Below are 144179 nucleotides of genomic sequence, written 5' to 3' on the forward strand. Positions count from 1 at the left end.
GAGTTGATGTATTCGGCCATCTCTTCAGGTAGTAATCCCGCACAAAATTGTTGCCTTTGCTCGGCAAAGTCTATCTTTTGAAAGATAGTAGCCTTGAGATGTAAATCCCAAAACTTGTCTACATACTTGTGGATAGATTCATGAGAGAGAAGCTTCAAGCTGTGCCATTCAGTAAGCACTTTGTCCTTTGCATTGCTTGCAAGGAATTGCTTCATGATGGAAACTCATAGAGTTTTCATGTCTTTGGGGCTTCACCATTTCCACGAAGGCTAGCCCACCATTGACGAGCTAATTTTTGGAAGTGCATAGCTACATGGCGTAGCTTGGAGGACTCTATGAAGCCCTCGTCTCCAAAGGCCGCATCAAATTGCTGGATGAAGGTTATGCTGAGTTATGCGAGGATGAGAGAGAGAACTCTTAAAGCCATAAACATTGTATTTGAGCAATTTTGATCCTTTTTATAATATATATTGGATTCACGTGGAGTTTTGTCCATTCTTGTCTATATGTTATACTTGAAAAGGCAAATTGTGATTAATCAAATTATAACTTGTTCAGATTTTCTTCTCCATTCATCATTAAGATTTAATGTTCGTGTGTTTAATGTACGTATGGATAATGATCAGTTCCTTTCTTCTTTGTCACCCGAGCAGAGGAGGTGGTACGTGGAGCATCATCGCTCTGGAGCACCGTCACCCCGTTCCACTCCTGCAGTGTCTCCTTCTGTTTTCGAGCGATCAACGCGCTTTGAGAGTTTAGTGTCTACTAGACGATCTAGACACTCTTTTAGTGGTGGTGGTCATGGTTGCTATGGAGATGCTGCCCCCGAGGGATTCACCATGGAAAACTTACCGCACCACGTAAGTGCAGGGGAGCGGGGTTTTTGTACAAGTTACATAAGTGTATAAGTTAGGGGTAGGCCCCCAATAATTTATCTCCCAAGCTTAAAAATAAGGAAAGGGGGGGGGGGGGGGGAGTGAGAAAAGAGGAAAATGAGAGGAACTTTTTGTGTTTCAAAATCATGTCTTCCCAATATGTCTATATAGAGCTCTCCATTGGTTGGTCCATTTTTTGGTTGAATCCACCTCAATGAAACCCACTGGATAATGCATCGGTGGTCATCTTCCCCGTCTCCACTCAATTCGTGCCCTTTGTCGCTCTTGCTTTGCATCCTCATATTCTGAAATCCACTTTTGCATCATTGGATTGTGAAACAAGCAAAACCGATTGATTTTAGCCTCTCGATCTTCTGTCATTTTTTTTCAACACCGAGATTGCACATGAAAATCCCAGATATGCGCTCATTATCTATGGTTCGCCATCGAGCTTTATCAAATCCGTCTAACTACTCTCCAATATAAACTAGGGACTCTAATACTAGCCAACCCTCTTCCATGCTACCCTTCAGACGTGCCTTCTGATGCACATATCCCTTGAGCGTTTTCATGAAACGTTCCAAAAAGAACATCCATGTGGAATGCATTGTGCCAGCTATTTCCACCTCATCAACTATGTGAACAAGAAGATGCACTTGGATGGTTAGCATGGTAGTAGAAAAGTGTTTCTCAAACATGCATACAACCTCCACAGTGTTTAGTTTGGCGGATGGTACATGGATGCACCAACTTTGCAAGTTTGTAGATTGTGGTACTGACGTCAGGAGACAAGCATCCCTCAATGGCCATCGGTAAAATAAACTGCAAAACACGTCTAGCAATGATATTAAAGTCCACACACAAATATGTTACACAATTCCCACTATGATATATTCCACTTCAAACGTACCTGACACATTTTATGCCAGTCGCGTGATTTCAGACCAGTAAGCTCCTTCTTTAGTGAAACATGTTCGGAGCGAGTACATTACGCCAGTGGACGTCCGCACGGATTGAATGATCTCTTTTACTTTGCGTTCTTGGCCTCCTGTCAAAATCCATGGTGCTTTAGGGAGTTTTATTGATCCATCGGGTGCTGTCTGTTGCCAATATTGTTCCATACGATCCACATTTTTAAGGTCAATTCTGGTCCCCCAAGTATCTTTCTTGCCAATGAGATTGTCCCACAGCAGATTCCCCACATTCTTGAATATGTACATTGGATCGAGAAAATGATTGATCATGAGTCTGGGCCAATATGGTAACTCGTACCATAGAGAGAGTCTCTTCATCCCTAGGGACAAACCGTCATCACACATATCCTTTTGCTCTAACCATGCTCGAGTAGACATCCTCGGTGGCTCTCTTCCCAAAAAACTATCGCGTAACTCATGATTCTCTGGAAGATGCGCTTGATGACCTTTGTAGATTTGCTTCTTTAGTGAGGGCGCCCGACGTACATTCAGTCTAGGTCCACATGTGACACATGTTCTGTATCCACTTGTTTAAAGCCTTGCATGTATACACAACACCACGAGTTAAGCTTGAGAAAAACCAAGGTTTCTAGTGTTTGAGTTTGAGTATATATCACCTGAGCATTCTGTTAGTCAGGGATAGTCATGCATGGTCCACATTAGAATCCCTCTTATCAAAGCATTGCGTCGACCTGCGTGTCGGCTCATATCCACCACTTCTATGCCAATCCACAATTGTTGTAGCTCTTCCAATAGTGGACGAAGATACACATCCATATTCTTCACTTTATATCGCCCCAGCACGATCAAGCTTAGAAACAGGTGCCCCTTCTTGGTAGTCAACCACGGGGGCATGTTGTAGTTGATAATGACAATTGGCCATACACTATAAGATGTTGACCTTCTGACCAAATGGATTTACGCCATCCATAGCCAGGCCAAGGCACAAATTTTGAGCTTCTCTGACAAAATCCGGCCATGTGTTGTCTATATGCTTCCAAGCCGTGCAATCTGCAGGAATCCGCAGCACACCATCCGAAGATCTATTCTCCTCGTGCCATGATGCTAGGGAGGCCATGGACTTACATTCGAAGAAATGTTTGATTTGAGGCAATAGAGGAAAGTGTCGCAAAACCTTCTACGGGATTTTTTGTCCATGGAGATCTAGTCGATATCTCTCGGAATCACATTTTGGACACTTCTCCATGTCTATGTTTTCCCCTCTGAAAAGAATGCAGTCGTTAGGACAAGTGTGAATAGAATTGTAATCCATCCCCAAGTTTTGCAAGATCTTTCTTACTTCCTCTTTGAATCTAGCATCACATTATCAGCTTGCAGTATGTGCTTTTTGAGCAATCTACACAGGGGAAAAAATGTGGTACACTTGTGTAAGTAATCTATCAGATCATTATACATTTAGAGTTATTTATTTAATTAAACACGTTGAAATAGATTACCAGAAAAGTCTTGCGACACTGGTGTCACTCCATCCAAACTTTGCCTGCATGTTGAGAAGAACCAGGAGCGCCTTCAATCTAGACACACGTGCTCCATCATACAATGGTGTATCGGCTTCACTTTTCATGTCAACATAGATAAGCCTTTCTGAATCTATGATCGTCTCGATCATTTCATCAGTCTCGGGCTCAAACATAGCCTCGTTGGGAATGTGGTATGCATGATCACCCTTTGAGTTGTCAGAGGCTACATCTTGTGGACTCACGTATGCTACTTTACCGAAGCGTCTACGAACACGTTTATTGGGTTGCAAGAAAGCTGACTGTTGGCCAACGTCAGAGTCCGACGAGTTGTAATTGGCAACAACTCGATCTATAATAGATTGATCAAACTCGTCAAATTCACGAACGTGCTGCAAAGAAATGCGCCTTGTTTTTCGCATAGCATGTTTGCATTGATTACAAGGACATAAGATCCTTGTTGAGAGATAGGCATTTCGGTTGGACGGCCCACATCGTCGTCACTACTCATAATGAATGTAAAAACCTTATAACCTGAACATAAACTTAATCTTCTATTGGCATCCTCGTCTCTTATCTCTCTCTCTCTCTCTCTCTCTCTCTCTCTCTCTCTCTCAATCAAGAAACCATAGATCACACTATAAACTACTTCAAATTCTCTAGCCATGTCCGATCTCCGCACACCTCGGTCTAGAGGTGCATAGAGATCAGAACCAACAGGTTATAATCTCGTCTTTATTGGTCAATGCCTATATTTGTGGGTACGAGAAATCTACACACCCACGTCTACATGACAATGCATGTAGTGGACAAAACTCCTTTGCCTCTTATACAGCTGTAGCAATTCACAGATGCTCTAATTTCTACTCAACACCGCGAGTGCTTCCTCTCTCTCTCTCTCTCTCTCTCTCTCTCTCTCTCTCTCTCTCTCTCTCTCTCTCTCACACACACACACACACACACACACACACACACACACACACATAAGCCAACTTGATACGTTGTGAAAGTCCTGAGTTATCCACTTTCTTCTTCCATCACTCAAGCTCAACACATGGAGAACGCTTTCAGCGGTTAGTGTTGTTGCCTACCCTTTGAACATTCCAAAGCTAATTAGCTTTTAACACCTTTAAGCTCTACAAAATAGAGAGAGATGGTTGGACCTCTTCTTCAGCTCTAAACCTCAAATCTTAAGTTAAACACTAAACTTAATCCCGAAGCTCTTATATTAAATCTAAACCTAAACTCTAACTTAAATATAAAAACTAAATCTTAAACTTATATCGACTCTCTCTCACTATCTTTCTTTCCCTCTCTCTTTATCTAGATATGTCATAGTCTGTCTATTTACAAAGACAGACATTGACAATGCTCTTCACCGACCAATGCACTATTTTCTTGGACAATTCAATCCACAAAGAGTTTATCGGATTGGTCTCATAAATCATTTTGAGATTTTGAAGACGTTTAATATAACATTTCATTTCTTATTTTCTCTATTTTATTTATCTATCTCTATCTCTCTCTTTGTTTTCTACCCTTATCTCTCTCTCACTCTCTCTTTGTTTTCTCCCCCCCCCCCCCCCCCCACCCCCCCCCCCCCCTCTCTCTCTCTCCTCTCTCTCTCTCTCTCAATGTGTATGTATATGCATTCTTTGTTTATGCATGTGTGTGTACATTCTTTGTACAGTCAATGTGTTTATGAATGTGTGTACATTCTCTCTCTCTCTCTCTCTCTCTCTCTCCTCTCTTCTCTCTCTCTCTCTCTCATACACAATGTGTGTGTGTGTGAGAGAGAGAGAGGGGGGGGGGAGAGAGAAAGAGGGGAAGGAAACATGAGAGGGAGGGGAGGGAAGGAGCAAACATGTCTCTCCTTCCTCTCCTCGTGTGTGTGTGTGTGTGTGTGGGGGGGGGGGGGGGGGGGGGGGGGGGGGGGGGGGGGGGGGAGGGGGAGAGAGAGAGAGAGAGAGAGAGAGAGTGCGACGCGGGTATACCTGTAAATCGAGAGCGTTGAAACTCAGATCTGATATCTGAGTTTTTGGCGCTCTCGGCTTATTTTTTACTCCTATCGGCATCGCTGTGAGCGTCACTAAGCAATGAATGGTATAGCGATGAGCATAGCAACGTCATGGATTTTCACATTTGAGCGTCGCAGTGCTAGTGTCACTAATATGAAGAACCTCTTGTAGTGTGCATGTGCATAAGCTAAAGTCTCAACATGAAAGTTCTTGAATTCACAATGTATTTGCTTACATGCACATGCATGCAAGAACGAGATTGAAAAATTCAACTCATAGAGGTTGTTTTGCCTCAAGAAAGTGCAATACACAATACATGAAAGCTCCAAAGGATGTTGGGACATGTAGATCTATGAAAGAACTTCTTACCATAAGTAAAAACACACCTTGTATATCTTGAGGCATCTGTAGAGTACTTTCCTTTATGCAACTTAGAACACGTTTTTAAGGGCTTGATTAGCTTCAAAAGGCTCTCGGGATTGCGAGTATGCCTTCACAAGTTACTACAAGGAATTCTATGAAAGATAGCGTGAAATTGCATGCAGACCCAAACTTGGGTCGTAATTGTGCTCTAATACCAGTGAAAGGACGTAGGAACTTTTGCATGCTAATCTCCACCCATCCTTGCCCCTATATAAACCCTTAGTTCCTATTTTGGTAGCCCCCTTGACCATGCAGCATAGTTTAGCCCCCCCCCCCCCCCCCCCCCCCCCCCCCCCCCCCCCCCCCCCCCCCCCCCCCCCCCCCAAGGTCCTACCTTAGGCATGACACATGAAGCTACATGCGGGCATAGAGAAGGGGGTCGGTGTGAAATGAGTAATAAGAGGGTTGGGAGAATACATTTTGGGATGCATTTTTGTCCATGTTAGGTGAGGAATCCAAATGCTGAGACAGATCCATGGCTGCTATATAAACAAACAAGAAATTAAGTATTAGTTAGAGAGAGAGAGAGAGAGAGAGAGAGAAGGTGTGAGTAGCAATGTTGTGGAATGTGTGAGTCACATTCTTTCCTCTATGTGCACTGGTAATGAGAGTGTTTGCAGAGAGATAGGATGTGTGTGTATGTGTGTGTGTGCGTGTGTGTGTGTGTGTGTGAGAGAGAGAGAGAGAGAGAGAGAGAGAGAGATCACAGAAAACTTGTGGATAGTTACAATGCACTAGCTACATTTTGATTTCTATGTGTGATTTTTTCTTTGCATTTTGAAAATTTTGATTTTTTTCATATTTTAGTTATAATTTTTTAAAAAAACTTGCAAAGTTTTGGGAATAAACTACAATTTTCAATATCCCATTTTTTTCTATTTGTTTAGAAAAATGTTCTTTGGAAACACTGCTTAGCACCCATATTTAGGTTGCTAATGACACCTTGCTATTAAATATTGGATTTCACACTAAAACCTTATGCCAAAATTCTGAGGTCATTTGAATCTCAGCTTGTCGATGACTTCCAAAATGGCTTCAAATTTAAGGTCAAAATTTGATTCACAGATGCCTTATATGTTACGACAGACCCACTTAAACAACAAGGTGAAAGGATCACATTGGCATTCTAAAACAAAATAAAATGAAAAAGAAGTAAAATAAAAATAATAAACTAAAGAGACTCGTTAACAAACTAAAGCAAACTTGGCTAGTGAAAGGTAGAGGACTAAATTCAAAACAAGGTGAAAGTTCACTATGGCACTCATAAAGCTATTCAAGAGGACTTTAATAATAAGGATGGGTTTAGATGGCATGCTGGTAGAGTGAGAGACAAGGGTATGTGTCTTGGTTGGCATGCAAAGATTGGGCAACAAAAAGGAACTTCTTCTCTGGGCCCACTCAAAGTCGAGAGACCCCCCTGCCCCCCGAAAGAGTGAGGCTGCCGCTCATTTTTCAACATAAAATGTGGGCAGCCACACTTCAATCACATTGTGCGGGATGGCAGCCAATTAGCTTCATCGCTTTACTACACTCAATTAGTTGATCATTGTGTACACTTTCTAACACATGTTGTTGCCGCCATTTGGTGTGCACCAGGGAGATGGAGGAAGCAAAAACAAACCACATTGCCATCGGGCTCGTTTGAACCTGCCCTAAGATGCTTCTTTGTGAGAGAGAAAACAAGAAAGTGACACTAATATTTTAAAACATTTGTTAGACAATAAACTATTTAAATAATAATATATTCCAAAAGCAAAAACATAATGACTGAAAAAATGCTTGGAAGCATTGTAATAAATTGAGAAAAAAGAAGTAAAAGAGAATGAGAAAGATTGTGTGTGACCCAATATTCAATGCCCCTCTAAAAGAGAGACGTCAACACCTTCTGCAGAGATAAGTCCCATTTTGTCAAAAATTGTCTTAATAATTTCCCCCTTGCCCCTCAAATTGCGCCTGTAGTGAACAAAGATTAGGATCATGAGTCATACCAAAACAAGCTCACCACTGTGACCCACTCTAGGGGTAAAACATCTTCTCAAAATGATGATAAAACAAGGAAAAGCCCAAGGATAAGGGGAAGAACTGGCAGCCAAATAGATTCTTAGTATTGGCTCCTCTCATCACAGGTTTCAATGACAATGATTTTCAGGAGTCTAAGGTCTCAAAATCTGACGTTGAGGAGTCATTTCCTACAGAACTCAAAGCATAGGGGAATAAAATGGACGAGGACACACTCATTGATATGAATTCAGAAAGAGAATAAGAGAGCTCACGAGCAAGCCTCCCAGAAGTCGACCAAGTCTCACGTAGGCAAAGCCAAAAAAGATAAAAGATTCCATAGATGAAAGTTTTATGTCGAAATATTAAGGGTCTAACTGACCCATCCAAATCCCGCAAAATTAAATATTGGATGTTATCGCTCTGCAGGAAATCAAGGTCAATGGAGATGATCCCTCCAGAAGACTCCATGAAATTTCTTCGCCCCTCAGGTGGTTCTCCTCCTCTCATCAAAGAGGATATGGGGGTACTTATGTTGGCATCCCTAGCAGCTGGCTTTCTCCTAACCCGATCGTCCTCTTAAGAGATCATTGGGTTGCCATCACTATCTCCTCTCTGATAATGTGCTCCATTGTTTCAGTTGATGCAACTGGCTCCTCAGTCCAACAAACCCGCCTATGGGTTGAGCTTTCTCAAATTAAGGGGGATGTCATCATGATGGGAGACCTCAACATGGTAGAGTCCTCCCTTGATAGGCTTATGGGAAAAGGAGTTGTCATTAGTGGTAGTGAAAAAGATGCCTGGGACAGGCTCAAAGATAATTGAGACCTTTGGGATAGTGGGGAAGTAGGGGTATTCTCCTGGCAAAATTATTCTGGAGGCAAATTGGCCAGAAAGGATAGGCTAGATCGAAGTTACATCTCCATTCCCCTCGCCAACTCTTTTAGTGGGATTAAAAGTAGGGTCAATTTCAACTCTTGCCTCTTGGATCATTACCTGTTGTTAACCGTCATTGACCAAAAAGCTAGTAGATAAGAAATCAATGGTTCCAAACTGACCCTACCCCGCTCAACCTCCCCATGGTTCAAAAGCTAGTAGGAAATATCTGGCACGTTCATTTTGCAGGTTTGGCAAGCCCTGCAGCTGCGTGGTCTACATCAGTAAAGGAAACACAACAGGTTCTATCAAAATTCAAAAGAGATGTCTCTCTAACTTGCAGGAAAAGAAGATATCATTTTTATAGCTCCATAATTGAACTTGAATTTGGCCCATAGGATGAATCCTCTCAGAACTCCATCTTGGAACTGAGAGCCAAACTCAAACAAGAAGAGGACATGGCAAACAGACATTCGTCCATTTTCTTCCAAGAATGGTGGCCTGGAAAAATTGGTAGACCTTTTAAACAGATGTTCAAATTGCTTAGGAAAAAGCAAACCAGAGAAGCCGTCCCATTGTTTGTAGGCTCTGACTGTTCCATTCAGAATGAGCTAGACAATCTTGAATTGGCTCGTTCCCACTTTGAGAAGTTGTTTAGCCCTAAATAAGTGATCTCTACCCAAGTGCTCCAAACCAAGAATGAGATTTGGAAGTGTAGGCTTCAAGTGGTCCCAGAAGAAGCCAAGAGGTAGGCCGATATCCCTTTTTTGTCTCTGACATCAAAGCAACCATTGAATCTCTAGCTCCTTATAAATCCCTTGGTATTTATGGGCTACCCACAGAATTGTTTCAGGTTTTCAAAGAGGTGATGGCCCCTTTCCTTCTCAAGGTATGGGAGGATTCTATTAGCTTCAGTGCTCTTCCTTACTCTATAAACACGGGCATCATCAAATTGTTGCACAAGAAAGGTGTCAGGGAAGACCTTGCTAATTGGAGACCACTCACAATGCTCAACACTTGCTATAAGATATATACCAAAGTGGTTGCTCTCTGGATCAGCCCTATTCTAATGAAATGGATTTTTTATCAGAGCAAAAAGGTTTTATTAAAGGGAGATGGAGCATCGAGGTGGTCGTTGCTCTTTGGGAAGGAATAGAACATGGTGAGGACATTGGATTGGATTATGTTTTTGTCAATTGATTTTGATAAAGCTTATGACCGACTTAAATGGTCCTTCATCCTTATTAGTCTGGAAAAGATGGGGTTTGGTCCTGAGCTGATTCGGTTTGTAACTACTCTATTTGGCCATGCAAGGGCCAAGGTTTCCCTAAATGGAGCCCTATCGGTATTCTTTGAGCTTAACAGGTCCATTAAACAAGGTTGCCCCCTAGCCTCTCTACTTTTCGCAACCATTTCTGACGGGCTTAATTGTTTAGTCAAAGGGAGAATGTATGAGGGGGCCATCAAAGGTATTCCCCTTCCTAACAGTGACAAACAACAATGTCTATCTCATATCGCGGATGACACCAATGCTCTCCTCTACAATGAATCCAATTCTCTACATGCTGACGGGAGCAAAGCGAACCCCAAACCCCGACGGCCTCTAAAACACTGGGGACCGAATGGCGCGCCTCGAGCCTGTCATGGTAAAGCAAACAGGGGGCACCACCTAGCTTCATCGGCTAGGACGCAAACAACACACCACCACAACAAAGTTTTCATCCAAGAGAGATGGATGCTTGGGAGTAATGATGAAGAGGAAAGGGAATGAGATCAAGAGAGAGAGAGAGAGAGAGAGAGAGAGTGAGGGAGGGGGTATAACGGCTTAGTACTTAGGCACCACAAAAGAATGGCGAATCCGCACACCCTTCACACATACACAAGCTCACTCCAAACACAAGACTAGGTGGCGATTCCGCACACCTCACATGGGCAAAACATTGCAAGAAAACATACTCACAAAACCTCAAGCTTTATTTAGAGAATTAGGCGATGAAATGGGGAGCATAGGGTAGGGGAATGAGAAGGGAGAGCGGGGTAGAGCACATGGCGGATAGGTGGGAGTTGATGGCAAAGACTCGCACGAGGGTTATGGCCATCATCCTTCATTTAGTTTCCCTTCATCTTCCATAGCCCAAGGGTGTAGAGATCATGCTCAAAACGAGCATGGTGATTGCGGTGATGGTGATGGTGTGGGTGTGTGTGTGTGCACTAGGCACACACAGTGCATAGTGTACTCTTTGGTGATGGTGTGTGTCCTTAGTGTGATGGTGACCCCTCTTTATATAGGGGAGGAGGGGGGAGAAATTCTAGAATTTAGAAATGAAGAAATCATTATCTACATAGGCCATGTGACTATGGGCCCCACTTGTCTGGCTGTGTGTATATGTGCCAGAACAGCAGTCTCATGAGAGAGAGACTAAGAGAGAGAGATGGGTTGATGAAAAAAAGTGAGAGGTGACATGGAGAATAAAGTAATTACAAGAGGGGAGAGAGGGGAGTGTGTTCAAAGGTGAATCTGTGTGCAGATGTGTGTGAACACAAGAAAAATCAGGTAACCACCGGGTGGGGATGGGTCTGTGGGCACCTTTTTCAGTGAAACTGAGTGTGTGTGAGTGTGGGGGAGGTTATTTAGCTACAAGACAAGAGACATGGCGCCCTTTAGAGAGAGAGGGGGGTATTTGGGTCATGGGATATGATAGGAGAGAGAAAGAGGGGGTGTGGTATACTATTTTGGAAGATAGGGTAAGTTGAATGTGAGTTAGGGTGCATTATTGGTGAGTTATAATGCATTATTGGTGAGAGGTGGGGTAGCTTGAGGGGAGAGAGAAAGGAGAAAGGACAAGGGGAAGAGAGAGGGGGTTGACCTTTTGAGTGGAGGAGAGGAAAAGGGACACCGGGCGGGGCAACAGTGAAGAAAAAGGAGGCAAGGTGGGGATGGGCTACCCCGCAGGCATGAGGTGGCCTATTTTACCTTTCTTATATATTTACATAATCATACTTCATTTTTTTTTCTTACTTTTTCCAATGCCTTTTATCACTCTCTCCCTAAGAGGGGGTTTTCATGGGGTGGGGACGAGAGAAGAGGGGTATGGGAGCTTGGCTTGTGAAAAGCCCCCATCAATGCCTTTTGGGCTGCTATGTAAATATTTTGTACCGCCTGTGGATCAAGGGTCAACCATAGCAAAATTGGAATCAAAGCCTCCATCTCCCCGTTACCTGAGTGGCTCCTATAGCAGGGTTGTAAAATTCTTTAGGAAGGAGAAGGTTTTAGGCTGTTGGGGTTCCCCTTTGGGTTGAAAGTATCTCTGAAGCAATGGTAAGGTTTTTAGGCCTCTCTGACAGGTAGGGTGTTAGTCATCAATCATTTCCTTGCATCATACGTGCTTTCTTCCTCAGTTGTTGGTGCCCTCATGACTCTCATCTGGGCATCATCAGTAAATATTGTAGGAATTTCCTTTGGGGGCTAGGAACCCCTTTGAAAGTTCAGCTTCCAAAGTCTAATGGGAGGTCTGCTATCTTCCACTAGCGAAAGGAGGACTAGGTGTGAAAAACCTAAATTGTTGGGTAGAAAAAAATTGTTGTAAAGCACATCATCAGGGCTCTGGAACACCCAACCCAAGAGTGGGCCACCCTCCTGTTCAGGAACTTGCACAGGTTTAGAATTTGACTTGGGTTACTATCTTCTTTGGTCCTCATAAATCAAGGCCAGAGGCTCAGAGCTGCTCAACTCACTTGGGGAGCTTGGAACTAGTCACGAACAAACCTAGCACTATTTTGGAACTCAAACAATTCTATACTGGAGGAGCTTACTACTATACTAACATAGACATTGCATGATGCAGCAACAAAAGCATATCCACACACCCTAAGGAGAGGCGGGGCTCTGGGAGCATGCCCCAGAACATCTCATATGCTAAGGAATGCCACAAGGCAAGAGCCAGACTTCAAATGGAGGTGCTTTTGGAGGACATCACTCATTGATTGACTTTCGACGCCTAGTGCGGTGGAAGAGGAGGGCATTTTTGGCTCGACTAGAGCAAGATCTATACCAACTACTCTTGAATCAGGACTCACGTGAGGCATGAAGACTCTTTCATGAGCACTCCCCCCCCCCCCCCCCCCCCCCCCCCCCCCCCCCCCCCTTGTCATTACCTCTATAGAGGCCTGGGGCCAGTACACATCATCTTTGTACATAGTTCCTATACAGCCGCCCCTTGATCCATGCCCACACACGTGCTTTTTCACTGCTGAGATGGTGAAGAAGGCCATCGATAGGATGAGGAATAGGAGAGCATATGATCATGATGACTTATTGGCTAAGCATTTTATACATGCAAGGGATCTGCTCGTAGAGCTTCTAGTGGTTATGTTCAATCGTGCCATGTGTGAGGGCTTGCCTTATACTTGGAGCTTATCTACTATTGTACCTATCTTCAAATCAGGAGACCATATGGAGCTTGGGAATTATCACACCATCATGATTGGACACACATTGGCACGATTGTACGCATCCGTTCTTGAGCAGCAACTAAGTAGATGGACAAAGAGGGAGGGCATACACGCAGCCAGCCAGCCAGCCAGCCAGGTTTCAGAAGAGGTTTTTCTACTCTTGACCAGATCCTAACACTCAGAGCCATTATTGAGGAGGGAAAATCACATGGGAGATGGATCTATTGTAGTTTTGTGGACTTCCGCAAAGCTTTTGACACAATACCCAAAGCTAGATTGATGTGCAAACTATAGGAGATGGGAGTACTCATAGAGCTCATTTGGGGGATCATGGCATTATACAGGTTATAAGTGGGGCATGTGCGCACTTCAGAGTGGCTATCTACATTAGTTCACTCCACTATCGGAGTGAAGCAAGGCTGCCTGCTCTCTCCTACTCTATTTCGTAGGTATGTGGATGAGGTTTATGACTATATATGAGAGAGATGGTGATAGAGGTGCATAGCTGGTAGGGACATGAATTCCACTATTGTTATATGTTGATGATATTGTGTTGATCTCTGACTCTCTGAAGGGGATGCAACGTCACTTGGATGCTTTGCATAGGTTTGCCCATGAAAGTGGTTTGTCTGTCAACCTTGGTAAAACGAAGGTTATGGTGTTTAATACCACCCCACAGTGGATTAGGAGGTGAAGGCTAACCAATCTCAGAGACGGATCACATACTTCTTTAGAGTAGACATTGGGCATCCGGAGGAGCTACTACCATAGATGAGTCCACATTCTACTTGCACCAGAGGCACGCTGATCGAACGAGCGATCGAGTTAGGGAGGTTTAGACGCCCACGACTGCAGAGGACTACACATCACCGACGGAGGCTACACCAAAGGATTTGGGTCATTTTGGCCCAAATCCAGTAGGTTGAGATAAAACACGCATGACGCCTTGTCAGCCTACTAACCATGGAGGAGATTGATGAGATCCGCCAGATCGATGCTGGATCTCTTTCGATCTAGCTCTTTCTACATCTAGTAGCTTAAGATTCTATAGTTTTTATTTTTTTACTCAGACTTTGTATCAGATCCACCACGTTGTAACTTTCTAGTCTCATAGGTCACTTTGGCCTTTGAAGACGTTAATATAACATTTCATTTATACATGTCCGACAGTTTGACTCCGTATGGTGGCCTTTGGCTCCCATAAACCCTACTACTGATCGACAACATCCTTCAACTCTCTGATGTCACAAGAAGGGTGTGTCCGCTTGGGGGTATCTATGGTCTACTCACCAACACAATTGGAAATCGGTTGATGAACAACTACTCCAGTTCTCTCTCTAGCCGTGGGAACTAACTCTCATATTAGCAAGAATGGAAATGTTTCCTAAAGATGACCCGTGGAAACTTTCCCACATGGACACTGTGTAGCTTAATGCTTTCGGATGGAAAGGGGAGTACAAGCTCCACCATCCTCAGATTCTGATAAGGGATGTCACTCTTGTGTTACACATCACTCTAAACAAAGGATGGAATGTGAGTCTGGATAGAAGACAATGGATGTTTAAATTTAGGAAGATTTGGGGCAAAGATATCCAGCCTAAGAAACCAGTTCTGATGTGGCTCACCCTCCATAAATCCATTTGGAATGGTGAGAGAAGCTATTATCATTGGGGATCTGTCCCAGATGCAAAAGAGAAGTAGAATCTATATGCCATCTGTTTCTGTGTTGCCCCCAGCCAGTCTATATCCTCTCTCCTCTAAAGACAGTTCTTAAGACCCCTATCTCATGGAGACAATTGTTGTTAGGTGACTCTGTAGGAATCCTCTCCTCTTACTGGAAGCGTACGAGAGTTGAATTATTGTCGATAATTTGGAAGCTGAGAAACGGTTATGTGTTTGATGAGGCTTACTAGGCACCCCGCCTGAACTCTCTTTTTGTTGACTTTAATCTGCAGGTATACAAGTTGAAGATCAATGAGATCAATATCTATTATCTGCCGAACCGGATTGCACAGGATGCTGAAAACGTCCACCTATCCTTGCGTGATGATGAAAAGGAGCTGTCGATTAACAAGAGAAAGCTGAAGGGAATAAACAATATGTTGGCCGTCAACAAGGAAGCTATTCAAGAAGCCTATGATGCTGTGTCCAAAGTTGAAGATTTTATGGAAAATCTGCAGGATATGATAAATTTACTACATGCTTTTGGAGTGTCATAGGAAGCTCATTTATTGGGTCCTTTGTATAAGTGAACCCAGATGAACTGGGGTTTCTTGAGGGTATGGACTAGTAGGTATCTGTTTTGGTCATCATCTTTTGGAGGTGCATAATGTGTTTGATGTAACCAAGTCTCCTTTCTCTTGTTAATACAAGCTTCACTGCTTTGCTGGAAAAAAAAAGACTACAAGAAGAAAGTTTGTTATGGTATGCACTAATCAACACGCTTTATCCAATGGTCCACAGTTGCACCCAAAATGCAACCCTTTACTAAGGCCTAATGTAGTCTTGAAATCATTATTGAAAGAAAAACTATTTTTTTGGCTATTTAAACGTAGCTAAAATATAAAGAACTTTATTTTTGGCATTTTTACTTAGATTGTATTGAATAGTGAGAGCTATAGTCTATTCTCTATCTATTTCTCTTTTTAAAATAAAAACATAGCCATCGGTGAACTAATAGCTATAATATATTTTTTGTAATCGTGTGTTGGTACACAAATTGTTAGGCCTTTAATAGTGTGACCAATAGAAATAGAATGAGAGGCATGTACAATCCCATGACTCTTGTTGTTCTAAATAATGTTATGTGTGTTTGAAATTGATTAAAGTATGTTCAACTCTTGTGTTTTAGCTCATCTTGTTAGTGTTAGATGTTAGTACCTCATATACTCATAAGGACTACGATAACAAGTATGTTTTTAAAACTTTGGTGCATTTAAGTAGAAAGTCCTTAGGAATGTTAAAGTGAGTTACACACATGGGTATATACGAACTTGAAACTCATTAAAGCATCAACTCTTGTGTTTAGCTCATGCATTGGTGTGAGATGGTAGTAGATCGTATAGATTAAGAGGTAGGGACTAGGATAGTGAGTACGTTTTTATGGCTTTAGTGTATTTAGGTGGAAAGTGAGTTAACCATTGAGGAATGTAAAAGCTAGTTACTCGTACTTGAGTATAAAAGAACTTGAAAACATGTAATTTTTTTAGATAAGTTTAGAATTTGCAATTTAGTTGATCACGAGAGAGTATGTAGGTAGAGGGTGCGTGCCTGTTAAGATATCATGCACAACGCATGTCAAATGGCCTTTTATGCGCTTATATAGATATAATATATCGAGTGATATCTTTATCAATCACTAGGGATTTTTATTCAATAAAGATATTTATCGATATCTTTATTGGATCAAAATCCCTATTGATTGATAAAGATATCGCTTATATAGATATAACATATCGAGTGATATCTTTATCAATCAATAGGGATTTTGATCCAATAAAGATATTGATCGATAGAGATAATTTATTTATTCGATTATTATGTAAAATTAATAATACATGTTTAGAATTTTTAACATCATTATTTGAATGAATAAATTCAACTTAGTTACCTAGCGTCATTTTGTCTCCTTCTTGATATTCCACTTCACCACTTCCACGAGTCCTCTCTTGTTACTTCTATTGTCCCCTTGATGATTTTGGCTATGGCTATGGCTATGGTTAGCTCCACCTTTATTTCCTCCTTGTCTACATCCATAATCTCTTCCTCTTAGCGTTATAGATGATCTCAAAGAGAGGCTATCTTTACCTCCTCCTCTCTCATCATATCTATCTCCTTCTTAAGCTTGTGTTTCTTGTCCCTCCATGCCACCTTCTCCTTCCTCCATGCCTCCTTGGTTTTGCCCATGTTTCCTTCTCCCTTATCCAAAAATCCATCTCCTTCTCCATCTTGGAAAATGGACCTCCTTGGATTTTTCTCCTCACCCTCAATATCAATCAAATTGATGAAATAAGGAGCACACCCCATGGCCATGCACAAAGTGCATCAAGAGGCCAAAGAGGTGTTTACATATACATGTAAATGTCGGAGAAATTAGAGTGTTGATTTTTTGAAAGTTGGGGTTGTAGGTAATGTAGGAGGAAATTGGAAATACAACAACAACGAGATGGGCGAGAGGGATTTTTGGGGTTTGTTTTTTTGGGGGGGGGGGGGGGGGGGGGTGTGTGTGTGGAAGAAAACTAGGTCACCTTTGCCAACCCTGTCGACTTTGATAGAGTTGAGACTCATTGGCATAGTTTTTAGGCGATAGGGAGCAGGGGTTCTAGCCTGCCTGTGGGGAAAGGCCAAAAAATGCACCTACCCTTCAAGTTTCAAGTCAACACACCCTATCCTTTAATGTAGGCCAAACCCATTTGGAAGTGGGGGCCCATGAGGGTATATTAATAGACCCATGAACGATTTTATCAGATTTAATATGACCTAAGGTGCCCGTTTATAGGCTTCGCTCTCTACGTGCCACTATTTTCTTTGCAAACTTGAAAACATGTAAAATTTTTAAATTACTTTAGAGTTTGCAATTTAGCGAATCACTTTATATATATATATATATATATATATATATATATATATATATATATATAGAGAGAGAGAGAGAGAGAGAGAGAGAGAGAGTATGTAGGTAGAGGGTGTGATTGTTTCGCCATAGGGTGTGTGTGTGTGTGTGTGTTGGGATATCATGCACATCGCGTGTCGAATCGCTTATATAGATATAACGTATCGAATGATATATTTATCAATCAAGAGGGCTTTTGATCGAATAAAGATATTGTTCGATAGAAATAAGAATAATTAATTTATTCAAATTTTATACAAAATTAATAATACATGTTTAGATCGTCTTTCTTGTCCCTCCATGACACCTTCTCCTCCTTCCATGCCTCGGTTTCCGCCCATGCTTCCTTCTCCCTTCTCCAATAGTCCATCTCCTTCAGCATCTTGGAAAATGCAACTCCTTGGATTTTTCTCCTCACCCTCAATATCAATCAAATTGATGATATAAGGAGCACACCCCATGCCCATGCATCAAGAGGCCAAAGAGGTTTTTATATATACATGTAAATGTTGGGTAAATTAGAGTGTTGGAATTGCTAATTTTTTGAAAGTTGGGGTTGTAGGTAATGGAGGAGGAAATTGGATATACAACATCAATCAGATGGGCGAGAGGGATTTTTGGGGTTTGTTGCGTGGGGGTTGGGGGGGGGGGGGGGGGGGGGGGGGGGGGCGGGAAGAGGACTAGGTTGCCTTTGCCAACTCTGTTGATTCTGGTAGAGTTGAGAGTTTCAAGTCAACACATCCTATCCTTTAATGCAGGCCAAAATAGGCCAAACCCATAAGTGGGGGCCCACGAGGGTATATTAATAGACCAATAAACGATTCTACCAGATTTAATATGACCTAAGGTTTTTGGGGCCCTTGGGACTTGCAGGATTTGCTCTCTACGTGCTGCTATTTTCTTTGCAGAACAGCAAACTTATTCACCAGGTAAGCGTTCAAAAACACTTCCTTCTCTCCATAACTTATCTAACAACAGGCTGCATGCACGCAGCCTCCCATCTTCGTGGAGTGGGAGCACTCACTGAGGTTTTAAGTTGTCCACCCTCAAGCTAGTTGTTCTCGAATTCTATTAAGCTCCATCATCCATCTACAAAGGAAGTGGGTAGCAACATAGAAAAACCTACATTCAAGTTAGCAGCGAGTTCACTCCCCTTTCTCTGCCGGTGCCTAGTGTCAATGTGATTTAGCTCAGCTGGTAAACGCTGGATCGACCATCTCAATAAGTGTGCCATTTTGTTCATGAGTGTTTGAATTTCCCTAAACCAAGCACGAGTCATATGTCTGTTTGGGCACGTGAGAGGCCCCATGGTTGTGGCAACACTAGAAGTTTGAAATGGTGAGCATCATAAGGAAAGATGAAAGGAGCTTCCATTGCCATGTATGCTACACTACATGACAAGGTGTTTTGCTTTTGTTGTTCTCTATTTGCTGTCCTTGTCTGTTGCATGCTTGTATTTTTTCCTTTGGTTTGTGTGTTGTGCCTATGCTGTGTGAAGTGTTTGGCTTGTCGTGTGTGCTCTTCCCTGGTTGTGTGTGCTGTGATGTGGCTGAGTGTTTGTCTACTTGATTGCTTGTTTCTTTGCCGGTTGTTTTGGTTCTTTTCCCCTTGTTTGGCATATTACATGACCACGATATATAGTTTTGAGCGTTTATGTCATGCCCGAGATACATTGGCTTCTTTCTTGGATAGCTATATGTTAAGGTTTTGCTAAGAGGTTAGAGCATAGACACTATTGTGCCAGTATTGAATGTTGGGCTCCTATGCTCCCTAGTAACTGTTCTACAATGATGATAGACCACCCATTTGGCCAAGTTTTATGCTGTTGTGGTTGAGCATAAGCAGAGTCCTTGGGGAGCGACAGAGGTGTTAGTTGTGAAAATATTGCGTTGGAGAGAGAGAGAGAGAGAGAGAGAGAGAGAGAGAGAGAGAGAGAGAGAGGTGTGTGAAGGGAAGGGCCTCAACCCATCACCTTGACCAAAGACAATTCCCTATAATGGGGTGCTCAACAAATACAACACGTATGGGACAAGTGACCCTAGCCCTTGCCTATATAGCAGATGAGGGTTGGGTTAGGCAATGCTTAGCAATACGCCCAGCTACCATAAATACAGAAAACCTATAGAAATGGAATAAGTGGGCGTGGCCAGCTTGGGAGAGACTATATTTGAAAATGCATGCACTAGACGCAGCAGCAGAGTGGTGTACATTTTAACACTCACTCTCAACACCTCATGCTAAACAAATCGATAGAAGCTGAAGATGCTTGGCCAACATTGAAGATGTTTGCTGCAATTTCTGCAAAAGGACATTACTCGATGAGCATAGTAGCAATCTTGGGAACTTTAGCTGCCAAGAAATTTCAAGTAGATGTTGCTACGAGCACTATAAGAAATTGCCGTTCTTGATTGTTGCTAAGTGTGTGAATTGCTCCAAAGAAAGATGTCCCAAACGGCGTACAAAAATAACTCTTCTCGTAGACTCAATATTCCTAAAGTCGTGTTGATAGGCGGCAGGTAGAGGCCGAGGAGGGTACAAATGAATTTCTAGATGCAGAGTGCAATTTCCTCGGCGACGATGATGTGCTGAACTTGGAGGATGTTTCGGCATATCCAAAGATGATGACGTCTCCAGTATGTGACTAGCAACAAGGTTGTCTTTGAACTTTTAAAGCTGCATGAATGCCTCCTGTAACGGAAGGGCACCACGTGCTAACAAAAAAGAATAGACGAGACAAACTTTTAGCACTTCAATAACAACTGAATGAAACCGGCCTGTACTTTCAAAAAGGGCGGTAGACCTTAGACTTAAACCTTATTTGCTTTCACCCATTTAATTTGTCGCCCACTTTACCTGTACTTTCAAGACACAACAAAAGGGGAAAGGGATACAGGTTGCTAGACTGCACCTGTATGAGAAGACCGACATCAGATTGGCCCCTAAACAGGCGCTCCTTTCGATATTTCTTTATTCTTTAAAAGAGGGAATAAAAGCTGTGGTTCCCTACAAGCTGTCCCGCACAATCTTGGCTGAATTTCAACTATTATGGCCCGATTCCGGCAGCATAACTGTACTAGGACCCTTCACAGTCAATATCCCCACGCATTGGATGACTTTCCCGACGCATATGGACACTTTGCAAAACGTGGGGAGAATCTGCAGCATGTTGAATTCTCTGTTTTTTGCCCCGAAAATGCGCCAGATCACCTGTACAGCGGTCCCCTCGCTTCCTCGAACCTCTTGGGGGTGTTAGGGTCCGTTTAGGGCCAAAACCCTAAACCTGCAAAAATACACAGCAGGTTGTAATTCACTGTTTCGGGCTCTGTTTTGCGTGCCGGTCGCATCCGTAGCAAGTCCTCGAGCTCCCGCACCTGTAGGGCTACTTGCCCTTTGAATCGGACGAGATGTCAAGGAAGCCACAAATTTCAGCTGTGTCAATTCCTTATCATCACGAGCTTGATGATATGAGGGAACAATATGCAAATGATGAAGACTTTGCAAGGGTCTTTGAGCAGCTAATGGATGGACAACGTCATGAACACTATCTTCTCAAAGATGGCTTCATGATGATGCATAGCAGATTGTGTGTCACAAAGCCATTGCGACGCAAAGTTACGGAAGAGAGTCCACCGTATGCAGGGCATCGTGGTATCGATGCTACAGTTAAAGCGGTTGAGACATTCTTCTACTGGCCTACACTGAAAAGAGATGTGGATGCCTTTGTGCGAGAATGCCTAATATGCCAGAAGGTCAAGTTTGGCAGGCAAAAGGCACCAGGGTTATTGCAACCACTGCCTATTCCAGATATACCATGGGAAAGTATTGCTATGGATTTTATCTTTGATCTTCCGAGAACGCAGACAGGAAATGATGGTATTTGGACCATCATATGCAGATTCAACAAGCAGGCTCATTTTATTCCTGTCAGGAAGAAGATAAAGCAAGATCAGATGGCACGCTTGTTTATGAGCAATATTTTCAAGTATCATGGCATGCCACAGTCGATTGTTAGCGATCGTGATCCACGCATGACAAGTTTGTTCTGGAGAGGATTGTTTGAGAATATGGACACCACGCTCAAATTCTCTTCGTCATTTCATCCTCAAATAGATGGGCAGCCAGAAGAGGCAAATTCTACTGTCCTAGATCTACTGAAGTGCTATGTGTCAGAGCATAAAGGAAAGTGGGAGCAGTATTTGCCATTGGTGGAGTATGCATACAATAATACAGTGCATTCATCAACTGGCAAGGCACCTTTTGAGATGGTTGAAGGTGGCAAGAAAGTTCCTCCCATACTGCATACAAAGGACAAGATATTTGAAGCAGATAAGTATGTTCAGGACATCGATGAAATGTACAAGAAGGTCAAAGTGGCCTTAGAAAAGACTCAGGCAAAGCAAAAGAAAGCAGCCGATTGTCACCGTCGTGAAGTGGTATTTTCACTTGGTGATTGGGTGCTTCTACGCTTTGAAAAGGCAAGGTTAAAGAAGATGAAGGGCAAGGAAAGACTGTTTCCAAAGCTCAACATGCGTTACTATGGGCCTTTTCAAGTATGCGACATAATCAATGATGTTGCATATAGGCTGAAATTGCCCGAGAGTTGGAAGATTCACAATGCGTTTCATGTGAGTCTTCTCAGACCCTATGTGGGTGATGTGCCAGTTGAAGATCAGCCCGAAGTTGAGGAACTTGACGAGATCTTGGTCCCGGAACAGATTTTGGCACATATAGAAAGAAAAGTGAAAGGCAAGGTTGCTAGGCGTTACTTGGTGAAGTTCAGAAACTATCCACCAATGGATGCTAAGTGGATGGAAGAAGGTGGACTTGCAGAGTCACCAACTGTGTTATCACTTTACCTTGAAGCCTTCGATTTGCAACCTACCTTGACCCCTTGAGTTTCAAAGCTACATGGATTGTCAGTGTGACAATGGCTTCTGAAAGAAATGATGTACATGGTAATTAAAGTGAGCTCAAATGAAGTACATGTTACATGAATATTAGAGCTGTACAAATTGTCTGTTTGGCAATTGCTCTTATGAAATGTCCAAAAGCTTGGTTAGTGCTATAGAAGTGAGTATTTCTTGTCAGTTTGTCAAGGATACAGTAATTGCTTCTATTAAAGAGTACATGTGTAACTGCATTCTTAAACTGTCGGTTTGGATATGCTCGAAAGTGTTACCGGATCCAACGTGTACTAAAAGGCAGTGGCAAAATGCGAAGCTACCATTTTGTCATTGGAAAGTTTGACTCAAAGCAATGGCAGAGTGCGAAGCTACCACTATGTCATTGGGACAGGGTTCACACGCAGGCAATACATGTGTCAAGGAGGTGTTGAATACACTAGGGTTGACAATGAGCATGTATGTATCGTACATATGTCGACAGGTGTGCGCACACCCTAGTGTTGACTGTGAGCATGTACGACATAGATGCAAACGAGGACGTTTGAGATTTCAAGAGGGGGGTATGTCACCAACATGTGACTACTAGCTATCCTTTTTGTTGATTTCTTTCTTATTATTTATTTATTTTCACTTTTTGAAAACACCCCTCTGGAAATCTAACTGCCCTGCAGTGGATAGCTAGAGTGAAACTGTTCAGAGGGAGTCCAGCCCTGAGGCCAAGAGAGCACTAAGGTTGGACAAGGACTATGGTTAGCCAAAGTGGGGTCATTGACTAGCCAAAGTAGAATCCTTTGCTACAGAGGCTACATTACAGTTCTTGGTGTGGCTGCAGTGTACAAAGAGGGTCAGATGACCTAGAAAGATACAACGGTAGCATCTCCTAAAATTTAGGGAACTGCTATTTTGGACTTGAAAATGTGTTCGCGTCATTACCTCGTCATTACCTCCGGAATGGCAAGGGGAACATTTTATTACTCTGTCGTGAAGTCAACTGGGCAACCGGTCGGGAGATTTTTAGGCGGCAACCCTGAAACGGGAAATGGCCTGTAAATGTGCCAAGTGGCACATTTCTGTGCACTTTCCTCATGCATGAAGAAGTGGAGCTGATTTTAGAGAAGAGAGGGCTCATTTTCAGTTTCTGTCACAGGTTGAGAGCTATGGAGTGCTTCCTTTCCCTCTTATGTATAGCCCGGTGCCAGGAGTGATGCCTAGCACGCTACGCACTGCTCTCTCTCTCCCCTATGGTAGTATGTTATGCCCCTCTAGTGGGCTTTTCAATTGACCAATGTATAGTTGTGTGGGTTCATGCGCGATTGCCGAAGCAAGAGCCTCTTGCACAGGTACTGGATTAGCTAGCGGCTAATCCCCCGCAGGTACAGGTGATTCGGAGAGGTTTCATGTGCGAAATCTCGTCCGATTTAAAGGGCAAGTAGCCCTACAGGTGCGGGAGCTCGAGGACTTGCTACGGATGCGACCGGCACGCAAAACGGAGCCCGAAACAGTGAATTACAGCCTGCTGTGTATTTTTGCAGGTTTAGGGTTTTGGCCCTAAACGAACCCTAACACCCCCAGGAGGTTTGGGGATGCGAGGGGACCGCTGTACAGGTGATCTGACGCATTTTCGGGGCAGAAAACAGAGAATTCAGCGTGCTGCAGATTCTCGCCAGGTTTTGCAAAGTGTCCGTATGCGTCGGGAAAGTCATCCAATGCGTGGGGATACTGATTTTGAAGGGTCCTAGTACAGTTATGCTCCCGAAATCAGGCCAAAACAGTTGAAATTCAGCCAAGATTGTGCGGGACAGCTTGTAGGGAACCACAGCTTTTATTCCCTCTTTTAAAGAATAAAGAAATACCGAAAGGGACGCCTGTTTAAAGGCCAATCTGGTGTCGGTCTTCTCATACAGGTGCAGTCTAGCAACCTGTATCCCTTTCCCCTTTTGTTGTGTCTTGAAAGTACAGGTAAAGTGGGCGACAAATTAAATGGGTGAAAGCAAATAAGGTTTAAGTCTAAGGTCTACCGCCCTTTTTGAAAGTACAGGCCGGTTTCACTGAACAGAAAGGATGCACGACACACGAGATGCGGAGTGGCGGAGTTCCACCTCGAGAGAGCAATGGCCCCAAACTTTGGCATCCCTTTCGGTATTTCTTTATATTGCTTCAACTTAGTAACTTCTACTTCTGCTACTGCTTCTAGGGATTAGGCCCCTCGGCCGAGACCTGAAGGTTGGCTCTGGTCTTCAGTGGTTTGACACGTTAGTAGTTTGCGACATTCTCTATTCTTGAAAGAAGAGAGTAATTGTCCACGGTTATAGTGTATTTGCAAAACAACTCAAGTTAGCTCGGGTCATTCCACATTCCGAGTGACATTCAGTTTTTCTCATTCCACATTCCGAGTGACATTCAGTTTTTCTCATTCCATATCCGAGCTCTTGATATTCCGGGTAGCAAAATTAGCCATCACACCCAAGCAACGTTGATCTAGTAACAGGTGTCTTGATGCACTAAAATTATGTACCTAGGCAATCTGACTCAAATAGAAATATTTAGTGGTTGGCACATCACAATGCAACACAAATGCTCACATATGCATGTTACAAGACACAACTAACAATGCCGCTAAGCACTCCTCCGAGATAGACGATTGGTGGCATGAAGCTACTCAACGACTACTCCCCACTCCCCACTCCCCTGGCAAATAACCTAAAAAGGTTCGGACCATGAGCTCAGAGGACTGATACAACCAAATGCTCCCTAGGATGCAGCCTGTATCGCTTGGAGGTTTCAAGCACATAACTAAACGCTCCTCAAACACACGGTCTACGTTGTTTAGAGGTTTTCCAACATACAATGAAACGCTCCTCAAACACGCGGTCTGCGTTGTTTTGAGGTTCATACATTATCAAACTACAATTCTTCAGTACTCCATGTTATGTGCAACAGAAGTGATTGATGGTGTGTGTTTAAGATGAGTGCTCAGTGAGTACTCAAAGTTCTTTTTATGAGAGTTGTGCAATAGATTAGAGAGAAAAGCGAGTGACACTGTGTGTGTGTGTGTGTGTGTGTGTGAGAGAGAGAGAGAGAGAGAGAGAGAGAGAGAGAGAGAGAGAGAGAGAGAGAGAGAGAGAGAGAGAGAGAGAGATGATGAAATGAAATGTTATATTAAACGTCTTCAAAAGGCCAAAGTGAACTATAAGATCAAAACTGATACAATCCTTGTGGATCAATCCAATGTTTAGGTACATAACTGTAATGAAGTAAAGTGAAAGACTAAAAAGGACTGAAACTAAAACACTAAAATCGTTAGACTAAAATCATAATCATCATCATCAATGGAGGATGCTTGGCATGTGTCGTTGTCCGAGAAAGTATTGCATCCGTCGCTAAAGAGCTTCGTCAATGTCCGCTTCTGCTCCGTAGACGTGGGCATCTAGCTCTCCCGAGCTCAGTGGCTTTGTCGACTAATATATCTCTGGTATAAGTGGGCTCTGAAGTCTGTTGTGAGGCATGCTCGTACGGTTGCTGAGTCCCTGCTCTAAAGAAGTCAGTGATCTCCCTCTATGAATGTCTCCCACTGCCTAGTCTCCTCAAGAGACTCTCCCTGTGTCTGCGCAGCTCTAGCAAAAACAATTTGAGGTATCTATGATCTTGATATCTCACGACTCTAGCCAATGGTCCAAAGCCTTCTTTGAATAGACAGTGAAAGCGGCCTCATATCCATAGTATACCGGAAAAATGCGATGTAACTGTGTCTCTGGCTCTATATGACGCAACAGGCATATCGTGCCCTCTATTGATACTCTCCTAAATCTGCCAGTCTCAATCTCTAGCCGACGCAATGATGTGTGCATCTGACCAATAGCATATCGTATCCCATTGGATAAACGAGTAATCATATAGGTCGGTATAGGCCGGTCTGATCACATATCCATCCTCTGTTAGTTGGAGAAGATGCTCTCTAAAGAAAGCCGTCGTCGTGTCCAACGCTTGTTTCGGCTGTATCCATGTACTTTTGGTATCTAGTTGAATCAAATCCTGACATATAAGTCTAGTGACCTTTGTTCGCATGAGAGAAAGGGAGGGTGCATCCAAGGAGTACTGGAATGGAGACAGTCTATCCATGTTGAAACTGTTGGAATTAGGGTTGCAGAGAAACACACAGAGCTTGGAGAAGACGAAGGAAGCTCAAGGCACACAATAGAGAGTGTGTTACTTAGTGTGCAATGGAAAGATAGATAGCCCTAGAGTGATGGGCGTATATACAATGCACGGGGGAAAAAACCTCCTAAAGAGGGAAAAAATGCCCCGGCGGTCCTAGTGTGTTCACACACATCACTACCACATGTATATGGTAACAAATCCCCCCTGGAGTGATGCGGTGAACGAGAGCTGGCACATGAGTAAAGGGAAGTGCCATGCCCTGAGGACAGGATCAGTCCACAAAGGGGAGTAAGCCCAAAGCTTTGCGGAAAGCTTCAAGCTTTTCACGAGACAATGCCTTTGTGAAAAGATCTGCAAGGTTGTCCTGTGTTGGCACATAAGCCAAGCTGATCTCTCCTGCTGAGAGCCTCTCCCTGACATAGTGGTAATGCACCTCAATGTGCTTTGTGCGAGCATGAAAAACTGGGTTCCTCGCAACTGCCAATGTGCTCTGACTGTCAGTGTAGATAGTGTTGGCAGTGTCCTGTCCAACACCCAAGTCAGCCATAAGGCGTTTGAGCCATACACACTCAACCGTAGCTGTGAAGACTGCCCTGTACTCAGCCTCACAACTCGAAGTGGCCACAGTAGGTTGCTTCTTGCTCAACCATGATATACATGAACTGCCAAGCATGAAACAAAAACCACTTGTGGACATTCGCGTGTCAAAACAACCAGCCCAATCTGAGTCCGAAAAAGCATGTAAGTCTGGCGGCAATGATCCCCCCTTGGGATAAAACAAGCCAAGATGTAAAGTGCCACTAAGGTAGCGGAAAATCCTCTTGACAGCCTGCCAATGCTTACACCCTGGGCTATGCATAAATCTGCTGACCTGCGAGACTGCAAACTGAATATCTGGCCTCGTGTTGCATACATAAATGAGGCAGCCAACAGCAGTTTGGTAAAGAGTGACATCAGCAGGATCGCCAGCATCATGTAGACTCAACTTCAAACCTGTTTCCATGGGAGTGGCAATAGGTTTGCAATCCTCAAGTCCAAACTTACATAGCAATGTCTCTATGTAACTTTTCTGACACAAGGCAATACCACCATCACACTGCTTAAACTGTATATCCAAGTAATGATGCAACAGCCCCAAATCTTTCATCTTGAAAGTAGCATTCAAATCAGCCTTAAATTCAGCAATATGTCTCTCATTTGGTCCAGTGATCAGCAAATCATCAACATAAAGAACCACAATGAGAAATACATCATCCTCACGCTTTACATACAATGTGGTTTCTGTTGGACTGTTACGAAAGCCTCGTTTAACCAAATGAGTGTCAGCTTTCTCATACCAAGCACAAGGAGATTGCTTCAACCCATACAAAGCCTTCTTACATTTGCACACTTTGTCCTCTTGTCCTTTTATGACAAAACCGCGAGGCTGCGTTACATAAACTTCCTCAAATATGTCACCATTCAAGAAAGCAGTAACAATGTCTGATTGATGTACATCCCAACCAAAATGAGCTGCCAATGCACATAGAAAACGCACAGTAGTCATACGACAAGTGGGAGCAAAAGTCTCTTCATAATCTATGCCTTTTTGTTGTGCATAACCCTTTGCAACAAGTCGAGCCTTATGGCGATCGATCTCACTATCCGGCTTGCGTTTCAACTTGTAAACCCACTTCGTACCAATGGCCTTTTTGCCAGGAGGCAAATCACATAAAGTCCATGTGTCATTCTCTATAAGTGCATCATATTCTGATTTCATGGCAGCAATCCAATTTTCTGAATTCTGTGCTTCATCAAAAGACAGAGGCTCCTCAACATCATGTAAACTAGACACAGCCAAAGCATAACAATCTGATGCATAAGATGCATGGCGATAGCTTGAACGAGTACGACTAGATAAAGGTGCGTCCAATTTACTGTCACGCAAAGTGTGCACCAGCCATTTTGGCATACCTCTAGCCTGCTCATTTTCAGCCCTTTCCTCATCAAGTACATCATGTACATCTGCATCAGTAATAGGCTGTTCTAAAACATTTTCAGAAACCCCCATAGGCTGTACATTTGCCTCATTGGAACTTACATTCGTATTTCCACCACTGAAAAGAGGCAACAAAGTGTCATAAATGTCCTGTGAGCTTACATTACTGTCTCTAGTACATGACAGCAAGGGCTGAACAGAATCTTCCACAAACACTACATCCCGTGAAACCAGAATACGTTTTGTTTGCGGATGATACAACCTGTAACCTTTGCTTTCAGCACTGTAACCAACAAAAATACATTTGACAGCCTTATCATCCAATTTTCTGCGCTGCACTTGTGGCACCAAAGCATATGCCAAACAGCCAAAAACACGCATGTGCTCAATAGAAGGTTTTCTATCATGCCATGCTTCATATGGAGTAATAGACTGCAAAGCTTTCGTAGGACACCTGTTAAGTACATAAATGGCACACATGATGGCCTCAAGCCAAAAAGAATGCGGCAAAGCTTGACTTTTGACCATACATCGTGCCATTTCCGTTAGTGACCTGTTTTTCCTCTCAGCAACACCATTTTGCTGAGGTGTATAAGGCACTGTACATTGGTGTTTTATCCCACGACTAGCCAGAAATGCATTAAATTCATGAGACATATACTCCCCCCCTCGATCGGAACGGAGGGTGCCCATAGTACATTTTGAGACATTTTCAGCCATAGCCAAAAATTGTTTGAAGCACATAAAAACTTCGGACTTCGCTTTAAGCGGAAATACCCATGCATGCCTGGAGTAATCATCAATGAAAGTCACGAAGTACAGGTAATTGCCCAAGGACGGAGTTTGCATGGGCCCACAAACATCACTATGCACAAGCTGCAACCTGCATGTGGCCCTAACTGAACCATCCTTTGGAAACTTAGAACGCTGCATTTTACCCAGAATACAGCCTTCACAAACATGTTTGACAGGTGCTTCAAGAGGCGGCAAAGAAGCAACCATATCAGATTTCTGCAAACGCAGCAAACTGGCAAAATTCAGATGACCAAAACGTGCATGCCAAAGTTTTGCATCTGAAATAGCCCTTGAATCTGCAACAGCATTTGCAAAATTTTGTCCACACTTGTCATACAAAGTGAGCTTATACAGCCCACGGCACAAAAGCCCAGATGCAACAATTTCATCACCAAAACTGAGATCATGAACTGTACATCTGTCATCCACAAATTTGACTACAAGTCCAAGTCTAGCAAGTGCGGATACAGACAAGAGATTCTTCTTGATCCCAGGTACATAAAGTGCATCAACAAGTGTGAAGGAACTGCCATTAGCAGCAGTGAGCACAATCTTTCCAACTCCCTGAACTGGATAAGAGGCGTTGTTGGCACAAGTGACTGAATTCCCATGAGGGACAGACTCGAGAGAGGTAAAAAATTCACGATGTGAGGTAATGTGCTTTGTAGCACCACTGTCGAAATACCACACATGTGAATCTGCAGCAACTGACAAGCATGCATCATGGACAGCAGGATTGTAAGTGCACTCTGCGCTAAAAGCCCATTCTGCATCAACATCAGCATCACAATCTCCTTTCACAGAAGACTCAACAATGGCTGCATTTGTAGTGGAACCAGCATTTGCAGTGGAACCACCCTCTTTCTTCTTAGCCTCTTTGGCCTTCAACTTAGGACACGACTTGATCAAGTGATCATTGGCTTTACAATAATGGCAACGCATCTTCTTTTTGCCCTTATCACCAGAATTGCCAGACGAAGTGCTGCCAGCAGAAGCATTAGGAACAGAATTTTTGCCACTCGCAGCAGAACCATAAGAAGTGGCTGCATTACTGTTACCACCCTTTCTTTGAGAAGCAATAAAAGCCTGTTCAACTGCACGCTGCCTAGTCCTGTTTTTTCTAGAAAGTGACTCTTGCAACAACAATGTGCATAATGCATCAAACTTGACAACTTCAGGATTTCCTTGGGTCATGAGTCTCCAAGTACTAGCAAAAGTCTGGTAGGAATCTGGTAAGGCATCAAGAACAGTCTGCAGAAGGGAACTGTCCGAAATGACTTCACCTGCAGAAATGAGTTGCTCATTGATATCCTTGACACTAGCAAGGAAAGTGTCCATATCATCTTCCTCATGCATAATCTTCGACTCTAGCTCTTTACGCAGCAAAGCAATTTTAGCCTCATTGCGGCTTGCATAAAGACCTGCTAGAATATCCCAAGCCTGTTTTGCAGATTTTGGTGAACGGATGTGAGGAATAATGGTGCGCTTCACAGACAACGCAATCAATGCATGAGCCTATGCATCCTTAACATCCCAACGAGCTTGTTCTGCCGTAGGCAAAACAACTCTAACAGCTGCAATCCTTGTAGCAAGACCTGCAACATCCTCAACATCGCCTACATCTTCAGAACCAGGACGTACATCAATGCCCTGCACAATGTTCCAGACACCTTTTGACACAAGAACATGTTGCATCATATAAGCCCACATAGGGTAGTTGTCCCCATCCAACCTGTCCTCAGCAGCAAACATCTTGAACACATCTGTGTTGTTGTTGTCAGCCATGGTAAATGCTGCACCTGATGTGAAAACTGCCCGAAAATAGGAGAAATGGAGCGGGAACAACTTGTGCTATATAGCACAAACCGTAGAAGACTATAAGGCACCTGTTATGCAGAAAACGGCACTGACAGAAAATCTGCACAAAATGACGAAATAGCCTGTGCAGTACTGCCCGTAGTGGAAACGGAGGCCGAAATGAGCCCAAATCAAAATTCTGAGCAGACCTAGCTCTTCAAGCTTTCCCAAAATATTTGTCGACCTGCGAACGCTCGCCAAAGCTCACTGAAATCGGAGAAAGTGAGCAGGCGTGTGCTGGAGCAGCTGGCGACTAAGCCCGGGAGGACGTGACCTGCTCTGATACCAATTGTTGGAATTAGGGTTGCAGAGAAACACACAGCTTGGAGAAGACGAAGGAAGCTCAAGGCACACAATAGAGAGTGTGTTACTTAGTGTGCAATGGAAAGATAGATAGCCCTAGAGTGATGGGCGTATATACAATGCACGGGGGAAAAAACCTCCTAAAGAGGGAAAAAATGCCCCGGCGGTCCTAGTGTGTTCACACACATCACTACCACATGTATATGGTAACAGAAACCATGTGACTGAAACCATGATGTCATCTGTCCATACCGGCATGCTGTGTCTCCCTGTCGCGCTAGTTGTCAGGATGACTCAAGGGCTAGCCGAGCATATCTATCTCTAGGGAGGTCCCATAAATTATGCATGAAGGAAACTGATCTAGTAAGGGCTCAACTATGATGTGGGGGGGGGGGGGGGGGGGGGGGGGGGGCAGCTAGCTCAGCTCGAATAATCTCATGTGGCACTGAGGCCTTAGTCCGACTCAGCCGAGAGATCATAGAGACTAGAGGTGTCACAACCTGATGACGTGGCATGACCACTTAATAAGTTGCTTCCAACTTATGGACAATTGCTAAGGGGCCAAAGGGTGTAAGGTGCAGCGGATGTGAATGTTGTTTTGCTCAAGATGAGTGCTCTGAACTGTGCTCAAGGGTTCCTTTTATTTACAGAAGGGAGAGCCTTCCGTTCCTTTAGTGAGAGAGTGCAAATGATTACAAACAAAGTGGAAAACACTGTGAATGAAGGTGCTGAGACTAAGAGATAGAGAGAGAAGGATACGACACCAGAATGTTGTCAAACCCTCCTCCAAATTCCCCACTCTCTATGGCGAGAGCGGTCTACTATTGATTGCACAAATCTCTACAATGCAATGGGCTTGCCGACGATGTCGACGACGATGAGGATGGTGATGAGACGGGCTAAAATCTGAAAACGCTAATGGCTGAAATTTGCAAATCTTGTATCTGCTGAATTCTGACTCTATGTCGGTGACGATGGCGATGACGACGATGCGACGACGATGCCCTGAATATGCAAACGCTGGCTGATCTGACCGTGCGGCTAGGATCTGTTGCGGGAAGGTGAGATCTGCAAGGTTCGGGGGCTGTGGTGCGGAGTCTATACGCTGAAAATGCAAAACGCGATGCAATTATGGTACTTATCGCCGAGGAACTGCAAAACGTTGAGGTTGAATTGCTGTCCAAAAACGCTAGGGCTGATATGATGTCTTGCTACAAAAACGCTAGGGCTGATATGATGTCCTGCTGCAAAAACGCTAGGGGATTTGTTGTCACCAGGCTGATCTGCAAGTGGCAAAACGCTGGGGCTGATCTGCACTTGATGAAAAACCCTGGTTGTCTTTGGTGGCTGAAAACGCTGTCTTCTTGCTGGTCTTGCTGAGAAGGTGCACTTCAAGTGCGTTCTCATGCCTCTTCTACCAGAAAGTGCTAGCGCTAGGTTTTCTTATATACATGCTTGGTCAAATTGCCCTACCCAGTTTCCCAACAAAGTCACTTATTAATAATAAGTGAAAAATGGCTAAAATAGGGAAAATAGGTTTTCAGCACTGTAAAATGCTCCTGATGGAATCTGATGGTATGCACAAGAGGGGAGTCGCTCCACTCCTTTGTCAACAGATTGCCTCGATTTTTGATACTGAAGTCACTAATGTCTCTTTGAGTTTCAGGGATACTATGAGCTGACGGCTGATGATCATGCTGTGTGCAACCAGAGGTATGCATCTACTCTAAGTGTTTGGTCATGCACGGTCTGCGAACAGACTCACAAAAGTGCCAGAACACTTCCTGAGATAATTGAACTGAACCGAACCCTTGTCATGAAGTAGCTTGTCCACGTACACACAGGGTTAGATGTGCGCGTGACAAAGGGACTCCTACGCATCAAAATAAAGCGAAGGACCTGCAAGGTTCGAGGGTTGCAATGCGGAGTCTATACGCTGAAAATGCAAAATGTTGATGCAATTATGGTACTTGTCACCGAGGAACTGCAAAACGTTGAGGCTGAATTGCTGTCCAAAAACGCTACGGCAGATATGATGTCCTGCTGCAAAATCTCTAGGGCTGATGTGAAGTGCTGCCGCAAAAACGCTAGGGGATCTGTTGTCACTAGGCTGATCTGCAAGTGGCAAAACGCTGGGGCTGATCTGCACTTGATGAAAAACCCTAGCTGTCTTTGGTGGCTGAAAACGCTATGTCTTCTTGTGGGTCTTGCTGAGAAGGTGCACTTCAACTGTGGTCTCGTGCCTCTTCTGCCATAAAATGCTAGCACTAGGTTTTCTTATATACATGCTTGGTCAAATTGCCCTACCCAGTTTCCCAACAAAGTCACTTATTAATAATAAGTGAAAAATGGCTACAATAGGGAAAATAGGTTTTCAACACTGTAAAATGCTCTTGATGGAATTTGATGGTATTGCTGATGATCATGCTGTGTGCAACCATAGGATATGCATCTACTCTAAGTGTCTGGTCATGCACGATCTGCGAACAGACTCACAAAAGTGCCAGAACACTTCCTAAGCTAACTGAACTGAACTGAACTGAACCCAACCCTTGTCATGAAGTAGCTTGTCCACGTACACATAGGGTTAGATGTGCACGTGACATCCCCTCCTCCTTAAAGTGAGGTACTTGTATCGAACTGTATGGCGTCGATGGAGATCGCCAACAGTGTCTAGAATCCTAGGAAGGACTATTCGCTGGCCCAATCTCATGTGTGGTCATGCGATGCTTGAACTTCATAAAGGTCTGCAACTCTTGCTTCTATGGGCCGCGCCGAAAGCGACACAAACTCATCTGTGGCTGCGTCAAAGCTCCAACTTCGGCTATAGTCGTGGATCTACCTTCTTCAAGAATCTCCGAGGAGAAAAATTCTTGAAACCACTTCCAACACAAAATGTCACAAATCTGTGACATGGCTACTCGGAACACACCTACACTGCCCGTAGACAAAGGGGTGACGTGGTTGCCTGGTACTCACATACACACACGAGACAGCAGTCCCGGAAAGTGCAGAGCAGGTGACACGTGGCAGGTTGTACGAACGCTTGCGCAAAATACGGCGCAGATTGCGGATTTCTGTACTACTGACGTGGCAGCACTGTACGACAGATTTTTGGCAGCTTTTGGGTGATGCTTTATTCTATGCAAATAGAAAGAGAGAGATTGAGAACTCTTTTGCTTTATTTTATTAAAAGCATAAAAGAGAGAAAGAAGGAATGTAACAGACTTGGACACTCCAAGTCAAGAATCAACCGCGACAACACCAAATAACCACTTCAAAACAATTCACAGATCACAATAGATTTGCACTGGCCCGGCGGAGTTCCGTGCCTAGAGATATTGGCCCCAAAGACTCGCGTCCCTTTCGGTATTTCTTTTTATATTAATCAATCATCAAAGTACAAAAGAGCGGTTAGGGTTTCACTCTCAGACTCTGCGTCCAAATGCCCTGGGAAGTGAGGCCCTCACCACTAATTTAAAGGTTATAAGGGATGCCCAAAAGCAGAGCCCCGAAAGCTTCAAATCAAAAGCAATTGCTCTCTCTCTCTCACAGAGAGTCAAAACATGAAAGCAAAAGCATTCTCTCTCTCTTTCTCATTTAAGTAGAGAAAAAGCGAAATTTGCGTCGCTCATCATTTTCCAAAATAAAAATAAAAATAAAAATTTCAGCCTCCGCGATTTTCGGAAATTAGGGTTTCTGGCAGAAATTAGGGTTTGCAAGAATTTTAGGGTTTTTGGCAGAAATTAGGGTTTCTACTGTCCGCCATGTCTTCACTTTGTGACATACCCCCCTCTTGAAAGCATTGTAATCGACCGCGATTACGCCTGCAAAACCGACAAAAGCCATAAACCGTCTTAGTAGACATTGATTGTTAGTACCTACGTACTAGGAACACACATCTAGCACATGTACGAAATCAACAGTCACATCACACGATATCACAGGACATCACCAGACATCACATTCAACATTCATTCGGATCTTAGACCATGATTTATCGGCAATGTAGCTAGCAATCACATCTAGGTCCAATCGGGACCTCAATGATGTCCGATTGACTAACCCCTATTGCAACCATGTCTATTCGAGATCAATCAGACCAAAATGCTACAGTCATTTCGGCTATCAGTTCCTGCACTCACAAGAAGTCAAGAACAAATCAGTATCATAATCAGGAATTCCATTTCATAAAGTCATCTAGCAGAATACTGTCAGCTCTCAGTATCCCTGAAGCTCAAAGAGACATCAGTGACTTTAGTATCAAAATCGAGGCATCTGTTGACAAAGGAGCGGAGTAACTCCCCTCTTGTGCATCCCACTGCACCAGATCTCCGGCCAAGCTGAATTCTGGGTTCCGTTTGGAGTAGACTATGCTAAACCAAAGCATCGAGGTAAAGTTTCACAATCCGAGGAGTATCTGCTAGGTCCTCCTCCTCCATCCACTTCGCATCAAATGCAGGAAAGTTCTTGAACTAAACCAAGAACCGCCTTCAGACTTTACCTTTCTTCGTGTCATTATGTGCCAAAATCTGTTCAGGAACAAGGATCTCCTCGTTTTCTTCCACTGCGGGTTGCTCATCAGGCTCCCCATCATCAGGCACATCACCCTTAACAGGGTTCAAGAGACTCACATGCAATGCATTGTGAATCCTCCAAGTATCTGGCAGTTTCAATCGGAAGGAGACATCATTTATCTTTTCAGTAATCTGGAAAGGTCCGTAGTATCACATACTAAGCTTTGGAAAAAAGCCTCTCCTTTCCCTTTTTCTTTCTTAGGTGTGCCTTCTCAAAAGTAAGAGCACCCAATCATCCTCCTTCAGTTTCAAGTCGCGACGATGGCGATCCGCTGCCTTTTTCTGTCGTTCTTGAGACTCTTGCAAAGTCTCGCGAACCTTGGCAAAAGCTGTATCCAAATCTCGCGAATATTCATCCGCTTCAAATATCTATCTTTCGTGCTCAGGAAGGATGGAACCTTCGCAGCACTTTCAACAATCTCACATGGCGTCTTCCCCGTCGAAGAGTGTATCGTGTTATTGTAGGCAAATTCCACCAAAGGTAAGTTCTTTTCCCATTGAGTCTTCTGATCCGAGATACAAGACTTCAATAAATCTAAAATCACTGAATTGGCAATCTCAAATTGCCCGTCAGTCTGCAAGTGGAACGATGACGAGAACTGCAACCGCGTGCCAATGTTCTCCCGAATTGCCTTCCAAAACAAACTCATAAATCTGGGGTCTCTGTTGGAGACAATCGTCTCAGGCGTGCCATGTAATCGGAAAATCATCGTGATCTTTCTGTATTCTCGGGAGATAAAAAAAATGAAATCCATTTCAATATTTTCCCAGGGGCGGGTGGGTATGGGTAAAGGCTGTAACAATCCCTGTGCCTTATGCCTGTCAAACTTGACCTTCTGGCATACCAGGCAACTGCGCACAAACTCTTCCACATCTTTCTTGAGTCTCCGCCAAAAGAAATATCTCTCTACCCCTTTCATGGTGGTAGCAATGCCGCGGTGACCCGTAAAAGGTGGACAGTGGCAATCAGTCATAACCTTTTCCCTCAACGGCTGTGTAATGCACAACATAGTCTTTTTCATCAAGTAGCCTTCCCGAAGGGAGTATCCAGCTACTGTCTCCCCATCCCGTAGCCGTGTGAAAATATCTGCAAAATATGTATCTGTGGCATACTGATCGACCACATCCTCAAAGCTCCTATGATGTATCGCGGAAATAGCCAGAACCAACGGTTTCCGAGACAAAGCATCTGCCACCACATTCTTCTGTCCCTGCACATGGACAATCTCGAAGTGGAACTGTGACAAGATGTTCACCCACCGCATCTGCTTTTCCGAAAGCTGCTTCTGTGACAAGAAGTAGCGCAAACTCTGATGGTCTGTAAAGACAGTAAAATCCGCTCCGAGTAGGTAATGCCGCCACTGAGTAAGAGCATGGATAACGGCCAAAAGCTCTTTCTCATAAATCTGTGTTGTCATCTCCGGCCTAGAGAACAAACGGCTCTCGTAAGCTATGACATGGCCTTCTTGCATCAAGACCGCACCCAGACTACGACCACAAGCATCACAATATACTTCAAATGACTTCTGCAAGTCCGACAAAGTCAAAATAGGTCCCGTAGTCAATTTCTCTTTCAATGTCCGAAAGGCAATCACCTCTGTGGGTCCCCACGAAAAAAGGTACTCCTTTCTGTGTCAAGGTATGCAAAGGGGAAGCAACCTCTGCAAACTTTCGTATAAACCGCCTGTAGTACGAACACAGTCCCAAGAAGCTTCTAACTTCATGGACATTCCTCAAATCGGGCCAATCATGGATAGTCTCTATCTTGGCCGGGTCCATTTGCACTCCTGCTGCTGACACAATGTGTCCCAAAAAGTGTATCTCTGGTAGGAAAAATTCACTTTTCTTTGCATTAATCACTAGCGTGTGATCTCGTAATGCCTGAAAGACTTGAAGCAGATGATCTCTGTGTTCTGCCTCATTCTTGGAGAAAACAATGATGTCGTCAAAGAAAGTGCCAACAAATAGCCTGTACTCTCGAAAAATCCTGTCCATCATCCGGTTAAATGTCGTAGGAGCATTGGTTAAGCCAAAAGGCATCACGAAAAACTCAAATAACCCAAAAGTTGTCCGAAAAGCTCTCTTGTAGACATCTCCTGGCGCTATCCTGATCTGATGATATCCACTCTTCAAGTCAATCCTTCTAAAGCACGAGGATCCCTGTAACCTGTCAAGTATATCATCGATCCTAGGAATCGGAAATCTGTTCTTGATGGTGATTTTGTTGAGAGCGCTATAATCGATGCACATTCTCCAAGATCCGTCTTTCTTCAAAACCAACAACACTGGAGAGCAATACGGTGAAGTACTAGGCTGGACAAGACCCTTTTCCAAGAGGTCTTTCACTGGGTTCATAATCTTTTCATTCTGTACTCGGCTCACACGATAAGGTGGCCGATTCGGTGGTGTGCTTCCAGGTATCAGATCAATGGTTTGATCTTCAGGCCCTCTGAAAAGCAATCGGCATGAGTGTGGAGAAAAAAAAATCTTGGCGTTCTTTTGATCATGTCAAAAGATATTCAACCTTTATCCAGCGTTCAGTTCTCCCAAAAGAATGAGTAAGAAAACTGAAGTTCATCAAGTACAATCTCTAAGCCCTTCATTTATCAAAGTCGCTTTCTCGGCCCGGTAGTCAACCACGGCGTAGTTCTTGTGGTACCAAGGGATCTTGAGTAGAACGTCACTCGCGTGCCCTGAACACCCCTGTCATTGCAAACGAAGTTTGCCAATGCTCGGTGTAATGGCAACATCCCATCCGGGTGCCAGTCGAACTACCTCCGCCTGTGGCGTCAGTCTGTCGGGCGTAGTTCCAAATCGAGCCGCCAATTCCAAGTGAAAAGAAGTTGGCCTTGGCTCCTTCAAAAGAGCTTCCTGATCCTTCACTTTGCCCCGAAAGCGGCAAAGTTTGTACTTTCATTCATTAGATTCGGTGCGGGTCCCACGCCATGTGGTACCAGTTCTGCTTTTCTATCTACCTTTTCTGCCACATTCCTCAGTTGCTCTCGAACTCTCAAACCTGTCCTCGTTCTTATCATTCTGTTGTTTCTGTGCCTTTTTAGGGCACTTCGCGAAGATATGTCCATGTTCCCCGTATCCAAAGCACTTCCCCTCTCTGATGAAGCGAGCTCTCTCCTCAGGAGTAAGCTTGGGTCGTGCATCCTTTTTTTTTCTCTGGGTTGCTCTTTTTCTTTCTACTTTCATTCCCAGAAGTCTGTTCGGCTCGTTGTGTCATGGCCTCATCTGTGGGGTAGGTCAGACTGCCAGAGTGAATGGCAAAGCCCCACTTCGCATGACTCATCAACTCCTGAACAGAAGCTGACTTCTGTTCCAAGCAATGATTTCGGATCTCTGTAGGTAGACCCAAGGTAAACCGCTCAATCTGTTCTCTGAACGAGATCTTCTTGAATGAAGAGGCGGGTAGAAAAGAGCTCCAGAATCTTTCACAATAAGAATTCACTGTATCGCTCTTGGTCATCCGGAGATGGTTCCAAGCAGCTCGTATATCTCGCTCAAACTCTTGAGTCAACCAAGAAGAAATAAAAAGCCTCTTGAATTTCAGCCATGTAAGTGGCACAGTCTTGCTTAATAGAAGCGTGGACCACCAAGTATGAGCATTCCCCTTAAAGTAAGAGGCAGCTCTCCGAATCTTGGAGTGCTCTGAATAGCGTCCTCCCGCGAAAGCGATGTCGAACTGCTGAAAAAAAGACAAAGCCTTCGAAGCATCTGAGTATCCTGAAAAGTATCAAACTTGATCGAGTGGCCACCTTCCTTAAACTCTCGGACTTTCTTGCTTTTATCTTCGAGAAAGTCATACTGGTTGGCTTTGTAAAAATTCTTCTTGTTCGCATAAAACTTTCCGTCATCGGAATCTGAGCTGTCTGTAGACGAGTCCTCAGTAGAACTGTCAGTCTCTGGACGAGATTTAGCCTTCTTTGGCTTTCTCTTGCCCTTTCCAAAGCGTTGCTTCTTGCTTCGCTTTTTACCTTTTCCGTCTTCTTCGCTCGAATCCGAGGAGCTAGAAGAACTGTCAGAAGAAGAAGAAGAAGAAGTGGGTAGGTCTTCAAACTTGACGCGCTTCTTCAATTTCTTTGCCTTGTCAAATGTCGATCGACGACCCAAATATCCCGGGAAGTCAGTGCCTTTCTTCTGCTTTTTGCCGTGCTTTTTGTCCTTCTTTTGCACGTCGAAAAGCTGAGCAATCCGTGCATCAACCACGTTCTCCAGTTCCTTCTCCGTATATTTCTTGGAGGCAGAAGGTTTCTTGAGAGCGGGTTTCGGGAGTGGTGTTGTGGTTCTCTGCCACTCCATCTGTACCTCTTCCAAAGAGGTCTGGTTCATATATTTTGCCATCTTCGGGTCCTTGGCAAAATTGAGTATCATCTTTGTTGCATCGCCAATCAGTTGACGACGCTCCATCTCTCTTTGCTCTGCCTGAGTAGGCCGAGGCGGGCCATACTCTCTGTCTGAATCTTCGTTGTGATCCCAGCCCGCATCTCTAGATGCAGAGGGAGTTGACTGATCATTGCCTGAAGCCATAAGTGCCGCGGAAAAAAAATTCGGGGATCGGATTTCCCGTAGAAGAGAAATCGGCCGTGCTCTGATACCACTGTAACAGACTTGGACCCTCCAAGTCAAGAATCAACCGCGACAGCACCAAATAACCACTTCAAAACAATTCACAGATCACAATAGATTTGCACTGGCCCGGCGGAGTTCCGTGCCTAGAGATATTGGCCCCAAAGACTGGCGCCCCTTTCGGTATTTCTTTTTATATTAATCAATCATCAAAGTACAAAAGAGCGGTTAGGGTTTAACTCTAAGACTTTGCGTCCTGATGCCCTGAGAAGTGAGGCCCTCACCACTAATTTAAAGGTTACAAGGGATGCCCAAAAGTAGAGCCCCAAAAGCTTCAAATCAAAAGCAATTGCTCTCTCTCTCTCACAGAGAGTCAAAACATGAAAGCAAAAGCATTCTCTCTCTCTTTCTCATTTAAGTAGAGAAAAAGCGAAATTTGCGTCGCTCATCATTTTCCAAAATTAAAAAAAAAAAAAAAATAAAAATAAAAAAATTCAGCCTCCGCGATTTCCGGAAATTAGGGTTTCTGGCAGAAATTAGGGTTTGCAGGAATTTTAGGGTTTCTGGCAGAAATTAGGGTTTCTGTTGTCTGCCACGTCATCACTTTGTGACAAGGAGCCTTTGCGTTATTTTATGAGGGCTTTATTCTTCAAAAGCTTTTGGAATTTTAGGATTTTGATTTTCAGCTTCTGGGGCTTTGATTTTGGCATTCCTTGTACTCTTTAAATAAGTTGGTAGGCCACTCACAACTCAGAGCATCTGGACGCAGAGTCTGAGTGTGAGCGCCTGCCCGCACTCTTGTACTTTGAACTCAGATTAATACAAAAAGAAATACCGAAAGGGGTGCAAGTCTTTGGGGCCAATATCTCTAGGCACGGAACCCCGTCGGGCAGTGTTGAATCAATTGTGAACTGTTAACTGTTTTGAAGTGGTTATTTTTGCTGTCGCGGTAGATTCTTGACTTTTGGGTTATTTGAGTTTTTGGTAATGCCTTTTGGCCTAACCAATGCTCCTGCGACATTTAACCGGATGATGGACAGGATTTTTTGAGAGTACAGGCTATTTGTTGGCACTTTCTTTGACAATATCATTGTTTTCTCCAAGAATGAGGCAGACCATAGAGATCATCTGCATCAGGTCTTTCAAGCATTACGAGATCACAAGTTAGTGATTAATGCAAAGAAAAGTGAATTTTTCCTACCAGAGATACACTTTTTGGGACACATTGTGTCAGCAGCAGGAGTGCAAATGGATTCGGCCAAGATAGAGACTATCCGTGATTGGCTCGATTTGAAGAATGTCCATGGAGTTAGAAGCTTCTTGGGATTGTGTTCGTACTACAGGCGCTTCATTAGAAAGTTTGCAGAGGTTGCTTCCCCTTTGCATATCTTGACATAGAAAGGAGTCCGTTTCTCGTGGGGACCCACAGAGGTAACTGCCTTTCAGACATTGAAAGAGAAATTGACTAGAGGACCAGTTTTGACTTTGCCGGACTTGTAGAAGTCATTTGAAGTATATTGTGATGCTTGTGGTTGTAGTCTGGGTGTGGTCTTAATGCAAGAAGGCCATGTCATTGCTTACAAAAGCCGATTGTTCTCAAGGCTGGAATTGACAGCACAGATTTATGAGAAAGAGCTTTTGGTGGTTATCCATGCTCTTACTCAGTGGCGGCACTATCTACTCGGAGCAGATTTTACTGTCTTTACAGACCATCAGAGTTTATGCTACTTCTTGTCACAGAAGCAGCTATCGGAAAAGCAGATGCGGTGAGCGAACATCTTGTCACAGTTTCACTTCCAGATTGTCCATTTTCAGGGACAAAAGAATTTAGTGGCAGATGCTTTGTCTTGGAAGCTGTTGGTTCTGGCTATTTCCGCGATACATCATAGGAGCTTCGAGGATATGGTCGACTAGTATGCCACAGATCCAGATTTTGCAAACGTTTTCACACGGATACGGGATGGGGAGACAGTAGCGGGATATTCCATTCAGGATGGCTACTTAATGAGGAAAACCAGGTTGTGCGTTACACAGCCGTTGAGGGAAAAGGTTATGACTGAATGCCATTGTCCGCCTTTTACGGGTCACTGCGGCATTGCTACCACCATGGAAGGGGTAGAGAGATACTTCTTTTGGCCGAGACTCAAGAAGGATGTGGATGAGTTTGTGCGCAGTTGCTTGGTATGCCAGAAGGTTAAGTTTGACAGGCATAAAGCACAGGGATTGTTACAGCCTTTACCCATACCCACCCGCCCCTGGGAAAGTATTGAAATGGTTTCATTTTTGATCTCCCGAGAACACAGTGGTATCTGGACTGTTATTGACAAATTTAACAAGCAGGCTCACTTCATTCCAATGAAGAAAACAGTCAAGCCGGGTCACTTAGTGAGATTGTTTGTGGCCCAAATTTTCAGATTACATGGCATGCCTCAGACGATTGTCTCCGACAGGGACCCCAGATTTACGAGTTTGTTTTGGAAGGCAATTTGGGAGAACATTGGCACGCGGTGGCAGTTCTCTTCATCTTTCCACCCGCAGACTGACGGGCAATCTGAGATTGCCAATTCAGTGGTTTTAGATTTATTGAAGTCTTATATCTCAGATCAGAAGACTCAATGGGAAAAGTATCTACCTTTGGTGGAATTTGCCTACAACAACACGATACACTCTTTGACGAGGAAGGCGCCATTTGAGATTGTTGAAGGTGCTGCGAAGGTTCCATCCTTCCTAAGCACAAAGGATAAGATTTTTGAAGATGATGAATACACGCATGACTTGGACACGAATTTTGCCAAGGTCCGTGAGGCTTTGCAAAAATTTCAGGAAAGATAGAAAAAGGCAGCGGATCGCCATCGTCGCGATTTGAAATTGAAGGAGGATGATTGGGTGCTCTTACGTTTTGAGAAGGCGCGCTTGAGAAAGAAGAAGGAAAGGGAGAGGCTTTTTCCAAAGCTTAGTATGATATACTATGGACCTTTCCAGATCTCTAAAAAGATCAATGATGTCTCCTTCCGACTGAAACTGCCTGACACTTGGAGGATTCGCAATGTATTTCATGTGAGTCTCTTGAAACCTTTCAAAGGTGATGTGCCTGAAGATGGGAGCGTGATGAGCAACCCAAAGTGAAAGAAAACGAGGAGATCCTTGTTTCTGAACAGATTTTGGCACATAAGGACACAAAGAATAAGGGTAAAGTAAGAAGGCGATTCTTGGTTAAGTTCAAGAACTATCCTGCATTGGATGCGAAGTGGATGGAGGAGGAGGACCTAGCAGATACTCCTCAGATTGTGAACCTTTACCTTGAAGCTTTTGGTTTAGCATAGTCTACTCCAAATGGAACCCATAATTCAACTTGGCCAGAGATCTGGTGCAGTGGGTTTGCACAAGAGGGGAGTTACTCTGCTCCTTTGTCAACAGATGCCTTGATGTTAGAATAGTCACTGATGTCTCTTTGAGCTTCAGGGATACTGAGAGCTGACAGTATTCTATTGTATGACTTTATAAAATGGAATCCCGGAATATGAAACTGATTTGTTCTTGACTTGTTTTTAAGTGCAGGAACTGATAGACGAAATGACTGCAGCATTTTGGTCTAAAAGATCTTGAATAGACATGGTTGCAATAAAGATTAGTCAATCGGACATCTATGAGGTCCCAACTGGCTCTAGATGCGATTGCTATCTATGAGGTCCCGACTGGATCTAGATGCGATTGCTAATTGCATTGCCGATAAATCATGGTCTAAGATCCGAATGAATGTTGAATGTCATGTGATGTCCTGTGATGTCGTGTGATGTGACTGTCGATTGGTACATGTGCTAGATGTGTGTTCCTAGTGCGTCGGTACTAATAGCTAGTGTTTGCTAAGATAGTTTATGGCTTCTGTTTGTTCTGCAGGCGTAATCGAGGACGATTACAATGCTTTCAAGAGGGGGGTATGTCACAAATCTGTGACGTGGCTACCCGGAACACATCTACACTACCCGCAGACAAAGGGGTGACGTGGGTGCCTGGTACTCTCACACACACATGAGGCAGCAGTCTCGGAAAGTGCGGAGCATGTGACACGTGGCAGGCTGTACGGCCGCCGACGCAAAATGTGGTGCAGATTGCGGATTTTCGTACTGCTGATGTGACACCATTGTACGGCAGATTTTTGACAGCTTTTGGGCGATGCTTTATTCTACGCAAATAGAAAGAGAGAGATTGAGAACTCTTGCTTTATTTTATTAAAAGCGTAAGAGAGAGAAAGAAGGAGCCTCTGCTTTATTTTGTGAGGGCTTTATTCTTCAAAAGCTTTTGGAATTTTAGGCTTTTGATTTTCAGCTTTTAGGGCTCTGCTTTTGGCATCCCTTGTACTCTTTAAATAAGTGGGTAGGCCACTCACAACTCAGAGCATCTGGACGCAGAGTCTGAGTGTGAGCGCCTACCCGCACTCTTGTACTTTGAACTCAGATTAATACAAAAAGAAATACTGAAAGGGGTGCCAGTCTTTGGGGCCAATATCTCTAGGCACGGAACTCCGCAGGGCCAGTGTCGAATCAATTGTGAACTGTGAACTGCTTTGAAGTGGTTATTTATGCTGTCGCGGTAGATTCTCGACTTGGAGTGTCTAAGTCTATTACACAAAAACATGAACATACCCGTAACACATGAACATACCCATTCCATGTAAACTGACAAGAAAAATTATAGTCATCATCAAAGACTGTGCACACGCAAAAATTAGAATCGAAACTTGTCTTTCTGATCTAAATCTATCAACTGTGGCAAATCACAATGGAAATGCTGATGCTTGATGCTCAATCTTTCTTGTGCTCTTTCGGATACTGTGTCATGCCAAGGAAGAGACATGGGATGTGAATTCCTTGAATGCAAACAATTCAGCTTTTCATGAGTAATCCGCATACATCCGTGCTCATTTATGAGTGAATCGTATTCATCGTGCAATATGGCATGCCTGTGAAAAGGGATCACATAAGGACGGTGACTAAAAGACAGGAAAGCATCACGAATGAAACACTCGAACAATGCGTGCTGATTAATCATCGAACACAGAATACTTCCTATGGGGATTCTTTGGATGACGACTGGAGAGCCAAGATTGGTTTGTCGTGATTGATTGAATCTGCAATGAGGTTAGCTTCACTAGAAAAAGCATCAACTAAACCCTCATCCTTGTGAACAATCACATCTTTATCCTACAAATCATCATCCTTGTGAATAATCACATCTGTATCATGTAAATCATTTGTGTTGTGCTTTGGAGAGGAAAAGATCGAGAGAGTTTCCTTCTCCTGATTCTTTTCAATCTGTGCTTGCACATTAGAAAATAGTGGGACCAACTCTTGCATGTGTTTGTCTCTCTACGCTTCACGCTCTAACTCCAAGGCTACCCTTTTGTGCTAAGCGTGCTTGCTTACGCTCGCGCTCCAAGGCTAACCATCTCTCTTCGCTCTCGTGATCCAATTTAGCTTTTCTGTCTTTGCGCTCGCTATCCAATTCGGCTTTTCTTTCTTCGGCCACCAAGCGTGCTTGCTCGCGCTCACGCTCTAAGGCTGCCATACTTTCTTCGTGTTCACAATCCAAGATTGCCTTTCTTTCTTCGTGCTCGCGCTCCAAGGCGGCGCGTTGTGCTTCTCGTTGTATCATTTTGTCCATCATCATCGTGACCAAAGCCTCCATAGGATTTGGTACAATCCTTGGTGTAGATGGGGAAGGGGGAGGATCAGAAAAACCTCTTGGTGGGGAAAATTCTTCTTCGCCATTTCCATGCTCATCACTCCCATGTGAAGTATCCATTCTGCTTCGGGTAATGACCATACACGGAAGTCATGGGCTCTTAAGTTCACGAGGAACTTGGGTTCTTGTGGTTCTTCTTTCGCTTGCAATCTGTGTTAGAGAAGGATCTTCTCTTACCCGAGCTCTTCTCTTTTTTTTTGCAGGTGCACCCCTTGGCGACCTTGCGCTCACACCAAGGTTGCTTTTTTCCACCTCACGCCGATTGGCCGGCTGCTAAGTGCACGGTCTGCACTCAATGAGTGAAAAGAGGCACAAGGGGAGGCTGGACAAGCCCTTCTTTCTTGGGTTTCTTGGCACTCTTCAAAAACACGATTAGGAATCGACATGCCCAAGTGGACTTGGGTTACGTGTGACCGCAACTAGCAAAAAAATTTTATGTGGTTCTTTCCTTGAGTGATACAGAGCTTTGATACCAATGTAAGGTGCAACGGATGTGAATGTTGAACTTTGCTCAAGATGAGTGCTCCAAACTGTGCTCAAGGGTTCCTTTTACTTGCGGAAGGGAGAGCCTTCCGTTCCTTTAGTGAGAGAGTGCAAATGATTACAAACAAAGTGGCAAACACTGTGAATGAAGGTGCTGAGACTGAGAGATAGAGAGAGAAGAATACGACACCAGAATGTTGTCAAACCCTCCTCCGAAGGCCCCACTCTCTATGGCGAGAGCGGTCTACTATTGATTGCACAAATCTTTACAATGCAATGGACTTGCCGACGATGTCGATGACGATGAGGACGGCGACGAGACGCGGGATGAAATCTGAAAACGCTAATGGCTGAAATCTGCAAATCTTGTATCTGCTGAATTTTGACTCTATGTCGGTGACGACGGCGATGACGACGATGCGACGACGATGTGCTGAAAACACAGATGCTGACATCTGTGTTTTTCGGGCTGAATCTCCAAACGTTGGCTGATCTGACCGTGCGGCTAGGATCTGCTGCGGGAAGGTGAGATCTGCAAGGTTCGGGGGTTGCGGTGCGGAGTCTATACGCTGAAAATGCAAAACGCTGATGCAATTATGGTACTTGTGGTCGAGGAACTGCAAAACGTTGAGGCTGAATTGCGTTCCAAAAATGCTAGGGCTGATATGATGTCTTGCTGCAAAAACGCTAGGGCTGATCTGATGTCCTGTTGCAAAAACTCTAGGGGATCTGTTGTCGCCAGGTTGATCTGCAAGTGGCAAAACGTTGGGGCTGATCTGCACTTGATGAAAAACCCTGGCTGTCTTTGGTGGCTGAAAACGCTATGTCTTCTTGCCGGTCTTGCTGAGAAGGTGCACTTCTGTGGTCTCTTGCCTCTTCTGCCAGAAAGTGCTAGCGCTAGGTTTTCTTATATACATGCTTGGTCAAATTGCCCTACCCAGTTTCCCAACAAAGTCACTTATTAATAATAAGTGAAAAATGGCTAAAATAGGGAAAATAGGTTTTCAGCACCGTAAAATGTTCCTGATGGAATTTGATGGTATTGCTGATGATCATGCTGTGTGCAACCAGAGGTATGCATCTACTCTAAGTGTTTGGTCATGCACAGTCTGCCAATAGACTCACAAAAGTGCCAGAACACTTCCTGAGCTAATTGAACTGAACCGAACCCTTGTCATGAAGTAGCTTGTCCACGTACACATAGGGTTAGATGTGCACGTGACAAAGGGACTCCTACGCATCAAAATAAAGCGAAGGACCTGCAAGGTTCGGGGGTTGCAATGCGGAGTTTATACGCTGAAAATGCAAAATGCTGATGCAATTATGGTATTTGTCACCGAGGAACTGCAAAACGTTGAGGCTGAATTGCTGTATAAAAACGTTAGGGCTGATATGATGTCCTGTTGCAAAAACGCTAGGCTGATCTGATGTCCCGCCGCAAAAACGCTAGGGGATCTGTTGTCACCAGGCTTATCTGCAAGTGGCAAAACGCTGGGGCTGATCTGCACTTGATGAAAAACCCTAGTTGTCTTTGTTGGTTGAAAACGCTGTCTTCTTGCCGGTTTTGCTTGATAGCGGGAAAAAGAGCAGTGCAATCGGGTGGCCTCTGTACTCGTGCACACTCCACAAACCACGCCTCATGCAAACAAGCAAAGAACAAAACAAAGGGGGCACCACCCTAAATTAAGAGGTTTAGGGACCTCACACATAGTGCACATAGGCAAGTGAGACTTCTGGCATTATGATGGCATCAAAACATATGGCAAAACACATAGAAACGAAGCTTAGGGACCTTATGTAGCATATATATACACAAGACATCAGCTTAACAATACAACGGCATCTGATCATACATAACAAGGATATAGAGAAGCAAGCCAAGGATGGCATAATCCCTTGTCAAAAACAATCAACCCAGCAAGTAGGTATGATCCTACTAGCAACACATCAATACCTTAGAGAATGATGGCGAGGATGGTGGCCATGGAGCATGAGAGAAGACTCCTTATTTAGGTTTTAGGGCTAGTAATGTAGCATACTAGAGGGAGAGAGAGAGAGGGAGAGAGAGTAGAGCTCCATCCATAGCTCCTCGTTGTGAGCAATGTCGTCATAGCTTCATTGCTTGGTGAAGTGGGTGAAGTGTTGGTTTTGAGTGAGAGAAGGCCTCCTTATATAGGTTTCTGAGAGGGTTTAGGATTAGGGATAAACATGCTTAAATCCGCTGATTGGGGTTACGTTTTGCTTAGGGTGGTCAACAGATTGAGGTCACTTGATATGTCACCATCAAGATATTCTCTAGAGTGATGTGAGAGGGGAGGGTAAATGCTGATTTTTCTGATTGTGACACATGGGGATAAGGCCTTGACCAGCATTTAAGAGCAGGTAAGGTGGTTGTTGAAACTGGAGGTTCTGCACATGTCAGGGGGGGACCTGCTGGGGGGAGGTGGCAGCTGGGTCCTCCTGAATATCAAATTCTCAAAAAATCCTCAACCATGGCTTCTTTTGACATGTGTTCTTTGAAAAAATCGGCATGCCTCTTTTCAACTCAAAAGTCTTTATCCCTGTTGACTCACCTTTACCATAAGATTTTTCCCTTTTCTCCTCCTGTAACTGCATTGTTGATGCCCAATCACTGCTTCTAGTAACAGTGAACTGTTACCTACCAAATACTTATGGTGCAGTAAAAAATATTTACCATGAGTAAAAAAAGTTACTGTAGGTAAAAAGTGATTTGTATTTACCATGTAGGTGAAAAATATTTACTGTGGTAAAAAATATTTACTGTCGGTAAAAAAGTGAAAACGGAGTATGCTGTGCTGTGAGTCCACACGAACATCCTCGTGTAAATTTCACTAGAAATTCACACCTAGAATGGGCTATTCTGTAAGATATAGGTTGTAGGCATGCATAAGAGCTCGTTCCCACGTATCTTCTGTCCATGGCACTTTATACTCTTTGGTGCTTATGAAGTAGATTTTTCTTCTCTTTCGAGATCCCTTGGACTAGAGTATCCTCATCTCCCCAACAACTGACTGTGCCTTTATTGTATCTTCAGAAGGGGTCCTAAAAACCATGCATCATTGCTGAGAAGGTGCACTTCAACTGTGGTCTCGTGGCTCTGCTGTCATAAAGTGCTAGCACTAGGTTTTCTTATATACATGCTTGGTCAAATTTCCCTACCCAGTTTCCTAACAAAGTCACTTATTAATAATAAGTGAAAAATGGTTAAAATAGGGAAAACAGGTTTTCAACACTGTAAAATGCTCCTAATGGAATCTAATGGTATTGCTGATGATCATGCTGTGTGCAACCAGAGGATATGCATCTACTCTTAAGTGTTTGGTCATGCACGGTCTGCAAACAGACTCACAAAAGTGCCAGATTACTTCCTAAGCTAACTAAACTGAACTGAACCCTTGTCATGAAGTAGCTTGTCCATGTACACATAGGGATAGATGTGCACGTGACAAAGGGATTGCTAGGCATTAAAATAAAGCGAAGGACCTGTTGACGTGGCTGCTGTACTGACCGCTGTCAAACGCGCTAACTACTGATGTGGCAGATCCATACGGAATTTCCGCTTTTGGCGCTGCTGGCCATTATTGGCAGCTTTTGGATCATGACGCTTTTGAGTTTACAAGCTTTTGGGGCTCTGCTTTTGGCATCCCTTGTAACAATAAATAAATCCCAAGGGTCTCACTTCTCAAAGCATCTAGACAGAGTCTGAGAGCGAGCACTCGCGGGAGTTGTACTGTAAGGTGCAGCGGAAGTGAATGTTGAACTTTGCTCAAGATGAGTGCTTCGAACTGTGCTCAAAGGTTGCTTTTACTTACGGAAGGGATAGCCTTCCGTTCCTTTAGTGAGAGAGTGCAAATGATCACAAACAAAGTGAGTGACACTGTGAATGAAGGTGGAGAGAGAGAGAGAGAGAGAGAGAGAGAGAGAGAGAGAGAGAGAGAGAGAGAGAGAGAGAGAGAGAGAAGAATACGACACCAGACTGTTGTCAAACCCTCCTCCAAGGACCCCCCTCTCTATGGCGAGAGAGGTCTATGCTATTGATTGCACAAATCTGGAACAATGGTCTAGATGCAATGGACTAGCCGACGATGTCGACGACAATGATGAGGGCGACGAGACGGGCTGAAATTTAAAAACGCTAGGGGCTGAAATCTGGAAATCTGCTAACTTTTGAATTCTGACATTGTGTTGGCGAGGTTCTGTTGCGGATAGGTGAGATTTGTGAGGCTAGGGGTGGGATCTGCTGTGCTGAAAACTGAAAACGCTGATGCTAGGGCTGATTTGACACCGGGAATTTGCAAAACGCTAGAGCAATCTGCAATCTGCAATCTGCAAAAATGCCAGGCTGAATCTGGAATTTGCTAACGCCCTAGGGCTGATTTGGTGCTACTGAAAACGCTAGGCTGAAACTGTAGCCAAAACGTTGATCTTGATCTGCTGTTGGCTGGAAATGCTAGGCCTCCTACCGGTCTTGCTGAGAAGGTGCACTGTAAGTTGGTGAACTTCTACTGCCTCTTCTGCCAAATAGCTCTAGCTCTAGGGCTCTTTTATAGAACTTAGCAAAATTGCCCTACCCAGTTTCCCAACAAAGTCACTTATTAATAATAAGTGAAAAATGGATAAAATAGGGAAAATGGGTTCTGTGCACTGTAATATGCTCATGATGGGTATTGACTGTCATGCTGATGATCATGCTGTGTGCAACCAGAGGATATGCAACTACTCGTGTCTGGACATGCACGGCGTGCGCACAGGCTCACAAAGGTGCTAGAACACTTCCTGAACCCTAGACCCGACACAGCTTGTCCACATGCACACAGGGTTAATGTGCACGTGACATGTACTTGGCTCAAAGATTAATATAAAAGAAATACCGAAAGGGGCGCCAGTCTTTGGGGCCAATCTCTCTTGGCACGAAACTACGCCGGGCCGTGTCGACTCTTGAATTAAGAAGTGTTTTGAAGTGAATCTCTTTTGTGTCGCTACAGAATCTAGACTTGGGGTATCCAAGTTTGTTACAGTGGTATCAGAGCACGACCGATTTCTCTTCTACCGAGAAAACCGATCCTTCTTCTCACGGCACCTATGGATTTCGAAAAGAATGAATTGACGTCTTCTGCAACCACTGAGGCGAGAGGAGGCAATACGGAAAATTCAAGCGACTTAGTAGAAGATGAGTACGGGCCACCTTGGCCCACACAATACGAACTCATGGAGATGCAATGTCGACAGCAGGTTGACGAATGCACAAAGCAGATGCTACAATTTTCCAAAAATCCTCAGTTTTGAAGATTTTTTGACCCAACAGTCGATGGTTGAAGTGCATACCCAATGGCAGAAAGCCATTGAGCCACCAATCAAACCGGTGATCAAGAAACCTCTTGCTCCGAGGATGTTTACCGAAGAACTCCATGACGTGGTTCATACCCAAATCAATCAGCTTCTGGACACTGAGAAGCCATGTAAGAAGCAATTGAAGAAGCGCAAGAGGGGGATTGACTACCCCGAGTACCTAGGCCGTCAATCTTCTTTTGCATCTGCACTAAAATAGAAGAAGCGTCTCGAAGGACTACCCAGTTCTTCTTCCTCTTCTTCTGACTGTTCTTCTAGCTCTTCCTCTTCCGACTCGAGCGAGGAGGACAGAAAGGGCAAGAAGAATAGCAAGAAGCAAAGCTTTGGAAAGAACAAAAAAAAGGCAAAGAAGATCAGATTCCGACCAGTTTCTGATAGTTATACGGAGGAGTCATCCTCTGACAGTTCCGACTCCGACGATCACATGTTTTATGCAAAGAAGAAACACTTTTATAGAGCCAACCAGTATGATTTCCTCGAAGATAAGAGCAAGAAGACAAAGGAATTTAAAGAGGGTGGACAATCAATAAAATTTGAATCCTTTTTTGGATTTCGAGATGCTCGGAAGGCTTTGGTTTTCATTCAGTAGTTTGACATACCTTCTCCAGACGGCAGTACTTAGAGCACTCCAAGGTTGCATCCGTACGTATGTACGGATTCTATCCGTACTGTACATCCGCACTGTACGGTTCAGTACGTACGGATAGGTTCCGTACAGGTGTTTTTTTAATAAAAAAAAATCAACCTTATTTCAGCCAATTTCAGTACTCATCATCATCTTCGGTCTTGTTTCAGCCCTATTTCAGTCCTCATCATCATCTTCAGTCCTATTTCAGCCCTATTTTAGTCTTCATCATCATCTTCATCGTCCTCTGATGATGATGATGGCTTTTGACTGCAGTGACTTCAGATTTCAGCCTTGGATTTATCTTTTTCATGATTCATTATGTATTTATTTTGATGCTCTTAGTTTTATGTGACCATGGTAGCAGACATCTGATACTATTTGTTTGTAGACATTTATCAATGGTTAGCTAATCTCAGCTTTGCGTTTTCATTGTTCGGTTAGAGTCGTGGACTCCAGTTTTTGGCATTTGTAACTGTGTACTGTTGATTTGCTAGTCTTTATTTGAAGTCTTGGTGAATGCATAAGTAAATGTATGAACTACTCTCAGTTTTAGGCTTTGTGGAAAAAAGGATGAATTTTTACGCACCTAAAAGCTCAATTCATTCTGTACTATGTACCTTACATATCGAATTTGTACCGAACACTACGTACGTAACTACCTTGGAGCACTCCAAGATCAGGAGGGCAACATCATTTTTAAAGGGAAATGCTCGAACATGGTGGTCCACTCCTCTTTTGAGGAAAGAAGCCCCGATCAAGTGGTTGAAGTTCAAACGGCTCTTTATTTCTTCTTGGTTGACCCAGGAGTACAAGCGAGATGTGAGAACCGCTTGGAACCATCTTCGGATGACCAAGGGTGATACTTTGGACGCATATTGCGAGAGGTTTTGGGATTCTTTTCTGCTGACCTCTTCATTTAAGAAGGTCACTTTTAAAGAACAGATTGAATGGTTTTGCTACGGATTCCCTACAGAGATCCGAGATTACTGCCTTGAACAAAAGTCTGAGTCTATACAACAACTAATGGGACATGCGAAACGGGGTTTCTCGATACATTTGGGGAATTTGACCTACCCCACTGATGAAGTTTTGACTCAAAAGACCAGACAGACCTCGACCAATGAAAATAGAAAGAAAAAGAATCCCTAGAAAAAGAAAGATGCACGACCCCGATTGACTATTTGTCACGTGACACATTCCAACCCTATGTGTCCGTGGACAAGCTACACCACAGCAGGGTTCAGTCAGTCCAGTTAGTTTAGATTAGCAGTGATCTGGCACTTTTGTGAGTCTGTTCGTAGACCGTGCATGCCCAGTCACTTAGCATAGATGCATATCCTCCGGTTCCACACATCATGATCATTAGTATTCCCTTCAGAATCCATCAGATTTAGTCATGGGAATTTTCCAGTGCATTTAGCCTATTTTCCCTATTTTTGGTTATTTTCGCTTATTATTTTTAAGTGACTTTCCAATAAAAGTAGGTAGGGCAATTTTGCTAAGTTAATATATAAGCAAACCCAAGTTAGCACTTTCTGGCAGAAGAGGCAGCAGGAGCTTCCCGCTCAACAGGCAACTTCTCAGCAGTACCCCCTCATGACCCTCTAGTGTTTTTGCATCTCCCATCCCTTGGCGTTTCCTTCACAGCAGAGCCATCCCTTGGCGCTTCCCAGTCTCAGCCATCGCCATCCAAGTGCTCCCTTTGCCTGGCGTTTTTACTCCCTTCAAGCAGCCCCAAAGCCTAGCGTTTTGGGATCGCAGATCCTCAGCAAACTCAGCGTTTTTCCCTTCAGTTTCAGCCCCTTGAAAACGCAGCCTATGGTGGCATTTTTACAGCAGGTTTGCAGCCCATAAAACGCAGCCTTATCTAGCAGTCCTTCAGCGTTTTCAACAGACAATTACAGCTACAAAAACGCAGCCAAAGCTTGGTTGGATCAGCATTTTCTGTCAGCCCTAAATTCCCTCGCCAAACCAGGGATTTTCAGCCATGAAAACCAACCCCAAGATCACCCCGAACCTCAGCATTTCCCCCTTTGTGGACAACAGATAGAAGAAGACCCATTTTCATCAGTCCATGCATCATCATTGTACACCTTTGTGCAATCAAAGTTAGACCACTCTCGCCGACGAGAGTGGGGCCTTCGGAGGAGGGTTTTACAACCTCTCGGGTGTCGTATCTCTTCTCTCTCCTTCTCTCAGTCTCATTCACTTGCACGCACAATATCCACTCACTTTGTTCGTGATCATAGCACTCTCCATAAGACGGAAGGCTCTCTCCTTCCCTAAGAACTAAAAGGAACCTTGAGCAATAAAGATCACTAATCTTGAGAAAATACAACATTGATTCCGTTGCACCTTACATTGGTATCAGCGCTTTGGAAGTGTTTTGCATTACTCAAGGAAAGAACCACAAGAACCACAATAATTTTTTTGCTTGTTGCGGTCGCACGAACCCAAGTTCGCTTGGGTGTGTCGATTCCTAATCGTGTTTTGTTGAAGAGTGACAGGAATCCCAAGAAAGAAAGGCTTGTCCAGCCTCCCCTTGTGTCTCTTTTCACTCATTGAGAGCGGACCATGCACTTAGCGGCCGGCCAATCGACGTGAGGTGGGAAAAAGCAACCTTGGTGTGAGCGCTAGGCCGCCAAGGGGTGCGCCCGTAGAAACGAGTAGAACTCGGGTGAAGAGAAGATCCTTCTCAACACGATTTGCAAGCGAAAGAAAACCTCAAGAACCTCAAGAACCCAAGAACCAAGACCCTTAAGAACCCAAGTTTCTCGCGAGCTTAAGACCCCAAGATCATAGTGCATGGTCGTCACCCGAAGCGGAATGGATAAGCGGAATGGATACTTCGCATACAGGTGATGAGCATGAGAGAGGCGACGAAGACTAGTCCCCACCCGGAGATGATTTCTTCAATCGTCCCCCTTCGCCATCTACGCCACCAAGTGCACCAAACCCTATGGAGGCAATGGTCAAGCAGATGATGGCCATGATGGACAGACAAGAAGCAAATCGCCTTGCTCAGGACCGTGAGCGCAACGAAAGAGACTGTGAGCGCGACGACAGGATTGCAAGAATGGCCGCAGACCAAGCAGCCAAGGACCGCGAGCGCGACGACAGAAATGCAAGATTTGCCGCACAACAAGAAGAAAATCGCCTTGCTTTAGAACGCGAACGCGACGCAAGAAAAGAACTACGAAAAGAGGAAGCGGCAGCACAAGCCGCGGCCTTGGAGGCAGAGCGTGAAGCTCGAAGGGAGCTACGCACTCAAGAATTGCTTGTCCTAGCCTAGAAGACTGAACCACCCAAAGATCGTGGGAGTTCATCAAGTGGCGCAAGCCACGATGCGGATTCCAACCATCCAGTCACAGAGAAGTTGACTTTCAGTAAGTATAACGGTAAGATGGATGCTACAGTTATTCATTCTTGGTTGCATCAATTTAATGCTTATTTTGCGACAACTAAGAAGACAGGAAATAGCAAAGTTTTGACGGCAGCTATGTACCTTGCCGGTGATGCCATCAATTGGTACCACGCATGGCAAGAGGCACAGCTAGCCGCGCACCTAGAGGCAGCCGATGACCGCCCCTTTCCTTCGATTGGGTTGATTTCCAAGACAAGCTCAAGGCGCGGTTTATGCCACCTCAGTACCTTGCACAATTGAAGGACGATTGGCGCTCTCTCAAGCAAAATGGTATGCTAGCTATATCTTTTTCTAATCGTGTTTTGCAGCTAGGCACTCAATTACGAAAATCGGATGATGAGCGCAAAGAGGCTTTTCTCTTTGGATTGGACGAGTATATCAAGTACGATGTCGAGGTCTTCGATCCAATCGATCTCAACAAGGCGGTAGCGATTGCTCTCGCACAGGAGATGAAACACAACAAGGGAAAGCCCAAGGAGAACAAGACTTCCACAAGTACCTCACAGAATTCTCAGAACCCTCGGAACGATAAGAACGATAACTCTTCTAACCAATCTTCCAACAGTCTCTCAACAAAGAATTCTTTCAATGAACCTAAGGGTAAGGCTAACACAACTACTAAACCTAAGCTTACTCCAGATGAAAAGGTAGCACAAGGAATTGTAGGAGGATACATCACGTCAGAAGAGCAAAGCACTTATTCTAAGGAAGGTCGTTGTTTTCATTGTCACATTAAGGGTCACATAAAAAGAACACGTCCTAAGCTTGAATTGAATGAATATAAAGAACCCACAACACCCACTACATCTGTCAATGCAATGAATGATAACACGAGTGTGCCTCAGGTTTCTCAGGATCCTCCCATTGATGATTCTCTCATTAAATGTTATGGTCGTATGTCGGGACACCGTTTTGTCATATTGTTTGACCCAGGTAGTATGCATGATGTGATCAGTTCCTCTCTTGTTGAGAGAGCCCGCCTCGAAGTTAGTCCGAGATCTCCTATCAAAGTCTCTGGCTTTCGTCCTGGTATGGACGCTCTCATCACGGAAGAGTGCCTTGATGTGTTGTTTGCAATTCAACAGACTGCCTTCACTAGAAGATTTGTTGTTTCTCCTCTCTCAGGATGTGATATGATTTTGGGCATTCGTTGGTTTCGTGAGACTAACGCTCTCATTGATTTTGAGGCTAACACTTTAACTCTCAATGCCAAAAGTGATTCTCCTACTGTCTTTCATGGAGTGGACATTGCTCCTTCTCCATCTCTCATTGCTAATATGCAGGACAAGGTTGAAAGGATTCAAGAGAAGGAGACTCTCTCAGTCTCTTCTTCTCCAAAGCATGATACACAAGATTTGCATGATTATGAGAAGCATGATGATTTGAAGGATAATGATTTGCATGATGATTTGGATGATAAAGACAAACATGATGATTTGCATGATCAAGCTGTGATTTCTCACAAGCATAATGAGTTGCATGAAGATGTGATTGTTCACAAGGATGATGTGTTAGTTGATGCTTTTTCTAGCGAAGCTAACCTCGTTGTAGATTCGATCAATCACCAAGAATCGATCTTGGCTTTCGAGTCAAGGTCCACAGATCCCCCACAAGAAGATTCGATAGATCCCGAAGAAGCGATCTTGGCTCTCGAGCCTTGGTCCAAGGAACCATCACAGGAAGTATTATGTGTTCGCATGATTGATACGCACGCATTGTTCGAGTGTTTCATTCGTGAAGGTTTCCTGTATTTTAGTCAACATCGTTATGTGATCCCTGTTCCTAGGCATGACATATTGTATGTTGAGCACGTTTCTCTCATGGATGAGCACGAATGTATGCGGATTGTTTATGAAAAGCTGAAAAGTTTGTATGTCAGGATTTCACATTCCATGTCTCTTCCTTGTCATGACACAGTTTCCGAACGAGCACATGATAGTATGAGCACCAAGCATGGGTATTTTCATTGTGATTTGCCACAGTTGATTGATTTCGATCAAACACAAAAGATTCGATCTCATTGTTTGCATGTGTTTGATGAACGGGTTGTTCTCCGTCTCTATGTTCATCTACATTGCATACACAATCTTTAGAGAAGACAATATTTTTTTCCTTCACTTTACATGGAATGGGTATGTTCATGGTTTTGTGCTGGAGATGGTTTCATGAATTTTCAGCCATGGAGATTCTTGAAGACGAAAGAAGCAGATCTCTAGACGCAGTTGACGCAAGAAAGGAGATTCGAACGACTTTGTGTCGCTTTCGGCGCGGCCCAAAGAAGCAAGCGTTGCAGACCTTTATGAAGTTCAAGTACCGCACGACCCACACATCAGAGTGGGCCGGTGAAGAGTCCCTTCCAGGATTCCGGATGCTGTTGGTGATCTCCCTCGACGCCATACAGTTCGGTACCAGTATCTCACTTTGAAAAGGAGGAGATATCAGGTGACACATCCCAACCCTATGTGTCCGTGGACAAGCTACACCACAGCAGGGTTCAATCAGTCCAGTTAGTTTAGATTAGCAGTGATCTGGCACTTTTGTGAGTCTGTTCGTAGACCGTGCATGCCCAATCACTTAGCATAGATGCATATCCTCCGGTTGCACACAACATGATCATCAGTATTCCCTTCAGAATCCATCAGATTCAGTCAGGGGAATTTTCCAGTGCATTTAGCCTATTTTCCCTATTTTTGGTTATTTTCACTTATTATTTTTAAGTGACTTTCCAATAAAAGTAGGTAGGGCAATTTTGCTAAGTTAATATATAAGCAAACCCAAGTTAGCACTTTCTGGTAGAAGAGGCAGCAGGAGCTTCCCGCTCAACAGGCAACTTCTCAGCAGTACCCCCTCATGACCCTCTAGCGTTTTTGCATCTCCCATCCCTTGGCGTTTCCTTCACAGCAGAGCCATCCCTTGGCGCTTCCCAGTCTCAGCCATCGCCATCCAAGTGCTCCCTTTGCCTGGCGTTTTTACTCCCTTCAAGCAACCCCAAAGCCTAGCGTTTTGGGATCGCAGATCCTCAGCAAACTCAGCATTTTGCCCTTCAGTTTCAGCCCCTTGAAAACGCAGCCTATGGTGGCGTTTTTACAGTAGGTTTTCAGCCCATAAAACGCAGCCTTAGCTAGCAGTCCTTCAGCGTTTTCAGCAGACAATTACAGCTACAAAAACGCAGCCAAAGCTTGGTTGGATCAGCGTTTTCTGTCAGCCCTAAATTCCCTCGCCAAACCAGGGATTTTCAGCCATGAAAACCAACCCCAAGATCACCCCGAACCTCAGCATTTCCCCCTTTGTGGACAGCAGATAGAAGAAGACCCATTTGCATCAGTCCATGCAATCAAAGTTAGACCACTCTCTTCGGAGGAGGGTTTTACAACCTCTCGGGTGTCGTATCTCTTCTCTCTCCTTCTCTCAGTCTCATTCACTTGCACGCACAATATCCACTCACTTTGTTCGTGATCATAGTACTCCATAAGACGGAAGGCTCTCTCCTTCCCTAAGAACTAAAAGGAACCTCGAGCAATAAAGATCACTAATCTTGAGAAAATACAACATTCATTCCGCTGCACCTTACACTATTGAAGAGAGAGAGAGAACTATCTCAAAGAGGGGAAGTATTTTGGTTGCGAGGAACATGGGCACATCTCCGCAAGGTGCCCCAAAAAGGCACAACGAGGACAGACTGAAGACAGGCCAAAGAGTTCTAGAGCAGCGGAGGAACGTCAGAAAAGGCAAGATGAAAGCGGGACTGGTACTGGATTGCATGGGAACCGCGACCCAAGCTAGATGGATGAAAGTACAGGACTTTGCCGCACATGGGGCAAAGTGAAGATCATGAAGCTTTTATCTTTTGTGATGGAGGAGCCAAGGCCAACTTCATTTCACTTGAATTGGCGGCGCCGCTCGAGATTATGTCCGACAGGATGGGGCCACCGGCGGCAGAGGCAGTTCTAGCGGCGCCCGGACAGGATGTAGCCATTACACCTGTCATTGGCAAACTTCGTTTGCATTGTCAGGGGTATTTAGGGCACGAGGACTTTTACATCATGCCTTTGGAAGGGTGTGACATCCTCCTAGGAATCCCTTGGTACCATAAGAACAACGCAGTGGTCAACTATCGGGCTAAGAAAGCGACCTTGACGAATGAGAAGGGCAGGAAAATTGTACTTCATGTAAAATTGAAGGGCGAGTCCGTCCCTATTGTATCAGCTTCGGCCATTTCAAAATTAATGAAATCCAGTCTCTTTGTTTACTCTGTATATGAAAGAATTAAATGATGAACAATGAACAAACATTAGACAAAGAACGACAAGAATTTTTGCACACACATGCTGACTGTTTCTCAAAAGGCCTGCCAAGCGAGTTACCCCCATCTTGTCCTGAGGACCATACTATTGATGTGATTCTTGGAACCACACCACCGAACCGGCTACCTTAGCGTGTTAGCTGAGCCCAGAATGAAGAAATCATGAACCAAGTGAAAGATGTAACAAACTTGGGCACCCCAAGTCTAGAATCTGTCGCGACACAAGAGAGAATCACTTAAAATACTTCACAACTTTAAAATCACAGTTCAATTTGGTCGACACGGCTCGGCGTAGTTTTGTGCCTAGAGGGATTGGCCCCAAAGACTGGCGCCCCTTTCGGTATTTCTTTTATATTAATCTTTGAGCCTAGTACAACTCCCACAGGGTCCTCGCTCTCAGACTCTACGTCCAGATGCTCTGAGAAGTGAGGCCCTTAGGGCTCTTTTATTCTTACAAGGGATGCCCAAAAGCAGAGCCCCAAAATCCGCAAACTCAAAAGCAAAATAGTCTCAAAAGCAATTGTTCCCAAAAACTGCCAAAAAATAAGTCAGCGCAAATCACGGAAATTGCGTACAGTCTGTTAGTGCAAAATTCGGGACTGTCCGTACAGTCTGTCACGTCAGCATGTCAGTGCAGAATTCGAAAATCCGTACTATTGCCACGTCATTGCACCTGTACAGTTTTGCCGTGTCATCTTTCTCGCTCGGGTGGTCATGCCACGTCATCAATTTGTGACATGCTCTGATACCACTGTAACAAACTTGGGCACTCCAAGTCTAGAATTTGTCGTAACACGAGAGAGAATCACTTAAAATCACAGTTCAATTTAGTTGACACGGCCTGGCGTAGTTCCGTGCCTAGAGAGATTGGCCCCAAAGACCGGCGGCCCTTTCGGCATTTCTTTTATATTAATCTTTGAGCAAAGTACAACTTCCACGGGGTCCTCGCTCTCAGACTCTGTGTCCATATGCTCTGAGAAGTGAGGCCCTTAGGGCTCTTTTATTCTTACAAGGGATGCCCAAAAGCAGAGCCCCAAAATCCTCAAACTCAAAAGCAAAATAGTCTCAAAAGCAACCGTTCCCAAAAACTGCCAAAAAAACATTCAGCGCAAATTACAAAAATTCCGTACAGTCTGTCAGCGCAAAATCTGGGACTGTTCGTATAGTCTGCCACGTCAGCATGTCAATGCAAAATTCAAAATCAGTACTGTTGCCTCTTCATTGCATCCGTACAGTTGTGTCGCGTCATCCTTCCCGTCTGGGTGGTCATGCCACGGCATCAATTTGTGACAAATGACGACCTTGAAAAGGGTCTCATCCAACCTAGTACTTCATCCTATTGTTCTCCGGTTTTATGGTACTAAAGAAGGACGGATCTTGGAGGATGTGCATTGACTATAGAGCTCTCAATAAAATCACTATCAAGAACAAATTCTCGATTTCCAAGATTGATGATATTCTTGACAGACTTAAGGGATCCTCTTGTTTCAGTAGGATTAATTTGAAAAGCGGATATCATCAGATGAGAATCGCTCCGGGAGATGTCTACAATACAGCCTTTCGAACAAGCTTTGGATTATACGAATTTTTGGTGATGCCTTTTGGACTTACCAATGCTCCGATAACTTTCAGCCGATTGATGGCCAAGAGCATTGATCTTTTGTGGGCACTTTCTTTGATGATATTATAGTTTCAAAATCTGTATCTGTGGCATACTGATCGACCATATCCTTGAAGCTCCTATGATTGTATCGCGGAAATTGCGAGAACCAACGGCTTTTGAGACAAAGCAGCTGCCACCAAATTCTTCTTTCCCTGCACATGGACAATCTGGAAGTGAAACTGTGACAAGATGTTCGCCCACCGCATCTGCTTTTCCGATAGCTTCTTCTGTGACAAGAAGTAGCGTAAACTCTGATGGTCTATGAAAACAGTAAAATCCGCTCCGAGTAGGTAATGTCGCCACTGAGTAAGAGCATGAATAACTGCCAAAGGCTCTTTCTCATAAATCTGTGCTGTCAATTTTAGCCTTGGCTCTAGTAGGCAATGACATGGCCTTCTTGCATTAAGACCGCACCTAGACTACGACCACAAGCATCACAATATACTTCAAATGACTCTGCAAATCCGGCAAAGTCAAAACTGGTCCTGTAGTCAATTTCTCTTTCAATGTTTGAAAGGTAGTCACCTCTATGGGTCCCCACGAGAAAGGGACTCCTTTTTGTGTCAAGATATGCAAAGGGGAAGCAACCTCTGCAAACTTTCTAATGAACCACTTGTAGTACGAACACAATCCCAAGAAGCTTCTAACTTCATGGACATTCTTCAAATTGGGCCAATCACGGATAGTCTCTATCTTGGCCGGGTCCATCTGCACTCCTGTTGCTGAGACATTGTGTCCCAAGAAGTGTATCTTCGATAGGAAAAATTCACTTTTCTTCGCATTAATCACCAACTTGTGATCTCATAATGCTTGAAAGACCTGTAGCAGATGTTCTCTGTGTTCTGCCTCATCCTTTTTAGAAAACAATGATGTCGTCAAAGAAATTGCCAACAAATAGTCTGTACCAAGGTTGTACCATACGTACTGTACGGGTTGTGATTGTACGTACTGTACGTCGTGCCGTATGGATAAATTTTTTAGGTACGTAAAAATACGTACCTTTGTAAAAAAACAATAAATGAGAGGAAATTTAAGAAAATTTTGTTTTCCTCGTTAGAGGGTTAACCAATCTATATCATGCAAAGTACTTGGGGACACATTACTACACACATTATCCACTAGAGATTCACTTAACTTCAATTACATTGGTGTGCTCTTTCCACAAAGGGTTCATAGGTTTCGGCATGATGAAGACAGCCTGCTGAAAACATGCAAATAATAAGGTCATAGGTGAGAGTCGAGACTAAGAGAGCTTAGAGGAATCGAGGATTTAGTGGATGCTTTGACTGGTGTATTTTCTCGCAGAGAGAGACGAGAGAGAGAGAGAGAGGGAGAGGGGGAGAGAGGGAGAGTTGGGGGGGGGGGTAGTAGGTACTTGGTTCTGCACATTCTGCAAATGCCTTTCTCTGTAACGCTCGGCAGCGGCATTGGGCAGCAAAAAAATCACGCAAATCGATATCTAGATAGCCTAAAAGGGCTTTAATTTTTAAAAAAAAAAAAATCACCGTACTGTACGATCCATACGCGTACTGTACGGATCAATACGGACGTACCGTACAGTACGGTTCCACACGTACGTATTGGTACAACCTTGGTCTGTACTCTCGAAAAATCCTGTCCATCATCCGGTTGAATATCGCAAGAGCATTGGTTAGGCCAAAAGGCATCACCAAAAACTCAAATAACCCAAAAGTTGTCCGAAAAGCTGGCTTGTAGACATTTCCCGGCGTGATTCAGAACTGATAATATCCACTCTTCAAATCGATCCTGCTAAAACATGAGGATCCCTGTAGTTGGTCAAGAATATCATCGATCCTAGGAATCGGAAATTGTTCTTGATGCTGATTGTGTTGAGAGCTCTATAATCGATGCACATTCTCCAAGATCCGTCTTTCTTCAAAACCAACAATACTGGAGAGCAGTACGGTGAAGTACTAGGCTGGACAAGACCCTTTTCCAAGCGGTCTTTCACTTGGTTCATAATTTCTTCGTTCTGGGCTCGGCTCACATGGTAAGTGGCTCGTTCGGTGGTGTGCTTCCAGGTATCAGATCAATGGTATGATCCTCAGGAAGAGCGGGTGGTAACTCACCTCGCAGGCCCTTAGAAAAGCAATCAGCATGAGTGTGGAGAAAATCTTGGGGGTCAAAACATATTCGACCTTCAATCATCATTCAGCTCTCTCCAGAAAATCGAGGAAAAAAGCTGAATTTCATCAAGTACAATCTCTGTGCCTTTCATTTGTTAAAGTCGCTTTCTCAGCTCAGTAGTCAACCACGGCGTTGTTCTTGTGGTACCAAGGGATTTTGAGTAGGACGTCACAACCTCCAAAGGTAATTACGTAGAAATCCTCGTGTCCTAAACACCCCTGACATTGCAAACAAAGTTTGCCAATGATCGGTGTAATGGCAACATCCCGTCCGGGTGCAGCTAGAACTACCTTCGCCTGTGGCCTCAGCTTGTTGGGCGTAATTCCAAATCGAGCCGCCAATTCAAAGAAGTTGGCCTTGGCTCCTTCATCAAAGAAAAAGAGGGCTTCCTGATCTTTCACTTTGCCCTAAAAGCGGCAAAGTTTTGTACTTTCATTCATCGGATTCGGTTCGGGCCCCACGCAATGTGGTACCAGTTCTGTTTTCATTTGCCTTATCTGCCACATTGCTCTGCTGCTCTAGAACTCTCTGGCCTGTCTTCAATCTGTTCTTGCTATGCTTTTTAGGGCACTTCGCGGAGATGTGTCCAAATTCCCTGTATCCAAAACTTTTGAGATAAATAACCCTTTCTCTAAGAGTTTGTCGGGGACGTGTATCTTTTTTTTCTTTGTTCTGGGAACTCTTTCTCTTTCTACTTTCATGATTAAAAGTCTGTTGAGTTCTCTGAGTCAAGATCTCATCAGTGGGGTATGTCAGATTGCCCAAGCGTATGGCAAAACCCCATTTCACATGACCCATCAATTCTTGAATAGAATTTGACTTTTGTTCCAAGCAGTAGTCTCTGATTTGTGTAGGAAGTCCGTAGCCAAACTACTCAATCTGTTCCTTAAACAAGACCTTCATAAATGAAGAGGTTGGTAGAAAAGAGTTCCAAAATCTCTCGCAATAAGCGTCCAAAAAATCTCCCTTGGTCATCTGAAGATGATTCCAAGCAGTTCGTATATCTCATTCGTACTCCCGAGTCAGCCAAGAAGAAATAAAAAGCCTTTCAACCATTTAACCGGAGCTTCCTTCTCAGTAGAAGAGTGAACCGCCATGTTCGAGCATCACGAAACCCAGAAAAGGGTTCAAATTGACTGTCCACCTTCTTTAAATTCTTTGGCCTTCTTGCTTTTATCTTCGAGGAAGTCATATTGGTTGGCTTTTAAAAAAAAATGTTTCTTCTTTGCATAAAATATATGATCGTCGGAGTCCGAAGTATCTGATGATGAGTCCTCGGTAGAACTGTCAGAAACTGGGTGAAATCTAGGCTTCTTTGTCTTTTTCTTGCCCTTTCTGAAGCTTTGCTTTGTGCTTCACTTGTCCGTGTATTTCTGTGAGTACAGGTTCTGCTTTTTTGCACTCGTCTGTCTTTTCGGCTTTACTCCTTTCCTGAGAGTAAAAGCAATGGCCACACGCCATCTCGAGAAAATCGTATCAATCGGGTAATTCTTCAGGTGTATTACCAATCTCGGGTTCCTGGAGTACTCAATCAATGTGTTCACACATATGCCAATTTGCAGTTGACGTTTGTACTCCTTTTTAGCAAACTTGTTCGAATTTTGTTTTGCCCAAATCTTCATTCTTTTCTTCAGTTTCCGCGTTGGATCTTCAACTTTTCTTGGCCTTCCCACTAAGAGGTGTCATCTCTGTCAGATTCTTCACCAGAACCCATATGTAATCTGGGATTTTTAATGGCTTTATGCCTTGTAAGATAGAGCGATGAAGATGGGAGCGCGCCCGATGCGTGATGTATGAAGGGTGGGAGTGCCTAATAAGTCCGGGGTCGGGACACGTAGGTTCTTTTCCAAACACGTAGATTCTTTTCCAAAAGCTGTGTGCGTTGCGAAAAAGGATGAGATCCTCCGTAGAAGAAGAATTTTTCTGCACTCTGATACCATTGTAACAAACTTGGACACATCAAGCATAGATTCACTTCAAAACAGTTCACAATTTACAATTAGGTCGACACGGCCCGGCGTAGTTCCGTGCCTAGAGATATTGGCCCCAAAGACTGGCACCCCTTTCGGTATTTCTTTTTATATTAATCTTCGAGCAAAGTACAACTCCCGCGGGTGCTCTCTCTCAGACTCTGCGTCCAGATGCTCTGCAGAGGGAGCCCCCTTGGGTTTCTTATAAAGGTTACAAGGGTTGCTAAAAGCAGAGCCCCAAAAGCTTCAAAATCAAAAGCTTCCACTTAAAAGCATTAAAAAATAAAGTTATCTTTTTCTCTCTCTCAAGCCATTGCTTGGCAAAATAAAGCAAGGCTTTAAAAATAAAAGCTCTCTCTCCTCTTGCGTAGAGCGTAGCCAAAAGCTGCCAGCAACTGCTGCCTTTTTTTTTTGCCGTACGCTGGCCACGTGGCTGTCCGTACAGCCTTCCGCGTTTTCCGGCGCAATCTACGGAGGTGTCCGTACGGTGCCTGCGACGTCAGCAATGTAGGGGAAAATCCGGGAGCTGCCCCTGCAAGAGAATGTGTGTGTGTGTGCGGTCTGTGACCCTAGGGTTATGTCACGTCATTGGGTTGTGACACTAATCAAAATATCAAAACATTGCGGGCCTTCTTTGTCTGCTTGATGTGGGCTCAAGAGAAAGCATTATTGATGATATTTTGTCTACAAGAAGTTCTAGAGCGAGGCTCGCTTGATTCTGGACTCAAATTTTTCTGGTTTCACTGAGGGAACAAAGCTTTACATAGTAATGCTGCGCTAAATGTATTTCCTTGTTCAATGCTTGTTATGTTCGAGAGTTTGCATCCCCTCATTTATTTTTCTTTGCTTGCTTGAAGTCGATCAATCTCTTACTAAACTTCTTTAGGTTATGGGAATATATTTGATGGTACATGAATGTTGTCAGTTTCAAGGCCAAAAACTATTTCGTCGCCGCTGGTAAGATCAGTCTTTGGGTGCATTTGTATCCTCTTTTTTCATATGGAAACCTTGTTTTTCAGAGGCACAAGGATTGAAAGATGGGCTACATAGGCAAACATGGAGTAGATGCTCTTCAAAGATATAAGTATAGCGGTGTTGATCGTTCAATTCTGGCAAAATATGTGTTTCAACCATTCTGGAGCCGCTTTGTGCTGGTCTTTCCTCTTTGGATGCCGTAACTTTCAAGCTCCAGTTGCAGACACATTTTGCATGCAGTTCAAATGATGATAATTTTCTGCTTAAGACTCTCACATGAGGTTTCTGAAGTACTGAACGGATGTATATTTTTGATTTGGTCCACATCTATTGGTTAACGTGGAGCTGGCTTTTATCATTCAATTAGGCCCAACATGGTGAGATATGACATTTACGTTTTTAAATTTTCCCCCCAAGTCACTGATTCTGAACATCTTCTGTTTAAAAAGGGCATTTATCTGATCTTTGTGATGGTTTGCTCTCAGATCACCTTGATAGGGTTTTCATTTGTTGTGGCATCGGCTTGCTTAAGCTTTGTAAGTAAGTTTATACTGCTGTTTGCCTCTTGGATTCTAGTGTCATTTCAAAGTTTTGGTCGTCAATGGAGGGAGGCATTTACTATCAATATGGACTAAGACTCTAGAGCTTAGTTTAGGCACCAGAAGGAAAAATCTAGGATAATGTGCTATAGCACTTGATCATAACTGCAAATACAGCTTCTTTATGCATGCTTGCGATGGCTTGCAAAAACATCACTAAGATTTTCTTGTTGCAGGTATTTTCACCTCATTTGGACTCTCCTTCCCCCAACTGGGTACACTTTTTACATGGTTTGCTACTGTTTTTGTACCAGGTAAGCTGTAGTCTACCTTACCTGTAGTCTACACAATTGCCAGGTCTTTCGTTTCAAAGCCCCACTTTTGTTTGCACGGGGTGTAATTTAAAAATGCCTTTTACTACTTGCTCCTTCAGTGCCGTGACATGGTGTGAACATGATAATCTTGCTGGTCAATGTTCCTTCTGCTTTTGGTCTCATGACAATGGTATTATCAACATTTTTGCCAGCGTGTCAGAGAGGCTATTATGTGTTGCTGATAAATAATTAAACAAACAAGGTTTTTGAATATGTTCAGCATGCCAACAAGGGTTTCTTTGTGCCTGAATTTTTTTCAGTTGAAAGTTGTTTCTTGTAGTGCCATGCTTTCTGTTCAAGTCCAGCTGTGGCATGTGAACAATTTGGGAAGTGGGACACCTATGTGCTCACTAGGTGTAGCGCTATCACTCTTGAACACCTGAACAAACATCCCAAAGAAGGGCATTTTTAGACGAGAATCTCAAGCAGGAGGTTTTTCTGTGAAACAACGACTTCATTAATGTTCAAAGTTTTAGGCATGTTGTAGAGGTCTTTTGGGTTGAAGCAAGCAAGGGCTTGGTATTATGAGTTAAGAGGGCTTTTTCATTTGTTTGGGCTTGCACTGCATTCATGAGGGCTCCATTTAGTAAACGGTCATGCAACACTCTTAAATTGATAGCCATGGTGATTTAAACCGGCCATCACTCTCATGAGAGAGGCAGTCATATACATAACTTTTCATCAGAGTGCGTGGTTCTCCAGAGTCGACCGGGAAAGCGTCGGGCTTGTGGAACTGGAAATAAGTAGAGGCTCAAAACAAGAGAAACACGTGCAAATAGAGATAATTTTAAGGTTAATAAGAGTATATATTGAAGGTTAGAGAGAATTTACGGGAGATGATTATGATTAATAATACTAATAGTTGCTGGAAGCAATAAGAAACATATAATTGACACATAAATGATGCTGTCAACCAACATGTGCTTCCAAATTTTTATTTCTGATATTCCTATCACAAATCAATTGCATGCACTGGCGTTGGTATGCCTTTCGATCTGCAACCCTCTGATTAGAAATCCCCAAAGTTAAAGAAAACTGTAATTACTAGGCACAAATCATTCCTTGTTCACCTTCCTTACTCCAGAAAAAGTGCGAGCCTGAGAACAAATCTACCCTCCTCTGCCCTGTTCCGGATACCCCCAAGAGAGAGAGAGCTTCCCCGGCTATGGCTTAGCCTTCTCTCCAAGGGTGTTGAGAAAGAGAGATCCCAAGCTTAGGGAATGTGAGAGCTATGCAATATTTAAAATGATCGGGTGTTATGGAACTTAACTCCGTAATATGAGAGAGATAAGGGAGTTATTGACTTTTCTCCATCTTCCCGGCTATGGCTTCACCTTCTCCCTCCCCCAAAGTGTGCAAATCACTTCCCAAAAATCTCTCTCGAGAGTGAGAGTTTCTGCTTATTAGAGAAATCCCCCCCCCCTCATTTCCCCCATCTCGTCAAGCTAGGCCAATGCTTTTTTGGCCTGCCCAAAGGGCAAAGGCTATAGTGATGCCTTCTCTTTTTGCTGACTAAAATAGAAAAAAGATTGAGTTGTATTTTTAAGCAATTTTTGATGGGCAAAAAATGCTGATTGGTTGGAATAAGATAGTGGGCACTCATCTAAATGAAGAGTGTGTAAATCTAATGATGTACATGTCTTGAGTTTTGAAATATGAAGTGAATGCTCATTTTAGTAGTCACCTCTCTTAGTTAAGTGTTGGCATAGAAAGGTTCGTTGCTAGTGGCGGCCAACTGGAGGGAGGAAGGTATTTTTTTAAAAAAACAAAGAAAATAAAGGCAGCATTCCCTTCATTGTTGGTGAGTAGTGAGATATAATCTTTCTTTAGTCCGAGCGAGAGCTAGCTAGAGCTAGAGCTAGAGAGAGAGAGAGAGAGAGAGAGAGAGAGAGAGAGAGTGTAGGCGGCAGGTCTTAGGGACAAGCTGACAGAGGGGAGAGATCGGTCATATTTGAGATCGCCCATATTTGCTCTTTGCCATGATCATCGGAACAGTTTTAGGTTAGGTGTAATATGTGGGGCCGCCGCGCTTGGGAGTAATGTCCACGCTTCAAGCGCAGATGGTGGCTTGGAATTGTGCACGCATGCATGTGTGTGTGTGTAAAAATGCTCATCTAAGCAATATCGAGCACACACTCCCAGCTGCAGCACCTCTAGCTGGACAGTCTCGCCCTTTGTGGCTCACTGTCGTAACAGTTGGCTATCTTGCAAGCGGGTCGCACCTTCCCTTCCCTCCATACCCTTTCGATGTCCGACAACTGAGACACGGGCGCGTTGCTGCAGAGTAGCTTCTCTCCTTCCCCTCTCTACAGTGCCCGGATCTGTCCCACAACAATCTGTCGGGGACAGTGGACAGTTGGTGCGGCGCTGGCAGTAACCTCTCTGCCGCGTTGACGCACCTGTACTTAAGCTACAACATATTGCAAGGGGTGATTCCCGCAACCCTCGTCAACTGCAGCGCGTTGCAGCACATCGATCTCTCCTTCAACAGGTTGTGGGGTGATATTCCCATAGTTACAGGGGACGGATGGGACGGACCCTAGGGACGGGGGACGCCCGATTCCGGGAAGGGGACGGACGGCAAAAGGGCTGCCAGGCCGGAACGCATGCAAAACGTCCCCGGGACGGCAGGAGACTTTTTTAAAAATTTGAAAAATTGATCATTTCTAGTGGCTAGTTCCTCTCCAATAGCCATATGTTTGAACTTTCAATGGCTATAAAAGCCACCCTTTGGTCCTCATTTCTCAATGTTTTATAAGCACATTTGCGTCTATGTCACTAATGTTATTTGGTCTAATTAGTGTAAATTTGTGGTCAAAGTGATGCTCTATGTGTGTAGGTCAAAAAATGCCAAAAAAAATCTTCTTTTTTTTTTTTGCCGTTCCGACCCTCGTCCCCGTTTCTTGACTTTTGCCGTCCCGTCCCCGTTCCCGACCCCAACCTGCCGTCCCATGTAACAATTGCCGTTGTCTTGTCGCAATCTTACCTTCTTCAACATCGTAAATAATTGGACTCTCTCGGGCTCCCTTCTTGCAGAGTTCGGTCTGCTATCTCAGCTGGAGGGGAACTAGTTCTCTAGTTCTCCTCTACCCATCCTCTCAACTGCTTTGCCTTGCGGACCGTCCATTTGTGCATCCCTTCCGATTTCTGCACTCTTTTCCCCAACCTCAACGACTTAGTGCTAGGGAACAACTCTTTCTCCGGCTCTTTGCCACCCTCTCTCGCAAACTGCTCCTTCACCAACCTCATGCTGGGCTTCAATAAGTTTTCAGGTGCTAATATTGGCTTACAATAATTTAGTTAAGCTCTCACCTTATAATTTTTTTGTTACTTAACTATGAACTGAAGAATATACTTATTTGCATAGTGGCCAAAGCCCTTAATTTCATGTGTTTATTTGTGTGCTAATCCATCTCTCAGAAGCACTTTTTCTGAGCTTGTTCACAGACACGCACACAATCCACATGACAATGTTGTTGATGATGATGATGGGCCCTGGGAGTCCCCACCCACTAGCAGCCTCCTAACTTGGAAGTACATTTATATATATGTACTGATGTTTCTTTACAAGCGCCTCTTGATTGAGTCAGCACAATTTTCTGCTTGTTCAAAAATCCATCATCTGCTACAGCTAAGACCGTAGTGCAGAATTTGCATCGACTATAAAGGCCTCAAAGATCCAACCCATTTATTAAGGTTGCATAAAGGGAAGTATCTTTGGGTGCTGCGATTGTCCGGCTCATTAATTGTAGAGGCATCAGATGTCCCATAAAAGCAGCAACTTACCAAAGGGATGTCCACCCATGCTAGCTCAGGTGAGGCCTGCACTGCACTACACTGCATCCAGACGTCCACAATTCTCCTCTAGCTACACAATCAGGCAAAGAAGAGCCCTGCAATATACTGTCGCCTTCCTGCATGCATCCCGATCACTCCCTTCTTCCATCCCTCCCAACCTGCTGCATACTATTCCCTTCCTGCGACCGCCCAACCTTATTCACCTTATGCCGCTTCTGTTGAGTTCATATCTCCGTCTCACGGGCAAAACGACCATTGAGACGGAGATAGGAACCCTCCAAGGTTGCGGGTTTGCCAGATATCGAGACACCCTGCAAGATTGCGGGTTTGCCTTGTGCACAGAGGTACAAAGCCCTACCGCGCGCGAGAGAGAGAGAGAGAGAGAGAGAGAGAGAGAGAGAGAGAGAGAGAGAGAGAGAGAAGAAGAGAATTTAAACGTCGTAGGAATATATCCCAAGATACATTAATATAAAGATCTATCCGACGAGGAGAGTTGAACTCAAAACCTGTTATTCAAGAGAGAGAGAATCATCTCTTATGCGAAAATGACCAACAACTTTCCTTCCCTCTCGAATTCCCAACCCAAAATCCTTTTTTTTTTTGTATAAAGCCATGCTCGCTCAATTAAGGCAAGACTTTTAAAAACAAATCTAATACTCGGCAGATTCCTTGATGTGCCTTGGTGAATAAGTCTCTCGATTTGACCCCTCGTGCTCTCTCCCTCTTCCCTTGGCCACTCCTCTAGCCACTTGAGGGAACCACTCTATGGTTGCCTCTCCTCCACACATCCCTTCACTTCCTTGCCGCTCTATCGGTGCCCCTCTCCTCTCCTTTGGGATGCAAATTGCAGTCACCTTTGCTTCTACCTTGAAGGCATGTGGAATTATGCAGACAACACCCCAAGTAATACGTCTTCTACAACAACCTCTCAGATTAACCACAAGCAAGACATCTTCTCCAATAACGAGAGAGAGAGAGAGAGAGAGAGAGAGAGAGAGAGAGAGAGAGAGAGAGAGAGAGAGAGAGAGAGAGAGAGAGAGAGAGAGAGAGAGAGAGAGAGAGAGAGAGAGAGAGAGAGAGAGAGAGAGAGAGAGAGAGATGAAATGATATATTAACGTCTTCAAAAGGCCAAAATGACCTATGAGACCATCAGATACAAAGTGGTGAATCTAATACAATGTCTGAAGTACAAGTACAAAAAGTACTGAAAGTAAAAATAAAAACTGAAATGAAGTGTGAGATGTGAAATGTAAAAATGTAGAATAGGCCCTCAATGACAATCTGGGTGTCGTGCTAGAATGCCTCTGATCCTTTGCTGGAGTCTCCGTCGATGTAGTGTGCTCCCGTGTCTCGGTCGTGGTCGTCTCGATCTCCCGAGCTCAATCGCCCTGTCAATGAGGCTGCCTCTGGTATGAATGCGGGTACAACCCTGTGCTGGTGGTTGGTCTCTTGGCTCCCTCGATCCAAAGAAATCTGTGATCTGTCTCTGCGATTGTCGTACTCCATGTCTCCCCAACAGACTGTCTCTATGTCGGTGTAGCTCAAGTAGATATAAGCGAAGGCATCTCTGGTCCTGATACCTCATGACTCTATCTAGGGGTCCAAAACCCTCCCTGAATAAGCAATGGAAGCGCCCTCGTATCTCATAATACACAGTGCAGTGGCATATGTAGTGTAGCTATGTCTCTGGCTCTCTACCGCATAGTTGACATATCCTAGAGAGAGATGGCTGTAGACTCCTCATGCCTTGCAAGTGCCATATTGATTAGAGCACCACCAAACATGACATGCTATGGCGTTCTTTTTTTGCCACGCCATCTTCTATAACTGGTAAGACATCTAGAGCTCCTTTAACAAATGCTTGAGAAAAGCATAATTGCACATTCCCATTATTTTTTAAATTTTCTCTAGCTGGTATCCCCTACCCTACTCCCTCGTCGTCTTTTCCAGCTCCATGGTCATCCCTTCACATGTCGTCTGTCCTTGAACCTAGCACCACCACTCATCCTGACTGCTATCTTCTGTGATCATCGTCACTATTGCGCCTTTTTCCTTGAGCAACCATAGCTAGTCTCTCCCCCATTTTGCGCAACCCCACCCTCACCCTACTAAGTGGCCACCTTTTCTCTACCCATTGGCTTCACCTTAACCACAAGGATTCCATGAACATTCATTCACTACCTGTAGTTTCATAAACCCTCTGCTCTACCTATCTAATGGGCCCCGACCATCTCACATGCCTGCTGGAGCCAAGACATTGTGCGTACATTTTTGCATGCTGTCATGTAGCATATTCGATGATGCTCTCCTCCCCCTTGTCCATTGTTGGTCATTGATATCCACTGCTCCAGCTTGGGTCTACATGTCCGTCTCCAGTCCACTATCGTCATTTGCCCTCTATTATACTAGAATGCTGCCACCACTACGTATACAATTGTGTTTGGAACGACCAAACAGTTGCTCTCTATTCCACTACAACACTACTGCCACTGCCTATAATATCATGTTGTCGTTTGCGACCACTAGCTTCGCATCGTTGCTCTGTAATAGATCTGATCTACTCTCCATGCCTCTCCCTCCTTCGATGCAAACCCTGGATACGCACGCATCCACTCTATCCAAGCTATTGCTCACACTCCAACCTACAAAAAAAACAGAAAGAGATAATTTAAAAAAAAAACTCAAAATTCAGAGAAAGAAAATAAAAAGGAAAACGTGGATGTTTTCATTTATTTGCAACAACAAACCAGCTTTTGAAACTTGACTCGAGTAAGATGCCAAATCCCTGTTTGATTTCGAGTTTGCATTGGAAGAGAAACGGTAAAATTTTGCAGGCTTTAGTATTGAATCGGCTGTAAACTTCGACTTGGAAACTGGGAATTATTATACATATTTAACTTGCAATACTTGTCTTTACCGTCCATTGCTCTTCTCAATTGCAGGCCATGTGATTTTATCACTTGTTCCACTTCCACTTTGCATGGGTATCTCCCCCCCCCCCCCCCCAACACACAAAAAGGAAAGTTTATTTTCGGCTCCTTTTTGCAGTAGCGACGTCGCTATCGCTTGCATAGGACTCGCCCCTTGATGACGTGGCAACTTCAACGTCGCCTTGCACCAAATTTGCCGCTGTTATCACCAAAGTTTTTCGCCCTAACTTGCTCATCGTTTTGTGTTACATCACCCCTTGTAGCGCCTGGGCCGAGCCCATCTTTCCCCTTCTTCGCTGCCACTGACCTGCTCGACATTGCCCCGTTTTTTCTCTTCTTCTTTAGAAAAAAACCCTTATGGACGGCCTTTCGATCTTGGGCAGCCACCCTTTCCCCCTTGGGCTTACATATCAACCAAAGTATTGCAAGGCACAACATGTTTCACCAACAGCCCCCGCTTGCCCTAGCCATGTGGGACATATCCCACAATCAATACAGTCCAAGTGATAACATTCTGGATGGGACACCCACGAAGAACCTTTTGTGGTTTCATAAGAGCACCACATTAGGCATACATTTCGGCTAAAGCATTGTCAAGCACAACTTTTGCTTTGATAAATGCATCGCATTTGGCATACAAATCAACCAAGGCATCACCAAGCATCCATTTTGGCTTAGATATCAATTAAACTAGTACCGAGCACAACATTTATTGCATTCACATCATTTTTCTCTGCTCTTGGATGTCCGAAACTACCGAGCACAACATTTATTGCATTCACATCATTTTTCTCTATCGTGGATGTTCGAAACTACGAAGAGAACTGCATTTGCCATAAGATGAGCTGTTAATGCCAGATCAAGCAATGTAAAGCACATGCTGTATCCCTTTCCGAGCACTAGCAACCGAATCCTTGTTAAAATTGATTCAATTTCTTGGCGGACATCCCGAGACGAGTAAAAAAAAAGCAGAATTAGCCCTGAAAATTCTTGTATTGCCCATATATTCCTCGTACGTACTCCGATTGACAAGTCATGAAGACAGGGTTGGAGAGCGTGTCAAGCCCTACACTTTTGGCCTATAAAATTGCATGTTGACATTTTCTCTACATCTTGGTTTACAGGCATCAAACCTCATTTAATGGCCCCAAAACCCATAATTAGTATACATTTCAATCAACCTGATGTCATAACAAAATCTGGCATAAAGCATAAGATAATCAAAACACTGAAATGCATACAGACTCTCGACACGACATCCACCGAGCACATCCTCCGGTATGTGCCAACCGTTATCCCAAACTGCAAACAGAAACCTCTAAGCACATTAACTATTGCCTAGTTGAGCATACCATCTACAATACCCCAATCTACAGCTTCATGCGAGCATGCCCTTCTCCAGGATTGTAGGGAAAACACAAAAAATTTCCATAAGTGGAACATAAGCATCCATTAACCCATAAACCATCTTTAAAACCACCTGCATATAAATCAACTGTCGCAGACCCTCACGTATCCATCTCCTCCTGGATCAAATGGCATTTAGAACCACTGGCATGAATCATAAGCACCGCGATATCCTCGTGGATCAAAACATAGCTCCAATTCTCCTACAGTATCAGGTAACACCAAATCCCAGATAGCATCAGGTATCAACAAATCCCCTACAACATCAGGTAACATTAGATACTGCCATATCCCTTGTGCAATACAGGTAATGTAGCTTCACCCCCTCTAGCATTGGAATCTTGGTCATGCATATCTGGATTCATCAGGTTCTTGGCAAATCCCTCCTCATTTGTCTCCCAAGAAACATCAGATTCTTCATCCATTTCTAGACCTTGTAAGTCTTGAGCTTCAGCCGTTGGCAAGGAATCTGCAATTTCAAGCTTTGCATAGAGAACTGTGGCAACTTATTCATCATCTTTAACCTGTAATAACCTGATATTCTCAAGCAAGCAATCATCTACAATAGATTCAAGCTTAACTTGAATCTGCTTGCAAACCTCTGCATAGGTAGGCACATTAACACAATCCAATTCATCTTCATACATGCTTGGATTTCGTTGTTCTCGAATAATAGCAGCTTTAAACTTGCTGCAGCTTTGGATATTTTCCTACTAAAGCTCTCGAACTCAATGAAATCTGGAATCACAAATCTGTCAAATTTTAGAATCTTTTTCTCTTTTGCTCTATGCAACTCTAGTTCCTCTTTATAGCACTCCAAATATCTTGTTGGATCGTAGCCATAAAAAATATCCTACTTATAAAAAATTGAGCGTTTGGCATTTTCAAGAGCCAACTGTTGCAACATCTCTCGCTTCCAGCTTTCTGGCTCTTCAAATTCCCATTTTCCCATTGCTGACTTTGATATTTTCAAAATTTGCGTTATTCTATACTTCAAACCCACCTTGTTCACCTTTCTCAGACTGCTGCAATTCCCAATACTAGGATTTCAAACCTGTTACCAAATTTTGATTCATTACCTGCACGTGATTTGCATATTGCTGCTGCAAAATAGCAGCCATTAGCCCCATCATCCGTTGCATCTCATTATCTTGGCTCGTTGCCATGGTTGATCCCGTCGACCCTGGTCAATTTTGCATCGGGTTCACCAAAGATTGTGGCTCTCCAAGGTTGACTGGGAAAGCGCCGGGCTTCTGGTTGTAGATGGATATTCACTGTAGGCTCAAACCAAGTGAAATGAGTGCAGTTAGGGGTGATTTTAGTGTTAATAAGAGCGTATATTGAAGATTAGGGATTAATTACGAGAGATAACTGAGGAATAGAATAGAATTTACGGCTAATAACAAAAGTAAACAAGAAGATGACATAGATTTCGATGCTCGCAAACAACAGGAGCTTTCATAAATTTCAAATTTATGATCTTTGATAACCCTGTTACAACTGGATTCCATACACCATCGTCGATATGCACCGTGATCTAAACCCCCTAATAAAAAATCTCCACTTGTTGGAAGCAATCTGCAATTGTCAGGCAAAACTCCTATCCTGTACGGTTCCCCTGCTCTTGAATCTCCAAGATTTTAATGAATGGCACAAAATCTTCAAAAATCTTTTCCCGATTTTCCTTCCACTACTCAATCAAGTTCTGCTTGCTCTCTTTCTTGCAAAGCACATGCCCCTTTGCACGCCTTTGATACTCGTCCTTGCTTCCCAGCTTTGCTCACTTATGCTCGTCGAAGCCGTCTTCTCTGCCGAGATAGAGAGCGAAAGAGCAAGATATGTGAGCTAGGCTATGGTTTAGACTTGATTCTGGGACTTGAGGGCATTGTAGCTTAGTTACGATAGAAATCGTGCAAGGTAGATCGAGTATTATGGCGAGAGAGGGAACTATGCTCCTTGAGTGTGAGGGGGATCGAGAAACTATGCTCAAGCATGAGAGAGAGATGTTGGACATATCCCGCAATCAATGCAATCCTAGTGATAATATTTTGGATGGGAAACCCACCAAGAACCTTTTGTGGTTTCATGAGAGCACCACATTAGGCATCCATTTCGTCTAAGGCATTGTCATGCACAACTGACAAATGCACCACATTTGGCATACAAATCAACCAAGGCATTGCCAAGCATCCACTTTGGCTCAGATATCAGCTAAACCAATGCCTAACACAACATTTTTTGCATTCACATCATTTTTCTTTGCTCATGGATGTCCGAGACTACGAAGAGAATTGTATCGGCCATAAGATGAGCAGCTAATGCCTGGTTTGAGCACTGTAAAGTACATGTTGTAGCCCTTTCCGAGCACTTTCCTTCAAGGGTGAATCTGGGCTTATCCTGGATTGATCTAGGTATATTTTTTAGTCGTATAGCGGACATGCAGACTTCACATTGTGAAGTTTTCGTCCGAGTTACGACCAGTTGATATTGTGCTAATTCTTTCTATCTTTTGTGGTGCGTATGCCCTATCAACTACCTCATTTTTGTGCTAATTTTTTCGATTTAATGTTTCTTTTAGTGCTAGGCTTCATTATGGCTGAGTCTGCCCTTGATCTCCGGAGTCATGACAGAAACTCAGCACGTTGAACTTTGTGTTGATGTATGCTCATGTGTGTGTGCGTGTGGTGTGTGTCGTGTTGGGGAGCATATGTTAGTACGTAGTTCTACACCCACTATTGGGAACTGACGACGTTAGTGGGGATGTCGTGGTATTTAGTCAATACTATGCATGATGGAGCTGATGGTTATATTGTCTTGTGGGTGACTACCATGGGTCTATACCTTGCGCTTTCCTTCAAGGGTGAATCTGGGCTTATCCTGGATTCATCTAGGTATACATGTTGTAGCCCTTTCCGAGCACTAGCAAGTGAACCCTTGATAAACTTGATTCAATTTCTTGGCACACATCCGGAGGTGGGTCCAAAAACTACTGAATCGGCCTCAAAAATTCTTGTACTGCTCATATCTTCCTCGTTCAGACTTGACAAGCCGTGAAGACAGGCATGGAGAGCGTGTCAAGCACTACACTTTTGGCCTATACAATTGCATGTTGATAGCATCTCTATATCTTGGCCTACAGGCACCAAACCTCATTTAATGGCCCCAAAACCCACAATTAGCATACATTTCAATCAACCTGATGCCATAATAGAATCTGGCATAAAGCATAAGACAATCAAAACTCTGAAATGCATATATATCTCATCTTTCATCCCGTGGCTGCAAAGCACAACAGGTGATTGCAAACTTTACTGAGATGTGGTAGTGTGAGGATTTGTCAATACAAAATCTAAAAGTAATGAGATTGCGTCATTGGATGATGATGTCGATGCGTCCAAAGATATACACAGCAATTTAAAATTTTAATCACACCTTAGCAAGTGTAGACAAGCAATGAAGTGTCAGAGGTTGCAAGCAGCTATACTTTTCTTTGGAGGCATTTTAAGTAATAAAAATCACACTAGGGTCTGGCCCACCTTATAGCTTCGCATGAGTTGTGTGTGCTCTCTTGAAGTTGGAATCACTTATGGCATCATGTTGATGGATTTGAGCTACTGTGTGTCCATGACAGGCAGTTAAAGTATTGAGTGCATTAGATGCTAGGGATGAAGTTGTTCATGGTTGTTTGTTGGTGATTGCTTGTTGTAATATGTGTGCTACTAAGTCCTTACCAGGCTGAACATGGTTCTTTTTGGTATGATGTTGTAACCAGTTTTCTGAGCTACTTGAAATCTTGAATTGCCTTGCAAGGAAGGCTCTTCATGGTGGAACGCCAGTTATGGTAGAGAACGACCCTCTCTACATGCAAAGATAATCCTAATTCCCTTTCTTTTTTCTTCAATGTTCTATTCTCAAGCTAAAGAGTTGAAAAATTGACTACCTGAGCGATGTTGAGAGAGTTCATGATGTGGCTCTTTGGGGAAGCAGAGCATACTGTTTTGGATGACCATTTGGTGACCAAAGGGGGAGTCTCTAGAGCTGAGGTACGACACAAGGAAGGAGATGGGAGTGGCAGAGAGGTTTCAAGAGCAGTTATCGCCTGCAAAGCGCCATGAGGGCCGACCTCATATAACAAGCCGCCTGTATACAGGCTCTGATTTTCAGCTTAGGAAAGACTCCTTAAAAAGTTTTGCAGGTTTTCCAACGGTAAAGTGAGTTGCTCTATTGTGAGCAAGGTCAAAATTCTTGAGGGGTGTGCTAGTGAGAAGATGGCTCAAGTCCTCTTTGATTGTGCATCTTCTCTATAAGCTAGTGGAGAGAGGTGTGTTATGTCTATTTTGGGGGGTTTTCCTATGGTAAAATGAGTCGATCTCTGTGATCGAGAGTAAAATTTCTTTCTTCTTTGTAGTCGAAGATGTAATTGCTGTTCTCACCATAGATGGTTGAGGTGGTGTCAAATCAACAATTGCTGACGGCTTTTCCTCCTTTTGAGGACTTAATGGTGCCATCACCGTTTTTCATTGCGGCAAGTCAGTCCCATGCTTTCTTATGACATAACTGGGATCCTTTGAATGAAAAATGAAGTGATCCAAAAGCATGTCAGCCACTGCTTTTCTGTCTTGTTGTGTCTCTTGAAGTAGATCTTACTGTCTGAAACTGCTCGTCCTCAATATCTTCTTCCACTACTGCAACTTCAATCTCCTCGACTTCGTTAAAGCCTTCTGTTTCCCTGGTCTCTTTTACATATGGATAATCCTTTTCTTCTTCCCAAAGATTAGAAGATAGTTGATTGCTGTAGTTCTATATAATCCTTTTCTTCTTCCAAGAGGTGAGTAGATGTTGCTTCCATAGTCGATTTTTGCAGTTTTGGACTCGAGTATTTTGAGAACAACAACCTTCTGAGCTTCTATACCACTATAATCAGCAAGCCACTCGACAAGGCGGTAAATCACTGTGACAATACCAAACTGAATGGAAAACGAATTGCCATGTCAGCCTTGCCACACTGCCCTGCCAGCGGATCCATACGTTGCCCCGTGTTTTGCGAGCAGCTGCGCTTTACTTCGGGTCGTTAAGTTTGGTTCAGGCTCGGCTCGACTTTTCCCAGCCCACTTCTGGTACATGCAAGCATGCCATCTCATCACTTTGTGAGACAACATTGTGATCAAGGGCCACAAAATCATTATGACTTAAGTAATTGTGATTAACATGAAGCAATCACTGACAAGGCAGAGAGAGGCTAAACCTAACCATGAAGGATGATGATCAGAGATTTGCATGGAATAATCAACCCACCTTTGACGTGTGAAAGCAGCATATTGCTCCATGTTAAAAGCATACCATCTGTTCAGCCTCACGTGATAAAATGATTGCGCATTATGGGAAAATGTGCAAACAAGAACCCTTGGTTTGACATGTAACCATAACTCCAATACCGAACATAGTTGCATTCAAACACATTTGAATTCCTTATTAGGAGTTTGAAAACATTTATAAAAAGGTTTTAAACTTGACCAAATTAGGGTTTGGAAAAATTGGGGCTTTCACATATTTTGCGTAGTTTGTCGAGCATTAAGCCCCCAGTCCCAACTTTTGAGTCTTTATTTTGTAGTATCTCTAACGGATTTTATCATTTAATTGTGTTCTCTTTTGCTTAGATGATGGATGCTACTCTTTATAGAGTTCTCTTTCACAAGATCAGTGATTCACAATTATCTGAATGCTCTGAGTTATCATGTTATGAAAATGCTCCTTACTTGCAAATGCTCTATTTTAATACATAATGGTTATCTTTGACTTGAATGTTACAGAATGCTTGCAATAAGTGCAAAAAAATTAGGGTCATATTGATTAGGCCTAGGAGTCCCAAGCAAACTCGTTTCATACTTTCAAACCCGTTTGCGTTTTGACGTTTGATTTGCATTGAATAGTGGTTATCTTTGACTTAAATGCTACAGAATGCTTGTAATAAGTGCAAAAAAATAGGGTCACATTGATTCGGCCTAGAAGTCCCAATCAAACTCGTTTCATACTTTCAAACTGTTTGCGTTTTGACGTTTGATGTGCATTATGTATCCAACCTATAATTTGTCAGCAAGGCCTCAATGCCAAGCCATGCCTGCACAAGAGTTGCATTGGCCAGTGCGTCACTGCCGGATTCCTTTGGTGAGCTCATTCCAGATTCCACACACTCCTTGAGGGTATGCCGAGTTCTCGAATTCAGATAGAGAAAGGCATCTTGGTCGAACGTGTTCACACTCTATGAGGACTGTCGCCACACCTTCAGGATGTAGCTAGTGAAGGGTCTTTTATAGTCTCATAGAGCATGGCTTTTCTTGGTGGAGCGTGGTGTATCTCTCCTTAGATGCTACTGGCTGCCTGTTTGGCTAATGCCTCCATTTATACTTGAGATAGCGTTGTGGGGATGGCTGGCTCACTGTTGTGCGTTCCTGTGCACTGTGGTTACCCGCACTGAGACAGGTTAACCTATTGGCCTTTCTCCTTATTTGTGGAAGTATGCTTAACTGTTTGCCTATAAAATAGCCCTTTTTCAACAAGCTCAAAAAGTACTTGTCATGTAGCTGGAACATTTTTTAATTTCAAAAATAAATCGAAAGATTTGACATTTTTTCAACTTTGTTTTACAGACGTTTGATGCTGTAGATGGCAAGCAAGCAAGACGCACTGGATCTTCAAGTCCTTTGGGGGAGCTTTTTGATCACGGTGAGAGTGTTTGTTTGCCTTCTGTTGGTGTTGTCTGATGGAGCGAGGCAATGGGAGCTAATAGATTTGTAGGATTTTCTTGCAGGTTGTGATGCGCTCACATGTGCGGTAAGTTTTTCATTTGTGCTGCTTAAAAGAAAAATTAGGGCGTTTTCAAAGATAGACAATGCTTAACCTCACCCTCCCCTCCCGATTTGCTTTCTTCCAATTGACATCTTCTGTTTTGTACATTCTTCTTGGAGCACTTGTCCTGACTATTGATTGTGTTTGGTCGGTTGATTTTATGAGTAGTTTGAAACGATGGCTTTTGGGAACTCGGTCATGAGCGGAAAGCACACAATGTGGTTCTGGGCAATCTCAAGCATACCCTTTTATGGTGCAACATGGGAGCAGTACGACACCTTAGAACTCTTTAAATTTTTTTGGCTCCTTTTCAAGCTGGATTGTCCTGCTCTGCCCCTCTATGAGAATAGAAAGTCTTTTAACTCATTGGGGTGTAGTTTACGTGTAGAAGTGTGATGATTGTTTCCAATCATTAAGTATAAGCATTTCTTGGTAGTAAGTAGGAGTGAAACGAATAAGTCTTTCCTTGCCTCACGTTTGGGTTGTATTGAGTTGCAAGTTAGAGGTCTTTCTTGTTCGACACCTAATACCTCTTTTGACATCTACTGCCATACTAGCAACAAAGTAGTAAACCTCAGGGTGTCCCAAGTGCTCACTGGTATACCACCACCAAATTGCAAGGCTAAAACAGACTATGCTATTTCCTGGCTTCACAGTGGGTGATGGTTTATTTCAATCACTTGGGACACCCACACCCTCAAGGCCCTCCAATTATGGAGGCTTTCACTTATCTTTCTGAATTATTGTAGCATTTCCGTACATGTTCAGTTTGCATGATAAGTATCATACATATGCTCTTGTAATTCCTTTACAAGTCAACTGTCATTACATCATCAGCTGTCTACCGCCTTTATATGACCGATTTTCAGCAATATTAACGATCTACTGATTATTTGAGTCAGCTAAAGAATTCTTTAGTGATTTAACTTGCACAATATTTTCCATATAATTGAAAGATTGTGTTTTGAGGTTCGAATATGATTCTGTTTGAAAAGGTCTAGGTGAATAGTACAAGGTTTTCAAAACCGTAGCACCAGGTGAGTAGGCACCTTAAAAGGTCAAGAAAATTGCATGTGAGCAGTCTGTGTTATGCCTGGGTTGAAGTCTGCGCATTGACATTGTTGCTATTCTCTATGCTTCCTGTATATGACAGCTTTTTCACGAACACTTTGATCCTTCCAGAAGTTAATGGTCCTACGGAGGGTCTCATGCTGATCTATCTGATTCATTTTTTCACTGCTTTTGTTGGTATGCAACGGTGTTGTTCATTTTTCCTTTGAACATTGCACTGCTTAGGAGGAATTAAAAAAACAATGGAACTGATGAGGTCTCTCACAATATTTCTGATTGGCTGGTTTTTTAGGACCGACTTGGTGGGCTCAATTGGCAGGTGATGTTTTTCCATTTGTGGGAAGCATTCCGTTTCTTGCAGGTATTGTATGCCTACGCTGTATGCTTTAACTTCCAGCATGAAAATATATTATGTTCAATTAACAGCATGCAAATCAATCCTCCTATAGAGATTGTTTTCTTGTTGCTGCATATAGGTGCATGTAGATTGTGCGTTTGATTACCTCCATCGTGGGAAAGTTAAGATATTGGAATGTTGCTTGTCGTTTACGTTGTATGTTGCTTCACTGCTTCATCCTTTGGTGTAGATAACGAACTGACTGAAAGGATAAGATTGGGCTCCAGTTGAACAGAGCGGGTAGGATCCTTGAAGTTGGGAATCTCCTCTCTGGATGACTCAAGGACTTGTTTGTAGAGGTAGCCTTTATTTCCAGGTTGGTGATAAAAGTAAGTTGATAGCACTCATAGAGAAGGATATGGAGGCTTGCAGCTTTAGGGGAGGATTATAATCCTAAGTGGCCAAGTAGAGAGTTTGATTCCTGACCCTGCTATCCATGAGAGCTCACTTACAATGTCAGCAGCAGAAACAAAAAATAGACAAGATTGAGCGGCCACACAGTGTGAGCAAAGGTATCTTGAGTTCTTGTGAAGTCTGTCCACCTCGAGCACCTCCTCATGAGTATCATCTCATGGGCGCATTTTGGCCAAGAAAGGGAAAGTAGTTAGGCTTCTCTTATCTGGAGACTCTGTACTTTTTCTACAGTGGGGAAGTAGCCAAGTGCTGAAAACTTGGTCTCGATTGATTTATATTATATGGCTGCAGCTTTCTTGTTCGAAGTGGTTGGGTGGGGCAGCTTTGTTGGAGTTATGAACAAATCATCTTGTTTATAGACAGATGATATTGCGTCGTTCTTAGGTACGAATCGATACACCGTTGTTTGAGGATTTAAGTACTGTCCATGGAAGACGGGTTGTACTTTACCTCTGAAACTGTGGGTCTGTGGTCAAGGGTGCAGGGTGTGATTTTCGTTCTCATGGATGGGTCTTTGCTTTATCTGGCTATGCAGAATGGAACTATTACCTCAATGCTGACATGGCCCTTGTTTGTGACATATGAATAGATGCTCCTGTATATATATTGGTTATTTATGTCATGATGTTTTTTGCGGTCATACCAACGGTGACGTACAAGTAAGTACAAGTGTATCTTATCCCTCGTTTGTGCATCATATGCCTGTGCAGTGTTTTTCGCATCACAAGCACCCTCAATACACATGCCTTTTTTGTACATTTGCAGTGTCTATAATGTAAAGAAAGCTGTTAGCACCAAAAATGGAAGTATGCTCGCAGCTTTAGCTATGGTAATTATCAAGTTCTGCAGCATATAGAACATTCGGATTTCTTTTCATATTAAAGTATGTACATAGATTATTGCAACTTGATGTGGCTGCCTTTTTCTGTTGTCAGCTCTTTCCATTTTTCTTCTTGCTGGGCGGCATCACTCTATGGTAAAATCTGAAGTTTTCCACAGATAATGTTTTAACTTCTTTCAGTTTTTGATGATTGGAATACCCTGCATGTCTTTACATAAATTCTTCCCATTGATATATGAAGCTAGTAGTAGGCTTCAGAGATTATATGACTAAGTTGCAGCTTGGTGGAAGGCCTATCCTGTGCAACTGTCTTTTGCTGTCTTGACGTATTCCCCTCCCCTGGTTGGGAATTAGCTAAGATTCAAGCCTCTTTTCATTCAAGACAGCTATTTTGTGCCTCTATGCCTTTGCATAAAGGCTGTCACCTCTTTGTCACTCTCCATTCATTGAGTTTTGCCACATTGCTCAGCTACGTCCAATTGCTCTTCTTGCCAAAAAGAGCAACGCAACAGTGCTTTGTCATTCCAAGGTTGTATTGGGGTGGGGTGCCGGACTAGAGTGATGGCACGATGGCCTTCTCTTTTGCGTTATCGCCATTAATGGTGGAGCTATATTTCAGTAGTGGACTTCGTGTCCCCACTGTAGGCATTACCAAGCGAGTGCGGGTCTGTAGGATAAGTGCAAAGCTAAGGCTAAAGTAGAAGCCAAATGAAATATCTCACCTCACAGCGCCTCTTTCTGATTCTATAGAGCCTCTGTGGCTTCAGCCTTAGTTTGCTGATCCCTTACCGCAGAGACCTGACAGCTTAAATTTCAAAATGTAAGAGTAAGGTACTGGATTGCGTAACACTTCAATGGCTTAGACTTGAAATTGAAGATTGCTTGACTACTGTTTGAGGTTATTGCTATTGGCATCCAATGGTTTCAATGAACGCCTTGTTCTATTTCAGGGGCCTTTTATCTCCCTCTGACATACTCGGAACACGTCCTCATATGGTCCTAATGGGTACTGGGTTTGGTTTTGGCTACCTTGTTGTAAGCCTCTTAACAGAAGCCATGTTTTTGTAGATTCCTGCTCTTTCGAATTGCTAATCAACACACTGACGTATTGTTTGAACTTGATATGGTCAGGGAAGAATAATTTTAGCTCATCTCTGCGAAGAGCCAAAAGGTCTAAAAACTGGAATGTGCATGGTATATCCTGTTGCTGTTTACTTTTGTTTGAAATATTATGCGCTAAATTTATTGTGCATAGGACTAATGTGCATAGGACTAATTCTTTGCATCACAGGCATTAATAGTTCTTCCTTTTGGGATTGCAAATGCCATATCTGCCAGTGTACTAGGAGGGTAAGTTTCATACAGAACAGGTTTTCCTTTAACAAGCAGCAATACACGGATTTTACTTCCCTAGAAGCACTTATTTTGAGGCTTGAGAGCTTTAATACACTGGTGATATTAATGCACTTAGTGCTAGTTGGCTTTCTTGAGCCAGTATGTTGCACGAATTTTCCTAGGTTCTTCATCGTCAGATCAAAAATCAAGAATTTGCTCTACAATTGTATGAGTGTGCAGATCTCCTTTGATCGGTGAGGAATGGATTCTTCTAGCATTTTGTGCTTTCACAAGTAAGTTTTGTGGTTATTGGAGGTTTTGATAATGTTGTATGTTAGCTAATCCTTTTAATGCTTCCTTGCAGCGTCATTGTATGCACACTTTGCCTTAAGTGTCGGGAGTGAAATTACAAGTGCTCTTGGAATCCACTGCTTCAGGTACTATCCTGGTGCTCCACCTACATAGATAACAAAAACATCGATAGCGCACAATAGGACTACCTCTTTTAAGTTCGAAGCCTGGACCTTTACTGCTCATTATGTCAAATTGTGCCCGGCACCATGTAGGCTTATAAATTAGAAACGGGAAGCACTGCGATCACCGATCATTAGAAACCTTATTTGTGGTGATCACATGACAGGTAAAGACCTTGCATTGCAGGCTTGGGTCTCTGCAAGGTGTATTCATGATTGAGCTGCCTCTGGGGTATGATAGGACAACGGGCCTTCAATTCTCAATCATACCTGAGCGATATAGTAGGCACTTACATTTTGGTAAGACTTCTGCACAGGAATCTCCCTGTCCCCTTCAAGGGCACTCAAGGCCTGAGGGAGGCGTTTCCCCATCCAAATGTTGTCAATGAAATATGGTTGGCGAGAGCTATGTAAGCTTGGGTAAGAGCCACAATCAGAGATCCTCATGGACACCCTTCCTTGGACATGATTGATAGTCTGTACCCTATGCTTATGCATTCCTGTGGACACCCTTGATATGGGATGCCACCCAGACATTGCTTCATTTTTATGATTTTTACTCTTCACAAGCTAGGCAAGGAGCAAATGATGAGTTTAACTGACCGTCTCTTGATGTTCTGGTCATGCAGGATTGGACGAAAGCAGGCATAAACGTAACCCACATTCTTTGTGCCTCTCAAAAATGAGTGGCTTGCGTCTTTTTGGACATTCGTCCATTTGTTATTTACATTCTTCAACACATCAGTATTTCATCCTTTTGTGGCAGTACATTCATAGTCATCTGTGAAGTGCTTATAATTTTGAGCATAATTTATTGTGATTCGTTGGGCTCCATAATAGTAGTATCAAACTTAAACTTATAGGTAGGGATGGGTAACAGAATGTCCCCCCCCCCCCCCCCCCCCCCCCCCCCCCCCCAACGGACCCGGCGCGCCGCCCCCTCTCTCTGCAGGCCTGTGGAATCACTATATCATTAAACACTTGCAGAACAGACTCTCAGGGATTCATCTACAACAGCTTGAGCATCTGCCAGAAGCTTGACTTTAACTAGTACCAAGGGGCAGAGGAGCGTTGCAATATCTGGAGTCAAAAGCAGCAGCATTCCTCATGCTTCATATGAACCGGAAAAATTTAATTCTGAGAGAATGGAAGACAAAGTCGAGCGTATCTTTGACTAATCAGTGACAAAAAGTGATAGTAAACTTAGCACATAACTTTGTATAAACCCAAAATTTTGCCCATTTCCATCGGTTATGTGCAGGCTGCATATGTCTAGAAGGCATGCTTGAAGCTCTCTCTCTCTCTCTCTCTCTCTCTTTTGAATAACAGATCTTGAGTTCAACTCTCCTCATCGGATAGATCTTCAAGGTCTCTTGGGATAGTTTCCTACAACGTTAAAATTCTCTTTTCTTCTTCTTCTTCTTCTTCTCTCTCTCTCTCTCTCTCTCTCTCTCTCTCTCTTTCTCTCTCTCTCTCTCTGTCTGTAAAACTTGTTGATGGAATTTACAAGTGGGAAACCTCGGAGAGGAAAACCCACCAAAAATAAGAGACAAAAAGTGGAGCACCATATGAGGCTCCAAAGGTCAGAAACCATCAAGGTAAATCTTGTAGGCATCAAGAGTGATGTCCCCAACATCATGTGATAAATATAGTGCATGACCAAGCAAGAATTTGAGATATGGAAAAGGGCAACCATCAATGCCTCGAGTTCCCATGGTGCCAAATGGCCCAAAGAACCCAAAATTTGACCCAGGTAAAGAACACCACAAACTGAGATTGCGGAGATTGAAGCACACTAAAAAGCCTAAATAGTTTGTGAAAAATGTCGGAAGGAATGCACAATCAAAGAGCAGCGGACACTTGCCAAATGAAAAATCTGGAGCAGCAACCACCGCACAATCATCTCAGGCAACAAGCAGGTGCAATATGCCTTGCATGCAAAAAGTTGCCAACAGGCAGAGCTCCCACTAAGCATCGCCACAAGAAAAGATGCTCCTTTAGAGGAAGATGACTCTGCCAAATGCTTCATTGCCACCACAAAGATGACTTGGAGAGTCACCACAATTGATTACCATGATGCACAATCCAGGCATCGGATTGCACGAGGGCATAAACATTGCTAGTTGAAATGCATTCCAACCTAGTAGTAGTAAGATTGAAATGCATTCCAATCTAGTAGTAGTAAGATTCCAATCAGAAAGGTGGGAGTCCTCATTCAAAGGAGGAATGGGTGAGTGATATCAAGCAACTTTTGAACCTCCAATCAAAGAGGAGAATAGTGGAGACCCAACCAAAAATGAGACACCGCATCAGCGAATGAGAAAACATGACCCATGTCATCCGTGACCTACCTCCTAATGCATTTGGTAGATTCCTTTTTGGGAAAGAAATTACACTTGGCGAGGAGACCGTTGAACCAAAGTTGAAGAGAATGCCCTACTCCAATGCAGACTTTCCAAACGAGGGTAGCTACCCAGAGGGGATTGTCTACCATGCCATGCCAAATGTGAATTGACAACCATCCAATCAACAATGACAAAAGAAAAGAGATATCGAGGAATGTATTCTTTAAGCTTCCCAAAAGTGACGTCTCAATACGTGTGCTGCCAATGACCAAAAGATGGCATGAATGTGATGCCATGAGTGTCCAAGGTTGTTGTTGCTCCACTAAGGTTGGCAATAGCATAGCTTTCTAGGCTAGAGCATGACATCGCAAGTCCAAAATATTCAGCTCTCCAAGCGTCTTGAGAGAACACAGCTTGTCCATATATAAAAGTCGAAGACCCTTTGTGCTAGACGAGGTCCGCTAGAAATGTTCCAAAATACTAGACAAGGAATTGCAAGCGCGAATGAGACTAGGATAGCAGAGGTAAATAAAACTACACATAAGCCACAGGAATGCGTTGAACAATGTTGAGATGAACATGTAAACGACAAAGGAAAAATTTCCAATAATTTAACTTGAGAGTGTAGACGTTGGAGTATGCAATCCAGTTTTTGCGTGGCCGATACTTCCCAAACTAGGGGATAACCCAAATGACAAACTATGGTATGTGGAGGAACAATCTCCCTTGGCCACAATATGTGATGCGAATCACACTCTTTTAAAGGTAATAGCTTGGATTTATGAAAAGTAATTGTAAGGCCCGTCACCCATCCAAACAAGCGAAGAATATGCATAATGTGTTGTACATTCTCATAGCGATTGCCAAGCATAAATAAAGAATCATCCGTGTAGGCGTGATCGATAAAGTGCATTCCAGATGGTAATGTTAGGCCATGTAGTCTGCCAGTGGAGGTCAAGAAATTCAAATACTTAAGCTAGGGGTGTGTAGCAATTGCAGAAGGCAAAGCATTCTGAGGACACCCTTGCCTTACTGAACGTTCCAAAGGCCAAGCCTCTATAAGAGGTGTATCCAACAAGCCTGTATGTTGTGTGCATACAAGAAAAACACGACACGGGATAGTCTAGGCCCAAATCCCAAGTGTTGCATGGTATCCGTAATGTAATATCAAAGAACAATATCAATTACTTTTCCAATGTCAACTTGCATAACCAAAAACATCTTGTCGAGTATATTTTGCATATCCCATTGCAATGACGACATTGACAAGGCTATTAGTAATTTGACGTCGTAGAATGAAACCTTATTGAGATTGATGTAAACCTTCATGCAGAAAGCACTTGTTGGTTAATTAGCATTTTGGCCATCAATTTATATACTGCAGACATGTACGTAATAGGTTGCCAATCAAGAAATTCTTCACATAATGTTTGCTTGGATATCAACTTAAGCAAGCCTTCTTTCCAATAGGAGGGCAATTCTTGATGCTTCCACGTTGTATTCATCATGATCAATAGTGGCAGCTTTAGATAATCTCAAAAAGACAAGAAAAATTCCATAGTAAGACCATCCTAATCGGGAGCTTTCCACTGGTACAAATCAAGCAAGTTGGCATACAATTTCGTCTCGGTGAAGACAACTTTCATGTCATAAAAGCTAATATCTAACCAATCCAAAAGATTTTCTCATATTAAAATGATCACTTAATGTGGGAGAATAAACAGGAACAAGGGTTAAGATATTGAGATGTGCTTATAGATCTATCTCAACCCGGGGCCAATGGTAAAGGGGCCCAAATGAGAGATGGTCTATCAAAGAGCAAGGCTAACCAATGGAGCATAAGACCTTAGGGTTAGCTTCATTGAAGACCTCCAATAGTTAGTGTAAAAGTCCTTTGACCTTAGGTAAGCTAGGGCTGACCTTGAGGTGGGAATCCGACCCAAGTTTGAGGTGCTTGAGATGCTAGGGTTGCAGGTGAGAACCCAGCCCAAGCTTAAAGTACTTAAGGGCCAAGCTTGTGGTGGAAGTGGGCCTATGCATGAGGGGCTTGAGGTGTCAAAAGGTCAAGATTTAATCCCTACAAGGAGGGGACGAACCCTACAAGAGGGGGGATGAGAGAGGACACCCACACACTCACACAAGGCATGCATGGTACAAAGGAAACAAAAGGGTCACTTGTCAAGTTCCTCCTCATGTTGCCCTCATGGTGTGCCTGAAGCCTATTGGTTGGCCACCCAAGGGTTCCAATGATAATTTAGGAGATTTAATTAATTGATTTTGCATTTATCAAGTCCTCTCTCTCAAAGGGGAAAGAGGGACAATTGTCCCAAAGCTACCCTTGTTGTTTGTAATGCCTCTTGCTTGTGATTGGCTAGGCCTGGAGGGGTCCAATGAGCTTCAAGCATGAGCTACAAGGGGGGGTTGACCAAGCAAGCTACGGGGTTTCTTAGGGGGTATACTCACCCACACACACTCTCATTGTGTGCTATGCAAAGTGCAAGATCTCCCTCTCCTTCTCCAAGCAAATAGAGGTTGAGAGCCTACACAAATACTCTTGGCTATGGAGTGCAAATCCAACCAAGAGCCATGCTTCAATGCTTAAGCTTTCCATCTTCTCCTTCTTCATTACTATGCTATTATGTATGCTAGCAAGAGAGTTATGATAAGTGAAGAACTAATTCTTTCTCCTAGGAAATGTTTCTTCTTCCTCTTCTCTACCCTCATTACTTGCTAGCTCTCTCCACCTTCGAAGGTGTTTGAGGTCTTGGGACAGCCTTGGGATAGTTAAATCTTTTTTCAAAGTTTATGTTATGTTTGTGATGCATGAAGATTTCCATATTCATTGCATCACCTAGGTCACAAGGAACACAAAGATTGTATTGTAACAAGTCTCTCTTAATGGGACAAATCATAATACAAATGCATATTGGGCTCCACATAAATCCGGTCCTCAATTGTTGTCATGTTCTCTAAATTCTCTCTCTTGCAAATGTATTGTTCATGTCAAGTTAACTTATTGCTATGCCTATGTTGTTATCTTCAATTATGTTCACACGTTATGCTCACAAAGTAATTTCTTAAAAGTACTCTCATTAATTTTCGCTACTCTCAAGTTAATAGGCCAATTCTATTACATTGGTATCATAGCATTTGGTTTCTCTTTTCTTGCTTAAGAAGAGAGGTCCTTAAGTAGTCTATAAATGGTTGATTTTGTTAATCATATTAGGGTAAGTGGAACTTGGATCTATTATCGATTTTGTTGAGCCCACTATGTGGGATATGGTGCACACCTTGGGAGCTTTGGACTTAATATGGAGTCTTTTTAGACTTGTCTACGGCTTTACCATTATATTGAGCCATAAGAAGTCCAAAAGGAGCTCGCCCTCGGCAACTCTGCTATGTTAGACCTACTCCACTACTCTCTATAATTAACCACTTTGAGCCGTGGGTGTAGATACTTAAGAGCCAATTTTCAAAGGCTAAGAGAAGTGGCAACTAAGGTTTTGAATTGCCAAAGCATACACTAAGTACGTACATAAATTTTGTTAACATGGCTGACAATAATCAATAGACTAGAATGAACATTGATAGCTTTGAATTTGCACATGAAGGTGCTAATGATGATGCCCCCATGTTTGTCAATTATCTCGCTACTAGGTTGCAGCAAGCTATGAGCAACTCTGCTTTGCAAGCTGAAGTTACTCAACAACTTCGTGCTTATGGAATTTCCCTTGCTCTTCAAGAGGAGAGAGAGCTTAGGAGGCCTCTTGAAGAAACTCCCAAAAGAAGACTCTCTCTCATTCGAGAGGAGGAATCCAAAGAGCAAGAAAGCAATGAAACATTAAGTTCCTCTGAAGATGTGGCTCTGCGAAGATGGCGGTCTAGACGATTGTCCACTCCTCCCAAGAGGAAAAGATCAACACATAGTCCTTCTCCTTGTCATTCCGAAAGGGAAGAGAGGAAACAAAGGAAGAAAAGGGCTAGAAAGAGGTCACCCTCTTCTCCTTCTTCTTCACCTTCCTCCTCTTCCGATGAAAGCTATGGCTATTCTCCTAGAGAATACAAGAGGGGAGGACATCGCAAATCATTCCCTGCATGGCGAAGGTTACAAAAGATAAATAAGTTCAAGGAGGGAGGAAAGAGTATCTCTTTTAGTACCTATGATGGCACCTTTGGTGCTACCGACAAAGTGTTGGCCTTTATCCAGCAATTTGATGTGGCCTTTGGAGACGAGGGCTTCAAAGAGTCCTCCAACCTAAGCCATGTACCTATGCACTTCCAAAACTCAGCTCGTCAATGGTGGGATAGCCTTTGTGGCAATGGTGAAGCTCCAAAGACATAAAAAACTCTACGAGTTTCCACCATGAAGCAATTCCTTGCAAGCGATGCAAAGGACAAAGTGCTTACTAAATGGCACAACTTGAAGCTTCTCTCTCATGAGTATATCCACAAGTATGTAGAAAAGTTTTGGTATTTACATCTCAAGGCTACTGTCTTTCAAAAAATAGACTTTGCCACACAAAGGCAACAATTCTGTGTGTGATTACCTGAAGAGATTGCCGAATACATCAACTCTCAACGGCCTGGTACTATTAGCGAAGTAATCCATCACACCATGGTTGCTTCACACATCGATGTCCATCAAGGGGCTAGACAAAATGTCAAGCCCATGAAAAACAAAGACAAAAATGATGAAAAGGGGAAAACCAATGCTCAAAATTCTTCCCAAGGCACTTCCAACAACAACAAAAACAATCGGTCCAAGGAGAAGGGAGTTTACAAAGGCAAAAACAAACTCTCTCCTGAAGAGCTTGAAGCTTTTCACAAGGACCATAAGTGTTTCAAGTGTGGAGAGCAAGGACATGGCAATCGTTCTTGTCCCAAAAAGAATGCTTGCAATGAGACTCCTAGGGCTTCCACCATCGAAGCTCCAAAAGAGGATGCTCATTGCAAAGCATCATCAATTTCCTATGCTTGGGGAAAGGTAAGAGAGCATGATGCCTTCATCTTGTTTGACCCTGGCTCTACTCACAACGTCATATCCACAAAGTTGGCCACCAAGTTGGGCATTCAAGCTTTCGATATGGGAGATATGGTAATGGCTGACACAGCTTTCAAGGAACATCAAGCCTCCGTTACTCCCTTGATTGGGAAGTTGAGGCGTCATGTCCAAAGCTATGTCGACAAAGAAGACTTTTTCATCTCTCCTCTCCAACATGAGGATGCTATCCTAGGTGTGCCATGGTTTGATCGCATGGCTGCCAATATGAAGTTCCCTGAAAGGAGAATCTATTTCACCTGTAGGGGAAAGAATATGTATATAGATTCTAGTGAGCATGGTTGCACCATTCCACTTGTAAATTCTCCTGGTTTTGATAAATCAATGAAGAGCTCAGTTTCTGCGTACATGATTTTTGTCAAAGAGTCTCTAAAAGATCCTAATCTCTCATCAAATGTAAATGGTAGGAATCAAGAAGAGTTAGACTTGTCTAATTTTCTAGAAGGATTCCAAGATGTGTTCATCGATGACATCCCTATGGACTTACCTCCAAAACGAGGGGATGATGACCTTTGCATTGAGCTCCTTCCAGGAAGCTCACCGCCTAACAAGCCTCCTTATCAAGTCTCACAAGCTCAATAGAGGAGATCATGAGGCAAGTACAGGAATTGGTAGACAAAGGGATGGTGAGGCCTAGTTCCTCTCCCTTTTGTTATCCAGTCCTTTTAGTGCAAAAGAAAGATGGTACATACCGTATGTGTGTGGACTATCGAGCACTAAACCATATCACTATCAAAAACAAATTTTTCGTGTCTTGGGTAGAATATCTGTTTGATAAGCTACAAGGCTCTACCTTCTTCAATAGGATTGACCTTAAGGGTGGCTATCATCAAATAAGGATAGTGGATGAAGATATCCTAAAGACCACGTTTCGCACAACGGTTGGTCTTTATGAATATCTAGTCATGCCTTTTGGCTTGACTAATGCACCAGCTATATTCAATCGTCTAATGGAGAAATTTTTTAAGACCGTATATTAAACTCATTGGAGTGTTCTTTGATGATATCATAATCTACTCCAAGTCTTTGGAGGAACATAAGAAACATCTCCAAGTGATTTTTCAAGCATTGAGGGAGAACAAGCTTTTTCTCAACCAAAAGAAAAGCGAATTTTATCACTCAATGGAGATACAAATGACATACATATGTGAGTGAAAAACTGAATGTGTCAATGAATGAACAATGTTCCAGAAAACCATAGCATACACAACATGTGTAAAAGTGGGAGTCAAATCTCAACCACTAATAGCCGATTTTCGGAAATCAAAGGAGAAAAAAAGAAAGAAAGGTTTTTCTCTATCGAAGCCTTGGCGACACCATCGGAAGGCTCGGCAATGACCTGGTCAACCTCACGGCCCGAGCAGGCCGCCATCTCTCTCTCTCTCCCTCTTGTTTTATTTCTCTGGCAGGCCATCGTAATTCTCTCTCTTTTTTTTCGCTATCTCTCTCTCTCTCTCTCCATCTCTCCCCCCCTCGATCCAGCTCTCTTCCCCTCTCTCTGAGCAAAGGCCCCGCGGGCATCGAATGAAATATCCCTCTCTCTCTCTCTCTCTCTCTCTCTCTCTCTCTCTCATTTTCCCTACACACCTCCCTCTTCCCCTCTCTCCCTTCTCGGCACCCACTTTCTCTCCCTCATCAACTCCTTCTCTCTCGCTGACAACTCGCTCTCTCTAGCTCTTGTCGCGGCAGCATGGCCATAGGTGGCCCGGAAATCCTCTCTCTCTATCTCCCTCGTGGCCTACAAGAGGCCGAACACACACTCTCTCTGTCTAATATCCTCTCTCTCTTACCCACACCCCGTTGACTCTCAATGACCCCCCCCCCCCCCCCCCCCCCCCCCCCCCCCCCCCCCTTGCCACCCCGGCCAGGAACGGACTCGAGTTCCCCCCCCTCTCTCTCGCTTTCTCTCTCACGCTCCCTCTGTGTTGAGCCACATCCGCATACGAACTCTCTCTCTCTCCCTTATTCTTCTCCACACCTCAACATCACCCTTTCACACTCCCTCCCTCGCTCTCTGTGCAAGCCAATAGCCCAAAATTCTCTCTCTCTCTCTCTCTCTCTCTCTCTCTCTCTCTCACCCACACACCCCTCATTCTTCCCTCGGCCTCGCTTTCTCCCTCCCTTGGCCCGCTATTCCTTGTCCCTCTCTCCCCACCTCATTGACTCTCTCCCCTCCTCTCGTCCTTGAGCTACCATGCAAAACAAGGGATAATATTCTCTCTCTCTCTCTCTCTCTCTCTCCACACACCCCCCTTACCCCAGTCCATTGCCAAAAATCCCCCCGCCCCTTCGCTCGCTCTCTTGTCGGCCACCCACAAGGTGCAGACCCCCCCCCCGCCATCTCATTAGTCTCTCTCTCTCTCTCTCTCTCTCTCTCTCTCTCTCTCTCTCTCTCTCTCTCTCTCTCTCTCTCTCTCTCTCTCTCTCTCTCTCTCTCTCTCTCTCTCGCGTGCTCCCGGATAGGCCTGTGAAGGCGCAGTAAAACGGCCTCTCTCTCTCTCTCTCTCTCTCGCTCTGTGTCGAGCCCGTGCAGGCCCAAGTCTCTCTCCCTCATCCATTTCAACCTCACACACACTCACTCGCTCCAGCCCCCCATGGCTCCAGCCCGAAGGCGCGCAAGACAGGAGCTCTCTCTCCCTCTTATCCACACCCTCTCCCCCCCCCCCTCCCCCCTCACACTCTCCCTCCCTCACCACCTCATCCACCCTGCCCTCTCTCTCTCTGGAGCACACCACAGCCCGCTCAGTAGCCCGCTATTCTCGGCATCTCTCGCGCTCCCTCTGTGTCAGGCCCACATGCACATCCAAAACTCTCTCTCTCTCTCTCTCTCTCTCTCTCTCTCTCTCTCTCTCTCTCTCACCCACACACACACACACACACACACACCATCCCCCCCCCCCCCCCCCCCCCCCCCCCCCCCCCCCCCACTCATCCTCGCGTTCACAGTCAGCCGGCCGCCAACCAACAGAAAACGAAAAAATAAAACTAATATATGTATATTATATACATAATAGGCTTTTCCCCCGTTCCCACGCACGCTCGCGCACACACATACATATAAAGACCTACTCACCCACACTCGCCCATACAAATACGCACACACATATACATACACACGCCCGCCAATATGCACTCACACATATACATATATCCACACACATACACACGACACACGTATACACACACACCATAAAAATACAAAGAAAACGAAGAATTCTACGACAACTACGACCTCGACAAAAGAAGGAAGACAACCCGAATCACGTGACACCGACAACAAAAAGAACAAAGGCGCAAAAGGCATGCCCCGATCGGCGCCGAAGAGACGTACGCGCTACACCGACGCACCCGCAAGCTGCCATTCACCGGCATCATGCAACCACGACACCATTTTCAGTAAACCGTAGGTTATTATCATCATTTTTTTTCAGTTTTTGCCCAAGCCTTGTAAATTCCCAACTTGTAATTTCCCTCTCTCTTGTAATTTCCCTCTCTCTAGGTGATGGTCACAAAGGCCCACCTAGAGGTTTTCATTTTTAATAACTCCCAAGACAAAGCAAGGGTCAACCACACTGGGCCCACCGCCTTGCTTTGTCTCCTCGATTAGCTTACCCTAATCAAACCGGGATTACCCTAATCTAAGTAGCCAACACCTATAAAAGGGCACTGAGAGGTCACTATCGGGGGGGGGGGAGGGCAGTTCTTGAGAGGTCAACACTTGGTAGAGTTTTAGTGGGAGGAATTGACACTATTGGCATCACGGGGAGGGGACTTGTGTGATGGTTTTTTTTGGGAATTGCACCATGTGAAGGGAGCTACGTCCACCTCTCGAGTCCAATGGTCGATGCACACACACAGACACATTCTTGGTAGCAAGTTTCATATCATCGAGTCGTCTTTAGAGAACGCACCAAGTAGATTCACTATCTCTTCTCCCTATCTTTCTATCACCACGGAGTCACCTCGTTGGAAGGAAGGTCATTGTAAATACTGCAAGAAATAATTCTCCCTCACACCCCCGAAGGTTTTCATCATTTGTCAATGCTCTGTGTGTGTGTGTGTGTGTGTGTGTTCACATCACTGTTGTCTGCGTCCTAGCCGCTCAAAGCTAGGTGGTGCCCCCTGTTCACTTTACCGTGACCGGCTCGAGGCGTGCCATCGGCTCCCAGCGTTTTAGAGGCCGTCGAGGTCCGTGTCTCGCTTTTGCTCCCGTCACCACTATCAAGAGTAACAAGAACTGTACTTGTAGAGTAACACAAGTTTTTCTATGGCTACAAATCAGCTCCAAATTCAGCTCTCAAATAGTTGAAGAAACATGTCACAATTGTGTCGCAAATTAGCTTACAATTGAGCCATACATAGGCACCTGCAAAGAGGGAACGAAAACATTCAGCTCACAAATGACCCTCAAACCTATCTGTAAACCTGTCAATGTGAGAGCTAAGCTCGATCACAAACTATGGTGAGTACACTCCAGCCACTATCACACAAAAGCATACACAAAGCAAAAGCTCAAGACACCTACAGAGTCGTAATCGGTATGCAAGGCAAAACACTACAGAGGATGTCCTCAACTGCAAATGGAAACACTTGTGGAAGTACTAATGCACAAGCTATATTCAATCGTCTAATGGAGAAATTTTTTTAGACCGTACTGTAAATTCATTGGAGTGTTCTTTGATGACATCATAATCTACTCCAAGTCTTTGGAGGAACATAAGCAACATCTCCAAGTGATTTTTCAAGCATTGAGGGAGAACAAGATTTTTCTCAACCAAAAGAAAAGCAAATTTTATCACTCAATGGAGATACAAATGACATACATATGTGAGTGAAAAACTGTTGCTAAAATGTGTCAATGAATGAACAATGTGCGAGAAAACCATAGCATACACAACCTGTGTAAAAGTGGGAGTCAAATCTTAACCACTATCAAGAGTAACAAGAACTGTACTTGTAGAGTAACACAAGTTTTTGTATGGCTGAAAAATATGGCTGCAAATCAGCCCCAAATTCAGCTCTCAAATAGTTGAAGAAACAGGTCACAATTGTGTCGCAAATCAGCTTACAATTGAGCCATACATAGGCACCTGTAAAGAGGGAACGATGGCTGAAACATTCAGCTCACAAATGACCCTCAAACCTATCTGTAAACCTGTCAATGTGAGAGCTAAGCTCGATCACAAACTATGGCGAGTACACTCCAACCACTATCCCACAAAAGCATACACAAAGCAAAAGCTCAAGACACCTGCTGTGTCGTAATCGGTATGCAAGCCAAAACACTGCAGAAGATGTCCTTAACTGCAAATGGAAACACTTGTGGAAGTACTAGACTCAACCTTCTAGAAGCATACACAAAACTAGAAGATCCAAATGGCCGAGCACTCACATCTTAAGACCAAAAATTCAGAGCGAAACACGCCCGCAATGCATCACCCTAAAGGAAAAACACTACACGCAAATCCTGAGTGCTACAAGCAATGGCAATCTCAATAACACCAACAATGCGCATAAAACGGCTACAAAACCAGTAATCAAAGTGACTGCACGCTCAAAACCATGAGCAACTAAAGTGCATCAAACTGCACTCCAAATGCATGCACCAATCTCCACACTTTGCATACATCATTGCAAACACCCAGCAAATCTAGTACACAAATACCTGCTCTACCTGTGACTGCCAAAAAAACATGCTCAAGGCATACATTGTTGAGCTCAAACTGCAATCACATGAGTCTCTTTGAGCATCTAACTACACAGATCATACATCATATCTTCCCACATGTGAGAAAACTTGCAGCCAATACCACTCTCACATCCGAGAGCAAAGCATGTATAGAATCCTCAACATAGAGTAAACAGCTAGTGCTGCAAAAACTTTAGAGGTCAAAATCAATCCAAATGGACATCACCATTGCGTTTAAATTGTGCCAAAACCCCAGGATACACCCTAACCTTGCATAAATCGCATTCTATATGCAAAAGTTACGCAAAAATCACTGTTTTGGAGCGTGAAAAATGACCTATGAAAATGAAAATTTGCGTTCTTCCTGTAAGTATGGCTGCAAAAAAGCATACACACTTGCAATACACCCTCCTCTCAAGCTTAAGAATTTACCTTGAGCTTCCATGAGCACAGATCTGGTGGTTGCTCACCGATCTCAAGCTTCCACCGAAAACGAGCTCACCTCTTTGTAGCACTCCATCTGTCGTGAAGCCAAAGCTCTCATACCAGTTGTCGAATCGAGTGCAGGAGCGAGAAGAAAGAGTGCATGAGAGAAGAGAGTAGTCAGAGACAGGCATGTGGGGTGGAGCTCCCAACTCTCACTGTATGAGCACAGTGTGAGAATGGTGTGAGAATGAGTGAGAGCTCCTTATTCTTTGTATGCATAAAAAACAAGGAGATAAATGTGGGCTGCCGGACAGTGGCCAACGGACATGGGCAAAGCACGTTGAGGCACACCGCCTTTACCTAACACCATCTTCACTGCATCACTTAGGTCACAAAAGGAACACAAAGATTGTATTGTATCAAGTCTCTCTTGATGGGAGAATCTATAATACAAAAGCCTATTGGAGGGGGGACTTGCTCCACATAAATCCCTCAATTGTTGTCAAGTTCTCTAAACTCTCTCTCTTGCAAAAGTATTGTTCATGCCAAGTTAATTAAGTATTATAATAAAGTTGTTATCGTTAAATAAGTTCACCCTCTATGTTCTCAAAGTAGTCTCACAAAAATGCTCTCTTTAATTCTCCTAATTTCGCTATTCTCAAAGTTCATAAGCCATTTCCATTACATTGGTACCAGAGTTATTGGTTTCTCTTTTCTTGCTCAAGAAGAGAGGTCCTTAAGTTGTCCATGAAAGGTCGAGAATGTTTATTGCAATAGGGTAAGTGGGACAAGCATCTATTATTTTGGTTGAGAAGGACTTAGTTCAAGGTACACCGTTGGGAACTATAGTCTTAATAATGGAGCCTCTAGAGGCTTGCCTTTGGCTTAACCATTACAGAGCTATGAGCAAGCTCAACAGGAACCATGATGAATCGAGCAATGCTAGACCCTCTCCACTAGTCTTTGCAATCAAGAGTGTCTAAACCACGGGTCTGGCTGCTTGAGAACTGATTTTCAAAGGTAAAGAAGAGTAGCGACTAAGGTTTTTGAGGTACCAAAGCACAAAGTAATCTATACATAAGTTTAATTAGCATGGCTGACAATAACCAAGAGAGTAGAATGAAAATGGACATTGATAACTTTGATTTTGCACGTGGAGGTGCAAACTTTAATTTTGCACATGGAGGTGCTAATGATGATGCCCCCATGTTTGTCAATTATCTTGTTACTAGGTTGCCGCAAGCTATGTGCAACCCTACTTTGCAAGCCAAAGTTACTCAACAACTTCATGCTTATGGGATTTCCCTTCCTCTCCAAGATGAGAGAGAGCTTAGGAGGCCTCTTGATGAGACCCACAAAAGAAGACTCTCTCCCATACAAGAGGAGGAATACAAACAAGGAGAAAGTAATGAATCCCTACGCTCCTCTAAAGATGTGGCTCCACGAAGACGGCAATCTAGACGATCGCCAACGCCTCCCAAGAGGAAACGGTCAACCCACATTCCTTCTCCTCCTCACTCTAACAGGTAAGAGAGGAAACAAAGGAAGAAAAGCGTAAGAAAGAGGTCACCCTCTTCTCCTTCTTCTTCACCTTCCTCCTCTTCTGACAAAAGCTACAACTATTCTCCTAGAAAATACAAGAGGGGAGGACATCGCAAATCTTACCCTTCATGGCAAAGGTCCCAAAAGCTCAAGAAGTTCAAAGAGGGAGGAAAGAGTATCTCTTTTCTCACCTATGATGGCACCTTTGGTGCTACCGACAAAGTATTGGCCTTCATCCAGCAATTTGATGCAGCCTTTGGAGATGAGGGCTTCACAGAGTCCTCCAAGCTATGCCATGTAGCTATGCACTTCTAGAAATTGTCTCGTCAATGGTGGGATATCCTTTGTGGCACGACAAAGCCAAAGACATAGAAAACTCCACGAGTTTTCATTATGAAGCAATTCGTTACAAGTGATGCAAAGGACAAAGTGCTTACTAAATGATGGAGTTTGAAACTTCTCTCCCATGAGTCTATCCACAAATACGTGGACAAGTTTTGGGATTTACATCTCAAGGCTACTATCTTTCAAAAGATAGAGTTTGTCAAGAAAAAGCAATAATTTTGTGCGAGATTACCAGAAGAGATGGCCGAGTACGTCAACTCCCAACGGCCTGGTTCTATCACCGAAGTAATCCACCACACCATGGTTGCTTCACCGCATCAATTTCCAACAAGGGGCTAGAAGGAATGTCAAGCCCATGGAAAGAAAAGACAAAAGTGATGCAAAGGGGAAAACCAATGCCCAAAATTCTTCCCAAGGCAATTCCAACAACAACAACAACAACATCAGTCCAAGGAGAAGTGAGTTTACAAAGGTAAAAATAAACTCTCTCTTGAAGAGCTTGAAGCTTTTTGCAAGGACCACACATGTTTTAAGTGTGTGGAGCAAGGACATGGCTATCATTCTTGCCCTAAGAGAAATGTGCACAATGAGACTCCTAGAGCTTCCACTATCGAAGCTCCAAAAGAGGATGCTCATTACAAAGGATCACCTCTGTCCTATGCTTGGGAAAAGATAAGGGAGCATGATGCCTTCATCTTCTTTGACCCTGGCTCTACTCACAATTTCATATCCATGGAGTTGGCCACCAAGTTAGGCAGTCAAGCTCATGAGATGGGAGATGTTGTTGTAGCCAATGGAGCCTTCAAGGAGCAAGAAGCCACAACTACTCCCTTGATTGGGAAATTGAGGCTTCATGTCCAAGGCTATGTTGACAAAGAGATTTGTTTATCTCTCCTCTCAAGCATGAAGATGTCATCCTAGGGACACCATGGTTTGATCGTATGGATGTTAATGTAAAGTTCTTTGAAAGAAGTTTGTATTTCAAGTACAGGGAAAAGAACACGTAAATAGATTCTAATGAGCCTGGTTGTACCATACCCCTTGTAAATTCTCTTGCTTTTGACAAATCAATGAAAATCTCAATTTTTGCGTACATGATTTTTATCAAACAATCCATAAAAGGTCCTAATGTTTTATCAAATGAAAATGGTAGGAATCAAGAAGAGTTAGACTTGTCTAATTTTTTGAATGGATTGCAAAAAAATTTCATATGAATGGATTTGGCCACCAAGCTGGGCATACAAGCTTTTGAGATGGGAGATACTGTAACTGCCGATACAGCTTTCAAAGGATAGCAAGCCTCCGTTACTCCCTTGATTGAGAAGTTGAGGCTTCATGTCCAAAGCTACGTCGACAAAGAAGACTTTGTCATCTCTCCTCTCCAACATGGGGATGCTATCCTAGGGGCACCGTGGTTCAACTGCATGGCTGACAACATGAAGTTCCCTGAAAGGAGAATCTACTTCACCTATAGGGAAAAGAGCATGTATATAGATGCTAGTGAGTCCGATTGTACTATACCACTTGTAAATTCTCTTGCTTTTGATAAATCAAGAAGAGTTAGACTTGTCTAATTTTCTAAAAGGGTTCCAAGGTGATATCTCTATGGAATTGCCTCCAAAACGAGGGGATGATGACCATCAAATTGAGCTCCTACCAGGAAGCTCACCACCTAACAAGCCTCCTTATCAAGTTTCCCAAGCTCAACAAGAGGAGATCATGAAACAAGTATAAGAATTGGTAGACAAAGGGATGGTGATGCCTAGCTCCTCTCCCTTTTGTTCTCCAGTCTTTTTAGTTCAAAAGAAAGATGGTACATACCACATGTGTGTGGACTATCGAGCATAAACCATATCACTATCAAAAACAGATTTCCCGTACCTCGGGTAGAAGATATGTTTGATAAGATACAAGGCTCTACCTAGTTTAATAGTATTGACCTTAAAAGTGGCTATCATCAAATAAGGATAGTGAATGAAGATATCCTAAAGACCGCGTTTCGTACAACATTTGGTCTTTATAAATATCTAGTCATGCCTTTTGGCTTGACTAATGCACTAGCCAGATTCAATCCTTTAATGGAGAAGACCTTTAGACCCTACCAGAAATTCACTTGATGATATCATCATATACTCCAAGTCCTTGTAGGAACACAAGCAACATCTGCAGGTGATTTTTCAAGCATTGAGGGAAAACAAGCTTTTTATCAATCAATAAAAAAGTGAAATTTTCCTTCAAGAGATTCAATACTTAGGTCATATTATCTCTCAAGATGGTATCCGTATGGATCCATCAAAGTTGGAGGTAATAAAAGCATGGCCTAACCCAAGGAATCTACATGAGCTAAAAAGATTTATTGGTATGTGTGCATACTGTAGACACTTCATAGAGCAAAATCCTCTGAAATAGCAGGACCAATACATGACTTAATAAAGAAGAACATCAAGTACTCATGGATTGCTAAGGAGAAAAATTCTTTTGACAAGCTCAAAGAGAAGCATACCTCCCAACCAGTCCTTATGCTTCCGGATCTCTCAAAGCCATTTGAGGTCCAATGTGATGCTTGTGGTGATTGCCTTGGAGTAGTCTTGCTTCAAGAAGGGCATTCCATAGAATATGAGAGCCGAAGGCTCAATATGGATGAACGGGTCTTAGGCATTTATGAGAAAGAGATTTTAATTGTTCTACATGCCCTATACACATGGAAGCACTATCTATTGGGGTTTCCATTTATTTTACAAATAGAACACCAAAGTCTCATGTACTTCATGACGCAAACCAATCTTTCCGACAAACAAATAAGGTGGGAAAATTTCTTTTGCAATTTTATTTTCATATTGCTCACATTGCTGGTAAGCATGATCAAGTGGCCGATGCACTTTCACGGACGCCCAAAAGTTAATGCGGTGTCTACAGCAACTCGCAATGATCTATCTTCTATGATAGATGAGTGTGTTACTGACCCTGACTTTAAATACATAATGTCAGACCTTGCATTGAGGAAGAAAGAAGAACCATTCACCTTGCATGATGATTATCTTCTCCATGGCAATAGGCTATGTGTTACCCACTCCCTTCATGAGAAAGTCATGTATGAATCCCATGCTCCTCCCTATGTGGGGCATATGAATCCCACGCCTCTATGCGGGGCATAGAGGCATTCAACCTACTCTTCGAGGAGTAGAGACATACTTCTATTGGCCTACCATGAAAGTAGACATACAAGACCATGTTTCAAAATGTGTCGTAAAGCAACCTGGATTACTCTAGCCATTTCCAATCCCTAATTCACCATGGAAGAACATATCCATGGATTACCTAAGTCTATCCATGGGAATACGAGAACGTCTACATGAGAAAGTCATGTATGAATCCCATGCTCCTCCCCATGCGGGGCATATGAATCCCATGCCTCTATGCGGGGCATAGAGGCATTCAACTTACTCTTCGAGGAGTAGAGACATACTTCTATTGGCCTACCATGAAAGTAGACATACAAGACTATGTTTCAAAATGTGTCGTATGCCAAAAAAATAAGTATGGTAGAGGGAACAAACCTCGATTATGTTACCATATACATGTGTAGTGATGTGCATTAATACACTAGGACCACCGGGGGATTTTTCCCCTCTTTAGGAGGTTTTTTCCCCCATGCATTGTATATGCGTCCATCACTCTAGGGCTATCTATCTTTCCATTGTACACTAAGTAACATACTCTCAGTTGTGTGCCTTGAGCTTCCTTCGTCTTCTCCAAGCTGTGTGTTTCTCTGCAACCCTAATTCCAACAATTGGTATCAGAGCAGGTTGCATCCTCTCGAGCTTAGTCGCTAGCAGCTCCAGTACATGCCTGCTCACTTTCTCCGATTTCTATGAGCTTTGGAAAGCATTCGCAGGTCGATTTTTTTTTTGGAAGTGCTCATAGAGCTTATCTGCTCAGATTTTTGATTCGGGCTCATTTTGACCTCTGTTTCCACTACAACCAGGTCTACACAAGCAATTTCGTCATTTTGTGCAGAATTTCTGTCAGCGCCAATTACTGCATAATAGGTCCCATACAGTCTGCGAGGGGTTGTGCTATATAGCACATGCTAGTCTCACTCAGTTTCTCCTCATTTTGGGCAGTTTTCACATCAGGTGCATACATTTTCTGACAACAACACAGATGTGTTCAAGAAGTTTGCTGCTGAGGAGAGGTTGGATGGGGACAATTACCCTATGTGGTCTTACATGATGCAACATGTTCTTGTGTCAAAGGGCGTATGGAATATTGTGCAGGGCATTGATGTACGTTCTGGTTCTGAGGATGTAGGCGATATTGAGGATGTTGCAGGTCTTGCTGCAAGGATTGTTGTTGTTAGAGTTGTTTTGCCTACAGCAGAACATGTTTTGCCTACAACAAAACAAGCTCATTGGGATGTAAAGGATGCGCAGGTTCATGCGTTGATTGTGTTGTCTGTGAAGCGCACCATTACTCCTCACATTCATTCAATGAAATCTGCAAAACAGGATTGGGATATTCTAGCAGGTCTTTATCCCGAGGGATTCACCATGGAAAACTTACTGCACCACGTAAGTGCACGGGAGCGGGGTTTTTGTACAAGTTACATAAGCGTATAAGTTAGGGGCAGGCCCCCAATAATTTATCTCCCAAGCTTAAAAATAAGAGGGGGGGGGGGGGGGGGGGGGGGGGGGGGGGGAAGGGGGGGAGAAAAGAGGAAAATGAGAGAAACTTTTTGTGTTTCAAAATCATTGCTTCCCAAAAGAGTCTACCCTTGAGCTTGTGAGTCAATAGCTACAAAGGTACATGCAAGAACTAACACTGCTTTGTATCAATTTCTTGTTTATGATTATAGTTTATTTGCTGGGAGATGAAAGCTATAAAGAGTTTGTATAGATGCAAATTTACATGGAGAACCTAACACAACTTTATAACCATGTTTTTTGAGTAATTTGGATGGGTCAAAATTGGAGGAGTAGCCAAAGTGGAGGCTGATTGGGCACATAGTTTGAAAGTCAAACTAAGATACATTGAGGGTACATCTAGTTGTCAATCGAAGTGGTTCCTTAGTACGTTTCGAGTTACTATGCTACACACTCTTTGACTAGTTTTACTCACTTAGATCATGTTAGCCCTAAATTTTATATGTAAGATAGGGGTATGATAGTTTTCTTCATTGATTATCATAAAAGCATAGAAAGGGGGGTCATATTCCTTAATATGAGTCGTATATAGAGGTCTTATCAAAGTTGTCTGCTCGCAGGTGGCATCCCGTTTTGTATTTAGAGTGAATCCCTTGGGGTCTTTATGCAAGCCGCAATGAGGCTAAAATTGCTTTGCTGCGTAAAGAGTTGGAATCAAAGATTATGCATGAGGAAGATGCTATGGACACTTTCCTTGCTAGTGTCAAGGATATCAATGAGCAACTTATTTCTGTAGGTGAAGTCATTTCAGACAGTTCCCTTGTGCAGACTGTTCTTGATGCCTTACCAGATTCATACCAAAATTTTGCTAGTACTTGGAGACTGATGACCCAAGGAAATGCTCAAGTTGTCAAGTTTGATGCATTATGCACATTGCTGTTGCAAGAGTCACTTTAAAAGAAATACACAACTAGGCAGTGTGCAGTTGACAGGCTTTTATTGCTTCTCAAAGAAAGGGTGGTAACAGCAATGCAACCACTTCTTATGGTTCTGCGTTGCGAGTGGAAAAACTTTTGTTCCTAATGCTTCTGCTGGCAGCAATTCATATGGAAAATTATAGTGAGAAGGGCAAAAAGAAGATGCGTTGCCATTATTGTAAAGCTAATGATCACTTGATCAAGCAATGTCCTAAGTTGAAGGCCAAAGAGGCTAAGAAGAAAGAAGGTGGTTCCACTGCAAATGCTGGTTCCACTACAAATGCAGCCATTGTTGAGGCTTCTGTGAAAGGAGACCGTGATGCTGTTGTAGATGTAGAATGGGCTTTTAGTATAGAGTGCACTTACAATCCTGCTGTCCATGATGCATGCATGTCAGTTTGCTGCAGATTCACATGTGTGGTATTTCGATACTGGTGCTACAAAGCACCAATATCGAAAGCACCAGTATTTCAATAATGGTGCTACAAAGCACATTACCTCACATCATGAATTGTTCAACTCTCTCTAGTCTGTCCCTCATGGGAACGCAGTCACTTGTGCCAACAATGCCTCTTATCTGGTTCAGGGAGTTGGAAAGATTGTGCTTACTGCTGCAAGTGGCAGTTCTTTCACACTTGTTGATGCACTTTATGTACCTGGGATCAACAAGAATCTTTTATCTATATCTGCACTTGCTAGACTTGCACTTGTAATCAAATTTGTGGATGACAGATGTACAATTCATAATCTCAGTTTTGGTGATGAAATTATTGCATCTAGCCTTTTGTGCCGTGGTCTGTATAAGCTCACTTTGTATGACAAGTGTGGACAAAATTTTGCAAATGCGTTTGCAGATTCAAGGGCTGTTTTAGATGCAAAACTGTGGCATGCACGTGTTGGGCATCTGAATTTTCCCATTTTGCTGCGTTTGCAGAAATTTGATATGGTTGCTTCTTTGCTGCTTCTTAAAGAACTTGTCAAACATGTTTGTGAAGGCTGTATTTTGGGTAAGATGCAGCGTTCAAAGTTTCCAAAGGATGGTTCAGTTAGGGCCACATGCAGGTTGCAGCTTGTGCATAGTGATGTTTGTGGGCCCATGCAAACTCCTTCCTTGGGCAATTACCTTTACTTCGTGACTTTCATTGATGATTACACCAGACATGCATGGGTATTGCTACTTAAAGTGAAGTCCAAAGTTTTAATGTTCTTCAAACAATTTATGGCTATGGATGAAAATGTATCAAAATGTACTATGGGCACCCTCCGTTCCGATCGAGGGGGGGAGTATATGTCTCATGAATTTAATGCATTTCTGGATAGTCGTGGGATAAAACACCAATGTATAGTGCCTTATACACCTCAGCAAAATGGTGTCGCTGAGAGGAAAAACATGTCACTTATGAAAATGGCACGATGTATGGTCAAAAGTCAAGCTTTGTCGCATTCTTTTTGGCTTGAGGCCATCATGTGTGCCACTTATGTACTTAACAGGTGTCCTTCAAAAGCTTTGCATTCTATTACTCCATATGAATCATGGCATGATAGAAAGCCTTCTATTGACCACATGCGTGTTTTTGGCTGTTTAGCATTTGCTTTGGTGCCATAGACACAACGCAGAAAACTGGATGATAAGACTGTCAAATGTATTTTTGTTGGTTATAGTGCTGAAAGCAAAGGTTACAGGTTGTATCATCCGCAAACAAAGTGTATTTTGATTTCACGAGATGTAAGTGGAAGATTCTGTTCAGCCCTTGCTGTCATGTACTAGAGACAGTAATGTAAGCTCACATGATATTTATGACACTTTGTTGCCTCTCTTTAGTGGTGGAAGTTTGAATGTAAATTTCAATGAGGCAAATGTACAATCTATGGGGGTTTCCAAAAATGTTACAGACCAGCCTATTACTGATGCAGATGTACATGATGTACTTGATGAGGAAAGGGATGAAAATGAACAGGCTAGAGGTATGCCAAAATGGCTAGTGTATACATTGCGTGATAGTAAATTGGATGCACCTTTGTCTAGTTGTACTTGTTCAAGCTCTGGCCATGCATCTTATGCATCAAATTGTTATGCTTTGGCTGTGTCTAGCTTACATGATGTTGAGAACCTTTGTCTTTTGATGAAGCACAAAATTCAAAAAATTGAATGGCTGCCATGCAATCAGAATATGATGCACTTATAGAAAATGACACATGGAATGTGATTTGCCTCCTTGCAAAAAGACCATTGGTACAAAGCGGGTTTACAAGTTGAAATGAAAGCCGGATGGTAAGATCAATCGCCATAAGGATTGATTTGTTGCAAAGGGTTATGCACAACAAAAAGGCATAGATTATGAAGAGACTTTAGCTCCCACTTGTTGCATGACTACTGTGCATTAGTAGCTCATTTTGGTTGGGATGTACATCAATCAGACATTGTTACTGCTTTCTTTTGAATGGTAGCATATTTGAGGAAGTTTATGTAATGCAACCTCGTAGTTTTGTCAAAAAAGGACAAGAGGACAAAGTGTGCAGATGTAAGAGGGCTTTGTATGGGTTGAAGAAATCTCCTCATGCTTGGTATGAGAAAGCTGATACTCATTTGGTCAAACGAGGCTTTCGTAACAGTCCAACAGAAAGCACATTGTATGTAAAGCGTGAGGGTGATGTACTTCTCATTGTGGTTCTTTATGTAGATGATTTGCTGATCACTGGACCAAATGAGAGACATATTGCTGAATTTAAGGTTGATTTGAATGCTACTTTCAAGATGAAAGATTTGGGGCTGTTGCATCATTACTTGGGCATACAGTTTAAGCAGTGTGATTGTTGAGCGGAGGACCACACCTATACATTTTTGCTCACACTCATGTTTTTGTAAACACTTATTGTAATAAATGTCTTTCCAACATTTCATTTTTTTTATGGAGCCGATTCATTGTAATTAGTGGGACCCAATTGAGTTTCCAGCTTGTATTCCCCAAGTAGTTTCACCTGCTTATGTAATTAGATTAGAGATGTTTTCACACCTCCAAGTCTGAGGTATAAGAGCCAATTTTTGTAAACCTAAGGACACAATTTTTGAATCATTAATCAAGGTGAGTTTTTGAGTGCCGTGAGTGTGTCTGAGAGAGAGTGAGTGAGAGAGAGAGAGTCTATCCTCTTGCTACATGAGCTACGGAGCCGCCATTGGAGAAGTGACACCGCCATTGTGTTAGCAACGGCGAGAGCTACGCACCGATACCAAGCGTGCGCGCATTCGGCTTCTACGTGAGGTGAGCTCCCACGAGCTTCTATGCGAGTTTTCTCCCTACCTGTGTGTCGGAATTGAGCGTGCCATATATCTATAGAACCGCAGCGAGTAGAGCTACACATTAGTACCATCGGAGTCAAGATTTGGGCACCTGTATTTTTTTTTTGGCCTGTCTTCATATGCGTTTACCGCACGGAGTGGTTACAGGTTGAGATTGTATTATAGATTCATAGGGTATTGTCATGTGCCTGCGGGTCAAGATCCGTCCTCGTCTGACATTCTTGTTTGTCGGTTGAGTTCTCACTATCATAGCCACCGCTAGCGGTGTACCGCCACAACATTTGGCGCCGCTGCCGGGGACGAGATCCCTAAGTAGGTGACCTTAGACTAATCCTACAAGGTGATTTGTTTTGTTACTTTGTATATTTTAGTTAGAAAGGTCTAGGAGTGGTGGACTCCGAGGATCTTTGAGAGGTACTAGGAAACTTGTGATATTCCTGGGTCTTTCATGTTTGACAGTTTTGTAGTTTAGATTATATTGATTTTTGTTGGTGTTGAGTGGTTGTTGAGATTGAGGTATTTACTAGTCCGTGTGTGGCAGTGAATCTCCTTATACTCACAATTGCAAAAATCCATTTTATGATTAGAAGTAGCTTAGGTAGGACTTGATTTGATCCTGATCTAGAGCTAATTATTAGTGATTTATTTGCTTGATGTATTTATTTTGCATGTTAGATCACTAAACCGTTGATTTGGTAGTGAAACTTGCATAAACAAAGTTCAGAGAAATTTTCTATGAGATTGAGTGTTGCTGAGCACTTAGGAGAGCTCTTGGAAGAGTTCTGTGTTGAAAAACTGGAATTCTGCAACTTTAGACATCATACGCGTATGATGTCTTAGGGGCTAAACAGAGACCAAAACAGAAAATTTAACATTACCAAAGTGTTCAAGAGGGGGGTTTTACCCTAAGATCAACATAAAACAAGGGCTTTAACACTTCTAAAAACTCAAAATACCAAGTGAAGAGTGTAAAAAACGCAAAAAATTGAAAAAATTTGATTCAGAGCTTATTTTTGCATTCAGACTTGATAAAACACTTGAAACTCAAAGATAAACACTTGAGAAGGCTTAAAATTGAAAACTGGCAAAATCTGGGCTACGCGTAAAATGTCTTTTGGCTCTTGCTGAAGTGATTTTTCAAATTTGACTTGACAACATTGTTACAAACACTGTGAAAAGCTTAAATATTGAATCTTGACCAAAATTGAGCAAAAAGACATCATACGCTTATGATGTCTCTAACCTAATTCTGGGCATATTTTGATATTTTGCTAACACAGATCCTTTGTACTAGTTGTCTAGAGCTTGTATATCAAGTTTCATGTCATTTGGATCACATTTGACCTCAAGTAAGTCAAAAATCGCAAAATTGCCAAGAAAAGTCAATACGACTATGAGCAAGGTTTCAAGATCTACAGAGATGGTATGGACCGCTATTGTGTAAAGATAGAAGATAGACCGAGTGAGTTCAAGGACTTAGTGCCTGTGAGATATAGCGGAGATAGGTACCTAGATGACGAAGGTATCATGTACTTGGTAGTCCAGAATCCTAACAACGATGGACAAGTGGGGATTGATGGGCACAAAAGCCAAAGTAGATAAAGAACCCGAAGAGAAAGCACCAACAATGAGCTTCCCTGATGCGAGGTTAAGGCGAGAAAACGAAACTTCGAGAGTCAACACTGATAACATCTATGTGGGGCTATACAAATATAATAATGGAGAGCAAGATCTCTATTATAGATGCGAGGAACCCTACGTCGGAGAGTTGACAGAGCGGAAAAGACTTTATGTCTTTACCTACACAAAGGGATCAAAAACGAAGATTGTCTCATACGACAAGTATGGAAGGCAATACTCGACAATGGATAGAAAGGAGTTGGAAGGATATACATACTTTGGGGGACCACTCCGTCAGTATTATGTCACTCTTAGCTCACAAAGACCAACACCTACAAATGTAGTGTCAGACCCTATTTTGCAACAAGTGGAATAGGAAGAACTCATGTGGCTGATTCTTTCAGTCAACCTCAGTATTCTATGCCGAACCCGATGGGAACATTACATTCTAGAGAGTCAATGGCTACGAATCAAGGTAGTGCAGTTCCATTCCCTACACATACTATGGTAGGTCCGATGTTTGCAGCAGGACCATCACATTTGCCTCCTAGTAGTAGATTCGTGGCAAGGGAGCCAACTAGAGCAGCCCATGAAGTCCATGACGCAAGAGAAAGTTTTAGTCGGGATACAGGAGCAATGAGATTGTGGCAGACAATAGACACATGAGATCATCTCAAGTGGCCAAGTGTATGTCAAAGAAGTATAGTGGCTCGGGAGATCCGTATGCACATGTCTCACTCTTTAAGCAAGTCTTAAGAGCTGAGCAGATAACAGATTTCCACACACAATACGAAGGATTTGGTCTTACTTTAGAAGGGACGGCATTGACATGGTTTCAACCACTGAATGGTGGAGGTTTCCATGACATTGACCACTTGCTGCGAGAGTTTGCAGAGGAATTTTGGAAAAGAGGGATCAAACACAACACGGTATCCCAAATATATGCTTTCAAATAGAAGGAGCAAGAAAAGGTGAAGAAAGCTTCGCTTCGCTTCAAACAATACATAGAGAGATGTCCAGTACGGGAACGACCGCAAGATGATAGACTATCTTTCCTCTTTATAGAAGGGCTGAGAAATGACACTCTCAAGAAAGACTTGCACCTGAAAGCTTGTACAAGTTTTGAGCAAGTGACCAGAGAAGCATTGTACTTAGTGGATAACTGTGCGGTTTATGGAGAGGTGACAACGGATACGGATGTCGCATCCAGTAGCTCATCATCTGTAGCTAGCGATACCACCACTAAGAAGAATGTCCAAACAACAACAGTGCCGAACATGGAACAAATGATAGAGGATGCTATAAGGAGATTAGCACCATACCCTAAACCAATGCCAAAACTAACGAAATGGTGTGCGATTGAAAAAAAATGGACGAATCACTCAACAGAGGAGTGCTATTACAACAAGGGTTATGTGAAGGAGCGTCAGTATGTGCGTCCAGCTCAAATAGCACCACCTCAGGTACATCCAGTACCTCGATACCCAACGGGAAGCGTACCAGAACCTATGGGGATAGAAAGACCACAGCCGGTATTGGGGCAACAACCACCTTTACCAGGAGCAAGACCAGTGGGCATTAGATATGCACCCACCCTAGAGAATCAGGAAGAACAAGCTTTAGTGCCTGTTCAGACTTATTACAAAGATTCCGGTGCACTCATGGCTCCTAATGTGTATTACCCACTTGAAGAACCAAAAAAACCACAACCTTGGAGCATGATGGGAAATGTTGGATCACCAACAACCACACACGCCTCAGATGAAGAGAGGTATAGCTTGGACGCAAGAACACTTATGTTTATAGCTCATGGAGGGTTGTCAGGCCAAAGACCAGATTATCCACAAAGGGAAAATCAAGGGACACAAAGACCTGCATTAGGACCCTGTTATAAGTGTGGAGGTGACCATTTGATGAATGTTTGTCCACACACAGAGATCATTAGAATAAATGAATATTGCACAGAGTGTGGTGTCACTCACTTCATTGAGGATTGTTCAAAGAATCCCAACAAAGTGCAAAAGACGACATTGAACATGCTAGAGTCAATTCCTACTAGTAGTGGGTCTGAAAATGAAACTCTGATACCAACACAAGTTGTTACTACAGCTCAAGCGAAGAAAACCACTAGAGAACCAGAGAATGGAAAGTTAGAGATTGAATTGGTTAGTCAAGGATGAAGAAGCCATAGAAACACATGGAAAGCACGCATGAAAATGAAAAAAGAACAGCAAGACGTGATTCTAGCTGAGGAATTAAAACAAACAAAAGACAGATTAGAGAAACTTGAGAGTCAAAACGGAATACGGGAAATGGACTCTGAAAAGTCAAAACTGAAGAGTGTCAAAGAGACAACGAGTGTGAGCTCAGGGGGCTCAGTGTTAGTCAACAAAGTACACGAACCATTGGATGCATTGATGAGAGCTTACGAAGCGATACTAAAGAATAATCAAACACAAGAACAATGGTGGTTGACTTATCCAAATGCGGAATTGGAAAAGCAGAGACTCAAAATGTGTTAGAGATTGATCGAGACTGCACAAGCCTTGTTAGAACCACCTAGAGAACCAATGAATTGTGGAGCGGAAAACCCAATTCATCAAGAGACTATCCTCTCACAGGTAGTTGAAAAGCCTAACAGTGCACAAAAGCCTAAAAAAATGCACGGGGATGAACGTATAGTGATGAACACAACAGATCAAGAAATAGAGAGTTTTCATCCTGTGATATAGAGGTCTTACGGAAGAGATGAGGATTACAATGAGTTTTGGAAACAAATGAGAGAGGCAAACTTTGCAAACGAGCTGAGTTGTCAAGCTAGTCAGGCTAATGGGGAAAAGAACATCAGGAATCCTCCCATAGAGGAATTTGAGGCAGGATCTCAAGTGGACTTAGATCTGCATTCTTACTGGGGAGATGGAGGCTTTGTTAGAACAGTAGAGAGTAAACCTCATTCGCTGAATACCTTACCTTCATACTTAGGAGAATACGAAGCAAAATCTGAGATTAGAGCGCTTCCCTCACGAGGAATCTCTTCAGAAAAAGTTATGGACTTGCAAGGATTGATAGAGATTTTGTCAACACCAGTGACATGCACTATCACCCTAGCTGAGCTTTTGAGCCTACGACCAAACATGTGGGCAACTGTAGGAAAACGCTTGGAGAAATTTGGGATAAAAGACCCAACAGAAAAACTGCAAGAGGGCATACGAGAGCTGAGTAATCCACAAAAAAACGCTAAGCCTGTACCTTTGAACAAGGTCAGAGAGTATTGCGAAGGCGAAGAGGGGAATACAACCTTAATAGTTGAATTCCAGGGAGTTAACACGATGGCAATACTTGACAGCGGGGCTGGGGTAGCCATTGGTACAAAATAAATCTAGAAAAAATGGGAAAAACTGACGATAAGAAAAACGAGGTTGAAACTCCAACTAGCGGACGGACATATGGAGAGACCTTTGGGACTATTAGAGAAAGTCGTAGTGACTTCTTGCGGAATTGAGTACGAACATACTTTTGCCATTGTTGACTTTAGCAAGGAGAATAACTATGATATTATACTTGAAAGACCGTTCATGAGACAGTTGAAAATGGTCCAGGATTGGGGTTACGACCACATATACTTGAGACATATGGAAACCACTACTCGCGTGAACCTAAAAGACCATAGCTACAAGGATGTAAACGGAACACCAGTTGAAGAGTTTTATTCGGCTACTTTGGTAGGATTAGAGTTTCCAGCTTGGTTAGGCAAACCCAAAGAGCTATGGATGTGTGGAGCTTCGAATTGTGGAAGTCTGAAGCGCGAAGAATGTGTTTTAGAAAGGGCAATTGAAGACGAGAATTATATAGGTGAACCCTTTCCAGAGGATGCACTTGAACCATTAGAATGGACACACATTCTAGCAACCCTAGATGTTTGTGCAATTCAAGATGGTCCCACAACGAAGTTCTGTGCTAAAGATGGATATGATGTGGTTCCGTACTTCATGATGAGAGATGTACTCAAAAAGGGGACTGAAAAGATTGATACACGAGACAACAGAGATGAAGAGGAGATGTTTCACGACATTCCCGATCATCCAGAATGGGGAAATGAATCTGACAACGAGTCCACAGACAACTCAAGCGAGAACGAGAAAACCATAAAGGATGTCAGATTCTACGACTTCCCAAATCATACTGAAAAACGCCAGAAACGCTACAGAGAAAAGAGAAAAACGAAAGGGGTTAGAAACACTCCGATGCCTAGGATAAGAGGGAAAAACCAATTCCTAATGCTAGTAAAGGTGGAAGATTGTGTCAAGGACAAGATTTCTGGAAGAATGAGAGGAAATGTGGAAACGAGCTCACGGAAAGACAAACGAAGCTCAAGAAATGGAGTTCAACCCAGTGAAACGAAAACCGAAACAGATAAAGTAGAAAAGAACATGAGAAACAAGGAAAACAAAGAGTCCAAATTAGAACGCCGAAACAAGTACAGAGAGTTAAAGAAAACTCTGAAAGAAGTTTGGACGACTGAAGTCGAGAGGTGAGGAAGAAAACGCCAACATCAAGGGAAACATGGATGTTCCCTCTCACTACAGGAAATTTACGATAGAGGATAGGAAGGTGATATTAACCCAGCCTATCAAAGAAAGAAAGGAGAACGAATCTTATGATGGACCGGAGGATGGTAAAAAGGTTGATTTAGCAGCTCCAGGAGAGGAACTGAGACCGGTATACATAGCTACAGATTTGTCTCCGGAAGAAGAAGAGAGACTTTTGAGTCTTCTCAGATAATACAGGGATGTGTTTGCATGGTCATACAAGGACTTGAAAGGAGTCGATCCATCAATATGCCAACACAATTCCTTTGAAACAAGACGCTAAGTCTAGTAGAAAGAGACCATACACATATAATGACACGTTTGCTAAGCGAATCAAAGAAGAAATAGACAAGATAATGGAAGCTGAAGTCATATATGAGATTGAACACACGGACTGGGTATCTCCGATTAGGGTAGTGCCTAAGAAAAACGGGAAACTCCGAGTGTGTGTCAATTTGAAGAAAGTAAATGTTGCGACAATCAGGGACAATTATCCCTTGCCAATAAGTGATCATGTTCTAGAATGTGTATCGGGGAAAAGTGAATATTCCTTTTTAGATGGATTTTCAGGATATAATGAGCTTGCCATTGCGCCAGAGGATCAACACAAAACAACTTTTGCAACAGAGGGGGGAATTTATGCGTATCAAGTAATGCCATTTGGTTTAATTAATGCTCCCGCAACATTCCAAAGGCTGATGACGCATGCATTCAAAGAGTACTTGAGGTTGTTTCTAGAAATATACATGGATGACCTGTGTGTACACTCTCTTATGAGAGATGAGCATCTAGAACACCTAAAAAAGGTATTCGATAAATGTAGGACATTTCGCATTTGTCTCAATCCTGAGAAGTGTGTGTTTATGGTCTGACAAGGTAGAATTCATGGGACATATTGTCTCACATAACGGAATATCCACGGATATGGAAAAAATAAAAATAATAGTGAATATGCCTAGACCAACCAACGCGAAACAAGTGCAGAGCTTTATGGGACATTGTGGATATTATAGACGATTCATTTACATGTACGCTATAATAGGCCAACCACTTTACAGGCTAATAGTGAATTTCGAATGGACAGCGAAGTGTGAGAAATCCTTCAAGAAACTGAAAGAGGCACTCATTACTGCTCCAGTCTTGAAATCACCAGATTGGGAGAAGATATTCCATGTGCATATAGATGCTTCGGCATATGCAATAGGATGCATCCTGGCTCAACCAGAAGAAGGAAACATGGATTTTCCAATCTGCTATGCTAGTCGGCAGCTCAACAATGCTGACAATAATTACACAACAACAGAGAGAGGGATTAGGAATGATTTATGTTGTGAAGAAATTTTGGCATTATCTTCTAGCCAATAAGTTTGTGTTTTTCACAGATCATCAAGCCTTGCTCTACCTAGTGAACAAACCATGCAATACGGGACGGATAGTGAGATGGTTCATCATCTTATTAGAATTCGACTTCACAATAATAGTAAAGAAAGGAAAGACACATCTTAGAGCGGATCACCTTTCAAGGTTGACAAATGGAGAAGACCATATAGGTGTAGATGACGACATGCCAGATGTGTACTTATTCAACATAGAAATGATACCAAAGTGGTCTCAGGATGTTGTTAGTCTATTAACCTATGGAGGAGAGTTTGATAGAAAAGAAAACAACTAGAAACAAGTTATTATTCAACAATCCAAAAATCTTCAGTTGATTGTAGGAAGGTTGTATCACTTAGGAACCGATAACATTTCAGGTTATGCATCAATCCTGAAGAATATAACATATATCTGCGAGAAGCACATGTTCAAGAATGTGCATTTCATTGTTCAAGAAGGAACACGTATATGAATCTGTTACAACTGGGAGTCTACTGGCCGGGAATGAAAGAGAGTGTACATAAATATGTCATAGTTTGTATTACATGTTCATCAAAACCGCCAGCTGAGTATTTAACATTGTATCACATAATGATCGCTCCTGAATGGAGTCAATATATTGTTGAATATCTCACGAATAGAACTTTTCTAGTGGGAACCTCAAAAGCGCGTCAGAGAGTTGTACAGACAGAAGCGCGAGATTACGCTTTAATAGGAAATCAACTCTATAAGAGAGGAAAGGACAACCAGCTTAGGATATGCGCATCAGAGTCAGAGTATGTGATAATCCTAGAGCAAGCTCATGGAGGAGTAGGTGGAGGCCATTTCTCAGGTGATAAGACAACAAAAATTGTCTTAGCTGCAAGAATATGGTGGCCGACATTACACATGGATGCTGAGGAATACGTAAAACGATGTGATGATTGTCAGCAGTCAAAAGTACCACTGAAAAGAGATGATATTCCGCTTAGACCAATGATGGGAGCAAGAGCCTTTGCAAAATGGGGGATTGATTATGTTGGACCTATCTCACCTCCTGCATACAGGACTCATGCACAATACATCATTGTGGTGACGGACTATCTAACAAAGTAGGTTGAGGCAAAAGCAACTCAAAAAGCAGATGCCAAGACCACAGCACAATTTCTGTATGAATACGTCTTTGTACGATAGGGATTACCAATAGAAATTGTGAGTGATCGAGGCACACACTTCATAAATGAAGTGATAGAGATCCTTCTAGACGAATTCATGGTAATACATCTCAAATCAGTTCCATATCATCCACAAGCCAATGGACAAGCTGAAGCGACGAACAAAACCATCTGCACGGTCCTTACAAAGATTATATCTGAGTCGAGAACTGATTGGGACCCAAAATTGCATTTGATATTATGGGCGTACAAGGTAGCATATAAAACATCCATAGGAACGACCCCATACAACATGGTTTTTGGTTTGAATGCTATTTTACCAATAGAATTTTTAATTCCAACGCTGAGAGTAGCTAAGAAATTAGAGTGGACAGGACATGAGCTTTCAGATAGAATAGACGACCTTGAAAAGCTAGATGAGCTTCGCTTAAAAGCCGTGGCTTCAATCTATGCTCAAAAAAGGCGACAAAAAGAGTTCTTTGATAAGCATGTGCAAACTAAAGAGTTTAAGATTGGGGACTTTGTCCTAGTATACACTCTAAAACAGCATCCAAAAAAACTTAAAAAGCGAGGGATGGGACCTCTTGTGATTAAAGATCTATTACCAAGTGGGGCCGTCAAGCTTGTTACATTAGACGGAGAAGAAATGCCAAACTGGATTAGTGGATGCAGATTGAAGAAGTATCATTTGCCACTAACCCAAGAGATGCTTCTTAAAATACATCAAGATAAGCTGCGACTTCAAAAAAAGAAAAAGATTGTTGAGGAAGCGCAAGCGGAAGCAAAAGAAAGAATGGAGAAAAGAAGACTACTGCGTTAGAGACAATGCAATGAAGGAGCCTTACGAATAAACACAGTCAGTGTTTCTGAAATGGGTGAAGACAAAGTAGAACCCATCATCGAGGTCAAAGTGGGCACAAACCATGTTAAAGCCAGAGCACTATTGGATTCAGGAGCACAAGCTAACCTGCTTTCAGTCAGTTTGTACAAGTAATTGAAACATGACACTAAGCTGCAAACTACCAAACAAGAGTTGAAGAGTTATTTAGAACACTCAATTAAAGCAATCCGATGCACAGTACTGCATGTACAGATAAATCAATATGTGTATCCACATATGTTTTATGTGGTTGAAGACAAAGCTACGCAACATCCGTTGTTGCTAGGACAACCATGGAAAAAGCAGTACAATGCGATGATTAATTGGAGCTCTAATTTTGTTAACATCAAATATGAGGAGGAAAGTCAATCAATTCCGTTCTCCAAAGCAACCGTACAGGTGCAAGCTGAACAATCCAATGACAAGGGTAAATGACCTAAAGAGATTAAGAAGAAGCAATGGCAACCAAAAGCCACTTCTACAAAACAAGAATGCTCCTCAACGAAGAACTCGCAGAAATGGGTAAAGAAGACAGAAAATAAAAGCACAGCTCAACCTTGGATAAAGACAGACTCAAAGTTGGTATGGAGGCCAACGAAGGTTGTGCCAGAGAGAACAAAGGTGGAAAACAAAGTCTTCAACACCAGACAACAGAGTGATGTCAAACAGTCAAATTCAGTGAAACAGATCTGGATTCCAAAGAAGTTGATGATAGCACAAAGCCATAGCAAGGAAATTTGGCTTCCAAAGATTTGTAAGCAGAAACTCCCTTCAGTACAATCAACAGAGAATCCTAAGTACTCAAGGACAGAGACATCACAACCTAAAGTCAAGCAAATTTGGGTAGCAAAAAAATTGTGGCAAGCACAGGCAAATCGGAAGCAGATTTGGATTATAAAAAAGGATAACAATGTAAAGAAGAATCCAAGTACCGATTCTACTACAAAAGTGCTACAGACAACCCAAATATTGCCTAAAAACCTGACTCAAACAAAGAGCGACATTATTGGAACTATTGCTATTTCATCGCTGTACAATTGAATTGACCAAGCATGACCACAACAAATACAATGCTTCACCCTCAGACACTTCATAGTCGTCCGGGAGGACTCAGACTAGGAGGGGGGGAGGTATATAGGTATACAGGAACTACAAGCAATAAGGACAAAGAAAATGATATTACACTGAGGGCAGTGTCTTACATGATTTTGAATTTTTTATGTTTGATTGCGGATATTAATAATATCCATGCCCTTATATACTTTGTTTTGCAATAATAAGAGATCAAATGATGAATTTGAGTCTCTAAGTTTGTAAATACGACTAAATATGAGTATTTTTGGAGCCAAAAAGTGGTAATCCAAGCCGAGAAACCACAAATAAGTGTATATAGCTCAGACTAGGAGGGGGGAAGGTATATAGGTATACAGGAACTAGAAGCAATAAGGGCAAAGAAAATGATATTACAAGGGCAGTGTCTTACATGATTTTGAATTTTTTATGTTTGATTGCGGATATTGATAATATCTATGTCCTTATATACTTTGTTTTGCAATAATAAGAGATCAAATGATGAATTTGAGTCTCTAAGTTTGTAAATACGACTAAATATGCATGTTTCTGGAGCCAAAAAGTGGTAATCCAAGCCAAGAAACCACAAATAAGTGTATATACATATACACAGGGTTACCAGCTAATTATTGTGTATTTTTGGAAATTTTTGGCTTCAATTTGCTATTTTCCTTTATTTTTTAGGATTTTCTTAATAACAATAAAAGAAAAATAAAAAAGCAGGTGAAACGAGATAAAAAAAAAGAAAAGAATAGATGGTGATGATCTAATGACAAGGGAAACCCATGGTAAAAATTGGGTACAATTCGGGAAAATTTGCGGAAAGCTAGAAATGACAAAATTTTGGCAAAGTGGACAGATTTCTCAGAAACAGGTCAAACGGAGTCCAAATTGAGAAATTTCAAATCCTAAAGTGCATTTCGCGACGAGATAGGAGCACATGTCAAATTTGGTAACAAGTGAGCCGGGAAGTCCAAAGTTAAGTATTTTTTACTTCACTTACAAGCTCATTTGCACTATTACCCACTTGGAGAGAGCAAAGAGCACACAGGAGCATCCGACCTTCTACAGCCTTCTACGACTGCTACGAGAGCTCAGAGGACTCCAGATATGAGAGGTAGACTCGTTGCCATAAGCTTTTGATGCTTACCACTAACTTTTGTCGCGAAAACTACCAAAACAAAGAACAAGAGCAGGCAGGGAAATGGGTAGAATGCTAGGTAGAGGCACAACCGCCTAACCAAACCATGCAAGAACCAATAGGTGGCTTACCCTAGTGTAGAAGATGAGTTCCTAACTCTCAAAGTACGAGAAAGACCAATTGAAAAAAACCCTAGGTCAATAGAGCCTGCAAGCGGCAAACATGAAAAAGTTGTCGAAACGACACAAAACTTCACAAGAAGCTCAACAACATCGAGGACAATGCAACCATGGAGTATCTCCAGGTTTGGACCACCAAAAGTGGGTCGAAACAACCGATTTGGCGGTAGACACACAAAGTGTCATTTTGGCATAACGGCCAAAATGGACGACTGATTGCCATGAAACTTCACAAGCAGCTTCAAATAGCCATCAATTATACATGTGTACAAGCAAAACCCAAGAGAAAGCCGTTTCACTTACCAATGGTGAAAAAGACGCTTTTGGGCAACCAAATGGCTAAAGGTGAAAAAGAAGGAACCAAAGTTGAGTCCAACCACATAGACGACTTCCCAACACCTCAAATGAGCTCGGGATGCAACTCTTGAGGAGAAAGATCGAGGAAAATCAACTCCAACACCAAAAGACGACTTCGGAGATTGAAATGCCTACAAAGGGAGCTTTTAACTAAACTGATGATTTTTAAGGTTGAAAACTAGTTAGCAAGGCTTAGGGCACTAGCACAAACCATGCTTTGCACAAGAAACACTTTTTATCAAGAAGAGACATCATACGCGTATGATGTCTCACAACATGATTTTCACATCATCTTGAACACATGAATGCATAGCCTCTTTCTATATGCTAACAACATCAAATGTACAAAGTATCATGAGATTTGGAGTTGAAAAACCAATTGGAAACTAAAGAGACGCAAAGTAGGGCATAAAACCGACTTATGGCCCTAAATTTGCCAAAATAGCTCCAAACTCAATGAAACTTTGTAGGATTGTTGTTCAACAAATGCACAAGCTATCTGGAACCAAAAAGTACCATTTTGGCCAAAAAGACATCATACGTGTATGATGTCACCTTGCACATACAGAGCCAAAATTGATCATTTCTCATCATATATCCATTATATATATTTTTAAAATACATGCCACATATGAAGTTTGGTACCATTTGGTCAAGGGGATCACTCCATTAGCCCAATTAGCGGAAAATCCTCTATTTAAAGCCTAATCTTGCCAAAATTCATCATACTCAACTTCAAGTCAAGATTTGAGTACACACAGTCCTTTACTATCATATGAGGAGCCCACAGAATCAATCTCATGCAAAAATGACACAAAAGACATCATACACGTATGATGTCTCCAAAGCCAATTTTGGTCCAAACTATATCCAAATTTCATAAAATCATTGTCTAAGCCTATATAAAGCCAAATCCAAGCTTACAATACAAAATGGTCCAATTTTACCTAAAAAGACATCATACCCGTATGATGTCGCCCTACTTGATTTTTGCATTTCAGAGTTGCAACTACCACACATAAGTGATCTACATGCCATTTTAGAGCAAACCACCAAGTTTCATCCAATTTGGATCACAAAATCCAATTCCCTCTCAATATCTAGCAAAGAGCATGACCGAGACTAAAATGGCCATAACTTGACCAAATGGGACCCAAATTCAAATCCACGTATATCGAATGGATGTATGCACTATGAGCTACAAGCACAACCAATATCAAGCCATTTTGACACAAAAGACATCATACACGTATGATGTCTCCAGCATGATTTTGCACCCAAATTGCACATTTTTCTACATGCATTGCATCCTTAGACCCTGAATAGCTTATGTTTCAATTTTTAAGTCATTTGGATAGTTAAAAGCTTAATTTCGGCTTTCAGTACTGAAAAAGACGCTAACTTCTGAAATTGGAGTTACAAGATCCATGGATTCGGGGAAGTCGTCAGCAAAGAGAAAGAGACCGACACTCAAGGAAGCAATAGCAGAAGCCGAGCCATTTTCTATTCCCCCAGAGACTCTCAAGCCCACAAAGACTTGGGTAGAAGAAGCAGTGTTAAAAGAACAGGGGATAAAGATATACCAAGGTACTTTCAGAGACCCATGGGGACAAACAGTGGATATCCCAATGATTCCCCAAGAACTGGTGGACTACAACAGAATAGAGGAGATAAGCAGATACTTGGAAAGGGTAGATCTCCACAGTTTTTTCAGTTCCAGACCATCAGGAGTAGACACTCAAAGAGTGTATGAGTTGGCAACCACCATACAGAAAGACGAAAAGGCTACACTCAAAGCCTTGGACGGGGAAAAGGTTGAAGTGGTTATCACTCCTCAGCTCATTGCAGCTGCTCTGAAGCTGCACAACAAGGGATGCTTAGTCAGAGAAAGACGGGAAGCCATAGAAGTGTATGGGCCAAAGAAGCAAAATGCCACCTATGAAGACATGGCAGATCCGAGAGCGGCAAAGCTTTGCCGGCTCTACAACCAAATTTTACACATATAAAGGCCACATAAGTATACCACACCACCACATGCTGTTGCCACAACAATCACTTGGGCAATAAAGAGCAGCATCCCAAAGGAAGTCAATTATGCTCAGCACATTCATGAGTAAGTAATTGCTTTGCAGAACGAGAAGCCAAAGTACGTTGGAGGAGCCGAAGTGTTGACTAAGATAGCTTATGAAGCTATCGGAGCAAGGGACCACTGGCCAAAGGCTCCCTCGCAAAACCAATGGCTAAAAGAGATAGATGAAGATGAAGACCAGCCAGAGGTCACAAAGAGAGTGTCAACAAGGGCAAGGTGGAAACTAGAAATTGTTTCCGAGCCAGAAGAAGAAGAAGGCGAGCCCCTCAAGAAGAAGACCAAGAAGAAACCTGCTCCAAAGCAAACTAACAGCCAGAAAGCCGCCAGAATGGAGAGGCTGATTGAACAGTTTAGAGCCGAGCGAGCTTTAGAAGGAGATTTTGAGGAAAAGTGGGTACCAGACCCAACAAAAGTCGGAGCCAGCTCAACGAGACCAAATATTGATCAGTACAATCAATATATCAAGGCTTATGAAGAATCAAAAGATATCTTGGAGCTTCATTAAAGACCTCCAATGGGTCCAATGATAATTTAGTTAATTTAATTAATTGTCTATACATTTCTCAAGTCCTCTCTCTCAAAGGGGAAAGGGGAACACTTGTCCCAAGGCTACCCTTGTTGCTTGATATGCACTAAGCTTGTGATTGGCCAAGCTTTAGGAGGTCCAATCATGTGCAAGATAGTGCTAAAAGAGGGGGTCGACCAAAGCAAGGAGGGGGCTAGCTTGGATGATATACTCTCCCCCTCTCTCTCTCTCACACACTCTCTCTCTCTCTCTCTCTCTCTCTCTCTCTCTCTCTCTCTCTCTCTCTCTCTCTCTCTCTTTGTGTGAAGTGCAAAGTGCAAGAGCTCCATCTCCTTCTCGAAGATAGTAGAGAAGTTGAGAGCCTACACCAACACTCTTGGCTATGGAATGAAAATCCAACCAAGATCCATGATTCAATGCTTAAGCTTGTTATCTTCTCCATCTTCATTACTATGTTATTATGTATGCTAAGCAAGAAGAGTGATGATAAGTGAGGAGCTATTTCTTTCTCCTATGAATGTTTCTTCTTCCTCTTCCCTACCCTCATTCCGATCGCTAGCTCTCTCCACCTTTGAAGGTGTTTGAGGCCTTGGGACTGATGCTGAGGATGATTAATGCTTTTAACAAAGTCGATGTTATGCTCATGATGCATGAAGCTTTCCATCTTCATTGCATCACCTAGGTCACAAGGAACAAAAATATTGTATTGTACCAAGTCTCTCTTGATGGGAGAATCTATAATACAAAAGCCTATTGGAGGAGGGACCGGCTCCACATGAATCCGGTCCTCAGTTGTTGTCAAGTTGTCTAAACTCTTTCTATTGCAAAACTATTGTTCATGCCAAGTTAATTAAGTATTATGATTAAGTTGCTACTGCTAAATATGTTCACCCTCTATGTTCTCAAAGTAGCCTCAAAAAAATGTTCTCTTTAACTCTCCTAATTCTGCTATTCTCAAATTTCATAGGCCATTTCCATTACAAAATATTTTAGTCATACAAAAAATTCAATATCTAAATGAAAGGAGGGAGAGGATAAAAAATGAATAAAAGAATTACATGTAACATCTTGTGCCAATAATGGGACATCAACCCATAGAATTGAAAACGTGCACCTTTCTTTGCCAATATATGAACTATGGAAGCCTTCACTCAATCCAGCTCAACTTTGGTTAGAATTTACGGAGCTTTAGAAAGCACAATCTTCCCATTGGGGACTCAACATGGAGTAGCAAAGATGGGGCAATGTTTCAAGGCCCTCAAATCATCCCTCAACCCCAAAGAGTTCCTTTTGCCTTTAATGTGGTCCCATAGGGTGTGTGCATGGGATCTAAGAGGTGTTTTATTTTTAAGTCCTTTTACTACTATGAAAATATCAAAATGTTTACTACCATCTTTTACAGTGTTTTGTAAAGAGAGAGTTCAAAATGGGCTGGCCAAACAAGGGAGAGGGGGACAGGAGGACATTTTTTTTGTATTTAAAATATTACCAAGTATATTATCATAATGATTGATGTTGAAATTTGGGGGGTCATTATGTATAAATTGTGTACTTTGTGTTCATTCAAGGGCTATTTCTAAAACCCCTTATTTGTGATTTTAAAAAAAAATAAAATACACCCTTTCCCTTTCCATCTATAAATTCCTTTCTCAATTCCATTTTATTGTACCCTTATGTATGTTAAAATGTGAAAATAAATAAAATTTAATAACCCCTTCTATTGCACTCATGTGATAGTCACATAATAATGAAATGACCCCCCCTCCCCCCCCCCCCCCCCCCCCCCCTTTGGGTGCTGAAATTGTTTGACGAGTTTGATCAATATATTATAGATCGAGTTGTTACCAATTTACAACTCGTCGGACTCTAACATTGGCCAACAAACAGCAATCTTGCAACCCAATAGACGTGTTCGTAGACGCTTTGGTCAAGTAGCATATGTGAGTCCACAAGATGTAGCCTCTGAGAACTCAAAGGGTGATAATGCAAACCACATTCCCAACGAGGCTATGTTTGAGCTCGAGATCAATGAAATGATCGAGACGGTCGTAGATTCAGAAAGGCTTATCTATGATGACATGAAAAGTGAAGCCGATACACCATTGTATGATGGAGCACGTGTTTCTAGATTGAAGGCGCTCCTGGTTCTTCTCAACATGCAGGAAAAATTTTGGATGGAGTGACACCAGTGTCGTAACACTTTTCAGGTGATCTATTTCAACGTGTTTACTTAGATAAAAATCTATGTATAATGATCCAATAGATTACTTACACAAGTGTATCACATTTTTTTCCCTGTGTAGATTGCTCAAAGAGCACATACTACAAGCTGATAATGTGATGCTAGATTCAAAGAGGAAGCAAGAAAGATCTTGCAAAACTTGGGGATGGATTACAATTCTATTCACACTTGTCCTAACGACTGTATTCTTTTCAGAGGGGAATACATAGACATGGAGAAGTGTCCAAAATGTGATTCTGAGAGATATCGAGTAGACTCTCCACGGACAAAAAATCCCGCAGAAGGTTTTGCGACACTTTCCTCTATTACCTCGAATCAAACATTTCTTCGAATGTAAGTCCATGGCCGCCCTAGCATCATGGCACGAGGAGAATAGATCTTGGGATGGTGTGCTGCGGATTCCTGCAGATTGCGCGGCTTGGAAGCATATAGATGACACATGGCCGGATTTTTCTAGGGAAGCTCAAAATTTGTGCCTTGGCCTATCTATGGATGGCGTAAATCCATTTGGTCAGAAGGTCAACATCTTATAGTGTATGGCCAATTGTCATTGTCAACTACAACATTCCCTTGTGGTTGACTACCAAGAAGGGACACCTGTTTCTAAGCTTGATTGTGCCGGGGCGATATAAAGTGAAGAATATGAATGTGTATCTTTGTCCACTATGGGAAGAGCTACAACAATTGTGGATTGGCATAGAAGTGGTGGATATGAGCCGACACACAGGTCGACGCAATGCTTTGATCAGAGGCATTCTAATGTGGACCATGCATGACTATCCCGGACTAACAGAATGCTCATGTGATATATACTCAAACTTAAACACTATAAACCTTGGTTTTTCTCAAGCTTAACTCATGGTGTTGTGTATACATGCAGGGATTCAAACAAGCGGATACAGAACATGTGCCACATGTGGACGTAGACTTAATGTACGTCGGGCGCCCTCATTGAAGAAGCAAATCTACAAAGGTCATCAAGCGCATCTTCCAAAGAATCATGAGTTACGCGATAATTTTTTGGGAAGAGAGCCATCGAGGATGTCTACTCGAGCATGGTTAGAGCAAAAGGAGATGTGTGATGACGGTTTGCCCATAGGGATGAAGAGACTTTCTCTATGGTACGAGTTACCATATTGGCCCAGACTCATGATCAATCACTTGCTCGATCCAATGTACATATTCAAGAATGTGGGTAATCTACTATGGGACCATCTCATCGGTAAGAAAGATACTTTGGGGGCCAAAATTGACCTTAAAAATATGGATCGTATGGAACAATATTGGCAGCAGACAGCACTCGATGGATCAATAAAACTCCCTAAAGCGCCATGGATTTTCACAAGAGGCCAAGAACGTACGTAAAGTAAAAGAGATCATTCGATCCGTGCGGACGTCCACTGCCATAATGCACTCACTCTGAACATGTTTCAGTAAAGAAGGGAGCTTACTGGTCTAAAGTCAACGACTGGCATAAAATGTGTCAGGTATATTTGAAGTGGAATATATCATAGTGAGAATTGTGTAACATATCCGTGTGTGGACTGTAATATCATTTCTAGACGTGTTTTGCAGTTTATTTTACCGATGGCCAGTGAGGGATGCTTGTCTCCTGACGTCCGTACCACAATCTACAAACTTGCGAAGTTGGTGCATCCATGTACTATCCGCCAAACTAAACACTGCGGAGGTTGTATGCATGTTTGAGAAAAACTTTTCTACTACCATGCTAGCCATCCAAGTGCATCTTCTTGTTCACATAGTTGATGAGGTGGAAATAGCTGGCACAGTGCATTCCAGATGGATGTTCTTTTGGAACGTTTCATGAAAACGCTCAAGGGATATGTGCATCAGAAGCCACGTCCATGGCAGAAGGTTGGCTGGTATGAGTAGTTAGACGGATTTGATAAAGCGTGATGGAAAACCATAGATAATGAGCGCATATCTGGGATTGTCATGTGCAATCTCGGTGTTGAGAAAAAAATGACGAAAGATCGACATACTAAAATCAATCGATTTTGCTTGTTTCACAATCCAATGATGCAAAAGTGGATTTCACAATACGAGGATGCAAAGCAAGAGCGACAAAGGGCACGAATCGAGTGGAGACGGGGAAGATGACCACCGATGCATTATCCAACGTGTTTCCTTGAGGTGGATTCAACCAAAAAATGGACCAACCTTTGAGACACTTTTGTACAACTTGAGCATTGTGAACAAGTAAGTCTGTAAATATTTAACAACCAATTTTAGAGGACCAGTGGTTTGGAAGCACTAATGTAAGTTATGTGGCTCTTGCAGGTGGTATTTCATCCTACAAAGTCTGCACCAAACTGGTGGTATGTCATAGAGGTAGCCCCTCGTACTAGTACACGGATGTATGAGGGCTACCATGTGCCAATCACAACAGCATCAATGGGGGAGATAGGAGAGGATGCTGATTTGGAAACCGCTGAGGTGGTACCAAACGAGCCTGGCGCTGCTACTCTCTATGGGATGCATGCGGAGGACCTACAAAATGAAACGGAGGACATCTGCCTAAATGGAGAGCTCTATATAGACATAGGGAGTTATGCTGAGTTATGCGAGGATGAGAGAGAGACCTCTTAAATCCATAAACATTGTATTTGAGCAATTTTGATCCTTTTTATAATATATATTGGATTCACGTGGAGTTTTGTCCATTCTTGTCTATATGCTATACTTGAAAAAGGCAAATTGTGATTAATCAAATTATAACTTGTTCAAATTTTCTTCTCCATTCATCATTAAGATTTAATGTTCGTGTGTTTAATGTAGGTATGGATGATGATCAGTTTCATTCTTCTCTGTCACCAGAGCAGAGGAGGTGGTACGTGGAGCATCATCGCTCTGGAGCACCATCACGTCGTTCCACTCCGGCGTCTCCTTCTCTTTCGGAGCAATCAGTGCGCTTTGAGAGTTCGGTGTCTACTAGACAATCTACACACTCTTCTAGGCACCAAAACTCTAGTGGTGGTCGTCGTGGTTGCTATGGAGATGTTGCGGGATGCTGTCATTGATGCTTCGACACTGCCTCGTAGTCAACAAGGCTCCTCACCTTCCCCTTCTTTGCCCGTCCCTACACCAACCATGACATCGCCATCTACTCCAGGTTTTGCACAAATATCGGCCATTCCTGGCTACACCCCACTCGCTACTCCTTTGGGAGTCACCCTAGTCGACACCCTCGCTTTGGGGCCCACACTCTAGTGGAGACACATGTCATCCATACCCCCATCGAGATGCCACTCGAGACCCTTGCCGAGACACCCAGGTTCATGCGGCACAGGCAAGAGGGCTTGCCGTACTCGGTCGACATCAGCGATGGCATCATCATGGATGACGATCGTAGGAAGGTGATCTCGTGCATGCGCGGCCTTTGCTCTCAGGTCTTTTGACACTACATACTAAACACCTGGAGTGAAGTGCCAAATGAATTAAAAGACAGAGTCATCAACATGCTGCATGACGAGTTTTCCATGTCAAGTCGGGATGAGCCCTTCAATGAAGACCTGATGAAGTTGCGCTTGCGCGAATACTGCAAGAACAAGTGTTCTGAAGTGCAAAAAGCAATAAAGCATGGGTGAAACATTCTAGATTGGCTGGCCAAAGAAGATTGGAAGAATGCAAAGCAAGCAGTGCACGAGAATCCTGACAAGTGGAAGAAACAAAAGGAGGTAACCAAAGCGCGAGTAGAGGTAGGGAGCTCGCACCACTTGGGCGGCGTGTGGGCATCATTTGAGGCCAATTTTGTAAGTGTTTTTGCATTGCCCTTTAGGTTTGGTAGTTGTTGATGATTGTACTTTTAATTTCTAACGTAACACATTATTTGTATGTTTTGAATAGTGGTCGATGACAGGACGTGACCCCACACCGTACGCCCTTATGGACATTCTCAGTTCTCGCTCCGGCATGGTTAGTATTTCACCTTACTCTCTTACATTTGTTGTATTTTAATGATAAGCTAAAAAATAAATTGTTTACACAGACTGTGAGAAATTGGACAGCTCGTTTACCATCTTTGCTACGTATTCTAGCATATGCTGAACCATCGTCCATTACCTTTGTTTCCATTCGAACTCCCACAATGTAGGGTTGTCCAAGGATGAGATGATATGAAGATGTATCCTGTACAAAGAAGTTTTGGTCAATCTTTACATCACCTATTGTCACCTTCACACCTGGACATGCTGCATACAATTCACCGGATGAATTTTTTGCCACTTTTACCATCCACCCATGATCTGTGTCCATTGGCCATTTGCACTTGTTGTAGAGACTCTTTGACATTATGTTTATTTCTGAACCATGGTCAATCAAGGCAACAAATGGCTCTTCAAGATCACCTACCTTGACCAAAGTTTCTGTAGTAGCCCTTGCCCAATGACTTCGTGAATAGTAACTCCTAGGAATATCTTCAACTTCTTCATCATCATTTGAGAAATGCACTTGCTTCACTCTCCCACTAGATTGGTAGCATCCTACCACAGCTCCATCATTCTCCTTATTTTGCAGTTGCATCCCTTGTGTCTTTGAGGTTTCCCCTTCAACCTGTGGACGAGAAACTTCAGCAAGGGTTTGCCTCTTTCTCTTGATGATGTCAATGATCTCCTCATGGAATTCACGCTTTGCAATGCCAAGAACTTCTCCCAGAGTAAACTCAATCTTGCTATTCAAGATCCTTTCCTCCAAGAATTTCTTTAAATCTGTAGCAACCTCAATATCAGATTGTAGTTTATAAGTTGGGCCTTTTGTCTTACCTTTCATTGGCTCTTTCTTCTTTCCTGTTGTAGACTCCTCCATGAGTACTTCAGGTGGAGATGCTCCTTGTGTTGAGGGTGTTTGAGAAGGCATTGAGTCGCTTCTTCCCCCACTTCTAGAAGCTCTTTTTGATGGTCCTTCATCAGCATTCTCACGTCTGCGCTTCTCTTCTACAATTGCCTCATTTTGTTGGCATTTTGTAATGTAGGCATGCACTGACAATGAGTCCACTGGATCATTCCATCCTGTTTCTAGACGTATGCAATCACCTGCTTCATGTAGAATCTCTTTTGTAAGCTTTCCCTTTGTAGCTAATTGCATGACATTTGGCCAAATTTGACCATGATGGTCACTCACCTCTTCATCACAAAAATGTTCAATTTTTACTCCATAAGTAGCTGCCTCAACTGAAGAGGTGGCATGCTTGGTTGCCATATCTTCAACTAAGGTTTGCATTCTCCCCTTCCCAAAGTTAGTTCTCAAGGGTAGACCTGTCTCTCTTAAGTGGATTTTACCATCCTTAAAAAAGACAACATCTTTTGACAAAGCATCACTAAAATCATCACAATCCCTTCTTACATGGTCTGTACTATCACACCAAATACATCTATTAACAAACCCTTCTTTGGGCTGTTGTCTTTGCCTAGGAATTGGCCCTGATGGTTGGCCTTTTTCTTCAAGCTTTGCAAACTTCACCTTCAAGTCACACATTCCCTTCACAAGCTCATCTAGCATGGACTCATCAAACTTAGGAGCGATAAAAGTAGGCTTTACCATTTTGTCAGAAGTTGAGGTGGAAGGACTTGTAGTGTTTACTACCATCTTGTCCCTTCTTCTTTGTCGTTTGGCAAGCAGTGAGACAGCACCTTCAACCTCATTCCAGTCGGTCTTTAGTCCTTGCTCAGCATCTTTATCTTCAAGAAGAAGCTCCAAATTTTCTTGAAACTCTTTACCTGCAGCTTGTAAGAAAAGATCTGTCTTCTCTGCATCTAGTGTGGCCCTTTCTGCCCTAGTGAGTTGTGCATAGCGCCGCTCAAATTCCCTAAGTAGCTCTGTTATTGATAGTCCTTGCTTTGGCTTGACTACCCATTCTAAGAATGTCCTTTTGGTCACTCTCTCAGAGTCCTCCATGAAATATTCCTCCTTTAAAGCTACTTTGAGTTCTTCCCAATTTCTCCCATGCCCATCTTTAATTGCCCTAACATGCTCCCTAATTTCTGGAGCAACAACTAGCTCAAAGCTTTGAATCATCTCACCTTCTGACACGCGATGCAACTCCATCTCCTTCACATACTCGCGTAAGTACTTGGTTACATCTTTGCCATTGAACTGATCCATTCTGTTGACGACCGCTTGTATGGCCTTCGTTGCTGAAATCTCCCTTCTTTCAGTAGCATGTTGTTGTTGCATGAACATTGCAAATGCTTGAAACATTTGCATTGTTGCTGGGTCAAAATGCATACCCTGTTGCTCAACATGATCACCCATGGTTACCCACAAACTCTCACCCTAGCACATTCGCGCCGGGTTCACCCAAAATATGTCGAGAAATTTGCGGTCTTGCCAGGAAAGCACCGGGCTTATGGCTGTGAGAGTTTGTGAGAGAACTCAACAAAAACTATATGAAGGAGTTAAACCATAGATGCCATGAAGACTAGGGTTTGGAAAGAAGTGCAATCAAAGAAGACTCACTCTTTCTCTCTTGCATTCACACACACAAAGAAAGAACGCAAAAGAGAATGTCAAAACAATACGAAGATGAAAACACCAAGGCTATGGTCATATCGTATCATGGGTAATATGAAAGGGTTAATGGATGAGTTAATGGCATTCAATCTTGGCTGACCAAATAGGCTACGAATTGTTCTTTGGAATTGTAGTTTTGTGCTTACCATAATATATATATTTTGTCTAGTGAGTGGGATTAATTGTGTGTACAAATCCTCTTGGTTCATAGCAAGATAACTACGCTTACATCAAAAGAAAAATTATAGTCTATGAGAGGTAGTATGATGGGATCCGGTGATAGAAGTATTTCATTAAGCCTTTCTGGGCCAAAGAGAAACACTATACGTTGTTGAAAGTGTATTTTTCGGCTAATCCATACGTTAATTCTAATAGATCGTACAGAGTGAAAGCGATAGAAATGATCATCATGTGGGTTATTCATCTAGGATAGTATGTGAGAAATGTAGATATGAGAGAAGTGAAGAGATGAGAAGTTTCCCTCCCAAGCCCTATTCTTGCCCGTAGGCAATAAGGATACTGCGGGGAGAGATGTACCTGTAGCAAAGAGAACCTAGAGAGGATGAATTACTAAGAATGAGAGAGATAGGCTTGGTTAAGGAGATGAGATTAGATACATATATATATATATATATATATATGTTGGATTAGAGATGAAAATGAAAACAACAAGAAATCAAGAAAACATCAATGTAGAACACATCTTACTTGAAACCCTTCGGCACCATTATTGATGGGAGAGAGAAGAAGAGTGGATAATTCCACTTTGATTGATACACCAAGTGCAAAACCTTCTTTGATTAGAGTTGATCTTCCAAGGTTAGCTTGTTGCAAGAATGGCTAGTCTCCCTCTAGGAGAAAGTGTAGGCTTGGGCTTATGTTAATGGCTAAGTATAATTAGGCATTACTACTCACTCCCTCGAGAATTCCTCTCATCAATGGCTTGAATGCTTGAGTTTCTTCCAAGGAAGAAGAGGTCCCCTTTTATAGGTGAAGGGAACCCACAAGGGTTTACACAAGAAGAGAGGAGCCAGTGTGAACAGGAATTGGAAAAGTTGGAAATGAGCTGTCCCTGCATGATGTGGGCAGACTGGGGTCCAGTATTTTGATCATATCTCCTCAACCGTGGCTCCAAATAAAAAAGTAAAAATATGGGCAGAAACTTCAGCTTATTAGCTACGATTTTCATTTTAAAATCATTCTCCAATTCGGATTGGAACCTTGTGTAAAAAATTCATCAAAATAGGGTCCATTTATGGCAGAAAAAGTCTTCATGTGGTCTCCTTAGCCTTGACTTTCATTTAATTCCCAAAGACACCTCATGCCATATGAAAGCATGACATTTCTCCTTGACAAAGTTTTGTAACCATGCTTGCAATAATGCATTAAAATAAGTGTATCTTTGAAATCATGCCAACTAGTGTCCCACTAGGATTTGATTCTCTCCTAGTAGCTATTTAAAAAGAAATATAAGAAAAGTATAAAAAATACATAGAATATATATATATTGGAGTTTACCCTAGATATAGGATCTAGCTAGGGTGTGAGATGATAATGAAATAGTAGAAATAAAGAATCAATGCTTTTTGCCCCAAGTTAAAGAGGCGGAGCTATTGATGCTTTTCCCATAGTATTTTCTGATGGTAAAGTAAGGATATGTTACCCTTGAGAAAAATAATAGGATGAGATAGAAGGATTATTATTATACTTAAATATGCATATGTACACTATAGGAAATATAATTATGTATCTAAAAAAAATACAAGATAGATCTTGTAGCATGCGTTCCCACTATGTACGTGTCATAGCACGACATCCACCCCCTCTAAACCTGCACATCCTCCGGTATGTGCCACATTGTCTCTTTGTAAGATTAGACCTCTTGTACATCTTTCTTGTCTTCTTCTTCACTGGATGATTCCAGAGCTTCATGTTCACTTTGATCTTCACCTGTGTTTTTCTCTTCTTTCTCATCCATATCTTCTAGATCATTGTCTCCTCTTCTCTTAAACATTTTAATCCTTTTTCTTGCAATGGGAATCTTTACTTCTGTACCATCTAGTTCAGACAAGCTGTAAGTAGCATTTTCATGCACATGCTTTACAACATACGGTCCAAACCATCTTTTTGAGAACTTACGCATGACTGTATGCTGGTTATCAAGGCTACTATCATACACTAAAACCCAGTTACCTTTGTCAATTGCTTTGCTCCTGAGTCGATGTCGCTTATCAAAATAGTCCTTGTTTTTCAACCTTGCATTTTTGAGTCGTTCTTTTGCAGCTTCAATGTCTCCAGGTCTTCTCTCTAGCTGCCTTATACGCAGTGCAAGGAGATCTTCCCTACTAAGCCCCTCTTGCCAAGGTAGTACATTCCATGTAGGAATTGTATCTTCAATCGGCATCACTGGCTTTTGACCATACATTAGCTCCGCAGGCATGTAGCCAGTTACTGAGCTATGTGTTGTACGATCAGCCCATAAAGCATATGGTAACAGTTTTGGCCACTCACCAACTCTTCCTTCGCAAGCCTTGGCCAAAGCTTTGATGATAGGAGGATGACCTCTTTCACTCTTTCCATTCCCTTCAGGGTTGTAAGCTGTAGTAAGAGAAAGCTTGATCCCTAATCTAGAAAAGAACTCCCTTGCTTCTTCGGCATCCAGTTCACCTCGATCTGCAGTGATTTTTCCCACACAACCATAACGGCAAATCACCTCATCAAGAAGGAATTTGCACACAGCTTCTGTGGTCTTAGCTCTTAATGCTCTTCCTTCAACCTGGTTAGTTAGGTCCTCTCGTGCAAGAACCAAGTATCTCATCTGCCAGAGTCCTAAAGGCATCGTGACTAGATCCACAACCCATTTATAGTGCATGGCTAGTGGATATGTAGGGTGCAATCCATCACGATCTCGAACATTTGAATACATTTGACAAGTTACACATGACTCTACAAACTGAGATACATCTTTATACATACCCTTCCACCAGTATTTTTCTTTCAACTTGGAGAAGGTTGCCCACACACCCTTGTGTCCAGCCCATAGACTCTCATGAAACTCTTGCATGAGCTTTACTTGAGTCTCTTTTTTACATGTAACCCGTTGTGGTGTAGCACCCTTTTGTTTAGGATGCTTCCACAAGTAACCATCCCTTAAAAAGTACCCATATGCTTTCCTGCGTATCCTCTTGAATTCTTGTTCAGACCAATCATCCTGTTTTGTTAGAGTACTCAAGTACCTTCCAATAGAAAGCCAATCACCTTCATAAAGATCTTTCAAGAACAATTCAAGTGAATTAGTCATGCAGACATTGTTACCTTTGACATGAGAGATAGAATAGAATTTTGTGCCTACATCATCTCCCTCATCAATCTTTTGTGACTCATCTTCATACCTTGCCCTTGATAGCATATCTGCCACTGTATTGTCTTTACCTGCAATGTGCTTAAACTCGGGATTTAAGGACTTAATGTAGGCAATCCACCGCAACATAGCAATGTCTGGTGTTGAGCAGCTTGTAATCATCCCAAGAAGTGGTAGACAATCTGTTTCTACAACCACACATGTACTAATTAGGTACTCTTTCCCACTTTTCAAGGCTGTAACCATACCCCGTAACTCTCTCTTTATCTGTGGATAGTTTCTTTGGCGAGCACTTAGTACCTTCGCTCCAAATCTTACCACATACCTGTGTCCTTCTTTGTCATCTTGCCCTATTGCCCATCCAATCCCTGTAGGACTGGTATCTACTGTCACAATCACTGGCCTTTGACACTCATAGTCTACCTTTCTCAAAGTCGTTGCTGACTGGAGTAACTCCTTTAGCTTTTTCATGGATTTTACATGTGCTTCTGTCCATTTAAACTTTTGATTCTTTCTAAGCAGCTGATAAAGAGGATCAGCTACATGTGCATAATGTGGAATCCAAACAACATAGAAGACACATGCTCCCAGAAACCTTCTAACCTCAGTGATGCTAGTGCATGTTTCTTTCATTCTTTGGATGGCATCTACCTTTGATGGACATGGTTTCCTAGCATATGGCCCGCACATGTGCCCCACAATGAGCACTTCTTTGACACCAAACATAGACTTTTTCCCTGACAATGTAAGATTCACTTCTTCCAACCTAGACAAAATTTTATGACAATCATTTATGTGATTTACCACAAACCTGCGACATCCCTTGAGATCCAAAGCTTCATCTTTGTCACTTTCTTCACATCCTTTGATAGGCAAATTATCAATGAAAGGCATTGTGATTTGAGGAATAAAGTCACGTAAGACCTTATTCATCCCATTCATCATATGTGCAACCGAGTTGGTTGCTCCCTGTGGCAAGGTACACATCCTTACCAAACCCAAAGGTGTCCTCATGGTTGTCAAGTCTCTGCTTTCGATTGCAAGCTGAAATTGATCATACCCTGAGTAGAGATCCCCCATTGAGTAGATTGCCCTCCCTGCAAACGCCTCTGCAAATTCATCCACAATTGGACCTGTTCCTACATTTCTAATTGTCACCTTGTTCACTGGTTGCATATCTTGGATGAAGCGTAGAGAACCATTCTTCTTTGGAACTGTGAACCACCTGTTTGAGTATGGAGCACAAGAAGGCTCCAAGATTCCCATTTTGATTTTCTCATTCAGTAGCTCTACTAACTTTGGCAAATGAGCCTTTGGAACCGGAATAGGCCGCAGATTCCAAGGCACATGAGGTATTGTGAAAATTACCATAGGAGCTACAATATAAGGATCAACACATCCTATCTCATGTGGCTCAAATGCAAAAGCCTTACCATGCTTTGAAAGCATTTCTTTGAAGCACTTTGTCTCCTCCTGTGTTAGAAACTCCTCGCAACCAATCTGCAACTCTTGAAAAGACTCCTTTGTGAAGGTATGCCCGATCTTTTTAGGATTCCACAAACTTGGTTGTAAAGAAGCCTATTCAATCTTTTCCCTGTTGTTGGGTGGTAAGGGTGAAGCTACTGGTTTCACCTTCTTTGCTACACTCTTGTATTTAGTTTCAACATGGACTTCTAGGCCTACTGTTTGTCTTTCTTTAAAGGCTTCTATTACTTGATACATTTCCATAGAGCAAACTTCCACAACTTCATTTTCAAGATGCAAACTAGACCTCATTATAGCATCAAGCTCACCCATAGTATCTACAAAAGAAACTTGTTCACACAAACCCAAAACATTTTCAATAGGCTCTAGCAACCCACTCTTTTTCATGCCTATTTGTACATTATGCACATATTGCTTCTCACATCTCTTCAAATCTTCAAGTTTTGTAAAACATACTAATCCATTCTTTGTTACCAAGGAGCTCGTTGAAAATGCTTCACCTATTTTTGGATCAGGCGAGACCCTTTTTCTTTCTGTACCACTGCAATCCCGCTTTACAATGGTACTTGGCCAAAACCCATCATTTCTCTATGATCATGAAACTCTTTGCTTACCTTTGGTAGAGGATGTTCTCTGAGGTTGTCACGATTTCTTTCATGGTTTACACAGACTATGAGAAATTGGACAGCTCGTTTACCATCTTTGCTACGTATTCTAGCATATGCTGAACCATCGTCCATTACCTTTGTTTCCATTCGAACTCCCACAATGTAGGGTTGTCCAAGGATGAGATGATATGAAGATGTATCCTGTACAAAGAAGTTTTGGTCAATCTTTACATCACCTATTGTCACCTTCACACCTGGACATGCTGCATACAATTCACCGGATGAATTTTTTGCCACTTTTACCATCCACCCATGATCTGTGTCCATTGGCCATTTGCACTTGTTGTAGAGACTCTTTGACATTATGTTTATTTCTGAACCATGGTCAATCAAGGCAACAAATGGCTCTTCAAGATCACCTACCTTGACCAAAGTTTCTGTAGTAGCCCTTGCTCAATGACTTCGTGAATAGTAACTCCTAGGAATATCTTCAACTTCTTCATCATCATTTGAGAAATGCACTTGCTTCACTCTCCCACTAGATTGGTAGCATCCTACCACAGCTCCATCATTCTCCTTATTTTGCAGTTGCATCCCTTGTGTCTTTGAGGTTTCCCCTTCAACCTGTGGACGAGAAACTTCAGCAAGGGTTTGCCTCTTTCTCTTGATGATGTCAATGATCTCCTCATGGAATTCACGCTTTGCAATGCCAAGAACTTCTCCCAGAGTAAACTCAATCTTGCTATTCAAGATCCTTTCCTCCAAGAATTTCTTTAAATCTGTAGCAACCTCAATATCAGATTGTAGTTTATAAGTTGGGCCTTTTGTCTTACCTTTCATTGGCTCTTTCTTCTTTCCTGTTGTAGACTCCTCCATGAGTACTTCAGGTGGAGATGCTCCTTGTGTTGAGGGTGTTTGAGAAGGCATTGAGTCGCTTCTTCCCCCACTTCTAGAAGCTCTTTTTGATGGTCCTTCATCAACATTCTCACGTCTGCGCTTCTCTTCTACAATTGCCTCATTTTGTTGGCATTTTGTAATGTAGGCATGCACTGACAATGAGTCCACTGGATCATTCCATCCTGTTTCTAGACGTATGCAATCACCTGCTTCATGTAGAATCTCTTTTGTAAGCTTTCCCTTTGTAGCTAATTGCATGACATTTGGCCAAATTTGACCATGATGGTCACTCACCTCTTCATCACAAAAATGTTCAATTTTTACTCCATAAGTAGCTGCCTCAACTGAAGAGGTGGCATGCTTGGTTGCCATATCTTCAACTAAGGTTTGCATTCCCCCCTTCCCAAAGTTAGTTCTCAAGGGTAGACCTGTCTCTCTTAAGTGGATTTTACCATCCTTAAAAAAGACAACATCTTTTGACAAAGCATCACTAAAATCATCACAATCCCCTTACATGGTCTGTACTATCACACCAAATACATCTATTAACAAACCCTTCTTTGGGCTGTTCTCTTTGCCTATGAAGTGGCCCTGATGGTTGGCCTTTTTCTTCAAGCTTTGCAAACTTCACCTTCAAGTCACGCATTCCCTTCACAAGCTCATCTAGCATGGACTCATCAAACTTAGGAGCGATAAAAGTAGGCTTTACCATTTTGTCAGAAGTTGAGGTGGAAGGACTTGTAGTGTTTACTACCATCTTGTCCCTTCTTCTTTGTCGTTTGGCAAGCAGTGAGACAGCACCTTCAACCTCATTCCAGTCGGTCTTTAGTCCTTGCTCAGCATCTTTATCTTCAAGAAGAAGCTCCAAATTTTCTTGAAACTCTTTACGTGCAGCTTGTAAGAAAAGATCTGTCTTCTCTGCATCTAGTATGGCCCTTTCTGTCCTAGTGAGTTGTGCATAGCGCCGCTCAAATTCCCTAAGTAGCTCTGTTATTGATAGTCCTTGCTTTGGCTTGACTACCCATTCTAAGAATGTCCTTTTGGTCACTCTCTCAGAGTCCTCCATGAAATATTCCTCCTTTAAAGCTACTTTGAGTTCTTCCCAATTTCTCCCATGCCCATCTTTAATTGCCCTAACATGCTCCCTAATTTCTGGAGCAACAACTAGCTCAAAGCTTTGAATCATCTCACCTTCTGACACGCGATGCAGCTCCATCTCCTTCACATACTCGCGTAAGTACTTGGTTACATCTTTGTCATTGAACTGATCCATTCTGTTGACGACCGCTTGTATGGCCTTCGTTGCTGAAATCTCCCTTCTTTCAGTAGCATGTTGTTGTTGCATGAACATTGCAAATGCTTGAAACATTTGCATTGTTGCTGGGTCAAAATGCATACCCTGTTGCTCAACATGATCACCCATGGTTACCCACAAACTCTCACCCTAGCACATTCGCGTCGGGTTCACCCAAAATATGTCGAGAAATTTGCGGTCTTGCCAGGAAAGCACCGGGCTTATGGCTGTGAGAGTTTGTGAGAGAACTCAACAAAAACTATATGAAGGAGTTAAACCATAGATGCCATGAAGACTAGGGTTTGGAAAGAAGTGCAATCAAAGAAGACTCACTCTTTCTCTCTTGCATTCACACACACAAAGAAAGAACGCAAAAGAGAATGTCAAAACAATACGAAGATGAAAACACCAAGGCTATGGTCATATCGTATCATGGGTAATATGAAAGGGTTAATGGATGAGTTAATGGCATT

General features: G+C 42.9%; 1 protein-coding gene across 2 annotated transcripts; it reads left to right on the forward strand.

Annotated features, from left to right (window-relative positions):
- The first annotated feature begins 18381 nt into the window (after positions 1–18381).
- LOC147432357 (choline/ethanolaminephosphotransferase 1-like) lies at positions 18382–88821 on the forward strand. Of its 2 annotated transcripts, XM_086492335.1 has the most exons (19): positions 18382–18635; positions 67604–67758; positions 67927–67936; positions 68045–68095; positions 68335–68412; positions 83255–83330; positions 83416–83438; positions 83622–83722; positions 84607–84701; positions 84817–84885; positions 85925–85994; positions 86101–86164; positions 86271–86311; positions 87127–87211; positions 87308–87370; positions 87468–87526; positions 87752–87804; positions 87876–87948; positions 88614–88821. In XM_086492335.1, exons 2-19 carry the CDS (start codon positions 67622–67624, stop codon positions 88633–88635), a joined length of 1170 nt encoding a protein of 389 aa, XP_086348461.1. In that variant the 5' UTR covers positions 18382–18635; positions 67604–67621; the 3' UTR covers positions 88636–88821. The 2 variants fall into 2 exon arrangements, with proteins under 2 accessions (XP_086348461.1, XP_086348460.1); XM_086492334.1 differs by lacking the exons at positions 18382–18635; positions 67604–67758; positions 88614–88821 and adding an exon at positions 88152–88585 and having other exon boundaries at positions 67762–67936.
- The last annotated feature ends 55358 nt before the right edge of the window (positions 88822–144179 follow it).

The sequence above is a fragment of the Adiantum capillus-veneris genome, chromosome 20 (assembly GCF_014529385.1).
Source record: "Adiantum capillus-veneris isolate H3 chromosome 20, ASM1452938v2, whole genome shotgun sequence".
NCBI lineage: Eukaryota > Viridiplantae > Streptophyta > Polypodiopsida > Polypodiales > Pteridaceae > Adiantum > Adiantum capillus-veneris.

What these genes read in the sequence shown, in the direction of transcription:
- LOC147432357 (XM_086492335.1), top strand. Translation starts at nt 67,622, where the DNA reads ATGGGCTACATAGGCAAACATGGAGTAGATGCTCTTCAAAGATATAAG. An exon ending in TGCTACTGTTTTTGTACCAG is followed by an intron (nt 68,413 to 83,254) that starts GTAAGCTGTAGT and finishes TTTGTTTTACAG; the next exon opens with ACGTTTGATGCTGTAGATGG. An exon ending in TTGGTTTTGGCTACCTTGTT is followed by an intron (nt 87,212 to 87,307) that starts GTAAGCCTCTTA and finishes TGATATGGTCAG; the next exon opens with GGAAGAATAATTTTAGCTCA.